Source organism: Heptranchias perlo, chromosome 20 (assembly GCF_035084215.1).
Source record: "Heptranchias perlo isolate sHepPer1 chromosome 20, sHepPer1.hap1, whole genome shotgun sequence".
In the NCBI taxonomy this organism is placed as follows: Eukaryota; Metazoa; Chordata; class Chondrichthyes; order Hexanchiformes; family Hexanchidae; genus Heptranchias; species Heptranchias perlo.
This window is the reverse complement of record NC_090344.1, coordinates 24489844-24628487: the sequence shown is the minus strand read 5'-3', so window position 1 is coordinate 24628487 and position 138644 is coordinate 24489844. Positions and strand designations below refer to the sequence as shown.

Genomic DNA, 138644 nt, shown 5'->3' with positions numbered 1-138644 from the left:
AATAATGGAGACCTGGCTCAAACAAGCGGAGGAGTGGACACTTAGATATTCCAGGCTACAACGTATTCAGGAAAGGCAGGGAAAAAAGGAGGGGGCGGGGCTGGAGGGGAGCAGGCACTATTGATCAAAAATACTGTTACAGCGGTAGAAAGGGTCGCCCTGCTGAGGGGTTCAAAGGCATAATCTATTTGTTTAGAATTAAGGAACAATTGAGGAGCTATTACGCTGCTGGATGCATTCTATGGACGATCAAATAGTGGAAAGGAGATAGAGGAGCAAATTGGCAGGTAAATTGCAGAAAGATGCAATAATTTTAGAGTAGTGATCAAAGGGAACTTCATTTATCAGAATATAGACTGGGAAACAGCAGTGTAAAAGTCAAAGAGGGCGAGCAATTCCTGAAATGTGCACAAGAGAAATTTCTTAATCCGTATGTTTTCAGCCCAACGAGGAAGGAAGCAGTGTTGGATTTATTTAGGGGAAAGAAGTGGGGCAAGTGGAGCATAATTCTCTGGGGGAGCATTTGCAGCAGGTTTAGTGTAGTTATGGAAAATGCAAGGAAAAATCAGGTATGAAAATACTCCACTGGGAAGAGCGAATTTCAGCGAGTTGAAAAGGGATCGGGTCCAGGTGGATTGGAATCAAAAATTGACAGGTAAAACAGGAAATGAGCAATGGGAGGCTTTGAGTGAGGAGATAGTTCCGGTACAGACTGGATACATTCTTACTCGAGGAAAGGTTGGGCATGGAAATCGAGAGCTCCCAGGATGACAACAGAGTATTTGAGACAACATTTTGTACATTCTGAATACCAATGTCCGGACAGGTGTGCCCGCGGTTATCAACCACAACCTCGTCACCTCCACGCTGACAGATGAAAAGCGGCCACATTCTGCTTCAGTGAGATGAAATCCGAGAGCGGTTTCAAGGTCAATTGCAATTGCAAGCAGAATGCATTCAGAGGACGTGAGATCATTGAGATACCTCCAAACACCCTGCCAGTTTGAACAGCAGCTCAAGATCAAAAGTGTGGGGGGGAAAATGAGGGCTCGTCCGGGATTTAAACCCGGGATCTTTCACATATTTTAAACAACAAACCCGAAGCGAGAATCATACCCCTCGACCAACGAGCCCGCTGAAAAAAGAAAGCAACAAGTAGTGGTTTCTGAGTATCAGCGGCCACTTTCCCCAAATCTCCCTGAAAGTACCGTAAACAAAAATGTGTCCGCACATTCGTGAAGAATCATAAAGCCAATTTCTTCACTGTTGTGTTTTGTTTAGGTCTCCTGACGCTCATAAAGATGATTGGGGACAGTTGATGAGTTATCGGTGTGAGGGCGCAGATACTCCGGTGTGAGGGCGCAGATACTCCGGTGTGAGGGCGCAGATACTCAGGTGTGAGGGAGCAGATACTCCGGTGTGAGGGCGCAGATACTCCGGTGTGAGGGCGCAGATACTCCGGTGTGAGGGCGCAGATACTCCGGTGTGAGGGCGCAGATACTCAGGTGTGAGGGCGCAGATACTCCGGTGTGAGGGCGCAGATACTCCGGTGTAAGGGTGCAGATACTCGGATGCAGGGATTTGTTGCCGCGACTGAAATGCGGCTTAGAACTGTTATTATCCAAGGCAGCGCTGCAGGATCCTTTCATGATCTCTCACAAATCAACTGAAACCCATCGGAATGTGAATACAATTTTGCGTTTCCAAAATAAAAGGGAGTGACATTCATTGTGGAAACAGTCTGGCGTCACTCACTGCAGAAATATCCATGTCAGAGTGAAGCGCCTCTCCTGCAACCTTCGGACCTTGTCTGTCAAGAAGAATTCAGATTTCCGCGAAGCCAATCACAGGTGAAATGGTGGAAGATCGGCCGTGCTCAGCTGGCCATCGAAACCGGGCATTTGTTTTGCAGCCAAAACAAACATCAGAACCAGGAAATGCGAGACCATGAGGATAAAAGTTTCCCGACCGTCCCTGTGTGGGCTCGAACCACCAACCTTTCGGTTAATAGCCGAACGCGCTAACCGATTGCGCCACAGAAACAGCACATGTTTGCTGTTGAACTCCTGATTCAACGAACTAAAAATTCAGGTTGCAGCGATCAAAATAAATTCTCTCCACTATCAGTTTACTTTTCCAAAATAAAGTGTGTGAAGTTTGCACGAGTCAAAATCTGTGCTCTATTATTCCTGAACATTAAACTCACCTTGCCATTAAACACCTGTATGTTGGAAGACTCCGTCCCCTCGTGGTCGACAGGATTGATTTCTCGAGCTGTGATTCGCCATTCTCTATTCCAGTAATATTCAGGTTTGCTGAAAATGAGATGAGATGAAATGAGCAGGTCCGACGAGCAGGTCTGTGACACGACTCGGTGTTTACAAAGTTGTCTCTTGCACTTACAGTGAAGCGGACGGCAGTTTTCACTCTTAAACCAGTAACCATGATGTTCAGAAAAAGTGTGGCCGAGACATACTCGATTTCAGCTCGGTGACACGGGGTCAGAGTGAAGTTCAGTTCATGCGATTGCCGAGTGGCGAGAAGGTGGATTTGGAACTCCTGTGCGGCTGCACTGCGAGTTGTCCAGATCTGCTTGGAGCGATATTCACTTCAATTTATCACTGACAGGGACAATTTGATTCTAAGTTTCTTTTTCTCTGCTGCTTGGTGAGATTTCAAAAGTTGTAAACGACCCACACCGACCCCAAAATCGTCACTTCCACTCTGACAGATGTAACGCGGTCACACTCTTCACTTCAGTGAGATGAAAGCCGGGAGCGATTTCACGGTCGAATGCAATGGCGGACAAAGCTCATTCCAAGAAAGTGCAGGTCATTGAGGTGCCTTTAAATTCCTGATTGTTTGCACTGAACGTCTTCCCAAAGCGTTTAAGATTCACGTGGAGTGATTTGGGGACTTCTTTTCCATCTTTGCAAAAGTTTCAACCGCAGGTCAAAATCAAAAGTCGAGGGCGGAATGAGACGCCTTCCTGAAATTTGAGAACCAGGGAAGCAGACTTTAGAGCAAGGTTCTGTTTATTGAGAAAAAGCAGATACAATATTCATCCCGGAACGATCCAGAATCCGATCAGCTCGAAAAGTAACGGTTACCCCGTGATTTGAACACGCAGCCTTCTGGTGACGCAATAAATCATGAAGATTGAAGCAGGAAGTTGAAAAGTGGGAATTGATCGATTCAGTGAGTGGGCAAAACTGCGGCAAATATAGTTCAATGGGGGGTGAGCGAGGTCATCCACTTTAAATCTAAGAAAGATAAATCAGAATGTTTTCTAAATGGTGAGAAACTTGGAACTGTGGAGGAGCAGAGAGATTTAGGAGTCCAAGTACAGAAAGCGCCACCAACTAGCGTACAGGTACAGAAATTAATTAAAATGTCTAATGGACCGTCAGTACGGCCGGTTAACTCAGTTGCTTAGAGTGTGTTATAACGCCTTAATCACGGATTCGATTCTTATAATTTACTTTATTTATTTTGGCTTTTTATAACTTTTAAAATCGAAGCTTACAAAAAAAAAATATAAAGACAGATTCGAGGGGACAGTTTTTTGAATAACATCCATTCTCACTTTGCCACTGAACCGGAGAAACGCGTCTTTCTTTTTATTCAGGTTTTTTTTAGCAGCTGACCCTGTGGTGCAATGGCGAGTGTGTTGGACTTCTACTTGTTTTGTTTGATAAGCCATTCAAAGGCTGTGGATTCGAGTTGCAACGGCGTTGGATTTTAGTTCGGGAGCTGGGAAGTGAAATTTTGCAGCAAAACCGCAACAGGATCACTAATGTCCGTCAAGGATGTGAAACTGCCCCCGACACTTCATCTTACACAAGTGGCTCCAGTCACACCCGAATTCATGATTCTTAAACCACTCTGAGCTGGATTGGCGAAACACTCTCAAGAAGGAGACTCAACATCTGCTCAGACCGAAAGTCAATCTGCTCGACTTCCGGCTCTGTCAGACTGCATGTTCCTTCAGATCGGTTTCCAACTGGACACATGCATCCGGCTGCCGTGGCAGCATTGATGCTTCAGGGGTAGAATTCTTGCTTGCAGTCATTCTATTCCTGTAAAACTAGCTCCTGAAGTGCAGGATGGAAAGTATCCTGGCTGAGCGGCCTCTGGCGCTGGTTTAAAGCTCCAGTTAAATCCCACGATTTGAAGATGGATCAAAATCATAGTTTGTGTCTCTAAAACCGCAGCCTCCCTCCTGTAAACAAGTAATACTAAACATCTCATCTGCTCTTGCAACCGCATAGTCCGGAGGAACCACATGGCAATTCAGATAATTAAATGAATTTTGGAACATATCAATTGTTCCTTCAACTCCGGTCGAAATGTTCACAAACAAAAGGTTTGTTTGATCTTGCTGAGATTCGAATTAAAAACCCCGGCATTTCCTGAGCCTGTAACTCAAATAAGGACCGATTGCGCCGCTGGAGCCCGGTCACTCTGATCACCTGTCCCACTCTGCTGGAAAGAATCTGAAGGTGAGATGTCCTTACCTGTGGAAACGTGTCCTGTCCCAGTGATGAAACTAATATCTGCACTTTCACTTTCAGCTTCTTTCACATCCTCTGCTCCATCGCACGACAATCGGGTTTTCTGTGAACAGGTCAAAATGGATATTTGCAGAAATTCTGTCAGTGGTAAAATTCGAATCGAGAAACGCCCCAGACATTGAAACCAGCGATTTAAACCATCAGATCACACTTCCACAAAACAAGGCCTGTCTTTAAAGGTCTGTTTAATGATCAAATAAATTAATTGAAGCTAATTGACCGTATTTTCCGGGTGATGGGTTGTTCCCCTTACAGCAGAGAAGTTTCAGAGGAGATTTGGTAGAAGTGTTCAAAGTCATGAAGGGTTTCGATAAAGTAAATAAAGAGAAGCTGTTTTTTATTGGTGAAATGGTCGGAAACCACAGGACACAAATTTGAGGTGATTGCAAAAGAACCAAACGCGATATGAGGAAAAACTTAATTACGCAGCGAATAGTTCTGATCTGGAATGCGCTGCTTGAAAGGATGGTGGAAGCAGATTCAATCGTGACTTAAAAAGGGAATTTGAAGGGGAAAAATGCAGAGCACCGGGAAAGGGCCGCAGAATGGGACTAATTGGATTGATCTTACAAAAAGCAGGCACTGGCTCAATGAGCCGAATAGCCTCCTTCTGTGCTGTAACCATTCTATGATTCGATGGACAGAAGCGGTCTGAATGAATGGGCGATCGGTTGTGGGTCGCAGGGATATTTTAACTGGTTGTACGGTTGTGTTACTGACGGCTCCTTGTTCTCGGATTATGGTTTTCATTTTGGGCGTTTCACTGATTGATATGCGAGAGGTCCCCAGTTCAAATCCCAGAACCCTCCTGTTTCACTATTTCCAGTGAAGATTCACTCATTTCTTTCTCACATCTTTTCAGCGTTGCAGAAAGCAGGATTGATTTAATCCTCGAGCATGTTTGAGGTCCAGAGGCCAGAATGCAGCCGGTTTATCGACGCAACACACACGGAGAGAGTAAAATGTCTCACGGCGGTGTGCAGATTGAAACTGACGGTGAATTTATCCCAATTCAGGCGATCTCAGAGGTGCAGAATAAAAATGCGCCTTAATTGGTCGGGAAAACGAACCCTGTTCCCTCGCGTGGTAAGTGCAAATTCTACCAGTGAAACAGCAACGTTTGCATGGTATCGGGCTCTCTGTGTCCAGTTGGAAACCTGTTTAAAACAACATATAATTTCACAAACCTCCTCTGAGTACCTTGCGCATTCTGATTTACAGCCGTGCATTACCAGCACTCGCTGCTTGTGATGGCCGAGTGGTTCAGGCATTCGATCTAAAACTCGACAGGGTCTTTCGGTGAAACATTGGAATGCTGCTCGCGGCGCTATTGTTTAAAGTTTTGTTCAATGCTCAAATAAGTATGAACTGGAGATAACGGGCCGCATTTCCTTCTCTCAGAGAGATCCTCCACCGCGGCAGAGCCTTTTAATTGGGAGCCCAATGATCATGCAAAATTTCAAGGTGCGTGAAGGAAACTTCACAATAATCCACGACTGGAGTATTGTGTCTTGTTCTGGGCACCGCACTTTAAGAAGGATGTGAAGGCCTGAGAGAGGATGCAGAAAAGATTTACTGGAACGGTTTCAGGGATGAGGGACTTCAGTTACGTGGATAGACTGGAGAAGCTGGGGTTGTTCACCTTAGGGCAGGAAGGTTGAGAGGAGATTTGATAGAAGTGTTCAAAATCATGACGGGTTTAGATAAAGTAAATAAACAGAAACTGCTCCCGTTGGCGGAAGGGTCAAGAACCAGAGGACACAGATTTACGGTGGTTGACAAAAGAACCAAAGGCGATATGAGGAAAAACGTTTTAAATCGGCGAGTAGTTATAATCTGGAATAGACCTCCTGAAAGGGTGGTGGAAGCAGATTTAATCGTGACTTTCGAAAAGGAATTAGATTAATATTTGAAGGAAAATATTTGCGGGTCTACAGGGAAAGAACGGGGGAATGGGACTAACTGGATTGCTCTTAAAGAGAGCCGGGGCAAGCTCAATGGGCCGAATGGCCTCTTTCTGTGCAGTAACGATTCTATGAGTGTATGATTCCATCTCTCTCAAGCTTCATTTCAAATTCTGCTAAATTGATATTCAGGCTTTTTTTTCTTTACTTTTATCTCTCTATCTCTCCCTGTCTCTGTCACTCTCTGTTTTCCCCTGATGGACTTCTCAAGCTTCCTTGAACGGCCAAAGCTCTTCGAACCTGCGACACCAGCAGAGAACGGTAAAGATCGAAAGACTGAGACGGGAGGCAAAGTAAAGGACCAACCCAGATGATGAATTCGTAGCCAATGTCCACATATTGATGTCTCTTCGTCCTCATAGTGAAATCATCAGTACTTTTAGCCCAGTATAAAAACAAAATCTTGTATTTACGAAGCGCTTTTCACGACATCAAGACCTCCCAAAGCGATTTACAGCCAATGAAGTATTTTTGAAGTGTAGTCACTGTTATACTTGTGGTAGTATGGATAATCTGCGGATGCCAAGACAGACAACAATGTAGCTTTAGAGCAATTAATTCTGCAAAGTCTCACTTGATATTACAACTCGCACATTCGAAACGAATGTGGTAAAGAGAGGCTAATATTGTTGATATGAAATAGTTAATGTCCGTCTTCACATTGCCGTACATCGGAACAGAAAAAGTGATAGGATGTAGAGAATGGTGGCCGATCGGCTGTGGGTGGCACCGAATTCTGCATTGGTTTCACCCCTCTGTTATCAGTGGCTCTTTGGTCTTCGGGTATGATATCTCGCTTTGGGGATTTGCTGATTGTTATGTGCCAGATCCCGGAGGAGCCCTGCGGTGTTACCATTTTTAGTTCAAAATCATTAATTGGCTTCTCACGTTTTGTCAGTGGTGTAGTCGGCAGGATTTTTCTTAATTCCAGTGCATGGAGGAGAGAATGCAGAGGTTCTGTCGACGACAACACACATGGAGAAAGGAAAATGTCTCAAGATGGTGTTCAGATTGAAGCTGAATGTCAACGGATCCGAATTCACGTGACCTCATGAATGGAGAATGAAAAATGCTCCTCTCTTGAGCGGTGGTCGAACTCGGGCTTCCCGCGCAGACAGCAAGAATTTGATCACTGAAATAACAAAGTCCACACAGCAGCCGGCGGCATGCCCTCAGTTCGAAACCTGTCCAAAAGAACATACAGTCTCAGAGTTCTCCTGTCATAACCTTCTTCATTCTCTTCTGCAGCCGTTGTGGATTTGTCGCTTGCAGCTGCGATGACCCAATGATTAAGGCGTTAGACTTGCAATGTGATTTTCCAACCCAGCTTCGACGCAACACACGTGGAGAATGGAAAATGTCTCAAATGGTGCGCAGATTGAAGCTGAGGGCGAATGTCGCACAATTCACGCGATCTTATGAATGGAGAATGAAAATAATCCTAAACGAACCGGAAATCGAACCCCGGTTTCTCACGTGATCAATGAGAATTCTGTCACCGAAACAGCAAAGTCAGCACATTAACAAGCTGTAAGTTTCCAGTTGGAAACCTGTCTGAGAGAACAAAGTGTCACATATCTCCTGTGATAACCCTACGCATTCTGATTTATAGCTGTGCATCATCCATGTTTGCAGCTGCGATGGCCGAGTGGTTATGGCGTTGGATTTGAAATCTAATGGGGTTTCCCTGCACAGGTTCGAATCCTGTTTGCAGCGCTACTTTTTAAAGTTTGTTCAGTGTTCAAATTAATATGAACTTGAACGAACGGAACTTGTTCGCTCCCTCAGAGAGGTGCTCCATCGCCAACGACGCTTTGAACTCGGAGCCCGATGATCTCTTGCAAAATTGCAAGACACGTGAAGGAATCTCTCCCAAGCTCCATTCTAAATTCTGCTCGTTCGCAGAACTTGACATTTATACAACTTATTTCTATGTTTTATTCTCTCCCTGTCTCTGTCTCTTGACTTTGCCTGTTTTCTCCTGATGGACTTCTCAGGCATCGTGAACAGCGAAGAATGATGGAACCTGCAACACCAGCAGAGAAGGGTAAAGATGGAAAGACTGAGACGGTAGGAAAAGAAAAGGTGCAACCCAGCTGATGAATTCGTAATTAATGTCCACACATTTATGTTTCTTCCCCTCACAATGAAAATATCAGCAATTTGAGTACAGTACACTTATGGTAGAGTGTATAATATGCGGATGTTGAGACCGACAATCGAACCTTTGCCGTGGTGAAGAAAGCGCCGAATCCTAAACACTAAACCCCAAGGAAACGCTAAAAATTCTTTGCTGCGAACAAGCAGAGCAACGCGGCCTTTCCAACTTGGCCCTTTGTAATTCAGGTCATTTTCCTGCCAGACAAACTGCTCGCACAAAATGGCATTTTCTGTTCGAAATAATATCGCGACAGAGGTGATTTTCAGGCAATGACATCACCAAGTGCAAGTAGGCATGTACATGAAATGGAAAGTGAGGTAAAATACGACCACAAGCTGCTGATGGACATGTTTCCATTTCCAAAATTCACGCACTGAATGCAGCTCCTGGGAAAACTGCAAGGCCACGCAGGTCCATCATGAATCGTTTGAAGCAACTGGCAGTTTAAAGTGGCATCTCCTGCTGCTTCTGTGGGGAGTGAGAGAGAGGCACTGTCGGTATTTGCGTGCAGTTTGATTTTGCACAGAACTGCACAGAGAAACAGCAAATATACCGGGGCTGTGAGATGTTCTATATTATTGATATTTAGCCACAGGAATATCCGCGGTCAGAAGCTGAAAAGAAGGAGAGATAAGAGGCCTGAGAATAAACACAGAGCTGAATGAATCATGAAAGAGCAAAAGAAAAAATAATGTCATAATTTCCTCTTTCTCTCGTGAGCAATCTTGGGAGCTCCCCAATGGCCTGGTGGTGAGAAGTCGGTCCTCTCACCGCCGCGAGGTTCGATTCTCAGATAGGGAATTAACTTTAAAAAGAGTTATGAACTTATTAAATCAATTCCATGAAGCTAATTAAATCCTGTTCGTGGTTGAATCCCTGTTTTTAATCACCATGAATCAATCGATAACTTTCTATTTCAGACTGAAGGCGATGTTGACGTGGTTACCGAGAGACAGTCAAAACTTTAATAAGATTTTTATGCTTTGAATGTGATGATTTTTTTTTCATTTTATAGACTACATCTTCAGAGTGGGATTAAAAACGCAGTGGAGTCGTTGTTAAATTTAACATTAACTGACAATTGTCGCTGTGTATCACAGGGACGCCCGAACTGGTTCTCCGATCAAGATGAAAGTAACACAACGAGGAACATCTGAATCAACAGGAGAGGCATCGGGCTATGACAAAAATCCCCACCGTTTTGCTTTTCCAAAATAAAGGGTGTGAAATTTATTCTCTGAACATCGGAACAGTCTGGTCTCGCTCACGACAGAAATCTCCATGTCACAGCGAACCAGCTCTCCTGCTGCGAATGCGGCCTCCCTTCGGGCCTTTCGGGGGCTTGTCTGTCAAGGAGAATTGTAATTACCGTGAAGCCAATGTTCCATTCCTTTAGATGATTCATGTGCCTGATTTCCGACCGCAGAGTAAATGGTGGAATATCAGCCCTGCTCAGCTGGCAATGATTCCGGTACATTTTCTTGATGCCAAAACATGCACTGAAACCCTGGAACTTTGAGGCGATGAATCCTCAGGATAAAATAAGGGCTCGAACCATCAAACTTTCACGCTAACGGATAACACCACCGAGAACAGGTGAAGAGATCACCTGCTAAACCAATAATTCACTGGGCTAAACTTTGAGTTTGCAGCGACCAATTTAACGACTGTCTACAGTCAGTGAAAAATGAATGGTTGAAACTTGCAGGAGTGAAAATCCAACAAGCCTGTCTTCACTCTTAAACCAGCAACTATGAAGAAAAACATGCCGGAGATATACTCGATTTCAGTGCGGTGACACTGGGCCAGAGTAAAGTTCATTCAATATGACCGCCGAGTGGCTGGAGGGTGGATTTGGAACTCCTGACCGATTGCACCACGCATTTTCTAGATCTGCTTGGATCACCAATCCCTTCAGTTCATCACTTAGAGTGACAATTCGATTCTCGGTTTCTTTTCCCTGACGATTGATGAAATTTTGCAAATTGCAAGCGATCAATATCAAAGCTGAACACGTCATCGACATGCTCACAGATATAAAGCGGCCACACTCTGCTTCAGTGAGATGAAAGTCAAGGGCGATTTCATGGTCGAATGTAATGGCTAACACAATTCATTCAACGAAAGTTCAGTTCGTTGAGGTGCCTTTAAAGTCTTGATTGTTTCTATTGAACTTCTTCCCAAAGCGTTTGAAATTCACGTGGGACGATTTGGTGACGTTATTTCCTTTTATGCAAAAGTTTCAACTGCAGTTCAAGATCAAAATTCCTGGGACCACAGTTGTTCACAATTTATCGGTGCTCGGACCACTGTTCACAATTTATCGGTGCTGGGACCACTGCTGTTCACAATTTATCGGTGCTGGGACCACTGTTCACAATTTATCGGTGCTGGGACCACTGCTGTTCACAATTTATCGGTGCTGGGACCACTGTTGTTCAAAATTTACATTCATGATTTGGACACAGGAATCGGAAGTACAATTTCAAAATTTAGGGAGGACACGTAATTGCGAGCTGTAGTTAATACAAAGGAAAAATGCGAAAAATAAAGGAAGACATTAGTAAAATTGCAGAATGGGCGTGTAAATGGCAAATTAATTTCAATATTTGCTGTGTACTCCCTTGCCTTTTTGCCCCCACCCCCGACTAAATGCATTACCTCACACTTCTTCAGATTGAATTGCATTTGCCACTTTTCTATCCACCTGTCCGCTCCATGGATAACTTCCTGCAGTCGACAGCTTTCCTCCTCACTTTCAACCACAGGACCAATTTTTGTATCATCTGCAAATTTCTTCATCATGCCCCCTACATTTCAGTCTAAATCAATGATCTGTACCATGAAAAGCAGGGACCTAGTACGAAGCCGCATGGAACCCCACTCGAAACAGCCTTCCAGTCACAAAAGCACCCGTCGACCACAACCGCTTGCTTCCTGCCACTCCGCCAATTTTGGATTCAACTTGCCAATGTCCCTTGGATCCAATGGGCTTTTACATTTTTGACCAATCTGCCATGCAGGACTTTGTCAAAAGCCTCGCTAAAATCCATATAGACTACATCAATCGCGCTACCCTCATCGATCCTCCTTGATACTTCCTCAAATAATTCAATTCAAACGACCTTCCCTTCACAAATCCACGCTGACTGTCCTTGATTGATCCGTGCCTTTCTGAATGACGATTCATACTTTCCGTCAGAATTGTGCTCAATAATTTACCCACCATCGAGTTTAGGCTGACTGGCCTGTATTTACTCGATCTATCCCTTTCTCCCTTTTTAAACAATGGTACAACGTTAGCAATCCTCAAATCCTCCAGCACGACACCTTTTGCCAGGGTGGATTGGAAAATGATGGTCAGAGCCTCCGCTATTTCCTTCCTTGCTTCTGTTAACATCCTGGGATATATTTCATCTGGGCCTGGAGATTCAGGTGGAGCGATTTGTGGACTTATTTTTCCTGTTTGCAAACGTTTGTACCGCAGGTCAAGATCACAAGTCGAGGTCCAAATTTGGACGAGTTCCGACTTTGAACCTCAAATCGTGAATTATGCCCCCACCCCAACGAGCCCAGAAACAAGAACGTGTCCTTAAATTAACTTGTGGCAGGCACATTCTATGAGAGGTCTGTCTGGACAATGAAAGGGCGTTTTTGAACAGTCATCTTGCAATCCGCTTCCTCCTGAAACCTGAAAAAAGACAAACACCACTGTGTTATTTTGTCGCTAAATTCCACAAATTCCGTAAAATAATAAGCTGCATAAGGCACTGCTGGGAGTTGAACCCAGGATCTCGTTGTTTACTAGACAGATGCTTTAACCAGCTAAGCCACAGCGCCAATTGATGATGCAATCGCCCCACCTCCTCTCACTAATATCTATCAGCGACACTTCACTATTGGGGGTTCAGGCCGTTTCATCTCTGTCCATTTCGCTTCTCCGTTTACCTGTGCATTCCGACACTGACTGGATTTCTCGCTGTGTTTATCTTTGTGTATCCATCAGTGCGTTGATACACGGATGATTATGTGTGATTGTATTTGTTACATTAAATACATTAGGGCTTCATACAATTCTCGCTCTGACATTGGAGAACTATTGAGCCGAACTTTACAGCGAAGTGTTGTTTATTGTGGTGCTGAAACTAAAAAATCGGAAGAGAAGCAAAAAGGGAAAAGGAGAAAAACTTGTGAGGGAAAATGAGGACAACTCTCAAGGTTTTTACAAGTATATTAAGAGAAAGAAGGGAGGCTAAGAGTAACTTGGGCCGCTTAAAAACAGATGGAGGTGATATTGTAATTGAAAATCAGGAAATGGCATTTGCTCAATTTTTACTTTGCATCAGTTGTCACAGAAATGGATGAGGATAACATCCCAGGGACACGAGGAAAACTGTTAATAAATCACGGGGATTCGTATAAGTAAAATAACGGCAATGGACAAAATAATTAGGCGAAAGGTGGACAAATCTCCAGGACCTGATGTTCACCATCCCAGGGATTAAAAGGAACAGGTGAGGAAATTGTACATGCTTTAGTCATGATCGATGAACACTCTATTGATTCGGGAATTGTTATTTAACGAAGAGCATCTGGATTGGAGGCTTCTGTTTGAGAAAGATCTCGAAGTGATAATTGAGAGACCGAAAATAAAGCTGTTTGGCAGGAGCGCTGATGCTGTCGGTTTTGCGCTTCTCTCGTGTTGCACAATTGTTAAGCGTGCGTTACTTATTTATAGCAGTATGGGCTCCTGAAATGACCAGGTTGTGAGTTCGAGCGTCTTCTAAAACAATCAAACCTTTTACTCCGAACATTTTGACCGGAGTTCAAGGTGCAAGTGGTATGATCCATAACGCATCTCCTTCTCAGTGTTCCCATGTGGGCACTTGGGTTCCTCTGGTCTACCGTCTTGCAATAGGAGGTGCCAGTTTATTAGTTCATCGGGAGAGAGGGGGCTTTTAGCGGCAGCTCATATGGCAAAGGGGCCGGTACAAGATCATAGAATCATAGAATCATAGAAGTTACAACATGGAAACAGGCCCTTCGGCCCAACATGTCCATGTCGCCCAGTTTATACCACTAAGCTAGTCCCAATTGCCTGCACTTGGCCCATATCCCTCTATACCCATCTTACCCATGTAACTGTCCAAATGCTTTTTAAAAGACAAAATTGTACTCGCCTCTACTACTGCCTCTGGCAGCTCGTTCCAGACACTCACCACCCTTTGAGTGAAAACATTGCCCCTCTGGACCCTTTTGTATCTCTCCCCTCTCACCTTAAATCTGTGCCCCCTCGTTATAGACTCCCCTACCTTTGGGAAAAGATTTTGACTATCGACCTTATCTATGCCCCTCATTATTTTATAGACTTCTATAAGATCACCCCTTAACCTCCTACTCTCCAGGGAAAAAAGTCCCAGTCCGTCAAACCTCTCCCTGTAAGTCAAACCATCAAGTCCCGGTAGCATCCTAGTAAATCTTTTCTGCACTCTTTCTAGTTTAATAATATCCTTTCTATAATAGGGTGACCAGAACTGTACACAGTACTCCAAGTGTGGCCTCACCAATGCCCTGTACAACTTCAACAAGACATCCCAACTCCTGCATTCAATGTTCTGACCAATGAAACCAAGCATGCTGAATGCCTTCTTCACCACCCTATCCACCTGTGACTCCACTTTCAAGGAGCTATGAACCTGTACTACTAGATCTCTTTGTTCTATAACTCTCCCCAACTCCCTACCATTAACGGAGTAGGTCCTGGCCCGATTCGATCTACCAAAATGCATCACCTCACATTTAGCTAAATTAAACTCTATCTGCCATTCATCGGCCCACTGGCCCAATTTATCAAGATCCCGTTGCAATCCTAGATAACCTTCTTCACTGTCCACAATGCCACCAATCTTGGTGTCATCTGCAAACTTACTAACCATGCCTCCTAAATTCTCATCCAAATCATTAATATAAATAACAAATAACAGCGGACCCAGCACCGATCCCTGAGGCACACCGCTGGACACAGGCATCCAGTTTGAAAAACAACCCTCCACAACCACCCTCTGTCTTCTGTCGTCAAGCCAATTTTGTATCCAATTGGCTACCTCACCTTGGATCCCATGAGATTTAACCTTATGTAACAACCTACCATGCAGTACCTTGTCAAATGCTTTGCTGAAGTCCATGTAGACCACGTCTACTGCACAGCCCTCATCTATCTTCTTTGTTACCCCTTCAAAAAACTCAATCAAATTCGTGAGACATGATTTTCCTCTCACAAAACCATGCTGACTGTTCCTAATTAGTCCCTGCCTCTCCAAATGCCTGTAGATCCTGTCCCTCAGAATGCCCTCTAACAACTTACCCACTACAGATGTCAGGCTCACTGGTCTGTAGTTCCCAGGCTTTTCCCTGCCGCCCTTCTTAAACAAAGGCACAACATTTGCTACCCTCCAATCTTCAGGCACCTCACCTGTAGCGGTGGATGATTCAAATATCTCTGCTAGGGGACCCGCAATTTCCTCCCTAACCTCCCATAACGTCCTGGGATACATTTCATCAGGTCCCGGAGATTTATCTACCTTGATGCGCGTTAAGATTTCCAGCACCTCCCTCTCTGTAATATGTACACTCCTCAAGACATCACTATTTATTTCCCCAAGTTCCCTAACATCCATGCCTTTCTCAACCGTAAATACCGATGTGAAATATTCATTCAGGATCTCACCCATCTCTTGTGGTTCCGCACATAGATGACCTTGTTGATCCTTAAGAGGCCCTACTCTCTCCCTAGTCACCCTTTTGCCCTTTATGTATTTGTCGAAGCTCTTTGATTTCACCTTTGCCTGATCTGCCAAAGCAATCTCACATCCCCTTTTTGCCTTCATGATTTCTCTCTTAACTCTACTCCGGCAATCTCTATACTCTTCAAGGGATCCACTTGATCCCAGCTGCCTATGCATGTCATATGCCTCCTTCTTCTTTTTGACTAGTGCCTCAATCTCCCGAGTCATCCAAGGTTCCCTACTTCTACCAGCCTTGCCCTTCACTTTATAAGGAATGTGCTTACCATGAACCCTGGTTAACACACTTTTGAAAGTCTCCCACTTACCAGACGTCCCTTTGCCTGCCAACAGACTCTCCCAATCAACTTCTGAAAGTTGGTTCTTTAAATCTAAAGAACCAAACAAACAATTCTTCTTTTCGTTAAGCCGATATTCATCGGTTGGAAGTGTCGTGTGGGGAAAATTTGGAAGGGAAATATTCTGCCTGGTGTCACTGTGTCACGGGTGAAATTATTCAGCTTACATATGTTAATACGCTGAAAGGCCGAGAGGCCTTTTCCAGCTCCCGTGTGGGACAAGTTCAGCTTTTGAGCCAATGGGTAAAGTGTGATTTTAATTGCTGCTAACGAATGACAAGACATTTGGCACAAACAAGAAGAATTATAAACTCACGAGTTCACTGCCCATGTTTCTTACATCATGTTTAACAGGAACAAGGATTCTCCTCAACACAATACTGAGAATTGTATCAAACGGACCTCACTCTTGCTCGACGGCTGCAGGGATAATTCAGAGACCTCCCATGAATACGTACGATGGGAGCTTATGTAGTCGCTCAGTCGGTAGAGTATCAGACTAAAGTGGGTAGTGAGATGATGGTTCAGCGTTTAACTCCCTATCCAGGTTCCAAATTGCTGAACCGCTGGCAAGCTGTGTCTTTGCAGCGGGACCTGCGATGTGTTGTCAAAGCTTCGGTAGTATCTTGTATCCCAGGGATGGGCAGTAATGCGCTGTCTGAGGCGGTTCCCGATCAGGAATTCAACTTTTACAAAATACTTTTCTGTATTAGTTCACTGTATTAACTTGTCAAAACTGATTAAACATTGTAAAAAAGACGAATACTTGTTCAAATCGCCATTAATCAACCAGTAACTTTCTGTTTCCGGCTGAAAGAAATGCTAACTTTTCTTATGCGCTCATTCACCAGGCCGAATTGAAGGAGTTCAGAGGGGAAGTGAAAAAGGAAATGAGAGGCAAAGAGAAATATGACTATAGGCTGACGGCCAACATAAAAGGAAATCCAAAAGTTTTCGACAGGCATGTAAACATTAAACGGGTAGTAAGGAGAAGGGAGAGGCCGAGTCGGCCCGATAAAGGAGATCTACTCATGGAGGCAGAGGGGATGGCCGAGGTACCAAATGAGTACTTTGCATCTGTCTTTACCAAGAAGATGCTGCCAGAGTCTCAGCAATAGAAGGTATAGTTAAGATACTGGATGGTCTAAAAATTGAAAAAGAAGAGGCACTTGAACGGCTGGCTGTACTTGAAGTGGATAAACCACCAGGTCCGGATGGGATGCATGCTAGGATGCTGAGGGATTTAAAGGTGGAAATTGCGGAGGTACTGGCCATAATCTACAAACATCCTTAGATATGTGGGTGGTGCCAGAGGACTGGAGAATTGCAAAGGTTACACCCTTGCCCAAAAAAAGGGTGTACGATTAAACCCAGCAACTATAGGCCAGTCAGTTTAACCTCAGTGGTGGGGAAACGTTTAGAAACGATAACCTGGGACAGAATTAACAGTCACCTGGACGAGGGTGGATTGATTAGGGAAAGCCAGCACGGATTTGTTGAAGGCAAATCGTGGTTAACTAACCTGTAAGAGTTTTTTGATGAGGTAACAGAGAGGATAGATGAGGGCAATTCAATTGATGTGGTGTATGTGGACTTTCAAACGGTGTTTGCTAAAGTGCCGCATGGTAGGCTTATCATCAAGATTGCGGCCCATGGAATAAAGGGGGCAGTAACAACATGAATGCAGAATTGACTAAGAGCAGGAAACAGAGATTACTGGTGAACGGTTGTTTTTCGAACTGGAGAGAGTTGTACAGTGGCGTTCCCCAGGGATCAGTGCTGGGACCACTGCTTTTCTTGATATATATTAATGACTTGGACTTGAGTGCACAGAGCACAATTTAAAATTTGCAGGTGAAACAAACCTTGGAATGGTCGTAAACAGTGATAAGAATAGTGATAGACTTCAAAGGATGTAGGTAGTCTGGTGGCATGGGCGGAGACGTGGCAGATGAAATTTAATGCAGAAAAATGAGAAGTGATACATTTCGGTTGGAAGAACGAGGAGAGGCAATATAAACTCCAGGGTACAAATGTAAAAGCGGTACAGGAACAAAGAGGGGTTTTTGTGTACAAATCGTTGAATGTGGCAGGGCAGATTGAGAAAGCGGTTAAAAAGCATACGGGATCCTGGGCTTTATAAATAGATGTATAGAGTACAAAAGTATAGTTGTCATGATGAAACTTTATAACACACTGGTTTGAACACAACTGAATTATTGTGTCCGGTTCTGGACTTGGCACTTCAGGAAAGATGTGAAGGCCTTAGAGGGGGTGCAGATAAAAACAAATAGCATAATTCCATGGATGAGGGACTTTAGTTACGTGGATAGGCAAGAGAATCTGGGGTTGTTCTACTTGAAACAGAGACGGTTTTGTCGAGATTTGATAGAGGTATTCAAAATCATCAAGTGTCTGGACAGAGGAGATGGAGAGAAGCTGTACCTATTGGCAGAAGGATCAAGAACCAGAGGACATAGATTTAAGGTGATTGTCAAAATAACCAAAGGTGACATGAGGAAAAACTTTTTTACACAGCGAGAGGTTCGGATCTGGACTGCCCGAGGGTACGATGGAGGCAGATTCAATCATGGCCTTCAAAGGGGAACTGGATAAGTACTTGAAAGGAAAAATAATGCAGGGCTTCGGGGATAGGTTCTAGCTGGATTGCTCTTGCAGAGAGCTAGCACTGACTCGATGGCGCGAATGGCCTCTTTCCGTGCTGTAACATTTCTATGATTCAATTCTATCTATAGGATGCAATGCAAAGGGAACAGAGCGTGCCACAAATCGACACGACTCTCAGTATCCTCCCAAGCAATGTAGTTTAAGAGCAGCTAATTCTGAAACGTCTTACTTGATAACTCAAGTCGTGGACTCGAAAGCAATTTGGTAAAGGGAGACTAATATTGGTGAATGGAAATAGTTGGTGTCCAACTTGATATTGCTGTGCATCCGAATAGAAAACGAGATTGGATGGACAGAAGTGGTCTGAAAGGATGGCCGATCGGCTGTGAGAAGCAACGAACATTTACACTGGCTGCACAACTAAGCTAACAGCTTAGCTTAGTTGTATCTAGCTAATATCTCGGGGTATGATTCTCACTTAGGGAGTTTTATTGAGTAATATGCGAGAGGTCCCGGGTTCGAATCCCGGACGAGCCCTCATGTGTTGCTTCTTTGAGTGAAAAGTTACCAATTGGCTTCTCACATCTTTTCAGTTTTGTTGTTGGGAGAACTGAATTGTGGCCAGAGGATGTTTGAGCTCCAGTGGACTGAATGCCGAAGTTTCGTCGGCGCAACACACATGAAGCAAATAAAATGTCTCAAGCTGATGAGGAGATTGAAACTGAATTTGGATTTTTCCCAATTCAGGCGGATATTAGATGACGGGATAGAAAGCCACATATCCAAGTTTGCCGATGACACCAAGATGGGCAGTATTGTAAGCAGTGCAGATGAAAGCATAAAATTACAGAGAGGCATTAATATAATAAATGAATGGGCAAAATTGTGGCAAATGGTTCTGAATTTCGTCAAGTGTGAGGTCATCTACTTTGGACCTAAAAGGATAAATCAGAGTACTTTCTAAATGGTGAAAAGCTCGAAACAGTGGAGGTCCAAAAAGACTTAGGGGTCCATGTACATAGATCATTAAAATGTCATGGACAGGTATAAAAATAATCAAAAAGGTTAATGGAATGTTGGTCTTTATAACTAGACGACGAGAATACAAGGAGATAGGCATTATGATACAGCTGTACAAAGATCTGTTTGGACCACACCTGGAGTATTGTCTTCAGTTCTGGGCAACGCACCTTAGGAAGGATATATTGGCTATGAAGGGAGTGCAGCGTCGATTTACTAGAGTGCTACCTGGACTCCAAAGTTTAAATTACGCGGAGAGATTACATAAACTCGGGTTTGCCTCGAAATAAGTACATTAAGTGCTGATTTGATCGAACATTTCAAAATATTAAGGGGAACTGATGGGGTAAACAGAAAAAAAAATATTTTCGCCCGTTAGCGTGTCCAGGACTCGGGGACAGAGCCGAAACATTAAGGTCAGGACTTTCAGGCGTGAAGTTGGGAAACACCTCTGCAAGCAAAGGGAGGCAGATGTTTGGAACTCTCTTCCACCAACGGTAGTTGATGCGAACTGAATTGTCAATTTTAAGACTGAAATTGATAGATTTTTGTTGACCAAAGGCATTTAGGGATATGTGGCTAAGGCGATAATATGCAGTTAGGTTACATTTCAACCAGGATCTCATTGAATTGCGCAACAGGCTCGAGGGGCGAAATAGTATACTTTTGCTCCTGAGCTCCTCATTGTTGCAGAATGATCCTGCATTGTATTGGGAATCGAACCAAGGCCTCCAGTGTGACAGATAAGAATTCGACTCCTGCACAACCAATGCGCGCGTTTGTAACAGCAGCATGTATCCATTTGGAATCCGATCTGAATGAACATGCCGTTTACAGCTGCGGTGGCCGAGTGTTTAAAGCGTTGGACTCAAAATTCAATTGAGGTTTTCCAGCCCAGGTTTGAATTCTGCTCGCAGAGCTACTGTTTAAAGATCACTTCAGTGCTGAAATAGATTAATTGGAGTTAATTGACCGCATTTATCTCTCTCCCAGAATGAGAGATTCTCCAGCGAGGCCTATGATTTTAACGTGTGTCCAATCTTCTCTTGCAAGATTTCAAGACTCAAGAAGGAATCTCTCCCAATCTGTAACTTAAATTCTGCTAGTTTGCAAAACCTGACATTTATACTCTTTATTTTCTTTGCCTGCATCTCTCTATCTCTCCATGTCTCTGTCTCTTGTCTCTCCGTGTTGTCCCCGATAGACTTCTCAGGCTTCCTTGAACGGCGATGGCTGATCTATCCTGCAACAATAGCAGAGAAGGGTAAAGAAAAAAAAGACTGAGACAGCAGGAAAAGGAAAGGTGCAAACTAGCTGATAAATTCGTAGCTAATGTTTCCACATTCATGGCTCTTCGCTCTCATAGTGAATGAAAGCAGCAATTTGACTGAAGTGTACTTATGGTGGAGTGTAAACTATGACGATGACGAGTAGGACGACAATGTCGTTTAAGAGCAATTCATTCTGTAAAGTGTTACTTGGTAATACAAGTCGTACATTCAAAACAAATTTGATAAAGAGAGACTAATATTGTTGATATGAAATAATTAGTGTCGAACCTGATATTGCTCTACATGGTATATCGTACAATAAAGTGAGATTGGATGGCCATCGTGTGCTGAAAGGATGGCGGATCGGCAGCGTGGCAGCGAAATTTTACAGTGGCTGCACGGCTCTGTTACCAGTTGATCTTTGGATCTGATTCTCGCTCAGGGAGTTTTACTGGCTCAAATCCCGGATGACCCCTGTTGTGTCCCCGTTTTTGGTCAAAAATCACCAATTGGCTTCTCACATCTTTTCAGCGATGTAAAAGGCAGCTTTGACTTATCTCCAGCAGAGCTTGTTTGAGCACCAGAGGACAGAATGCAGAGGGTTTGTTCACGCAACACACGTAGACGACATGAAGATAATCTTTCAAGAAGTTGTACAGATTGAACCCGGAACATGAATTTATCCCAATTCAGGCAATCTCATGGGTACAGAATACAAAAGGTAAAGGAAGCTGCATTGGCCTGGAACCAACCACTGGTTTCCCGCCGGCAGGCGAGGATTCCACACTGAGCCACCAATGCACACACGGCTGCAGGCTGCACGTGTTGCGTTGGATACGTGTCTAGAACATGCAGTTTGACAAAGTTCTTGTGATGAGCCTGCGCAGTCTGCTCGACAGCCGCGTGCTACCTGTGGGTGACCAAACGAGTGGGTCAAGCATGGCCTTGAAATTCACTGAGATTCGAAATCACTTCACACCGCCACTGTGAAATGCTCAAATAAATAAGAGCTGTAGTTACCAGGCAGTGTTTACTTCTCTCAGAAATAAAGTTATAATCCAGCCCTATGTACACCTCTAAGATTTCACGACATTCGACGAATTTCCTTCAAGCTGCAGCTTAAATTCTGCTCAATCACAGAATTGGAGATTTCTACTATTTTTCTTTGCATGTATCTCTCTATCTCTGTCTGCGTTTCTTCACTTTCGGTGTTGCTCCCGAATGGACTTATCAGGCTTCCTTCAACGGCCAGGTCTGGAAACCCGGGATGGGAAAAGGCTGTCGGTTCTTCGTCCAATTGTTGGGTTTCGACGGGATGAGTTTTGCTATTTTCCGTCTCCGTTTTCGGAAAATATAAACCCAGATGGGATTTCCCCTGCTCGGGTCCCGTCAACTTCGGGTAATGGGAATGAACCCGATCGATCACTCGGTCTTAATATCTGTATTCTCATTGCTTAACAATAAAAATACAGTTATTTTGAGGACACATTTTAGAAATTAACACATAACAGACTTATTCGAAAACTAGAAACACGTGCGATTAAAGGGCCGGTGGTAACGTGGACAAGTAATTGGCTGAGGGATAGGAGGCAGAGATTCGTGGTGAACGGATGTTTTTCTGACTGGGGAGAAATATGCAGTGGAATCCCCCAGGGGTCGGTATTCGGATTATTGCTTTTCTTGTTATCGATAAATGACTTGGATGTGGGAATAAGGAGTACAATTTCGAAGTTTGCGGATGATATAAAAGTTGGCAACGTAGTTAGTAATGAACAAGATAATAGCAGACTTCAGGATGACATGGACAGACTGGTGAAATGGGAAGTCACGTGACAGATTCCATGGATAGGCAGTATAACCTAATTGGAACAATTTATGGGGGATTCCAAGAGCAGAGGGACCTGGGGGTTCATATTCAGAAAACAGGGCAAGTTGATAAGGTGGTTAAGAAAGCGTATGGGATACTTCGCTTTGTAAATAGGGGCATTGAATATAAAAAAAAGGAAATCATACTAATCCTGACAAATCATTTCTTAGGCCTCAGCTGAAGTATATTGTACAGATCTGGGCACCACACTTTTGGATGAAAAGGCATTGAAGAGGATCCAGAGCAGGTTGACCTGGATGATACCAGTGATGAGGGACTTCAGTTATATGGAGAGATTGGAGAAGCTGGGATTATTCTCCTTACAGCAGAGATGGTTAACGTGAGACCTAATAGAGATCTTTAAAATAATGAGGGGTTTTGAAAGAGCAAGTAGGGAGTAACTGTTTCCTCTGGCAACTGGGTCGGTAACCGGAGATCACAGCTTTAAAATAATTGACAAAAGAACTAGAGGGGATTTGAGGAGAATTATTTTCACACAGAGGGTTGTTAAGATCAGGAACGCACTTCCTGAAAGGATGGTGGAAGCCGATTCCATGGGATCATTCAAAAGGCAATTGGACAAAATTGAAGACGATTAATTTGCATGATTATTGGGAAAAATCTGGGGTGTGGGTCTAATTTGGACAGATCTTCGAAAAAGCCGACACTGGCACGACGGCCGAATGGCCTCCTTCTGTGCTGTAAGATTCTATGATTCTATGATTACCTTCTGAATCATTGCAATTGAAGCTATTCAGTGTTGAGCAACGAAGAAAATTATAACCGTGATATTCTGCTTCTCCATTCCCTTATGAATACCGCAGATTATAATGTCCAGGCGGGGTGGGACTGAATGGGGGATAGAGTGCGGAGATTGGAATGGAAGCCCAGCAGAATGAACTTGGTCTCATCAGTTTTTGTTATTTTTCCTACCAGTTGCCCGAAGCAGGCGGTGAACCTTTTTCTCGAGAGAGGATCGTCATTTCATTTCAGAAGTAAAAAGGTATCAAGAAAATCGGGTAAAACGCATACAGAATGATCCGGGACTTAGAGCACATCCCTTTTAATCAGACACCGACACGGAATGATCCGGACATAAATCATAATTATGGGACGTAAGTTTCTCTTACGTTGACCATAAGATTTACTCTTTTTACAATGACACCAATGCACACTCTGATATTTCGCGACCTTACAATCTCAACACCTTCCTGGAAGGAACTGTTGCTGGTTTCTGCAAACAATGCAAAACCCACCGTTTGCCGTTTGGAGAAGGATGGGACATTGCCCAGACCTTCTGGGTGCACTGAATGAGAGAAACAAAACTTAAGCATAATAACGACGAGGATGGGATTCGAACCCACGTGTGCAAAGCACAATGGATTAGCAGTCCATCGCCTTAACCTCTCGGCCACCTCGTCGCATGCGGAAACATGCGAAACCCCCTTTATTCAAAATGAAAATACTGGCTATGTTGCCAATCTGAAATAAAAACTGTAAATGTGTATATCCTCAGCAGGTCAGGCAGAATCTTTAGACATAGAAACAGTGTTAACGTTTCAGGTCGATGGCCTTCACATGAGTATTATATCACACTCAACTTGCGCCTTGTCGATGGTTGAACGTGTTTCGGGAGTTAGAAGGTGAGTCACTTGGCGCAGAATATCCAGCCTCTGACCTGCTCTTGTCACCACAATGTTGCTGTAGCTGGTCCAGTTAAATGTCTGGTTAATGGTGACCACTGGTATGTTGATGATGGGGGATTCGGCGATGTTAATTCCGAATCCCCACAGAAGAGATTTACTGTAATGATTCCAGGGATGAGGGGCATAAGTTTCATGGATAGATTGGAGAAGCTTGGGACAGAGACGGTTACGAGGAGATTTGATGGAGGTATTCAAAATCATGAACGATGCAGATAGAGAGAAACTGTTCACATTGGCGGAAGGTTCAAGGACCAGAGAACATAGATTTAAGGTGTTTGGCAAAAGAACCAAAGGTGAAATGAGGAAAAACTTTTCTGCACAGCGAGTGTTTAGGATCTGGAATACACCGCCCTAGGGGGTGGTAGAGGCAGATTCAATTATGGTCTTCAATAAAGAACTGGATAAGTATTTGAAACGAAAGAGGATACAGGGCGACAGGGATAGGGTGGGGGAGTGGGTCTGTCTGGATTGCACTTGCAGAGAGCCGGCACGGACTCGATGTGCCGAATGGCCTCTTTTCGTGCTGTGACCTTTCTTTGATTCTATTCTATTTGTGGGAGGCGATGCGAAGCGACCGGAGCGTGACGTAAATCGACCTGCGCATGTACATTCCCTGATAATAAATCCTTGTGTGATGCAAAGAAGAAATTCATAATTATGGTGCATATCTTTTATATTATACTGACTATAAGAGGTACTCGGTTCACCAGGGCGCCATTGTGCACATTGATTGATCCTTCACCGAGATCACATCTTACAGTCCCAACACCTCCGTCCAAGAAACAGTTGGGTGGCAATCCAGACTTTGCTGAATTGTGCAAATAGGTGTAAAGCAGCAATGCGGAAAAGCACTTGTTATCAAAGAAGGGTTTTTGGTGAGGCGGCCAAGATGGAAGGGTCGACAAATTCTAGCAGCAGTGAGATTCGAACCCACATAATTCAGAGATGGAAGCCAGCATCTGAGACAGCAAAATTACTCACGCAAATGTTAAGCCATTCAGATCTGATGATGCAGGTCATGGAGCTGAAACGTTTCCTCTGGTTCTTTCGCCACAGGCGCTGCCTGACCTGCTCAGCGTTTTCAGTATTTTCATTTTTGTGATTCCACAATGGCTGTTTTCCTGAAAACACCCAATTTGACCCAAGGACGCAGCTCACACTTCACTTTCCTCACGCGCTTAAAGTCTGCCGTTTCCGAACAAAATCCCCTCCGCGCCGAGCTTTCAAAGGACCTTTCGCTCACAGCCAATCTCCTGTAATCGACACCTTTTCACCATTGCCGCTCTTTGCATTTCTCCTCATTCCTTTTCAATCGGACATTTCCACAGACCTATTAAGATCAAGCGGAACATTTCCGACCTGACTGCACCGCCCAAATTGCCAAAAGTGCACCTTTCAGCCGTCATTCGCAGCTATGTATCGCCGCCCGTCTCTCCCGCACATCAACTGCTCGGGGAAAAGCGCCAACGCCCATGAAAACAAAACCCAGTTCTTCAATTAACATCCCCCGTGTCACAAGATACCCCATGGAAATTTCACGGAAAAGTATGCGCTGTCCTTCCGAATGCCAGCCCTGCTTTCTTCGAGCTTGTCTCTGGAGCAGACAGGCAGATCAAAATATATCGACTGGTTTCAAGTCACAAATGAACATTGATGCGAACGGGACATGTGCCCCCGAGAAACAGCGGTCGATGTGGAGCAAACTTAAAGGCGTAAGAATGTGAAAGTGAATGTTTGAGTGGGCAAGGCCGCAGTAAAGTCTCAATGAAATAGACCATGATTGTGGAAGGAAGGAAAAGCTGGAAGAAGCGGCGGGTCTGAATTTTGGATCATCCAACAGAGACACATGAGAGAACAAAAACAGGATACAGACAAAGGTGCTGGGGCAGAAAGACAAAAAAAGAAAGAAGAGGAATGGGAGAGAGGGAGGTGAAAGAAAGAAAGAGAGAAAGAAAGATAGAAGGGAGCGAGAAAATCAAGCGTGCAATACTCACCCCGCAAACGGGCGCTGCTCCCAATCGGCTACACTTCGCCCCACTGACCCTCATCCCATTCACACCATCCGACAATACACTGTCAATGCTGTGCAGAGAGACAGAGAGTATAAAGGCATAAAGAAACACACCATCCTACAATACACTTTCAATACCCGTGCAGAGAGACAGAGATACTCACATACTATCCTACAGTACACATTAAATATCCGTGCAGTGAGTCAGAGAGTTTACAGGTACAGAGACACTCACAGCGTCCCACAATACACTTTAAATCATGTGCAGTGAGTCAGAGCGTTTAAAGATATGGAGAAATTCACCTTTTTTTCCAAAAGTGGCACATCCCAGAAGCAAGAGAGAGCGTGGGTCAGTCTCCCTCTCCTGATAGAGCTGAGGCTTGTCAGTCAAGAGTCCCCTCCTCCCTGCATTGGCCGTGGAGGAAGTGCAGAGTAGATTTAATAGAATACCTTCAGCCTGACGGAGGTTTGGCTGACTGGCCTGTAATTACTTGATCTATCCTATTCTCCCTTTTTGGACAACAATACAACTTTAGCAGTCCTCCAATCCTTCGGCATATCACATGTAACCAGGGAGGATTGGAAAATTATGGTCAGAGCCTCTGTTATTTCCTTCCTTGCTTCTGTTAACAGCGTGGGATATATTTCCTCGGGGTCTGGAGATTCAGGTGGAGTGATTTGGGGACTTCATTTTCTTCTTTGCAAAGACTTTCACCGCAGGTCAAGATCACAAGTCTCGGTCCAAATTTGGAATACTTCCGGGTTGAACCTCAAATCGTGAATTGGACCCTGACCCCAACGAGCCCAGAAACAAGAACGTGTCTTCAAGTTAACCCGTTACAGACACATTCTATGTGAGGTCTGACTGAACAATGAAAGGGCGTTTTAGAAGAGTCAATCTGATATCCGTTTCCACCTCAAACCTGAACAAATACAAATTCCAAAGTGTCATTTTGTCACTGAATTCCACAAATCAGGTAAAAATAATTAGTTGGACAAGGCATTGCTGGGAGTTGAACCCAGTATCTTCTGTTTACAAGACAGATGTTTTAACCAACTAAGCCACAGCGCCCATCCATGATAACTTAGCCCTACCTCCTCTCACTAATATCTATCAGCGATACGTTACTGTCTGTTTGCGGTTCAGACCGTTTCATCTTTGTCTGTTTCGCTTGTCCGTTCACCTGTGCATCCCGATGCTGCCTGCATCTCTCTTTGTGTGTCCATCAGTGCGTTGATACAGGGATGATGACGTGTACTTATGTTTGTTACATTAAATAAATTCCCGGTTTAGACAATTCTCGCTCTGAAAGTGAAGAACTATTGAGACGAACTTTACAGCAAAGTATTGTTTATTTTGATGCTGAAAATAAAAAAACCGTAAGAGGTCCAAACAGGGAAAAGGAGAAAAACCTGTTAGGGAAAATGAGGACAACAGTCAAAATTTTTACCAGTATATTAAGTGAAAGAAGGGAGGCTTAGAGTAATGTGGGCCGCTTAAAGACAGATGGAGGTGATATTGTAATTGAAAATCATGAAATGTAGAGTTGCTAAATATTTACTTTGCTTCGTTCTTCACAGAAATAAATGAGGCTAACATATCAAAGATATGAGGAAAACTATAAATAAATCAAGGGGATTCAGTATAAGTAAAATAATGACAATGGAGAAAATAATTAGATTAAAGATAGACAAATCTCCAGGACCTGATGGTGACCATCCCAGGGGACTGAGAGGACGAGGTGAGGAAATTGTACATGTTTTAGTCAAGATCGTTCAAACTCTCTTGATTCAGGAATTGTTCCTTCGATGGAAACAATTTCAATGTCACTCCATTATTTGGGATGGGTAGCAGAGATGATGTTGGAAATTATAGACCCATTAGTCTGACATCCGTTGTGGGGAAGTTGCCAGTATCCGTTGTTAGGGAAAGAGAGATTGAACACTTGGATAAACATGAATTGATCAGAGAGAGCAAGCATGGATTTGTAAAGGGTAAGTCAAGTCTATCAAAACTAGTTGAACTTTATGAAGATGTAACTAACCTGGTATATAATGGAGTGTCCATGGTCGTTAAATGATATTGACTTCCAGAGGTATTCGATAAGGTACCAAAAAAGAGACTGTTAACGACAATGACAGTGCGTAGAATTTGAGGCAACCTAATGAAATGGGCAGGGAGTTGGTGAGAAGGTGGGAGACAGAGTCCCGGTATATAAATGACGTAGACGAAGGAATAGAGAGCCGTAAATCCACGTGTGTCGCTGACACCAAGATAGGTGTCACAGTGAGTCGTGTAGATGGAAGCATAAAGTTACAAAGGGAAATTGATAAATTAAGAGAGTTGGCAAAACTGTGGCAGATGGAGTAACATAGAATTACACAGAATGTACATCACGGAAACAGGCAATTCGGCCCAACTAGACAATGCCGGTGTTTATGCTGCAAACAAGCCTCCGCCAACCACATTCAATCAAACCCTATGAGCAAACCCTTAGATTCCTTTCTCCTCCATTTGTTTTTCTAGCTTCGCTGTAAACGAATCCATGCTATTCGCCTAAACTACTCCTTGTGGGAGCGAATTGAACATTCTAACCACTCTCTAGGTGAATGTGTTCCTCTTGAATGCCATATTGAATTAAATAGTGAATACCTTATATTCATTGCCTCAATGATTTGGAGTCCCCACCTCCACAAATGCAAACACCTTATCTACGTCTAACCTATCAAACCCTTGCATAATCTTAAAGTCCGATATCAGGTCACCCCTCAGCCTTCTCTTTTCTATACAGAAGAGTTCCAGTCTGTTCAAACTTTCAATATGGAGAAGTGTGAGTTCATCTACTTTGGACTGAAGCAAGATAGATCAGAGTATTTTCTGAAAGGTGAGAAGCTCGGAACTGTGGAGGAGCAGAGAGATTTCGGGGTCCAAGTACAGAAATCGCTAAAAGCCAGTGGAATGGTCGAAAAATTTATTTAAATGTCTCATGGGATGTTGGCCTTTATCTCAAAGAAGCTGGTATTCAAAGGGGGAGAATGTTACAGATAGAAATATCTGCTGAGACCCCATTTAAAGTACTGCATTCAGCTCTGGGCACCACATCTCAGGAAGGAAATATTGGCCTTGGAGTGGGTGCAGCGCCGAATGACCAGAATGATACCGGGGCTAAAATGGTTAAATTATGAGGACAGGTTATGCGGAGGTCGGTCCTCATTTTTCTCTTATGGATCCGGCCCCATCCGTTCACTGTTGACGGGAGCGCGTCTGATACTAAGTCAGTCAGAATCGGATGCAAATCACATAACCGGCACAGCAGCTCTGGAACTGGCGACTGGTTTTACATTGAGTCTTTTTTATGGGATAGGCTGTACATTGTTTGTATAATAATAATAAGTTTGATACAATGAAGGTTTTTTCAGTTATTTCCCATTTCCACCCACACCAGTTTTACATAGCAAAAGGTAACAATATTTAAGGGATGTGATGTACAGTGTTGGTGGAATCAATGTAATTTAACTTGATATATTGTAGAATCTCTTGTCTATCCCAGGCTCTTACCTCAGGCTTAGATCCTCACCTAGTTTAAAACCAGTCACTCACTGATATAAATAAACCAGTAACAACCCCGAAACCTCAGCGGGTATATTTGTTCCGATACTAAGTGACGGTCCCAATTTCCACTGAAATTCTTGATCAGCAAATCCCAGAGGCTGTTTTGGGTTTGACAAACTGTGAAACAGATTGTTTTAAAAGCCGGAAAGAGGGAAAAACTGGTGGTTGATATTAAGTGTTTTACATTAACTCTTTCTGTTTCAGATTTACAATTTATCTTTGTGTGTGACTGACAGGAGCGGCTATAACGGAGCCCAGTGACTGGGTAACGAGCTGCTCTGAATCATTGTCCTGTGTTACAGACCGGCTCGTTAGACCTGTTCATTTCGTCTCATCTCATTGTCAGCAAACAGGAAATTACTGAAGTTAAGGCTGGTGAATAACAGCTCGAAATATCAATCCTCTCCACCATTGGGGACAGAGTCTTCCGAAAAACAGGGATTTTCACTCATGCAAATTTCATCCACATTTCCTGCTCTTCATTTCCCTGATCTGTTTGATGCGGCTTTCCCTTCAATTCACGACCTACAGGAAAAACCCGATTTTATCGTCGATTTTCGGGTCAAGAGGTCTGGTGAGATTTCAAATAATTGAAATCGACCCTTATTAACGCCAATATCGTCACCTACACGTTTGACAAATGCAAAGCGGCTTCACTCACGGTTTTGCTGCACAACTCGTTCAAAGATACTGTCGGTAATTGGAGGGTCTTTGAAGTGATGACACGAACATCACAATTCGCGCTGCCATTTTCCTCAAGACGCATCAGATTCATGGGGAATGATTACTGTCTGGCGTTTAAATCCGTTCCCTTTTCACAAATCCCCCTTTGAACCTGTATCCTTCAGTATTTTTGATAACCGATACCAAATCGGTTTGCCCTGTACTGTACATTACTTTTTTAAATATTACAGATAAGCGGAGCACTTGAGCTGTCACAGCTGTGACTTTGACTTTTCTCCCTCTCCTCTCGATCTCCCCGGTAACTGCCACTAACCACAATCTTCTGTCACACTTCTCCATCAGAAAGTTCCGAGCCTCGGTTTTCAAATGAAATAACGCCCATCTCTTCAATCAACGACATCCCAGGGAGAGTTTCTCAGTTTCATTTCACACTTTATCCAAATCCTCCTTAAAGCACCATCAAAAGTTGTCCTTTAGTTAATAATAAGATCAATAAAAGTTCTTATCTTCTGGGGTTTTGTTTCAGATTCCTCGACTTTTAACGGTCACTGCGGATATTTATCGAAGCGGATCTTGATTGGAGGCTTCTTGGAGAAATCGGAGAAAGATCACGAAGCGATAATTGGGAGACGGAAAATGAAGCTGTTTGACGGGAGCACTGATGTTACCGATTGTGCGCTGCTCTTGTGGCGCAAACGGTCAGCGTGCTGTCCTCTTATGATGCTCCAAAAATGCCCAGGTTGTGAGTTTTCGCCTCACCTCGAACAGTGGAACATTTTGACCGGAGTTCAAGGTTCAACTGATATGTTCCATAACGCATCTACTTCTTAGTATTCCCACGTGGGCACTTGGGTTCCTCTGGCCTACCGTCTTGCAATAGCAGGTGTGAGTTTACTTGTTTATAGGGGGAGAGGGGACCATTAGCGGCAGCTGATATGGCAAAGGGGCCGGTACCAGATATTTAAATCTAAAGACCAAACAAACAATTCTTCCTTTCGTTTAGCGGATATTCATCGGTTGGAAGTTTCGTGTGGGGAAAATTTGGAAGGGAAATCTGCTGCCTGATGTCACTGTGTAACAGGTGAAATTATTCAGCTTACAGATGTTAATACGCTGAAAGGTCGAGAGGCCTTTTCATCTCCCGTGTGCGACAAGTTTAGCTTTTGAGCCACTGGGTAAAGTGTTATTTTAATTGGTGCGAACGAATGACAGGACATTTGGCACAAACAAGAAGAATCGTAACCTCACGAGTTCACTGTCCATGTTTCTTACATCATGTTCAACAGAAACAAGGATGCTCCTCAACACGTTACTGAGAATTTTCAAAAAGGGATCCTCATCATGGTTCGACGTCAACGATGGATAATTCATAGTGCAGGAATCTGCATAATGGAAACTTTTCTCATGGCGATTCTGGGTAGCTCAGTCGGGAGAACATCGGACTTTTAAAACCGATAATGATCTGAAGGTTCAAAGTCTGGTTCAGGCTGTAAATTTTGAAACAGATGGCAAGTTCTGTCTTTGCAGCGGAGCAACAACTGCGGGACAGACGATGCCTGCGATGTGCTTTCAAAACTTCGGTGGTATCTTATTTCCCAGGGATGGACAGAAATGCGCTTTCTTCGGCGGCCTTCGCTGCTTTCCGCCAGCAACGTGTGATTGGAGAGAGCGGGGCCGGACAGGCGGCCTGAATGTTATCGCTGTCATGGCCTCACTCAATCCGGGAGCTGGGGAACATCGAAATCGAAAAACTGATGGATGCAGTGCTGTTTAGAACTGTCGGTATTAACCGACGCAGCGCTGCAGGATTCTTTAATGATCTCTCACAAATCAACGGAAAACTGTCGCAATTTGCAGCTTTGAGAGGGGCTTTCTGCACCGTCAAGGCAGGAAACGGGAGTGGGGAAGAGACACTGTCGGTATCTCTGTAATGCTTGAGTTTGTGTAGAACTGTGCAGAGGTTCTATGAGGTGCTGTATTTTATTCATATTTAACTGCAGAGTGAATTCTTGCTTTATTTATATTTATTAAATGTTAGTGGATAACGTTTTCAAAATATTTCCGCTCGGTTTCGAACCAGGGTTATTTAGTGTGTTAGACGAACGTGATAATTAATACACAACGAAAAGTCAACTGTGTCAATGCATATCGGCTTAACTCAGGAGAAACGTGCCGTCTGCAAATGCTCTCAGTGCGAGAGCCGGGTCAGATTCCCGTTCAGGGAATTAACTTTTACATAATAGTTTATTGTATTAATTTAGCAAAAATCATTAAACTCTGTAAAAAGATGATCGTTCTAATCGCCATTAATCAACCAGCAACATTCTGTTTCAGACTGAAGGAAATCCTAACATTTTTTAAATCATTCATGGGATGTCAGCGTCGGTGGAAAGGCCAGCACTTATTGCCCAATCCTAATTGCCCTTGTGAAGATGGTGTTGATCCGCCTTCTTGAACCGCTGCTCTCCGTGTGGTGAAGGTTCTCCCACAGTGCTGCGAGGTCGGGAGTTCCAGGATTTTGACCCAGCGACGATGAAGGAACGGCGATATATTTCCAAGTAACGATGATGTGTGATTTGAAGGGGGGCGTGCAGGTTGTGGTGTTCATATGCGCCTTGAGCACTTATCCTTCCAGGTGGGAGAGGTCGCGGGTTTGGGAAGTGCATCTTGTGGATGGTACACACTGCAGCCACGGTGCGCTGGTGGTGAAGGGAGTGAATGTTTCGGGTGGTGGATGAGGTGCCAATCAAGTGGGCTGCTTTTTCCTGGGTTGTGTCGAGCCTCTTGAGTGTTGTTGGAGCTGCACTCATCCAGGCAAGTGGAGAGCATTCCATCACACTCCTGACTTATGCCTTGTAGATGTTAGAAAGGTTTTGGGGAGTCACGAGTCTCCAGTGCAATCACATCTTTCCTGTCATGTGATGACCACAACTGCACGCAGTACTCAAGTTGTGGCCTAACTAATGTTATATACAGTTCCAGCGTAATCTCACTGCTATTACAGTCTATGCCTCGGCTAATTAAGGAAAGTATCCTGCATGCCTTTTAACCACCTTATCTACCTGTCCATCTACCTTCAGGGATCTGTGGATATACACTCCAAGATCCCTCTGTTCATCTACACCTCTCAGTATCCTCCCAAGCAAGGTAGTTTCAGAACAACTAATTGTGAAACGTCTTACTTGATAATACAGGTCGTACAGTCAAAACCATTTGATAAAGGGAGACTAATATTGGTGACTGGAAATAGTTAGTGTGCAAGTTGATATTGCTGTACACCTGAATAGAAAACGAGATGGGATGGACAGAAGCGGTCTGAAAGATGGCTGATCGGCTGTGGGAGACAGCGGACATTTATACTGGCTGCACGACGTCAGCTACAGTGGTTTGTTGTTCTCGGGGTATGATTCTCACTTTGGAGATTTTAATGATTAATGATACGAATGATGCCGGGTTCGAATCCACGACGACCCTTACAACCACAAGGCTTTTTGTGAAAAGTCACCAATTGGCTTCTGATACCTTTTCAGTGTTGCTGTTGGTCGAATTGAATTATATCCAGAGCAATTTTAAGATCCAGAGGAGAGAGTACGGAACTTTCCAAGGCGAAACGCATGTGAAGTAAATAAATGTCTCAAGCTGATGAGGAGATTGAAGCTCGATGTGAATTTACCTTCAGGCGGCCTCATTGATATTAGATGACAGGATAGAACGCCACATATCCAAGTTAGCCGATAACACCAAGATGGGCAGCATTGTACGCAGTGCAGATGGAAGAACAATATTACAGAGAGACATTAACATAATAAATGAATGGGCAAAACTGTGACAAATGGATTTCAATTTAGTCCAGTGTGAGATCATCCACTTTGGACCTAAATAGGATATTTCGGAATACTTTCTAAATGATGAAATGCTCGACGCTGTGGAGGTCCAAAGGGACTTAGCGGTCCAGCTACATAGTCATTAGAATGTCATGGACAGGTGCAGAAAATAATCAAAAAGTTTAATGTAATGCTGGCCTTTATATTTAGAGGAATAGAATACTAGAGAATAGACATTATGCTACAGCTATTCAAATATCTCGTTAGACCACACTTGTAGTACTGTGTTCAGTTCTGGGCACCGCACCTGCGGAAGGATAAATTGGCTGTGGAGGGAGTGCAGTGTCGATTTACTACAATGATACCTGGACTCCAAGGGTTAAATTCCGACGAGAGATTACACAAACGAGGTTTGTATACCCAGGAATTTGGTAGGCTGATTTCATCGAAGTTTTCAAGATATTAAAGGGAATTGTTGGGGTAGATCGAGAGAAACTATTTCTGCTCGTTGGGTGCCTGGGACGAGGAGACATCGCATAAATATTAGAGTCATCAATTTCAGGAGTGAAGTTGGGAAACACTTCCACAAGCAAAGGGAGGTAGAAGTTTGGAACTCTCTTTCCCAAACAGCAGTTGATGCAAGCTTAATTGTTAATTTTAAACCTGAGATTGATAGGTTTTTGTGAACCAGAGGAATTAAGGTTTCTGATGCTCAGGCGGTGATATGGATGTTGGTCACAGATCAGCCATAATCTCATTGAATTGCAGAACACTCTCGAGGGGCAAAATGGCCGACTCCAGTTCCCAAGTTGCTCATTGGTGCAGAATGCTAAACGATCCTGCATTGGCCGGGAATCGAACCCGAGTCCCTCGCGTGGGAGGCGAGAATTCTACCACTGAACCACCAATGCTGGTACATCTGCTATCTGCAAATGTCCACTTAGGTCTCTTCGCTCTCATAGTGAATGAAAGCAGCAATTTGAGTAAAGTTTCCTTGTGTTCGAGTGCATCTTGTGACGACACCGAGACAGACGACAATGTCGTTTCAGCGCAGTTCATTCTGTAAAGTGTTACTTGATATTACAAGTCGTACATTCAAAACAAATTTGATAAAGAGAGACTAATATTCTTGATTTGAAATAATTGGTGCAGAACCTGATATTGCTCTGCATCGTACATGGTACAAGAAGCGAGATTGGATGGACAGAGCGTTCTGAAAGGATGGCGGATCGGGTAGATGGGAGTGGAATTTTACCCTCGCTGAACGTCTCCGTTGCCTTTGGGTCTGATTTTTGCTCAGGGAGTTTCATTGGTTCAAACCGGATGAGCCCCGTTGTGTCCCCATTTTTAATCCAAAGTCACCAATTGGTTTCTCACATCTTTTCAGCAGTGCAGAAGGCAGGTTTGACTTCTCTCCAGCAGAGCATGTTTGAGCACCAGAGGACAGAATGCAGAGGGTTTGTCCACGTAACACACGTAGACGAAATGAAGATAATCTTTCAAGAAGTTTTACAGATTGAAGCCGGCACGTGAATTTATCCCAATTCAGGCGATCTCATGTGTGCAGAATGAAAAGGTAAAGGATGCTGCATTGGCCTGGAACCAAACCCCTGGTTTCCCACCGGCAGACGAGGGTTCCACCACTGAACCGCTAATGTACACACAGCTGCAGGTTGCACGTGTAGCGTTGGACATATGTCTTGAATATACTGTCTGCAAAGCTCCTGGGCAGTCTGTTTCACAGCCGCGCGGTACCTGTGGGTTAACGAGCGAATTATGCAAGGCATGGACTTTGAAATTCACCTGGGCGTTCAAAACCAACTCACACTCATAGTGCGAAATGCTCAAATAAATATGAGCTGTAATTACCAGGCAGTACTTCTCTCAGAGATAAAGAGATAATCCAGCCAAATGTTTACCTGTAAGATATGGGGTTTAATTTAAGCTGCACCTTAAATTCAGCTTAATCACCGAATGTGGAGATTTATGCTATTATTTTCTTTGCGTGCTTCTCTCTACCTCTGTCTGCATTTCTTCTCTCTCTCTGTGTTTTCCCCTGATGGACTTATCAGGCTTCCTTGAACGGCTAGGTCCGGATGGAACATGGCTGTCGGATCTTCAGTCAAATGTTGTATTTCGACGGGATGATCTTTGCGATGTTCCGTCTCCGTTTTCGGAAAACGGAGACGGAACATCTGAAGGCCCAGATGGGCCTTCCCCTCCTCAGGTCCCGTCACCTCCGGGTAATGGGAATGCACCTGATCTATCACTCGGCCTTAATATCTGTATTCTCATTGCTTAAGAATAAGATAACGGGGTGACAGCTATTCACAGGTCACATTTTAGAAATTGATACGTAACAGATTTATTCGAAAACTAGAAGCACGTGGGGTTAAAGGACCAGTGGTAATGCGGGCACGTAATTGGCTAAGGGATAGGAGGCAGAGAGTCGTAGTGAACGGATGTTTTTCTGACTGGAGCGAAACATGCAGTGGGATCCCCCAGGGGTCGGTACCAGGACTATTGCTTTTCTTGTTATATATAAATGACTTGGATGTGGGAATAGGGAGTACAGTTTCGAAGTTTGCGGATATTGCAAAAGTTGAAAAAGTTGTAAATAGTGAGGAAGATAGTAGCAGATTTCAGGAGGACATGGACAGAATGGTGAAATGGGCAGTCACGTGACAGATTTAATGCAGATCAGTGTGAAGTGATGCACTTTTGGAAGAAGAACATGGAGAGTTAGTATAATCGAAATGGAACAATTTATGCAAGAGCAGAGGAACCTGGAGGTGCATATTCACAAAACACGGCAAGTTGATAAGGCGGTTTAGAAAGCATAAGGGATACTTTGCTTTGTAAATAGGGGCATTGAATACAAAAAAAGGAAGTCATACTAATCCTTACAAATCAGTGGTTAGGCCTCAGCTGGACGATATGTCCATTTCTGGGCACCACACTTAAGGATGAAAAGGCATTGAAGAGGATTCAGAGCAGGTTAACCTGGATGATACCAGTGATGAGGGACTTCAGTTACATGGAGAGATAGGAGAAGCTGCGATTATTCTCCTTACAGCAGAGATGGTTAACGGGAGACCAAATAGAGATATTCAAAATAATGAGGGGTTTTGAAAGAGCAAGTAGGGAGTAACTGTTTCCTCTGGGAAATGGGTCGGTAACCAGAGGTCATAGATTTAAAATAATTGGGAAAAGAACTAGAGGGGAATTGAGGAGAATTGTTTCACACTGAGGGTTTGTTAAGATCAGGAACGCACTTCCTGAAAGGATGGTGGAAGCCGATTCCACAGGATCATTCAAACGGCAATTGGACATATTGAAGAGGACTAATTTGCAGGGTTATGGGGAAAAATCTGGGGTGTGGGTCGAAATGGAAAGGTCTTCGAAAGAGCCATCACAGGTACGACGGCCGAATGGCCTCCTTCTGTGCTGTAGGATTCCATGATTACCTTCTGAATCATTACAATTGATGCTATTCAGTGTTGACGAAACAAGAAAATTATAATCGTGATATTCGGCTTCGCCATTCCCTTATGAATATCGCAGATTATAATATCTGGGGGAGGGGGGGGGGATGAATGGGGGATAGAGTGCGGAGATTGGAATGGAAGCCCGGCAGATTGAACTTGGTCTCATCAGTTTTTGTTATTTTTCCTACCAGTTGCCCGATGCAGGCGGTGAACCTTCTTCTCGAGAGAGGATCGTCATTTCAGTTCGAAAGGAAAAAAGGTATCAAGAAAATCGGGTGAAACGCACACGGAATGATCCGGGACTTACAGCACAGCTTTTTAAACAGACACAGAAAAGGAATAATCTGGGCCTTACGGCACATCCCTTTTCAACAGACAGAGACACGGAATAATCTGGGATTTACGGCACATCAGTTTTAAACAGACACAGACACGGAATGATACAGGACTGATAGCACATCCCTTTTAAACAGACACAGACACGGAATGATACAGGACTTACAGCACATCCCTTTTAAACAGACACAGACACGGAATGATACACGACTTACAGCACATCCCTTTTAAACAGACACAGACACGGAATGATCCGGGACTTACAGCACATCCCTTTTAAACAGACAGAGACACGGAATGATCCGGGACTTACAGCACATCCCTTTTAAATAGACACAGACACGGAATGATCCGGGACTTACAACCCATCCCTTTTGAACAGACACAGACACGGAATGATCCAGGATATAAATCACAATTATGGTCGATTAGTTTCTCTGACGTTGACCATGAGATCGACTCTTTTTACCAGGACACCGCTGTACGTTTGTTACGTCGCGATCTCACAATGTCAACACCTTCGTGGAAGGAAATGTTGCTGATTGCAGCCAACAACGCAAAAAGCTCCGTCTGCCGTTTCGAGAAGCATGGGACTGACAGCCACACCTTCTGGATGGAGTGAATGAGAGAAACAAGACTTCAACACAATACCGACGAGGATGGGATTCGAACCCACGCGTGCAGAGCAAAATACATTAACAATCGATTGACTTAACCGCTCGGCCACCGCGTTACATAAGCAGAAACTGGAAAGCCCTTTTATTCAAAATGAAAATACTGGCTATGTTGCCAATCTGAGATAATAACAGTCGATGCTGGAAATCGTCAGCATTTCAGACAGCATCTTTAGATATAGAAGTAGAGTTAATGTTTCAGGTCGATGACCTTTCGTCTGAGCTGAGTCAGAATAAAAGCGCTTTTATTTTATTTTTTTGAATGCAAAGCCCTGGATTCTGAGGACAAGAAAGTCTGACCATACAATATGACCTGCCCATGCACCCAAATCGAGAATGTTGAAAATATCCAGTCAGCAGAAAACTTCGGTTGAAGAACAGATTTTGTCACTGCATGCAGCATGCTGGAAGGACCAAAGACTAATGGTGAGCGTGGGGAATTGCCAGGATACCAAGCATTAGGATTCAATCGATATTTTGGCAGAGAGACCGTTGATGAATTTCAGATGGAACAGCAACATGTTGAAATCCAGTCGGTGTGTGAAAGAAAGCGAGTGCTGATGGAAGGGGCTGGGAGTTCAGCAGTGTGGAACCGTGTGCCCAAACACAGCAGTTAAATCCGATTCCCAATTAGTGAACCCACCCAAAAGGTCTGTTAGTTTGGTTGAGGGTTTTTTTTATTCGTTCATGGGATGTGGGCGTCGCTGGCGAGGCCGGCATTTATTGCCTATCACTAATTGCCCTTGAAAAGATGGTGGTGAGCCGCCTTCTTGAACAGATGCAGTCCGTGTGGTGAAGGTTCTCCCACACTGCTGTTCGGTCGTGAGTTCCAGGATTTTGAACCAACGACTTGGAGGGGAACGTGCAGGTGGTATTGTTCCCATCTGCCTGCTGTCCTTGTCCTGCTAGCTGGTAGAGATCGTGGGTTTGGGAGGTGCTGTCGAAGAAGCCTTAGCGAGTTGCTGCAGTGCATCCTATGGATGGTACACACTGCAGCCACTGTGCGCCTGTGGTGAAGGGAGTGAATGTTTAGGGTGGTGGATGGGGTGCCAATCAAGCGGGCTGCTTTGTTCTGGGTGTTGTCGAGCTTCTTGAGTGTTGTTGGAGCTGCACTCATCCAGGCAAGTAGAGAGTATTCCATCACACTCCTCACTAGTGCCTTGTAGATGGTGGAAATGTTTTGGGGAGTCAGGAGAATATCCAGCGTCTGACCTGCTCTTGCAGCCACTGTATTTATGTGGGTGGTCCAGTTACGTTTCTGGTCAATGTGACCCCAAGGATGTTGATGGTTGGGGATTCGGCGATGGTAATGCCGTTGAATGTCAAGTGGACATGGTGAGACTCTTTCTTGTTGGAAACAGTCATTGCCTGGCACTTTTCTGGCGCGAATGTTACTTGGCACTCATCAGCCCAAGCCTGGATGTTGTCCAGGTCTTGCTGCATGCGGGCACGGACTGCTTCTTTATCTGAGTGGTTGCGAATGGAACTGAACACCGTGCAATCATCAGCGAACATCCCCATTTCTGACTTTATGATGGAGGGAAGGTCATTGATGAAGCAGCTGAAGATGGTTGGGCCTAGGACACTGCCCTGTACTGTACATTACGTTTTAATATTACAGCGAAGCAGAGCACTTGAGCAGTCACAGCTGTGACTTTGACATTTCTCCCTCTCCTCTAGATCTCCCCGGCAACTGCCACTAACCACAATCTTCTGTCACACTTCTCCACGAGAAAGTTCCGTGCCTCCGTTTTCAAATGAAATAACGTCCATCTCTTCAGTCACGGACAGCCCAGAGAGAGTTTCTGAGTTTCAGGTCCCACTTTGCCTCAATCCTCCATGAAGTACCATGCAAAAATGTCCTTCAGTTAATAATAATATAAATAAAAGTTCTTATCTTTTGGAGTTTTGTTCAGATTCCACGGCTTTTAAAGATCATTGCGGATATTTGACGAAGCGCCTCTTGATTGACGGCTTCTCTTTGATTAAAATTCCGAAGCGACCATTGAGAGGCCGAAAATCAAGCTGTTTGCCAGAAACACTGTTATTTCGGTACTGATGAAAGCAGTATGGGTTCTGGAAGTGCTCAGGATGTGAGTTTCAGTCTCACCTTCAACAATCCAACATTTCACTCCGAGCATTTTGACCGGAGTTCAAAGTACAACTGGTATGTTCCATGATGCATCTACTTCTTAGTGTTCCCATGTGGGCACTTGGGTTCCTCTGGCCTTCCGTCTTGCTTGAGCAGATGCGAGTTTCGTTGTTTTCGAGGGAGAGGGGGATCTCAGCGTCAGCTGTCATGGCAAAGGGGCCGGGATGAGGTCTTTAAATCGAAGGAACCAAACATACGATTATTCTTTTCGTTGAGCGGATATTCATCGGTTGGAAGTTTCGTGTGGGGAAAATTTGGAAGGGAAATATACTGCCTGGTGTCACTGTGTAACGGGTGAAATTATTCAGCTTACAGATGTTAATACGCTGAAAGGTCGAGAGGCCTTTTCCCACTCCCGTGTGGGACAAGTTCAGCTTTTGTGCCGCTGGGTAAAGTGTTATTTTAATTGGTGCCAACGAATGACAAGTCATTTGGCACAAACAAGAAGGATTTTAAATCACGAGTTCGCTGTCCATGTTTCTTAGATCATGTTCAATAAAATCAAGGATTCCCCTCAACACGTGACTGAGAATTTAAAACAGGGACCCTCCCCCCTGTTCGACGTCTTCACGGGATAATTCAGAGTCCTCTTATGAATATTTAAGATGGGAACTAAACGACTAGCGAGCCTGGGTAGCTCGTTCGTTTAAGCATCAAACTTTTAAAGCGGGTAGTGATATCAGGGTCCAGTGTTCAAGCTATAAATTTTGAAACAGCTGGTAAGTTCTGCCTTTGTTGCGGAGCAACAGCTCTGGGACAGACGATGCCTGTGATGTGTTGTCAAAGCTTCGGTGGTGTCTTGTTTCCAGGGATGGGCAGTAATGCGCTGTCTGTAGCGGGAATTGCAGCTTCCCGCCAGCAACGTGTGATTGGAGAGAGCGGGGCCGACAGAGGGGCTGAATGTTGTTTCTGTCGTGGCCTCAATCAATCCGGGAGCTGGGGAACATCGAACATCGAAAAACTGATGTTTGTTGCCGCGGCCGCAATGCTGTCTTTAACTGTGGTTATTAACCGAAGCTGCACTTCAGGAGCCTTGAATGATCTCTCACAAATCAGCTGAAATTATTCGCAATGTGCAGCTTTGAGAGGGGCTTTCTGCACCGTCAGTGCAGGAAACGTGAGTGAGTGTTAAACACTGTCTGTATATGTGTAGTGTTTGAGTTTGTATTGAACTATACAGAGAATGGAAAATATACCTGTTCTGTGAGGTGTGGTATTTTATTCACATTCAACCACAGACTGAATTCTTGCTTTTTTCACACTTATTGAATTTTAGTGGGTCACGTTTTCAAAATGTTTCTGCCCGGTTTCGAACCGGGGACCTTTCGCGTGTTAGGCGAAAGTGATAACCAGTACACTACAGAAACGCTGTTGCACATGATTGTATCGGAAGCCCTCAGAAGATAGCTGCCGTCTGCAAATGCTCTCAGTGTGGGAGACGGGTCCCATTCCCGTTCAGGGGATTAACTTGTACAAAATAGTTTACTGTATTAATTTCGCAATACTCATTAAACTCTGAAAAAAGACGAATAGTTGTTCAAATCGCCATTAATCAACTAACAACTTTTTGTTTCAGGCTGACGGAAATCCTAACTTTTTTTAATGTATTCATTCACCAGGCAGAATATAGAAAGTTCAGAGGGGATGTGAAAGAGGAAATAAGGGGGTCAAAGAGAGAGTATAAGAATAGACTGGCGGCCAACATAAAAGGGAATCCAAAAGTCTTCCACAGGCATGTAAACATTAAACGGGTCGTAAGAGCCCTACTCTGATTAGTGACCATAAAGAAGATCTACTCATCGAGGCAGAGTGGGTGGCTCAGGGACTAAATGAATACTTTGCATTTGTCTTTAACAAAGATGAAGATGCTGCCAGAGTCTCAGTATAGGAAGATATAGTTGAGATACCAGATGGGCGAAACATTGATAAAAAAGAGGTACTTGAAAGGCTATCTGCACTTAAAGTAGATAAGTCACCCGATCCGGATGGGATGCATCTTAGGTTGCTGATAAAAGTAAGAGGGGAAATTGCAGAGGTACTGGCCATAATCATCCAAATATCCAAAGATACGGCGGTGGTGCAGAGGAGCGGAGAATTGCAAATGTTACACCCTTGTTCAAGAAAGAGTGCAAGGGTGAACCCAGAAACAAGAGGCCAGTCAGGTAACCTCAGTATTGGGGAAACTTTTAGAAACGATAATCCGGGACAGAATTCACAATCACTTGAACGAGTGTGGATTGATTAGGGAAAGCCGGCACGGATTAGTTAAAGGCAAAACGAGTTTAACTAACCTGATGGAATATTTTGATGAGATAACAGAGAGGGTAGATGAAGGCAATGCAGTTAATACGGTGTATATGGACTTTAAAAAGGCATTTAATAAAGTGCCCCACTGTAGGCTTATCAGTAAGATTGCGGCCCATGGATAAAGGGGGCAATAGAAACATGGATACAGAATTGGCTAAGGGACAGGAAACAGAAAGTAGTGGTGAGCGGTTGTTTTGTGGACTGGAGGGAGGTGTACAGTGTTGTTCCCCAGGGGTTAGTGATGGGACCACTGCTTTTCTTCATATATATTAATGACTTGGACTTGGGTGTACTGGGCACAACTTCAAAATTTGCAGATGACACAAAATTTGGAATGGCGGTAAACACTGTGACGGATAGTGATACACCTCAAGAGGTGGCTGCATGGCGGACACATGGCAGATGAAATTTAACGCAGAAACATGCATAGTGATACATTTCGGTAGGAAGAACGAGGAGAGGCAATATAAACTAGAGGGCACAAATCTAAAAGGGGCACAGGTTCAGAGAGTTCTGTGGGTTTATGTGCACAAATCTTTGAAGGTGGCAGAGCAGGTTGAGAAAGCCGTTAAAAATCATACGGGATCCTGGGCTTTATAAATAGAGGCATGGAGTAAAAAAGCATGGACGTTATGATGAACCTTTATCAAACACTGATTCGGCCACAACTGGAGTATTGTGTACAGTTCTGTGCACCGCACTTTAGGAAAAATGTGAAGGCCTTCGAGAGGGTGCAGAAGAGATTTACTGGAATGATTCCAGGGATGAGGGACTTCAGTTACTTGGATAGACTGGAGAAGTTGCGTTGTTCTCCTTGGAACAGAGACGGTTGCGAGGAGAATTAATCAAGGTATTCAAAATGATGATGGGTCCAGACAGAATAGATGCAGAGAAACTGTTCTCATTGGCAGAAGAGTCAAGAAACAGAGGACATAGATTTCAGGTGACTGGCAAAAGAACCAAAGGTGACATTAGGAAAAACTTCTTTACACAGCGAATGGTTAGGACCTGGAATGCACTGCCCGAGGGGGTGGTGGAGGCAGATTCAATCATGGCCTTCAAAAGGGAATTGGATAATTACTTGAAAGGAAAAGAATTGCACGGCTACGGGGAAACGGTAGGGGAGTGGGACGAGCTGGATTGCTGTTATATAGAGCCGAATGGCCTCCTTCCGTGCTGCAACCTTTCTCCGAAATCTATGATTTCATGGGATTTGACCGTCGCTGACAATGCCAGCATTTATTGTGTATCCCTAATTTGCCTTGAGAAGGTGGCGGTGAGCCGTCTTCATGAACCGCTGAAGTCCGTGTGGTGAAGGTTCTCCCACAGTGCTGTTCGGCAGGGAGTTCTAGGATTTTGACCCAGCGCCAAGTCGGCATTGTTTGTGACTTGGAGGGGAACGTGCAGGTGGTGTTGTTCCCATGCGCCTGCTGCTCTTGTCCTTCTAGCTGGTAGAGGTCGCGGGTTTGGGTGGTGCTGTCGAAGAAGCCTTGGCGAATTGCATTGCTGCAGTGCATCTTGTAGATGGTACACACTGCAGCCACGGTGCGCTGGAGGGAGTGAATGTTAAAGATGGTGGATGGGGAGCCAATTAAATGGGCTGCTTTGTCCTGGATGGTGCCGAGCTTCTTGATTGTTGTTGAAGATGCATTCTTCCAGACGTGTGGAGGGTGTTCCATCACACTCCTGACTTGTGCCTTGCAGATGGTAGAATGATTTCGGAGAGTCATGAGGTGAGTCACTCGCCGTAGAATGCCCAGCCTCTGACCTGCTATTGTAGCCACAGTATTTAAGTTTTTTTTTACATATATTCGTTCATGGGATGTGGGCGTCGCTGGCGAGGCCAGCATTTATTGCCCATCCCTAAACGCCCTTGAGTGGTGGTAGTGGTGAGCCGCTTTCTTGAACCGCTGCAGTCCGTGTGGTGAAGGTTCTCCCACAGTGCTGTTAGGTAGGGAGTTCCAATATTTTCACCCAGCAGTGATGAAGGAACGGAGATATATTTCCAAGACGGGATGGTGTGTGACTTGGAGGGGAATTTGCAGGTGTCATTGTTCCCATGTGCCTTCTGCCATTGTCATTCTTGGTGGAAAAGGTCACAGGTTTGGGAGGTGCAATCGAAGAAGCCTTGGCGAATTGCTGCAGTGCATCCCAAAGATTGTACACACTGCAGCCACTGTGGGTCGGTGGTGAAGGGAGTGAATGTTTAGGGTGGTGGATGGGTGCCAATCAAGCGGGCGGCTTTGTCCTGGATGGTGTCGAGCTTCTTGAGTGTTGTTGGAGCTCCACTCATCCAGGCCAGTGGACAGTATTCCATCACACTCCTGATTTGTGCCTTGTAGATGGGGAAAGGCTTTGGGGAGTCAGGAGGTGAGTCACTCGCCACAGAATACCCAGCCTCTGACTTGCTCTTGCAGCCACACTATTTATATGGCTGGTCCAGTTAAGTTTCTGATCAATGGTGAATACAGGATGTTGATGATGGGGGATTCGGCGATGGTAATGCCGTTTAAAGTCAAGGGCAGGTGGTTCGACTCTCTCTTGTTGGAGATTGTCATTGCCTGGCACTTGTCTGGCGCCAATGTTACTTTGCACTTATCAGCCCAAGTCTGGATGTTGTCGAGGTCTTGTTGAATGCGAGCTCGGACTGCTTCATTATTTGAGGGATTGCGACCTAGTGCACTGCCCTGAAGAACTCCTGCAGCAATGCCCTGGGGCTGAGATGATTGGCCTCCAACAACCACTACCATCTTCCTTTGTGCTAGGTATGACTCCAGCCACTGGAGAGTTTTCCCCTTGATTCCCATTGACTCCAATTTTACGAGGGCTCCTTGGTGCCACACTCGGTCAAATGCTGCCTTGATATCAAGGGTCTGTAACTCTCACCTCACCTCTGGAATTCAGCTCTTTTGTCCATGTTTGGACCAAGGCTGTAATGAGGTCTGGAGCTGAGTGGTCCTGGCGGAACCCAAACTGAGCATCGGTGAGCAGGTTATTGGTGAGTAAGTGCCGCTTGATAGCACTGTCGACGACACCTTCCATCACTTTGCTGATGATTGAGAGTAGACTGATGGGGCGGTAACTGGCCGGATTGGATTTGTCCTGCTTTTTTGGACAGGACATCCCTGGACAATTTTCCATATTGTCGGGTAGATGCCAGTGTTGCAGCTGTACTGGAACAGCTTGGCGAAAGGGGCGGCTAGTTCTGGAGCACAAGACTTCAGCAGGACAGTCGGGATGTTGTCCGGGCCCATCGCCTTTGCTGTATCCAGTGCACTCCAGCCGTTTATTGATATCACATGGAGTGAATGGAGTTGGCTGAAGATTGGCTTCTGTGATTTTGGGGATATCGGAAGGAGGCCCAGATGGATCATCCACACGGCACTTCTGGCCGAAGATGGTTGCAAACGCTTCAGCCTTGTCTTTTGCACTCATGTGCTGGGCTCTGCCATCATTGAGGATGGGAAGGTTTACAGAGCCTCCTCCTCCCATTACTTGTTAAATTATCCACCACCATTCACGACTGGATGTGGCAGGACTGCAGAGCTTTGATCTGATCCGTTTGTTGTGGAATCGCTTAGCTCTGTATATAGCATGTTGCTTCCGCTGTTTATCATGCATGTAGTCCTGAGTTGTAGCTTCACCAGGTTGACACCTCATTATTTGGACGCCTGGTGTTGCTCCTGGCATGCTCTTCTGCACTCCTCATTGAACCAGGGTTGATCCACTGGCTTGTTGGTAATGGTAGAGTGAGGGATATGCCGATCCATGAGATTACAGATTGTGCTGCTGCTGATGGCCCACAGCAACTCATGGATGCCCAGTTTTGAGCTGCTAGATCTTTTCTGCATCTATCCCATTTAGCACGATGGTAGGGTCACACAACACGTTGGATGATATCCTCAGTGCGAAGACGGGACCTCGTCTCCATGAGGACTGTGCAGTGGTGTCATGGAACAGATGCATTTGCGACAGGTGGATTGGTGAGGACAAGTAAGCGTTTCCCTCAACACCTAATGCAGGCCCAGTCTCGCAGCTCTATCCTTCAGGACTCGACCAGCTCGGTCAGTGGTGGACATTGAAGTCTCCCACCCAGGGTACATTCTGTGCCCTTGCTCCCCTCAGTGCTTCCTCCAAGTGGTGCTCAACATGGAGGAAGACTGATATCATCAGCTGAGGGAGGACGGTAGCTGGTAATCAGCAGGAGGTTTCCTTCCCCATGTTTGACCTGATGCCATGAGTTTTCATGGGGTCCAGAGTCAATGTTGAGGACTCCCAGGGCCACTCTCTCCTGACTGTATATCACTGTACCGCCACCTCTGGTCGGATCTGTCCTGCCGGTGGGACAGGACAACCCCAGGGATGGTGATGGAAGAGTCTGGGACGTTGGCTGAAAAGCATGATTCTGTGAGCATGGCTATGTCAGGCTGTTGCTTGACTCGTCTGTGGGACAGCTCCCCCAATTTTGGCACAAGTCTCCAGATGTTGGTGAGGAGGACTTTGCGGGGTCAACTGGGCTTGTTTTGACCTTTGTCGTGTCCCGTGCCGAGTGGTCCGTCCGGTTTTATTCTTATTATGACTTTTTTTTCAGCGAGATTTATGCAACTGAGTTGCTTGCTCGGCCATTTCAGAGGGCAATGAAGAATCAACCACATTGCTGAGGGTCTGGAGTCACAGATAGGCCAGACCGGGTAAGGACGGCAGGTTTCCTTCTTTGAAGGATATTCGTGAAGCAGATGGGTTTTCACGACAATCCGGTCGTTTCATGGCAACCCATTACTGATACCAGTATTTTAATTCCAGATTTTATTTAATTAATTGAAATTAAATTCCTCAGCTACCGTGGCGGGATTTGAACTTATGACTTGGAGATTATTCAGCCAGGCCTGCTGGATTACTATTTCAGTAACATAACCACTCTGCTACCGTACCGTATCTGGACAATGACATATTGATTTCACTCTGTTTATAAATTAGTTTTAAAAAACCCGCATTCCCACCGGTCACACGGAGATGGGGCCTATTTTTAATAAACTATTAAAGGTGACGTTGGGTCTAAAAAATAAAGGTGACTAAAAAAGCAAAAAAAAGAACAAATAATGCGGTTTGGTTGTGATGAAGAAATCGAGGTGTCGTTGGACCCAGTCTCACCTTTATTCTGCCATTAAAAACAGGCCCATCCGTGTGAGCCGTGCGAATGCGGGTTGATGTTCGGGAGCTCGTGGGCCACGGACTCTGCCTCAGCCTGATTGGGACATTCCGTTACTGCGGGTTAAACAGCGCTGCTATAAAAAGGGGAAGTCGGTTTTCCATCATCAGTTACTTCGCAGAGTTTGCTTGTTATAATGGAGGGGTTGGGGATTCTTGTTTTGTTATTTGTTGTAATCTGTTCAGCTCAGCCGCCCTCTCTTCTTTTCCCCGCCGATAAATGTTGGTTGTCTCCTAAAAACCGCAAAGACTGCGGATTTCCGGGAATTGAAGCCATTGAGTGTGTGCAGAGAGGCTGCTGCTTCGATGCGGGGAATCGGGATGCGCCGCCGTGTTTCTATTCACTGGACAATCTGCCAGGTGGGTGTATTCTTGGTCTGTGTATATTCTGGGCCAGGACTTTCCAGGGTCACCCGCAATCCAGCTGCACGCGGTTTCCCAGGACAGTTTCATCTCTTTCCTTCCTGTCCTACAACGCCAGTTGGAAATTCAAACGTTTCCAGTCCGGAAAGTGGAACCGGTGGTGGGATTGGGAGCTTTAAATCCCGCAGAGTACATTTGATGGTGGGATTGGGGGGTGGCTGTTAATCAGATACAGAAAAGGCAATAGTTAATCGCCCTTTGACCAAATATCTGCAGTTCGAATCATTCTACTGTTGCTCGATAACTTGGGAGTCACACTGAGGAAGGGCAGAGTGATCGAGCTCCGGCCCCTGCTGCCACTGACCATTTGGATTTGATATTTGATTTCTATCGGAGATGCGGGCAATTTAAGTCCAAGCAGCGCGGTGATGAGCTGTAGTTGTTCCACTGGTCTCCATTAGACAGATAATGGGGTGGGATAGAAACTGAAACGTGGATGGGGTTTGTCCCCCTCCCGGTAACGGTTCCCTTGACCCTCCCCGTGGGGCAACTAACCGCCTTCCATTGCCTCTCTTGCAGTCTGCACCAAGGATGGGCGGGTCCTGATCGCGATCTCCAAGGATTTGACGCTGCCTCCTGTAAACCTAACAACCCTCCATCTGAAGGATGGAGACGGAGCTGAGTGCAGTCCAACCGTGGCCTCTGCAGACACTGTGCTCTTTCAGTTCGCAGTCACTGAATGTGGCGCTACTCAGCGGGTAGGTATTGCGGGCTGGGAGTCCCGTCAATGGCTCAGTTCGGGACTGATGGTTTTCTGTCTCTTGTAGCTGGACGGCGTGAACATCCTGTATGAAACGGATGTGTTGGGTGAGTTTGAGATCTTGGATGGCGCTTTGGGATCGGTGACCCGGGACAGCCCTTTCAGGTGAGAATAGGAGCACATTCAGCGGGTAGAGACAGTGAGGAGCTGAATTCTCCAGCCGTGTCCGTTCTCTTGCAGGCTCCATGTTCAGTGCAGTTACAAGGGAAGCCAGGAGTCTGATCTGCTGGTGAAGCCCAGAGTTTACACCCTTTCTCCGCCACTGCCAGCCACTGAGGCCGGGATCCTGCTTCTGGAGCTGAGACTAGCGAGAGGTAACGAGTGCTCGCTGATAGTAGTGTCCAAATTCAGTCTCTCTCCAAATAGTGCCCGCCATTCATCTTTCTCTTTCCAGATGGTGGCTACCGGAGCTGGTACGTGGCCAGTGACTACCCGATCCCGAGTGTGCTCCGGGACCCCGTGTTTGTGGAGGTTCGTGTCCTGAACCGGAACGATCCGTCCCTTGTGCTGGTGCTCAATGACTGCTGGGCGACCCCAACCCCCGAGCCGTATTCGGGGCTCCGATGGGACCTCCTGGTGGGCAGGTAAGGGATCGAGTGAGGGGGCTTGAGGCAGTGTGGGGATTGGGGAGGGGGCGACATGGGCGGGGATTAATACAGAAATCATTACTTCAGTCCGGGTTAGTGATTGGGGAAATATTCCTTCGAAAGTGACATTTTGGTCCATTCTCCGGAATAATTGGGTTGATGTAAACCTATAACCGTGTGGCCATCTATTGGAGGTCTCCTCTCCCCGTGACGCCCCTCTGTCTCTGTTCCAGGTGCCCCTTTGCTGGTGATAACTACAAAACCCGCCTCATACCAGTAAACGCTGCTTCCCATTTGCGGTTCCCAACTCACCATAATCGTTTTGTAGTCAGCACGTTCGCTTTCTGGGACCGAGTTTCGGGCCGGGCTCTGACCGGAGAGGTGAGTTTCCTTCAGTGCTTCTTTCCCCGTCACTTGGTATCACTTGTTCCCTGGCTCTTAATAAGTGAGCAGGCCTCTGTTGGTCGGTTGACTGTAGAAGCATTAATCTGACTGTAACTTGTGGGATTGACCATACCGCACTGTCCCTTTGCAGGTTTATTTCCACTGTAGTGCTGAGGTTTGCTACCCTTTCACCCGAGAGAACTGCACGGCTCCCTGCAGCTCCAGTAAGTACCTGTGATCTGAATAGAAACTAAACCCTGATTGGGAGGGGTGGATGTGGGACATCTGGACATGGGGCTCCCTCACCCTGTGCCCAGTGCTCGGCCACTTGCTGAGTGTCCCGGATCTGGGAACTTGTCCCGTTCCATTCGGTGCCGGTTTCCATTAGACTAGCATTCTAGGTCAGCGGGTCTGAGCACATCTTGCACCAGGTCAGTAATTGTGAAGGATGCTCTAATCCTTAAACTGGGATGAATGAAGTATTTTTGGTTCGTTGCTACTTGCCCGGATGCTGAGCTGTCCTAATTGCCGATCCCTGAGGAGCAGAATCCCCATTGTTGGCAAGGGTGTGTTCCACATCCGGTTCGGAAGAGTCCACCCTTGGCCTCGGAGAACATTTAACCAGCATCTAATTGTCCCCTTTCTGACACCGGGAATTCAGGGTGGAACCGAACGGATGTCCCGGGGCCGGACACCTGGCCAATTGTCAAAGTCTCATGAAACTGCGGGTCAAAGTAATGCATCAAACAGTGTCTCTTCACCAGACTGGCCATTGTGGCGGCAGCAATTGCAAACTCTGCTCAGATGCCGCGTCCTTCTGAGAATCGGTTTGGTGAGAACCAGATGCAATTATAGCCGGAACTCTAAACTCAGTCCGGTACCCAGGGCCTTGATGTTTTTTGCATGAGGCCATCTGATTCAGGATTTGCAGAGAGCTGAAGATTTAATCATTCACCATAAACTGTCTCTTGTTCTCCTTGTCCCCCAGAAAGGCGAAGAAGCGCCGATGACCGGTCTGGGGTCTTGGTGACCGCAAATGGACCCATCCTTTTCCTGGAAGGTGAAGCGAGGTTGGCTGCTCGAATCCACCAGGACGAGAAAGGTAAGCAGTAAGCTCCACTTGTGTCTAGTGATGGAGTATCTGGTGCCCATCTAACCCTGGATTCTCCCCACAGATGCTGCTGTTGATTCACCCTCCCGTGTTCCTGGATTGGCGATTGGGGTAGCGCTGCTCTCCTTGGCCCTGTTGGTCGGGACTGTTGCTATGTGGAAAATGGAGCCTGGCCGCAGGGTGGGCTCCGAGTGCAGCTCTATGGAACTGTAGATGTCTGTTGGATAATAAACTCCTGTTATAGATGATTGCAGGTCTCGTGTTATCTTCCAAATGCTCGCTGGATTTTACTCTTTGCAGTGAGTTAACTTGGTGCCTGGTTTGAGAATTGTTTGTGCAGCATCCGACGGCTGCAGCCAACAATTACCCCTGCCCCCACCCCCACAATTCGGATTGAGATCCGGGGCAAAGTTGCGGTGGGTTTGTCGTAAAATGGTGTCGGGCAGGAATGACTGGTTCATTTGCCTCTAACTCTGAACCTGTCGGTTGGTCCTGGGCCCATGACTCTGGCATTACCTGTTCACTGAGGGCATCGATTGACCAGTTTGCCAAGCCTGAAGTGTTGGGCTCTCCTAGCATGCCTGCTGGCTGCTGGTCTCTCCAGCTTTTGGAACAGGAGAATCGACCAGATGAATATGTGGCTGCAGGGATGGTGTGGGAGGGATTTAAGTTCCTGAGACATTGGGACCGGTTCTGCGGAAGGTGGGACCTGTACACGTGGGATGGGCTACGCCGGAGCAGGACCAGGACCGATGTCCTCGTGAAGGTGTTTGCTAGTGCTGTTGGGGATGGGAATTTGAGCAGGGAGGCGGAGGAGGTTGAAACAAGACAGAACGGGAAGAAGCAATAGTGGAAGGCAGAAAAAACAAATAGGCTCACAGTGTAAAATAATACTAAGATGGCTAGCAATCTTCAAAACCAGTCTAAAGGCGTTGTCTTAATGTGCAGAGCATTCGCAATAAGGTAGATGTATTAAATGCAGATCGATATTAACGGGTATAATATAGTTGCGATTATGGAGACATAGTTGCAGGGTGACCAAGGATGGGTACTGAACATCCACGGGTATTCAATATTTAGGAACGACAGGCAAAAAGGGGAAAGGAGGTGGGGTAGCGTTGCGAGTAAAGGAGGAAATCAATGCAATAGTAAGGAAGGATATTTCCTCCGAAAATCAGGATGTGGAATCTCTATGGGTGGAGCTAAAACACCAAGGGGTGAAAGCGTCGGTGGGGGTTGTCTATTGCCCCCTCCCCCCAAGCTGTAGGGGAGGGCATTAAACCGAAAATTAGGGACGCATGCAAGAAGGGTACAACTATAATCATGGGTGACTTTAATTTACACATCGATTGGTCAAGCTAAATTAGCAATAATACTGTGGGGGAGGAATTCCTGGATTGTGTACGTGATGGATTTCTCGACCAATATGTTGAGGAACCAACTAGAGAACAGACGATCCTAGAATGGGTATTGTGCACTGAGAAAGGATTAATTAACAATCTTGTTGTGCGGGGTCCCTGAAGGAAGAGCAACCATAACTTGATAGAATTCCTCATTAAGATGGAGAGTGAAGTAGTTGAATCCGAAACTAGGGTCCTGAATCTAAATAAAGGAAATTACGAAAGTATGAGGTGTGAGTTGGCCAGGATAGATTGGGGAACTTTACTAAAAGGGATGACGGTCTGGAGGCAATGGCTAATATTTAAAGAACGTGTGCACGAATTACAACAATTATTCATTCCTGTCTGGCGCAAAAATAAAACAGGAAAGATGGCTCAACCGTGGCTTGCAAAAGAAATTAGGGATAGTATTAGATCCGAAGAGGAGACATATAAAATTGCCAGAAAAAGCCGCAAGCCTGAGGATTGGGAGCAGTTTAGAATTCAGCAAAGGAGGACAAAGAGATTGATTAAGAGGGGAAAGATAGAGTAAACTAGCAGGGAACATAAAAACTGACTGTAAAAGCTTCTATAAAAATGTCAAGAGAAAAAGATCAGTGAAGACAAATGTAGGTTCCTTACAGTCAGAAATGGGAAGTTATAATTGGAAACAAAGAAATGGCAGAACAATTAAACTCATACTTTTTGTTCTGTCTTCACAAAGGAGGATACAAATAACCTTCCAGAAATGTTAGGGAACCAAGGGCCTAGTGAGGGACAAACTGAAGGAAACAAGTATTAGTTTAAAAAAAAATAGTGCTCGGCAAATTAATGGGGCGAAAGGCTGAAAAATCCCCAGGGTCTGCTAATCTCCAACCCAGAGTACAAAACGAAGTGGCCCTGGAAATAGTGGATGCATTCGTGATCATCTACCAAAATTCTATAGACTCCTCAACGGTTCTACAGATTGGAAGGTGGCAAATGTAACTCCACCATTTAAAAAGGGAGGGAGAGAAAAAACAGGGAATTACGACCAGTTAGCCTAACATCAGTCGTGGGGAAAATGCTCGTCTATTTTAAAAGATGTTAATGCAGAACGCTTGGAAGGCATCAATGGGATTAGACAAAGTCAGCATAGATTTGTGAAAGGGAAATCATGCTTAACAAATCTACTGGAGTTTTTTGAGGATGTAACTAGTAGAATAGATAGGGGAGAACCAGTAGATGTGGTGTACTTGGATTTTCAGAAGGCTTTTGATAAGGTCCCACACAAGATGTCGCGTGCAAAATTTAAGCACATGGGATTGGGGGGAATAGACTGGCATGGATTGAGAATTGGTTGACAGACAGGAAACAGAGTAGGAATGAACGGGTCTTTTTCCGGGTGGCAGGCAGTGACCAGTGGGGTACCGCAGGGATCACTGCTTGTGCCCCAGCTAGTCACAATATATATCAGTCTGGTAAACCTTCGTTGCACTCCCTCCATGGCAAGGACATCCTTCCTCACATAAAGAGACCAAAACTGCACACAATACTCCAGATATTGGTGTGGCCTCACCAAGGCCCTGTATCAATGCAGTAAGACGACCCTGTTCCTGTACTCAAATCCTCTTGCAATGAAGGCCAACATACCATTCACCTTCCTAACCGCTTGCTGCACCTGAATGCTCGCTTTCAGCGACTGGTGTCCAAGGACACCCAGGTCTCGTTGCACTTCCCAATCTATCACCATTCAGATAACAATCTCTCTTTATTTTTACAACCAAAGTGGATAACATCACATTTATCCACGTTATACTGCATCTGCCATGTTGTTGCCCACTCACCCAACTTGTCGAAATCAAATTGGACAATATGTGATATGGATGAGGGAACGGAATGTAACATTTCCACTGCATAAATATCCATGTCAGCGTGAAGCGGCTCTCCTGCAACCTTCGGACCTTGTCGATCAAGAAGAATTCAGATTTCCGCGAAGCCAATCACAGGTCAAATGGTGGAAGATCGGCCGTGCTCAGCTGGCCATCGAAACCGGGCATTTGTTTTGCAGCCAAAACAAACATCAGAACAAGGAAATGCGATACCATGAAGATAAAAGTTTCCCTACTGTCCTTGGGTGGGATCAAACCACCAAACTTTCGGTTAATAACCGAACGCGCTAACCGATTGCGCCACAGAGACAGCGCACGTTTGCTGTTGAACTACTGATTCAACGAACTAAAAATTCAGGTTGCAGCGATCAAAATAAATTCTCTCTGCTATCAGTTAACTTTTCCAAAATAAAGTGTGTGAAGTTTGCACGACCGAAAATCTGTGCTCTATTATTCCTGAACATTAAACTCACTTTGCCATTAAACGCCTGTATGTTGGAAGGCTCAGTCCCCTAATGGTAGAGAGGATTGATTTATCGAGCTGTGATTCGCCATTCTCTATTCCAGTAATATTCAGGTTTGCTGAAAATGAGATGAGATGAAATGAGCAGGTCCGACGAGCAGGTCTGTGACACGACTCGGTGTTTACAAAGTTGTCTCTTGCACTTACAGTGAAGCGGACGGCAGTTTTCACTCTTAAACCAGTAACCATGATGTTCAGAAAAAGTGTGGCCGAGACAAACTCGATTTCAGCGGGGTGACACTGGGTCAGAGTAAAGTTCAGTTCATGCGATTGCCGAGTGGCGAGAAGGTGGATTTGGAACTCCTGTGAGGCTGCGCTGCGAGTTGTCCAGATCTGCTTGGAGCGATATTCACTTCAATTCATCACTGACAGGGACAATTTGATTCTAAGTTTCTTTTTCTCTGCTGCTTGGTGAGATTTCAAAAGTTGTAAACGACCCATACCGACCCCAAACTCGTCACTTCCACTCTGACAGATGTAACGCGGTCACACTCTTCACTTCAGTGAGATGAAAGCCGGGAGCGATTTCACGGTCGAATACAATGGCGAACAAAACTCATTCCAAGAAAGTGCAGGTCATTGAGGTGCCTTTAAATTCCTGATTGTTTGCACTGAACGTCTACCCAAAGCGTTAGAGATTCAAGTGGAGCGATTTGGGGACCGCAGGTCAATGTCAAAAGTCGAGGGCGGAATGAGACGCCTTCCTGAAAATTGAGAACCAGGGAAGCAGACTTTAGAGCAAGGTTCTGTTTATTGACAAAAAGCAGATACAATATTCATCCCGGAACGATCCAGAATCTGATCAGCTCGAAAAGTAACGGTTACCCCGTGATTTGAACACGCAGCCTTCTGGTGACGCAATAAGTCATGCAGATTGAAGCAGGAAGTTGAAAAGTGGGAATTGATAGATTCAGTGAGTGGGCAAAACTGCGGCAAATATAGTTCAATGGGGGGTGAGCGAGATCATCCAATTTAAATCTAAGAAAGATAAATCAGAATGTTTTCTAAATGGTGAGAAACTAGGAACTGTGGAGGAGCAGAGAGATTTAGGAGTCCAAGTACAGAAAGCGCTACCAACTAGCGTACAGGTACAGAAATTAATTAAAATGTCAAATGGACCGTCAGTACGGCCGGTTAACTCAATTGCTTAGAGTATGTTGTAACGCCTTAATCACGGATTCGATTCTGATAATTTACTTTATTTATTTCGGCTTTTTATAACTTTTAAAATCGAAGCTTTACAAAAAAATATATAAAGACAGATTCGAGGGGACAGTTTTTTGAATAACATCCATTGTTACTTTGCCCCTGGACCGGAGAAACACGTCTTTCTTTTTATTCGGGTTTCTTTGGCAACTGACCCTGTGGTGCAATGGCTAGTGTGTTGGACTTCTGCTTGTTTTTTTTTGATAAGCCATTCAAAGGTTGTGGATTCGAGTTGCAACGGCGTTGGATTTTAGTTCGGGAGCTGGGAAGTGAAATTTTGCACCAAAACCGCAACAGGATCATTAATGTCCGTCAAGGATGTGAAACTGCCCCCGACACTTCATCTTGCACAAGTGGCTCCAGTCACACCCGAATTCATGATTCTTAAACCACTCTGAGCTGGATTGGCGAAACTCTCTCAAGGAGGAGACTCAACATCTGCTCAGACCGAAAGTCAATCTGCTGGACTTCCGGCTCTGTCAGACTGCATGTTCCTTCAGACAGGTTTCTAACTGGACACATGCTTCCTGCTGCCGTGCGAGCATTGGTGCTTCAGGGGTAGAATTCTTGCTTGCAGTAATTCTATTCCTGTAAAACTCGCTCCTGAAGTGTAGGATGGAAAGTATCCTGGCTGAGCGGCCTCTGGCGCTGGTTTAAAGCTCCAGTTAAATCCCACGATTTGAAGATGGATCAAAATCATAGTTTGTGTATACAAAACCGCAGCCTCCCTCCTGTAAACAAGTAATACTAAACATCTCATCTGCTCTTGCAACCGAGTAGTCCGGAGGAACCGCATGGCATTTCAGATAATTAAATGAATTTTGAAACAGACCAATTGTACCTTCAACTCCGGTCGAAATGTTCACAAGGAAAAGGATTGTTTGATCTCGGTGAGACTTGAATTAAAAAACCCCGGCATTTCCCGAGCCTGTAACTCATATAAGGACCGATTGCGCCGCGAGAGCCCGGTCACTCTGATCACCTGTCCCACTCTGCTGGAAAGAATCTGAAGGTGAGATGTCCTTACCTGTGGAAACGTGTCCAGTCACTGTGATGAAAATAATATCTGCTCTTCCACTTTCAGCTTCTTTCACATCCTCTGCTCCATCGCACTGCAATCGGGTTTTCTGTGAACAGGTCAAAATGGATATTTGCAGAAATTCTGTCAGTGGTAAAATTCGAATCGAGGAACCCCCCAGACATTGAAACCAGCGATTTAAACCACCAGCTCACACTTCCACAAAACAAGGCCTGTCTTTAAAGGTATGTTTAATGATCAAACAAATTAATTGAAGCTAATTGACCGCATTTGCCTCGTGCTGGGGTTGTTTTTTTTATTCGTTCATAGGATGTGGGCGTCGCTGGAGAGGCCGGCATTTATTGCCCATCCCTAATTGCCCTTGAGAAGGTGGTGGTGAGCCGCCTTCTTTAACCGCTGCAGTCCGTGTGGTGACAGTTCTCCTGTGGATGGTACACACTGCAGCCACTCTGCGCCGGTGGTGGATGGGGTGCCAATCAAGCGGGCGGCTTTATCTTGGATGGTGTCGAGCTTCTTGAGTGTTGTTGGAGCTGCATTCATCCGAGCAAGTGGAGAGTATTCCATCACACTCCTGACTCGTGCTTTGTAGATGGTGGAGAGGCTTTGGGGAGTCAGGAGGTGAGTCACTCGCCGCAGAATACCCAGCCTCTGACCTGCTCTCGTAGCCACAGTATTTATATGGCTGGTCCAGTTCAGTTTCTGGTCAATGGTGACCCCCAGGATGTTGATGGTGGGTGATTCGGCGATGGTAATGCCGTTGAATGTCAAGGGGAGGTGGTTAGACTCTCTCTTGTTGGAGATGGACATTGCCTGGCACTTGTCTGACGCGAATGGTACTTGCCACTTATAAGCCTAAGCCTGGGTGTTATCCAGGTCTTACTGCATGCGGGTTCGGACTGCTTCATTATTTGAGGGGTTGCGAATGGAACTGAACACTGTGCAATCATCAGCGAACATCCCCATTTCTGACCTTATGATGGAGGGAAGGTCTTTGATGAAGCAGCTGAAGATGGTTGGGCCGAGGAAACTGCCCTGAGGAACTCCTGCAGCAATGTCCTGGGGCTGAGATGATTGGCTTCCAACAACCACTGCCATCTTCCTTTGCGCTAGATATGACTCCAGCCATTGGAGAGTTTTCCCTCTGATTCCCATTGACTTCAATTTTACTAGGGCTCCTTGGTGCTACACTCGGTCAAATGCTGCCTTGATGTCAAGGGCAGTCACTCTCACCTCACCTCTGAAATTCAGCTCTTTTGTCCATGTTTGGACCAAGGCTCTAATGAGGTCTGGAGCCGAGTGGTCCTGACGGAACCCAAACTGAGCATCGGTGAGCAGGTTATTGGTGAGTAAGTGCCGCTTGATAGCGCTGTCGACGACACCTTCCATCACTTTGCTGATGATTGAGAGTAGGCTGATGGGGCGATATTCGGCTCGATTTGATTTGTCTTGCTTTTTGTGGACAGGACATACCTGGGCAATTTTCCACATTGTCGGATAGATGCCAGTGTTGTAGCTGTACAGGAACAGCTTGGCGAGAGGCGCAGCTAGTTCTGGAGCACAAATCTTCAGCACGACAGCCAGAATGTTGTCGGGGCCCATAGCCTTTGCTGTATCCAGTGCACTCAGCCGTTTCTTGATATCACGTGGAGTGAATCGAATTGGCTGAAAACTGGCTTCTGTGATGGTGGGGATATCGGGAGGAGGCCGAGAAGGATCATCCACTCGGCACTTCTGGCTGAAGATGGTTGCAAACGCTTCAGCCTTGTCTTTTGCACTCACGTGCTGGACTCCGCCATCATTGGGGATGGGGATGTTTGCAGAGCCTCCTCCTCCCGATAGTTGTTTAATTGTCCACCACCATTCACGACTGGATGTGGCTGGACTGCAGAGCTTTGATCTGATCCGTTGGTTGTGGAATCGCTTAGCTCTGTCAATAGCATGTTGCTTCCGCTGTTTATCATGCATGTCGTCCTGAGTTGTAGCTTCATCAGGTTGGCACCTCATTTTTAGGTACGCCTGGTGCTGCTCCTGGCATGCTCTTCTACACTCCTCATTGAAGCAGGGTTGATCTCCTGGCTTGTTGGTAATGATAGAGTCTCCCCCTGAGAGCAGAGAAGGTTCAGAGGAGATTTGATAGAAGTTTTCAAATTCATGAAGGATTTAGATAAAGTAAATCAAGGGAAGCTGGTTTAATTGGCGGAAGGGTCGGGAACCAGAGGACACAGATTTGAGCTGATTGCAAAAGAACAAAAGGCGATATGAGGAAAATCACAATTACGCAGCGAGTAGTTCTGCTCTGGAATGCGCTGCTTGAAAGGGTGGTGGAATCAGATTCAATCGTGACTTAAAAAAGGAATTTGAAGGGGAAAAATGTAGAGCACCGGGAAAGGGCCGGGGAATGTGACGAATTTGATTGATCATACAAAAAGCAGCCACGTGCTCGATGGGCCGAATAGCCTCCTTCTCTGCTGTAACCATTCTATGATTCGATGGCCAGAAGCGGTCTGAATGAATGGGCGATCGGTTGTGGGTCGCAGGGATATTTTAACTGGTTGTCCGGTTGTGTTACTGACGGCTCCTTGTTCTAGGATTATGGTTTTCATTTTGGGCGTTTCACTGTTTGATATGTGAGAGGTCCCCAGTTCAAATCCCAGAACCCTCCTGTTTCACTATTTCCAATGAAGATTCACTTATTTCTTTCTCACATCTTTTCAGCGTTGCAGAAAGCAGCATTGATTTAATCCTCGAGCATATTTGAGGTCCAGAGGCCAGAATGCAGCCGGTTTATCGACGCAACACACACGGAGAGAGTAAAATGCCTCACAGCGGTGTGCAGATTGAAACTGAAGGTGAATTTATCCCAAATCAGGCGATCTCAGAAGTGCAGAATAAAAATGCGCCTTAATTGGTCGGGAATACGAACCCTGTTCCCTCGCGTGGTAAGTGCAAATTCTACCAGAGAAACAGCAACGTTTGCATGGTATCGGGCTCTCTGTGTCCATTTGGAAACCTGTTTGAAACAACATATAATTCCACAAATCTCCTCTGAGTACCTTGCGCATTCTGATTTACAGCCGTGCATTACTAGCACTCGCTGCTTGTGATGGCCGAGTGGTTCAGGCGTTCGATCTAAAACTCGACAGGGTCTTTCGGTGAATCATTGGAATGCTGCTCGCGGCGCTATTGTTTAAAGTTTTGTTCAATGCTCAAATAAATATGAACTGGAGATAACGGGCCGCATTTCCTTCTCTCAGATAGATCCTCCACCGCGGCAGAGCCTTTTAATTGGGAGCCCTGTGGTCTCTTGCAAAACTTCAAGGTGCGTGAAGGAAACGTCACAATAATCCACACCTGGAGTATTGTGTCCAATTCTGGGCACCGCACTTTAGGAAGGATGTGAAGGCCACAGAGAGGATACAGAAAAGATTTACTGGAATGGTTCCAGGGATGAGGGACTTCAGTTACGTGTATAGACTGGAGAAGCTGGGGTTGTTCTCCTCAGGGCAGGAAGGTTGAGAGGAGATTTGATAGAAGTGTTCAAAATCATGACGGGCTTAGATAAAGTGAATAAACAGAAACTGCTCCCGTTGGCGGAAGGGTCGAGAACCAGAGGACACAGATTTACGGTGGTTGACAAAAGAACCAAAGGCAATATGAGGAACAACGTTTTAAATCAGCGAGTAGTTATAATCTGGAATGCATCTCCTGAAAGGGTGCTGGAAGCAGATTTAATCGTGACTTTCTAAAAGGAATTGGATAAATATTTGAAGGAAAAATATTTGCGGGTATACAGGGAAAGAACGGGGGAATGGGACTAACTGGATTGCTCTTAAAGAGAGCCGGGGCAGGCTCAATGGGCCGAATGGCCTCCTTCTGTGCAGTAACGATTCTATGAGTGTATGATTCCATCTCTCTCAAGCTTCATTTCAAATTCTGCTAACTTGATATTCAGGCTTTTTTTTCTATACTTTTATCTCTCTATCTCTCTCTGTCTCTGTCCCTCTCTGTTTTCCCCTGATGGACTTCTCAAGCTTCCTTGAACGGCCAAAGATCATCGAACCTGCGACACCAGCAGAGAACGGTAAAGTTCGAAAGACTGAGACGGACGGAAAAGTAAAGGACCAACCCAGATGATGAATTCGTAGCCAATGTCCACATATTGATGTCTCTTCGTCCTCATAATGAAATCATCAGTACTTTTAGCCCAGTATAAAAACACAGTCTTGCATTTATATTGCGCTTTTCACGACCTCATGACGTCCCAAAGCGCTATACAGCCAATGAAGTATTTTTGAAGTGTAGTCACTGTTATACTTGTGGTAGATACGGATGCCGAGACAGACAACAATGTAGCTTTCGAGCAATTAATTCTGCAAAGTCTCACTTGATAATACAAGTCGCACATTCGAAACGAATGTGGTAAAGAGAGGCTAATATTGTTGATATGAAATAGTTAGTGTACAACTTCACATTGCTGTACGTCGGATGGACAGAATGGTGGCCGATCGGCTGTGGGTGGCACCGAATTCTGCGTTGGTTGCACCCCTCTGTTATCAGTGGGTCGTTGATCTTGGGGTATGATTCTCGCTTTGGGAATTTGCTGATTGTTATGTGAGAGATCCCGGACGAGCCATACGGTGATACCATTTTTAGTTCAAAATCACTAATTGGCTTCTCACGTCTTGTCAGCGGTGCAGTCGGCAGGATTGTCTTAATTCCAGTGCATGGAGGACAGAATGCAGAGGTTCTGTGGACAACGCCACACATGGAGAAAGGAAAATGTCTCAAGATGGTGTCCAGATTGAAGCTGAATGTAAACGTCTCCCAATTCACGTGACTTCGTGAATGGAAAATGAAAATGCCCCTCCAGTGGGCGGTGATCGAACCCGGGCCTCCCGCGCAGAAAGCAAGAATTTTTTTGCTGAAATAACAAAGTCCGCACAGCAGCCGGAGGCATGTGGTCATTTCGAAACCTGTCTAAAATAACATACAGTCTCAGAGCTCTTCTGTCATAATCTTCTTCATTCTCTTCTGCAGCCGTGTCGGATTTGTCGCTTGCAGCTGCGATGACCCAATGATTAAGGCGGAGGACTTGCAATGTGGTTTTCCAACCCCGCTTCGACGCAACACACGTGGAGAAAGAAAAATGTCTCAAAATGGTGCGCAGATTGAAGCTGAGGGCGAAGGTCGCACAATTCACGCGATGAATTCAGGAGAATGAAAATAATCCTGAATTCACACCGTTGTTTCCCACGTGATAAACGAGAATTCCATCACTGAGACAGCAAAGTCAGCACATCAACAAGCTGTAAGTTTCCAGTTGGAAACCTGTCTGAGCGAACGAAGTATCACAGATCTCGTGTGATAACCCTACGCATTCTGATTTACAGCCGTGCATCAAAAGCTTTTGCAGCTGCGATGGCCGAGTGGTTAAGGCGTTGCACTTGAAGTCTAATGGGGTTTCCCTACACAGATTCGAATCCTGTTAGTTTTCAAAGTTTATTCTATACTCAAATGCATTGGAAATGGATCGAACGGACCTTGTTCGCTCCCTCAGAGAGGTGCTCCATCGCCAACGACGCTTTTAATTCGGAGCCCAATGTTCTCTTGCAAAATTGCAAGACACGTGAAGGAATCTCTCCCATGTTCCATCCTAAATCCTGTTCGTTCGCAGAACTTGACATTTAAACTATTTGTTTCCATACTTTAATCTCTCCCTGTCTCTGTCTCTTGAATCTCTGTGTTTTCTCCTGATGGACTTCTCAGGCTTCCTTGAACCGCCAAGGACGATCGAACCTGCAATACCAGCAGAGAAGTGTAAAGATGGAAAGATTGCGACGGTCGGAGAAGCAAATGTGCAACCCAGCTAATGAATTCGTAACGAATGTCCACACATTTGTGTCTCTTCGCCCTCACAGTGAAAAATCAGCAATTTGAGTCCAGTACACTTATGGTGGAGTGTATCATATGCGGATGCCGAGACAGACACCAATCGAATCGTTGCCATGGTAATGAAAGCGCTGAATCCCAAACACTGGACCACAAGGAAACGCTGAAAATTCTTTGCTGCGAACAAGCAGAGCAACGCGGCCTTTCCCACTTGCCCCTTTGTAATTCAGGTCATTATCGTGCGAGACAAGCTGCTCGCACAAAATGCCATTTTCTGTTCAAGCAACTATCGCGACAGAAGGTGATGATCAGGCAATGAAAGCACCAAGTGCAAGTAGGCATGTACATGAAATGGTAAGTGAGGGAAAATACTACCACAAGCTGGCGGTGTAAATGTTTCCATTTCCTAAATTCACGCTCCGAATCAATGCAGCTCCTGGGAAAACTGAAAGGCAAAGCAGGTCCATCGTGAATCATTTGAAGCAACTGGCAGTTTAAAGTGACATCTCCTGCTGTCGGGGGTGAGGGAGAGACATTGTCGTTATCTACGTACAGTTTGACTTTGCACAGAACTGCACAGAGAAAGAGTAAATATACTGGGGCTGTGAGATATTCTATATTATTCATATTTGACGACAGGAATATCCGCAGTCAGAAGCTGAAAAGAAGGGAGGGATAAGAGGCCTGAGAATAAACACAGAGCTGAATGAATCACGGAAGAGTGAAAGAAAAATAAATGTCATCAGTCCCACTTTGTCTCGTGCGCAATCTTGGGAGCTCCCCGATGGACTGGTGGTTAAAATTCAGTGCTCCCACCGCCGCGTGGTTCGATCCCCGGTCAGTAAATCAACTTCAGCACGAGTTATGAACTTATTAAATTAATTACATGAAAATAATTAAACCCTGTTCAGAGATGAATGACTGTTTTAATCATCATTAATCAACCAATAACTTTCTATTTCAGACTGAAGGAGATACTGACGTGGTTACCGAGAGACAGTCAAAACTTTAATAAGATTTTTGTGCTTCGATGTGATGAAATTTCTTCATTTTATAGACTGCATCTTCAGAGTGGGATTAAATGTTCAGTGCAGTCGTTGTTAAATTTAAAATTAACTGACCGGTTCTGCGATCAAGATAAAACTAACGCAACAAGGAACTTCTGATACAATACGAAAGGCATCGGGCTATGAAAAAAAATCCCACCGTTTTGCTTTTCCATAATAAACGGTGTGACATTTATTCTCTGAACAGAAAAATAGTCTGGTCTCGCTCACTACAGAAATCTCCATGTCACAGCGAACCAGCTCTCCTGCAGCAAGTGCGGCCTCCCTTAGGGCCTTTCGGGGGCTTGTCTGTCAAGGAGAATTGTAATTACCGTGAAGCCAATGTTCCATTCCTTTATATGATTCATGTGCCTGATTTCCGACCACAGGGTAAATGGTAGAATATCAGCCCTGCTCAGCTGGCAATGATTCCGGTACATTTTCTTGAGTCCAAAACATGCGTTGAAACCCTGGAACTTTGAGGCGATGAATCCTGAGGGAAAATCAAATAAGGGCTCGAACAATCAAACTTTCACGCTAACGGATAACACCACCGAGAACAGGTGAAGAGATCACCTGCTAAACCAATAATTCACTGGGCTAAACTTTGAGTTTGCAGCGACCAATATAACAACTGTCTACAGTCAGTCCAAAATGAATGGTTGAAACTTGCAGGAGTGAAAATCCAACCAACCGGCCTTCACTCTTAAACCAGCAACTATGAAGAAAAACATGCCGCACAAATACTCGATTTCAGTGCGGTGACACTGGGCCAGAGTAAAGCTCAGTTAATATGATTGCCGAGTGGCTGGAGGGTGGATTTAGAACTCCTGACCAATTGCACTGCGCATTTTCCAGATTTGCTTGGAGCACCAATCCCTTCACTTCATCACTTAGACGGACAATTCGATTCTCGGTTTCTTTTCCCTGACGATTGATGAATTTTACAAATTGGAAGCGATCAATATCAAAGCTAAACACGCCACCGACATGCTCACAGATTCAAAGCGGCCACACTCTGCTTCAGTGAGATGAAAGTCAAGAGCGATTTCACGGTCGAATGCAATGGCTAACAAAATTCATTCAACGAAAGTTCAGGTCGTTGAGGTGCCTTTAAAGTCCTGATTGTTTCTATTGAACTTCTTCCCAAGGCGTTTGAGATTCACGTGGGACGATTTGGGGACGTTATTTCCTTTTATGCAAAAGTTTCAACTGCAGTTCAAGATCAAAATTCCTGGGACGACAGTTGTTCACAATTTATCGGTGCTGGGACCACTGCTGTTCACAATTTATCGGTGCTGGGACCACTGCTGTTCACAATTTATCGGTGCTGGGACCACGGTTGTTCACAATTTATCGATGCTGGCACAACTGTTATTCACAATATATCAGTGATGGGACCACTGTTGTTAACACTTTATCAGTGGTGGGACCACTGTTGTTCACAATTTATCGGTGCTGGGACCACTTTTGTTCAAAATTTACATTCATGATTTGGACACAGGAATCGGAAGTACAATTTCAAAATTTAGGGACGACACCTAATTGCGAGCTGTAGTTAATACAAAGAAAAAATGCGAATTCTAAAGGAAGACATCAGTAAATTTGCAGAACGGGCGTGTAAATGGCAAATTAATTGCAATATTTATTATATACTCCCTTGCCTTTTTGCCGCCCCCCCCCCCCCCCCGACTAAATGCATTACCTCACACTTCTTCAGATTGAATTGCATTTGCCACTTTTCTATCCACCTGTCTGCTCTATGGATATCTTCCTGCAGTCGACAGCTTTCCTCCTCACTCTCAACCACAGGAACAATTTTTGTATCATCTGCAAATTTCTTCATCATGCCCCCTACATTTTAGTCCAAATCAATGATCTGTACCATGAAAAGCAGGGACCTAGTACGAAGCCGCATGGAACCCCACTCGAAACAGCCTTCCAGTCACAAAAGCACCCGTCGACCACAACCGCTTGCTTCCTGCTACTCAGCCAATTTTGGATTCAACTTTGGATCCTTTGGATCCAATGGGCTGTTACATTTTTGACAAATCTGCCCTGTAGGACTTTGTCAAAAGCCTCGTTAAAATCCATGTTGACTCCATCAATCGCGCTACCCTCATCGATCCACATTGATACCTCCTCAAATAATTCAATTCAAACGACCATCACTTCACAAATCCACGCTGACTGTCCTTGATTAATCCGTGCCTTTCTAAATGACGATTCATACTTCAGCTCCAGTTCAGGCCGACTGGCCTGTATTTACTCGATCTATCCCTGTATCCCTTTTTCAACAATGGTACAACGTTAGCAATCCTCAAATCCTCCTGCACGACACCTTTTGCCAGGGTGGATTGGAAAATGATGGTCAGAGCCTCCGCTATTTCCTTCCTTGCTTCTGTTAACATCCTGGGATATATTTCATCTGGGCCTGCAGATTCAGGTCGAGCGATTTGAGGACTTCTTTTTCCTCTTTGCAAACGTTTGTCCCGCAGGTCAAGATCACAAGTCTTGGTCCAAATTAGGATGTCTTCCGGCTTTGAACCTCAAATCGTGAATTATACCCCGATTCCAACGAGCCCAGAAACAAGAACGTGTCCTTAAATTAACGTGTTACAGACACATTCTCTGAGAGGTCTGTCTGTGGAATGAAAGGGCGTTTTTGAACAGTCATTCTGTTATCCGTTTCCTCCTGAAACCTGAATAAATACGAACACCACATTGTAATTTTGTCGCTTTATTCCATAAATTAGGTAAAATAACGAGCTGCACAAGGCACTGCTGGGAGTTGAACCCAAGATCTCCTGTTTACTAGACAGATGCTTTAACCAACTAAGCCACCGCGCCAATTGATGACATGGGGCCCCCACCTCCTCACTAATATCTATCAGCGACACTTCAATGTTGGGGGTTTCGGCCGTTTTGTCTCTGTCCATTTCGCTTGTCCGTTCACCTGTGCATCCCGATACTGACTGCATTTCTCGCTGAGTTTATCTTTGTGTATCCATCAGTGCGTTGATACATGGATGATTATGTGTGATTGTATTTGTGACAATAAATAAATCAGGGCTTCAGACAATTCTCACTCTGACATTGGAGAACTATTGAGCCGAACTTTACAGCGGAGTGTTGTTTATTGTGGTGCTGAAACTAAAAAAATCGTAAGAGGAGCAAAAAGGGAAAAGGAGAAAAACTTATGATTTAAAATGAGGACAACTCTCAAGGTTTTTACGAGTATATTAAGAGAAAGAAGGGAGGCTGAGAGTAATGTGGGCTGCTTAAAGACAGATGGAGGTGATATTGTAATTGAAAATCAGGAAATGGCAGAGTTGCTAAATTTTTGCTTTGCATCGGTCGTCACAGAAATGGATGACGCTAACATACCAGAGACACGAGGAAAACTGTTAATAAATCAAGGGGATTCAGTACAAGTAAAATGATGGCAATGGAGAAAATGAGGAGGCGGAAGATGGACAAATCTCCAGGAGCTGATGGTTTCCACCCCAGGGGATGAAATGGAACAGGTGAGGAAATTGTGCATACTTTCGTCATGATCGATCAAAACTCTCTTGATTTAGGAATTGTTATTTAACGAAGCGCATCTTGATTGGAGGCTTGTGTTTGAGAAAGATCTCGAAGTGATAATTGAGAACAATTTTACAACACCAAGTTATAGTCCAACAAATGTATTTTAAATTTGGAATTTAAAATAAATTTGTTGGACTATAACTTGGTGTTGTAAAATTGTTTACAATTGTCAACCCCAGTCCATCACCGGCATCTCCACATCATGATAATTGAGAGACCGAAAATAAAGCTGTTTGGCAGGAGCGCTGATGCTGTCGGTTGTTCGCTGCTCTCGTATCGCACAATTGTTAAGCGTGCGTTACTTATTTATAGCAGTATGGGCTCCAGAAATGACCAGGTTGTGAGTTCGAGCGTCTTCTAAAACAATCAAACCTTTTACTCCGAACATTTTGATCGGAGTTCAAGGTAGAAATGGTATCTTCCATAACGCAACTTGTTAACAACCAGTCGTTTTTACAATCCGCTCTTGTGGGACAAACGTATGGAGGTCAACAATCGACTTCTTAGTTTTCCCATGTGGGAATTTGGGTTCCTCTGGCCTACCGTCTTTCAATAGCAAGTGCCAGTTTACTTGTTCATAGGGGGAGAGGGGGCTTTTAGCGGCAGCTCATATGGCAAAGGGGCCGGTACAAGATCTTCTTTTCTTTAAACCGATATTCATCGGTTGGAAGTTTCGTGTTGGGAAAATTTGGAAGAGAAATATGCTGCCTGGTTTCACTGTGTCACGGGTGAAATTATTCAGCTTACAGATGTTAATACGCTGAAAGGTCGAGAGGCCTTTTCCAACTCCCGTGTGGGACAAGTTCAGCTTTTGAGCCTCTGGGTAAAGTGCTATTTTAATTGCTGCTAACGAATGACACGACATTTGGCACAAACAAGAAGAATTGTAAACTCACGAGTTCACTGTTCATGTTTCTTACCTCTTGTTCAACAGAAACAAGGATTCTCCTCAACATGTTCCTGAGAATTTGATCAAACGGACCTCACCCTCGTTCGACGGCTGCAGGGATAATTCAGAGATCTCCCATGAATATGTACGATGGGAGCTTATGTAGTATCGAGCCTGGGGAGCTCAGTCGGTAGAGTATCAGACTTTTAAAGTGGGCAGTGAGCTGAAGGTCCAGCGTTTAACTCCCTGTCCAGGCTCCAGATTTCGGAACAGCTGGCAAGCTGTGACTTTGTAGGGGGACCTGCGATGTGTTGTCAAAGTTTCGATGGTATCTTGTTTCCCAGGGATGGGCAGTAATGCGCCGTCTGAGGCGGTTCCAGATCAGGAATTCAACTTTACTGTATTAGTTCACTGTATTAATTTCGCAAAACTCATTCAACTCTGTAAAAAAGACGAATACTTGTTCAAATCGCCATTGATCAACCAGTAACTTTCTGTTTCCGGCTGAAAGAAATGCTTACTTTTTTATGCGTTAATTCACCAGGCCGAATTTTGGGAGTTCAGAGGGGAAGTGAAAAAGGGAATGAGAGGCAAAGAGAAATATGACTATAGACTGACGGCCAACATAAAAGGGTATCCAAAAGACTTCGACAGGCATGCAAACAGTAAACGTGTAGTCAGGGGAGGGGTGAGGCCGATTCGGCACGATAAAGGAGATCTACTCATGGAGGCAGAGGGGATGGCCTTGGTACCAAATGAGTACTTTGCATCTGTCTTTACCAAGAAGACAGAGTCTCTGCAAAGGAAGTTATCGTTGAGATACTGGATGGTCTAAAAATTGATAAAGAAGAGGCACTTGAACGGCTGGCTGTACTTAAAGTAGATAAGCCACCACGTCCGGATGGGATGCATGCTCGGTTGCTGAGGGAAGTAAGGGTGGAAATTGCGGAGGTACTGGCCATAATCTACCAACATCCTTAGATATGTGTGTGGTGCCAGAGGACTGGAAAATTGCAAAGGTTACACCCTTGTTCAAAAAAGGGTGTACGATTAAACCCAGCAACTATCGGTCAGTCAGTTTAACCTCAGTGGTGGGGAAACGTTTAGAAACGATAACCCGGGACAGAATTAACAGCCACTTGGACGAGGGTGGATTGATTAGGGAAAGGCAGCACGGATTTGTTAAAGGTAAATCGTGGTTAACTGACCTGTTAGAGTTTTTTGATGAGGTAACAGAGAGGATAGATGAGGGCAATTTAGTTGATGTGGTGTATAAGGACTTTCAAAAGGTGTTTGCTAAAGTGCCGCATGGTGGGCTTCTCATCAAGATTGCGGCCCATGGAATAAACGGGGCAGAAACAACATAAATGCAGAATTGACGAACAGAAGGAAACAGATTACTGGTGAACTGTTGTTTTTCGAACTGGCGAGAGGTGTACAGTGGCGTTCCCCAGGGATCAGTGCTGGGACCACTGCTTTTCTTGATCTATATTAATGACTTGGACTTGAGTGCACAGAGCACAATTTCAAAATTTGCAGATGAAACAAAACTTGGAAGGGTAGTAAACGGTGATAAGGATAGTGCTAGACTTCAAAGGATACAGACAGGCTGGTGGCATGGGCGGAGTCGGGGCAGATGAAATTTAACGCAAAAAAAATGCGAAGTGATACATTTCGGTCGGAAAAACGAGGAGAGGCAAAATAAACTCCAGGGCACAAATGTAAAAGCGGTAGAGGAACAAAGAGGGGTTTATGTGTACAAATCGTTGAATGTGGCAGGGCAGATTGAGAAAGCGGTTAAAAAGCATACGGGATCCTGGGCTTTAGAAATAGATGTATCGAGTACAAAAGTACAAAAGTATAGAAGTCAGGATGAAACTTTATAACACACTGGTTCGAACACAACTGAAATTTTGTGTGGGGTTCTGGACACCGCACTTCAGGAAAGATGTGAAGGCCTTCGAGGGGGTGCAGAAAAAAAATACTATCATAATTCCAGGGATAAGGGACTTTACTCACGTGGATAGACCGGAGAATCTGAGGTTGTTCTCCTTGGAACAGAGACGGTTTTGTAGAGATTTGATAGAGGTATTCAAAATCATGAAGGATCTCGGCATGGAAGATGGAGAGAAACTGTTCCCATTGGCGGAAGGGTCAAGAACCAGAGGACATAGATTTAAAGTGATTGGCAAAATAACCAAAGGTGACATGAGGAAAAACCTTTTTACACAGCGAGAGGTTCGGATCTGGAATGCACTGCCCGAGGGTATAATGGAGGCAGATTCAATCATGGCCTTCAATGGGGAGCTGGATCAGTACTTGAAAGGAAAAAAAAATGCAGGGCTTCGGGGAAAGGCGGGGCAGTGGTTCCAGCTGGATTGCTCTTGCAGAGATCTCGCACGGACTCGATGGCGCGAATGGCCTCTTTCCGTGCTATCAGCTTTCTATGTTTCAATTCGATGTGTAGGTTGCAATACAAAGGGAACAGAGCGTGCCATAAATCGGCACGACTCTCAGTATCCTCACAAGCAATGTATTTTAAGAGCAACTAATTCTGAAACGTCTTACTTGATAACTCAAGTCGTGCACTCGAAAGCAATTTGGTAAAGGGAGACTAATATTGGTGACTGGAAATAGTTGGTGCAGAACTTGATATTGCTGTCCACCCGAATCGAAAACGAGATTGAATGGATCGAAGTGGTCTGAAAGCATGGTCGATCGGCTGTGAGACGCAACCAACTTTTACACTGGCTGCACAACTGAAGTAACAGCGGCTCGTTGGTCTAGGGGTATGATTCTCGCTTAGGGAGTTTCATTGAGTGATATGCGAGAGGTTCCGGGTTTAAGTCCCGGACGAGCTCTCATGTGTTTCTCCTTTTAGTGAAAAGTCACCAATTGTCTTCTCACATCTTTTCAGTTTTGCTGTTGGTGGAACTGAATTATATCCAGAGGATGTTTGAGCTCCAGTGGACTGAATGCCGAAGTTTCGTCGACGCAATACACATGAAGCAAATAAAATGTCTCAAGAAGATGAGGAGATTGAAACTGAATTTGGATTTTTCCCAATTCAGGCGGATATTAGATGACGGGATAGAAAGCCACATATCCAAGTTTGCCGATGACACCAAGATGGGCAGCATTGTCAGCAGTGCAGATGAAAGCATAAAATTACAGAGAGGCATTAATATAATAAATGAATGTGCAAAATTGTGGCAAATCGATATGAATTTCGTCAATGTGAGGTCATCCACTTTGGACCTAAAAGGATAAATCAGAGTACTTTCTCAATGGTGAAAAGCTCGAAACAGTGGAGGTCCAAAAAGACTGAGGTGTCCATGAACATACATCATTAAAATGTCATGGACAGGGACAAAAATAATCAAAAAGGTTAATGGAATGTTGGTCTTTATATCCAGAGGACTAGAATACAAGGGGATAGGCATTATGATACAGTTATACAAAGCTCTGGTTGGACCACACCTGGAGTATTGCCTTCGGTTCTGGGCAACGCACCTTAGGAAGGATATATTGGCTATGAAGGGAGTGCAGCGTCGATTTACTAGAATGTTGCCTGGACTCCACAGTTTAAATTACGCGGAGAGATTACATAAACTCGGGTTTGCCTCGAATTCAGTAGATTAAGTGCTGATTTGATCGAACATTTCAAAATATTAAGGGGAACTGATGGGGTAAATAGAAAAAAAAGATTTCCGCCCGTTAGCGTGTTTAGGACTCGGGGAAGCAGCCTAAACATTATGGTCAGGACTTTCAGGAGTGAATTTGGGAAACACCTCTGCAAGCAAAGGGAGGTAGAAGTTTGGAACTCTCTTCCACAAACGGCAGTTGATGCGAGCTCAATTGTTCATTGTAAAACTGAAATTGATAGATTTTTGTTAACCAAAGGCGTTAAGGGACATGGGGCTAAGGCGATAATATGCAGTTAGGTTCCATATCAACCAGGATCTCACTGAATTGCGCATAAGGCTCGAGGGGCGAAATAGTATACTTTTGTTCTTCAGCTCCTCATTGTTACAGAATGATCCTGCATTGTATTGGGAATCGAACCAAGGTCTCCAGCGTAACAAGTAAGAATTCGACCCCAAGCACCATCAATGCGCGCGTTTGTAACAGCAGCATGTGTCCATTTGGAATCCGATCTGAATGAACATGCCGTTTACAGCTGCGGTGGCCGAGTGTTTAAAGCGTTGGACTCAAAATTCAATTGAGGTTTTCCTGCCCAGGTTTGAATTCTGATCGCAGAGCTACTGTTTAAAGATCACTTCCGTGCTGAAATAGATTAATTGGAGTTAATTGACCGCATTTATCTCTCTCCCAGAATGAGAGATTCTCCAGCGAGGCCGGTGCTTTTAACTTGTGTCCAATCTTCTCTTGCAAGATTTCAAGACCCAAGAAGGAATCTCTCCCAATCTGTAACATAAATTCTGCTAGTTTGCAAAACCTGACATTTATACTCTTTATTTTCTTTGTCTGCATCTCTCTATCTCTCCATATCTCCGTCTCTTGTCTCTCTGTATTGTCCACAATGGACTTCTCAGGCTTCCTTGAACGGCGATGGCTGATCTAACCTGCAACAAAAGCTGAGAAGGGTAATGAAAAAAAAGACTGAGGGTGTAGGAAAAGGAAAGGTGCAACCCAGCTGATAAATTCGTAGCTAATGTTTCCACATTCGTGGCTCTTCGTTCTCGTGGTGAATGAAAGCATCAATTTGAGTAAAGTGTACTTATGGTGGAGTGTAAACTATGACGATGCCGAGACAGACGACAATGTCGTTTCAGAGTAATTCATTCTGTAAAGTGTTACTTGATAATACAAGTCGTACATTCAAAACAAATTTGATAAAGAGAGACTAATATTGTTGATCTGAAATAATTAGTTTAGAACCTGATATTGCTCTACATCGTATATCGTACAAGAAAGCGAGTTTGGATGGCCATGGTGTTCTGAAAGGATGGCGGATCGGCTGCGTGGCAGTGAAATTTTACAGTGGCTGCACGGCTCTGTTGCCAGTTGGACTTTGGATCTGATTCTCGCTCAGGGAGTTTCACTGGTTCAAATCCCGGTATGAGCCCCCTTGCGGCCCCATTTTTCGTCAAAAACCACCAATTGGTTTCTCACATCTTTGAAGGAAGTGCAGAAGGCAGGTTTGACTTATCTCCAGCAGAGCATGTTTGAACACCAGTGGAGAGAATGCAGAGGGTTTGTCCACGAAAGACACGTCGACGAAATGAAGATAATCTTTCAAGAGGTTGTACAGATTGAAGCCGGCACATGAATTTATCCCAATTCAGGCGATCTCATGGTTCCAGATACAAAAGGTAAAGGAAGCTGCATTGGCCTGGAACCAAACCCCTGGTTTCCCGTCGGCAGGCGAGAGTTCTACACTCAACCACCAATCCACACACGGCTGCAGGCTGCACGTGTAGCGTTGGATACAAGTCTGGAACATGCAGTCTGGCAGAGTTCCTGTGATGAGCCTGCGCAGTCTCCAACCGCGTGCTACCAGTGGGTGACCAAACGAGTGGGTCAAACATGGTCTTGAAATTCACTGAGATTCGAAATCACTTCACACCGCCACTGTAAAATGGTCAAATAAATAAGAGCTGTAGTTACCAGGCAGTGTTTACTTTTTTCAGAAATAATGTGAGAATCCAGCCCTATGTACACGTCTAAGATTTCACGGCATGCGACGAATTTCCTTTAAGCTGCCACCTAAATTCTGCTCAATCACAGAATTGGAGATTTATACTATTTTTCTTTGCATGTATCTATCTATCTCTGTCTGCGTTTCTTCACTTTCGCTGTCGATCCCTAATGGGCTAATTAGGCTTCCTTCAACAGCCAGGTCTGCAAACCCGGGATGGGAAAAGGCTGTTGGTTCTTCGTCCAATTGTTGGATTTCGACGGGATGAGATTTGCTATTTTCCGTCACCGTTTTCGGAAAAAATAAACCCAGATGGGATTCCCCCTCCTCGGGTCCCGTCACCTCCGGGTAATGGGAATGAACCCGATCTTGCACTCGATTTAATATCTGTATTCTCATTGTTTAACAATAAAATTATGGGGATATATTTATTTTGAGGACACATTTTAGAAATGAACACATTACAGACTTATTCGAAAACTAGAAGCACGTGGGATTAAAGGGTCGGTGGAAACGTGGGCATGTAATTGGCTAAAGGATAGGAGGCCGAGATTAGTGGTGAACGGATGTCTTTCTGACTGGAGAGAAATATGCAGTGGGATCCCCCAGGTGTCGGTATTAGGATTATTGCTTTTCTTGTTATATATAAATTACTTGGATGTGGCAATAGGGAGCACAATTTCGAAGTTTGCGGATGATACGAAACTTGGTAACGTAGTAAATAGTGAGGAAGATAGCAGCAGACTTCAGGAGGACAACGACAGACTGGTGAAATGGGCAGTCACGTGACAGATTTAACGCCAATCAGTGTGAAGTGATGCACTTTTGGAAGAAGAACATGGAGAGGCAGTATAATCTAAATGGAACAATTTATGGGGGGTTGCAAGAGCAGAGGGACCTGGGGGAGCATATTCAGTAAACAGGGCAAGTTGATAAGGTAGTTAAGAAAGCGTATGGGATACTTGGCTTTGTAAATAGGGGCATTGAATACATTAAAAAGGGAAATCATACTAATCCTTACAAATTATTGGTTAGCCCTCAGCTGAAGTATATTGTACAGATCTGGGCACCACACTTTAGGATGAAAAGGCATTGAAGAGGATTCAGAGCAGGTTGACCTGGATGACGCCAGTGATGAGGGACTTCAGTTATGTGGAGAGATTGGAGAAGCTGGGATTTGTTCTCCTTACAGCAGAGATGGTTAACGGGAGACCTGATAGAGGTATTCAAAATAATGAGGGGTTTTGAAAGAGCAAGTAGGGAGAAACTGTTTCCTCTGGTAAGTGGGTCGGTAACCGGAGATCACAGATTGAAAATAATTGGCAAAAGAACTGGAGGGGAATTGAGAAGAATTTTTTTCACACAGAGGGTTGTTAAGATCAGGAACGCACTTCATGAAATGGTGGTGGAAGCAGATTCCATAGGATCATTCAAAAGGCAATTGGACATAATTGAAGAGGACTAATTTGCAGTGTTATGGGGAAAAATCTGGGGTGTGGGTCTAATTTGGACAGATCTTCGAAAAAGCTGACACTGGCACGACGGCCGAATGGCCTCCTTCTGTGCTGTAAGATTCTATGATTCGATGATTACCTTCTGAATCATTGCAATTGAGGCTATTCAGTGTTGAGCAACCAAGAAAATTATAACCGTGATATTCGTCATCTCCATTCCCTCATGAATATCGCAGCTTACAATGTCCAGGCGGGGGTGGGACTGAATGGGGGATAGAGTGCGGAGATTGGAATGGAAGCCCAGCAAAATGAACTTGGTCTCATCAGTTTTTGTTATTTTTCCTACCAGTTGCCCGAAGCAGGCGGTGAACCTTCTTCTCGAGAGAGGATCGTCATTTCAGTTCAGAAGGAAAAAGGTATCAAGAAAATCGGGTAAAACGCACACAGAATGATCCGGGACTTACAGCACACCCCTTTTAAACAGACACAGATACGGAATAATCCGGGACAAACAGTACGTCCCTTTTTAACGGACACAGACACGGAATGATCCGGTCATAAATCTTCATTGTGGTCCATAAGTTTCTTTTACGTTGACCATAAGATTTACTCTATTTACAATGACACCAATGTACAATCTGATACTTCGCGACCATACAATCTCAACACCTTCCTGGAAGGAACTGTTGCTAATTTCAGCAAACAATGCAAAACCCACCGTCTGCCGTTTCGAGAAGGATGGGACTTCGACCAGATCTTCTGGGTGGACTGAATGAGAGAAACAAAACTTAAACAAAATAACGACGAGGATGGGATTCGAACCCACGCGTGCATAGCACAATGGATTAGCAGTCCATCGCCTTAACCTCTCGGCCACCTCGTCGCATGCGGAAATAAGCGAAAGCTCCTTTATTCAAAATGAAAATACTGGCTATGTTGCCAACCTGAAGTGAAAACTGTGAATGTGTATATCCTCAGCAGGTCAGGTGGGATGTTTGGACATGGAAACAGAGTTAACGTTTCAGGTCGATGGCTATCACATGAGTATTCCAACTCACTCAACTTGCGCCTTGTCGATGGTTGAACGGCATTAGGGAATTAGAAGGTGAATGACTTGGCTCAGAATATCCAGCCTCTGACCTGCTCTTGTAACCACAGTATGTATGTGGCTGGTCCAGTTATGTTTCTGGTTAATGATAACCACTAGTATGTTGATAGTGGGGGTTCGGCGATGTTAATACCAAATCCCCACAGAAGAGATTTACTGCAAAGGTTCTAGGGATGAGGGGTATAAGTTTCATGGATAGATTGGAGAAGCTGGGGTTGTTCTGCTTGGAACAGAGACGGTTACGAGGAGATTTGATAGAGTTATTCAAAATCATGAAGGATGTGGACAGAGGAGATAGAGAGAAACTGTTCCCATTGGCGGAAGGTTCAAGGAGCAGAGAACATCGATTGAAGGTGTTTGGCAAAAGAACCAAAGGTGACATGAGGAAAAACTTTTCTACACAGCGAGTGTTTAGGATCTGGAATACACCGCCCGAGGGGGTGGTGGAGGCAGATTCAATCATGGTCTTCAATAAGGAACTGAATAAGTATTTGAAACGAAAGAAAATACAGGGCCACAGGGAAAGGGTGGGGGAGTGGGTCTGTCTGGATTGCACTTGCAGTGAGCCGGCACGGACTCGATGTGCCGAATGGCCTCTTTTCGTGCTGTGACCTTTCTTTGATTCTATTCTATTTGTGGGAGGCGATGCGAAGCGACCGGAGCGTGACGTAAATCGACCTGTTCATGTACATTCCCTGATAATAAATCCTAGTGTGATGCAAAGAAGAAATTCATAATTATGGTACATATCTTTTATATTATACTGACTATAAGAGGTACTCGGTTCACCAGGGCGCCATTGTGCACGTTGGTTGATACTTCGCCGAGATCACACCTTACAGTCCCAACACCTCCGTCCAAGAAACAGTTGGGTGGCAATCCAGACTTTGCTGAATTGTGCAAACAGGTGTAAACCAGCAATGCGGAAAAGCACTTCTTATCAAAGATCGGTTTTTTGTGAGGCGGCCAAAATGGAAGGGTGCACAAATTCTGGCAGCAGTGAGATTCGAACGCACATAATTCAAAGATGGAAACCAGCATCTGAGACAGCGCAGGTGCTCACGCATGTGATGAGCCATTCAGATCTGATGATAAAGGTCATGGAGCTGAAACGTTCCCTCTGGTTCTTTCACCACAGGTGCTGCCTGACCTGCTCAGCGTTTTCAGCATTTTCTATTTTCATTTTTGTGATTTCACAATGGCTGTTTTCCTGAAAACACCCAATTTGACCCAAGGACGCAGCTCACACTTCACTTTCCTCACGCGCTTAAAGTCTGCCGTTTCCGAACAAAATCTCCTCCACGCCGAGCTTTCAAAGGACCTTTCGCTCACGGCCAATCTCCTGTAATCTACACCTTTTCACCATTGTCGCTCTTCTCATTTCTCCTCATTCCTTTTCAATCGGACATTTCCACAGACCTATTAAGATCAAGCGAAACATTTCCGACTTTGCTGCACCGCCCAGATTGCCAATAATGCACCTTCCAGCTGTCATTCGCAGCTATGTAGCGCCGCCCGTCTCTCCCGCACATCAACTGCTCGGGGAAAAGCGCCAACGACCATGGAAACAAAACTCAGTTCTTCAGTTAGCATCCCCCGTATCACAAGATACCCATGGAAATTTCACGGAAAAGTATGCGCTGTCCTACCGAATGCCAGCCCTGCTTTCTTAGAGCTTGTCTCTGGAGCAGATCGAAATTTATCGATTGGTTTCAAGTCACAAATGAACATTGATGCGAACGTGACATGTGCGAACGAGAAACAGCGGTCGATGGAGAGCAAACTTAAAGGCGTAAGAATGTGAAAGTAAATGTTAGAGTAGCAAGGCCGCAGTAAAGTCTCAATGAAATAGACCATGATCGTGGAAGGAAGGAAAAGCTGGAAGAAGCGGCGGGTCTGAATTTTGGATCATCCAGCAGAGACACATGAGAGAACAAAAACAGGATACAGACAAATGTGCTGGGGCAGAAAGACAAAGAAAGAAAGAAGAGGAATGGGAGAGAGGGAGGTGAAAGAAAGAAAGAGAGAAAGAAAGATAGAAGGGAGCGAGAAAATCAAGCGTGCAATACTCACCCCGCAAACGGGCGCTGCTCCCAACCGGCTGCACTTCGCCCCATTGACCCTCATCCCATTCACACCATCCTACAATACACTGTCAATGCTCTGCAGAGAGACAGAGAGTATAAAGGCATGAAGACACACACACCATCCTACAATACACTGTCAATGCTGTGCAGAGAGACAGAGAGTAGAAAGGCATAAACACACACACACCATCCTACAATACACTTTCAATACCCGTGCAGAGAGACAGAGATACTCACATACCATCCCACAGTACACATTAAATATCCGTGCAGTGAGTCAGAGAGTTTACAGGTACAGAGACACTCACAGCGTCCCACAATACACTTTAAATCATGTGCAGTGAGTCAGAGCGTTCAAAGATACAGAGAAATTCACCTTTCTTTTTTCAAAAGTGGCACATCCCAGAAGCAAGAGAGAGCGTGGGTCAGTCTCCTTCTCCTGATAGAGCTGAGGCTTGTCAGTCAAGAGTCCCCTCCTCCCTGTATTGGCCGTGGAGGAAGTGCAGAGTAGATTTAATAGAATACCTTCAGCCTGACGGAGGTTAGGCTGACTGGTCTGTAATTACTTGATCTGTCCTATTCTCCCTTTTTGTACAACAGTACAACTTTAGCAGTCCTCCAATCCTTCGGCATATCACCTGTAACCAGGGAGGATTGGAAAATTATGGTCAGAGCCTCTGTTATTTCCTTCCTTGCTTCTGTTAACAGCCTGGGATATATTTCATCGGGGTCTGGAGATTCAGGTGGAGCGATTTGGATACTTCATTTTCCAATTTGCAAAGATTTTCACCGCAGGTCAAGATCACAAGTTTAGGTCCAAATTCGGACTACTTCCGGGTTTGAACCTCAAATCGTGAATTATACCCTAACCCCAACGAGCCCAGAAACAAGAACGTGTCTTTAGGTTAACCCGTTGCTGACACATTCTATAAGAGGTCTGACTGTACAATGAAAGGGCGTTTTGGAAGAGTCAATCTGATATCCGTTTCCTCCTCAAACCTGAACAAATACCAATTCCAAAGTGCCATTTTGTCACTTAATTCCACAAATCAGGTAAAAATAATTAGTTGGACAAGGCACTGCTGGGAGTTGAACCCAGGATCTTCTGTTTACAAGACAGATGCTTTAACCAACTAAGCCACAGGGCCCATCCATGATAACTTAGCCCTACCTCCTCTCACTAATATCTATCAGCGATACGTTACTGTCTGTTTGGGGTTCAGACCGTGTCATCTTTGTCTGTTTCGCTTGTCCGTTCACCTGTGCATCCCGATGCTGCCTGCATATCTCGTTGTGTTTTTCTTTGTGTGTCCATCAGTGCTATGATACAGGGATGATTACGTGCACTTATGTTTGTTACGTTAAATAAATTCCCGGTTTAGACAATTCTCGCTCTGAAAGTGAAGAACTATTGAGACGAACTTTACAGCAAAGTATTGTTTATTTTGGTGCTGAAAATAAAAAAAACCGTAAGAGGTCCAATCAGGGAAAATGAGAAAAACCTGTTAGGGAAAATGAGGACAACAGTTAAGATTTTATCAGTATATTAAGTGAAAGAAGGGAGACTTAGAGTAATGTGGGCCGCTTAAAGACAGATGGAGGTGATATTGTAATTGAAAATCATGAAATGTAGAGTTGCTAAATATTTACTTTGCTTCGTTCGTCACAGAAATAAATGAGGCTGGATATCAAAGATATGAGGAAAACTATAAATAAATCAAGGGGATTCAGTATAAGTAAAATAATGGCAATGGAGAAAATAATTAGATTAAAGATAGACAAATCTCCAGGACCTGATGGTTACCATCCCAGGGGACTGAGAGGAATAGGTGAGGAAATTGTACATGCTTTAGTCATGATCGTTCAAAATCTCTTGATTCAGGAATTGTTCCTTTGATGGAAACAATTTCAATGTCACTCCATTATTTGGGATGGGGAGCAGAGATGATGTTGGAAATTATAGACCCATTAGTCTGACATCTGTTGTGGGGAAGTTGCCAGTATCCGTTATTAGGGAAAGAAAGATTGAGCACTTGGATAAACATGAAATGATCAGAGAGAACCAGCATGGATTTGTAAAGGGTAAGTCAAGTCTAACAAAACTAGTTGAACTTTATGAAGATGTAACTAACGTGGTAGATAATGGAGTGTCCATGGTTGTTAAATTATATTGACTTCCAGAGGTATTCGATAAGGTACCATATAAGAGACTGTTAACGACAATGACAGTGCGTAGAATTTGAGGCAACCTAATGAAATGGGCAGGGAGTTGGTTAGAAGGTGGGACACAGAGTCCCGGTATATAAATGACATAGACGAAGGAATAGAGAGCCGTGTATCCACGTGTGTCGCTGACAACAAGATAGGTGTCGCAGTGAGTCGTGTGGATGGAAGCATAAAGTTACAAAGGGAAATTGATAAATTAAGAGAGTTGGCAAAACTGTGGCAGATGGAGCAACATAGAATTACATGGAAAGTACATCACGGAAACAGGCAATTCGGCCCAACTAGACAATGCCGGTGTTTATGCTGCAAACAAGCCTCCGCCAACCCCATTCAATCTAACCCTATGAGCAAACCCTTCGATTCCTTTCTCCTCCACTCGTTTTTCTTGCTTCGCTGTAAACGAATCCATGCTATTCGCCTAAACTACTCCTTGTGGGAGCGAATTGAACATTCTAACCACTCTCTGGGTGAATGTGTTCCTCTTGAATGCCATATTGAATTACATTGTGAATACCTTATATTCATTGCCTCAATGATTTGGAGTCCCCACCTCCACAAATGCAAACACCTTATCTACGTCTAACCTATCAAACCCTTGCATAATCTTAAAGTCCTATATCAGGTCACCCCTCAGCCTTCTCTTTTCTATACAGAAGAGCCCCAGTCTGTTCAAACTTTCAATATGGAGAAGTGTGAGCTCATCTACTTTGGACTGAAGCAAGATAGATCAGAGTATTTTCTAAATGGTGAGAAGCTAGGAACTGTGGAGGAGCAGAGAGATTTAGGAGTCCAAGTACAGAAATCGCTAAAAGCCAGTGGAATGGACGAAAAATTTATTTAAATGTCTCATGGCATGTTGGCCTTTATCTCAAAGAAGCTGGTATTCAAAGGGGGAGAATGTTACAGATAGAAATATCTGCTGAGACCCCATTTAAAGTACTGCATTCAGCTCTGGGCACCACATCTCAGGAAGGAAATATTGGCCTTGGAGGGGGTGCAGCGCAGATTCACCAGAATGATACCGGGGCTAAAATGGTTAAATTATGAGGACAGGTTATGCGGAGGTCGGTCCTCATTTTTCTCTTATGGATCCGGCCCCATCCGTTTACTGTGGACGGGAGCGCGTCTGATACTAAGTCAGTCAGAATCGGATGCAAATCACATAACCGGCACAGCGGCTCTGGGACTGGCGACTGGTTTTACATTGAGTCTTTTTTATGGGATAGGCTGTACATTGTTTGTATAATAATAATAAGTTTGATACAATGAAGGTTTTTTCAGTTATTTCCCATTTCCACCCACACCAGTTTTACATAGCAAAAGGTAACAATATTTAAGGGATGTGATGTACAGTGTTAGTGGAATCAATGTAATTTAACTTGATATATTGTAGAATCTCTTGTCTATCCCAGGCTCTTACCTCAGGCTTAGATCCTCACCTAGTTTAAAACCAGTCACTCACTGATATAAATAAACCAGTAACAACCCCGAAACCTCAGCGGGTATATTTGTTCCGATACTAAGTGACGGTCCCAATTTCCACTGAAATTCTCGATCAGCAAATACCAGAGGCTGTTTTGGGTTTGACAAACTGTGAAACAGATTGTTTTAAAAGCCGGAAAGAGGGAAAAACTGGTGGTTGATATTAAGTGTTTTACATTAACGCTTTCTGTTTCCGATTTACAATTTATCTTTGTGTGTGACTGACAGGAGCGGCAATAACGGTGCCCAGTGACTGGGTAACGAGCTGCACTGAATCATTGTCCTGTGTTACAGACCGGCTCGTTAGACCTGTTCATTTCGTCTCATCTCATTGTCAGCAAACAGGAAATTACTGAAGTTTAGGCTGGTGAATAACAGCTCGAAATATCAATCCTCTCCACCATTGGGGACAGAGTCTTCCGAAAAACAGGGATTTTCACTCGTGCAAATTTCATCCACATTTTCTGCTCTTCATTTCTCTGATCTGTTTGATGCGGCTTTCCCTTCCATTCACGACCTACAGGAAAAACCCGATTTTATCGTCGATTTTCGGGTCAAGAGGTATTGTGAGATTTCAGATAATTGAAATCGACCCTTATTAACGCCAATATCGTCACCTACACGTTTGATGAATGCAAAGCGGCTTCACTCACGGTTTTGCTGCACAACTCGTTCAAAGATACTGTCGGTAATTGGAGGGTCTTTGAAGTGATGACACGAACATCACAATTCGCGCTGCCGTTTTTCTCAAGACGCTTCAGATTCATGGGGAATGATTACGGTCTGGCGTTTAAATCCGTTCCCTTTTCACAAATCCCCCTTTGAACCTGTATCCTTCAGTATTTTTGATAACCGATACTAAATCGCTTTGTCCTGTACTGTACATTACTTTTTAAATATTACAGATAAGTAGAGCACTTGAGCTGTCACAGCTGTGACTTTGACTTTTCTCCCTTTCCTCTCGATCTCCCCGGTAACTGTCACTAACCACAATCTTCTGTCACACTTCTCCATCAGAAAGTTCCGAGCCTCGGTTTTCAAATGAAATAACGCCCATCTCTTCAATCAACGACAGCCCAGAGAGAGTTTCTCAGTTTCATTTCACACTTTATCCAAATCCTCCTTAAAGCACCATCAAAAGTTGTCCTTTAGTTAATAATAATATAATTAAAAGTTCTTATCTTCTGGGGTTTTGTTTCAGATTCCACGACTTTTAAAGTTCACTGCGGATATTTATCGAAGCGCATCTTGATTGGAGGCTTCTTGGAGAAATCGGAGAAAGGTCACGAAGCGATAATTGGGAGACGGAAAATGAAGCTGTTTGACGGGAGCACAGATGTTACCGATTGTGCGCTGCTCTTGTGGCGCAAACGGTCAGCGTGCTGTACTCTTGTTATGCTGCAAAAATGCCGAGGTTGTGAGTTTTAGCCTCACCTAGAACAGTGGAACATTTTGACCGGAGTTCAAGGTTCAACTGGTCTGTTCCGTCACGCATCTACTTCTTAGTGTTCCCATGTGGGCACTTGGGTTCCTCTGGCCTACCGTCTTGCAATAGCAGGTGTGAGTTTACTTGTTTATAGGGGGAGAGGGGGCGATTAGCGGCAGCTGATATGGCAAAGGGGTCGGTACGAGATCTTTAAATCGAAAGAACCAAATAAAAAAATATTTCTTTCGTTTAGCGGATATTCATCGGTTGGAAGTTTCGTGTGGGGAAAATTTGGAAGGGAAATCTGCTGCCTGGTGTCACTGTATAACGGATGAAATTATTCAGTTTACAGATGTTGATACGCTGAAAGGTCGAGAGGCCTTTTCCAACTCCCGTGTGGGACAAGTTCAGCTTTTGAGCCACTGGGTAAAGTGTTATTTTAATTGGTGCTAACGAATGACAAGACATTTGGCACAAACAAACAGAATTGTAACCTCACGAGTTCACTGTCCATGTTTCTTAAATCATGTTCAACAGAAACAAGGATTCTCCTCAACACGTCACTGAGAATTTTCAAAAAGGGATCCTCATCATGGTTCGACGTCAACGAGGGATAATTCATAGTACAGGAATCTGCATAGTGGAAACTTTTCTAATCGCGAGTCCGGGTAGCTCAATCGGAAGAACATCGGACTTTTAAAACCGATAATGATCTGAAGGTTCAAAGTCTGGTTCAGGCTGTAAATTTTGAAACAGCTGGCAAGTTCTGTCTTTGCAGCGGAGCAACAACTGCGGGACAGACGATGCTGCGATGTGCTGTCAAAGCTTCGGTGGTATCTTATTTCCCAGGGATGGACAGAAATGCGCTTTCTTCGGCGGCATTCGCTGCTTTCCGCCAGCAACGTGTGATTGGAGAGAGCGGGGCCGGACAGGCGGCCTGAATGTTATCGCTGTCATGGCCTCACTCAATCCGGGAGCTGGGGAACATCGAAATCGAAAAACTGATGGATGCAGTGCTGTTTAGAACTGCAGTTATTAACCGAGGCAGCGCTGCAGGATTCTTTAATGATCTCTCACAAATCAACGGAAAACTGTCGCAATTTGCAGCTTTGAGAGGGGCTTTCTGCACCGTCAAGGCAGGAAACGGGAGTGAGGAAGAGACACTGTCGGTAACTCTGCAATGCTTGAGTTTGTGTAGAACTGTGCAGAGGTTCGATGAGGTGCTGTATTTTATTCATATTGAACTACAGAGTGAATTCTTGCTTTATTTATATTTATTAAATGTTAGTGGATAACGTTTTCAAAATATTTCCGCTCGGTTTCGAACCAGGGTTATTTAGTGTGTTAGACGAACGTGATAATTAATACACAACGAAAAGTCAACTGTGTAAATGCATATCGGCTTAACTCAGGAGATACGTGCCGTCTGCAAATGCTCTCAGTGCGAGAGCCGGGTCAGATTCCCGTTCAGGGAATTAACTTTTACATAATAGTTTATTGTATTAATTTAGCAAAAATCATTAAACTCTGCAAAAAGATGAATACTCGTTTTAATCGCCATTATTCAACCAGCAACATTCTGTTTCAGACTGAAGGAAATCCTAACATTTTTTTTATTCATTCATGGGATGTGGGCGTCGGTGGAAAGGCCAGCACTGATTGCCCAATCCTAATTGCCCTTGAGAAGATGGAGGTGATCCGCCTTCTTGAACCGCTGCTCTCCGTGTGGTGAAGGTTCTCCCACAGTGCTGCGAGGTCGGGAGTTCCAGGATTTTGACCCAGCGACGATGAAGGAACGGCGATATGTTTCCAAGTAACGATGATGTGTGATTTGAAGGGGGGCGTGCAGGTTGTGGTGTTCATATGCGCCTTCAGCACTTATCCTTCCAGGTGGGAGAGGTCGCGGGTTTGGGAAGTGCATCTTGTGGATGGTACACACTGCAGCCACGGTGCGCTGGTGGTGAAGGGAGTGAATGTTTAGGGTGGTGGATGAGGTGCCAATCAAATGGGCTGCTTTTTCCTGGGTTGTGTCGAGCCTCTTGAGTGTTGTTGGAGCTGCACTCATCCAGGCAAGTGGAGAGTATTCCCTCACACTCCTGACTTATGCCTTGTAGATGTTAGAAAGGTTTTGGGGAGTCACGAGTCTCCAGTGCAATCACACCTTTCCTGTAATGTGATGACCACAACTGCACGCAGTACTCAAGTTGTGGCCTAACTAATGTTATATACAGTTCCAGCGTAACCTCACTGCTGTTACAGTCTATGCCTCGGCTAATTAAGGAAAGTATCCTGCATGCCTTTTAACCACCTTATCTACCTGTCCATCTACCTTCAGGGATCTGTGGATATGCACTCCAAGATCCCTCTGTTCATCTACACCTCTCAGTATCCTCCCAAGCAAGGTAGTTTCAGAGCAACTAATTGTGAAACGTCTTACTTGATAATACAGGTCGTCCAGACATAACCATTTGGTAAAGGGAGACGAATATTGGTGATTGGAAATAGTTCGTGTGCAAGTTGATATTGCTGTACACCTGAATAGAAAACGAGATGGGATGGACAGAAGCGGTCTGAAAGATGGCTGATCGGCTGTGGGAGACAGCGGACATTTATACTGGCTGCAAGACGTCAGCTGCAGTGGTTTGTTGTTCTCGGGGTATGATTCTCACTTTGGGGATTTTATTGATTAATGATACGAATGATGCCGGGTTCGAATCCACGACGACCCTTACAACCACAAGGCTTTTTGTGAAAAGTCACCAATTGGATTCTGATACCTTTTCAGTGTTGCTGTTGGTCGAATTGAATTATATCCAGAGCAATTTTAAGATCCAGAGGAGAGAGTACGGAACTTTCCAAGGCGAAACATATGTGAAGTAAATAAATGTCTCAAGCTGATGAGGAGATTAAAGCTCGATGTGAATTTACCTTCAGGCGGCCTCATTGATATTAGATGACAGGATAGAAAGCCACATATCCAAGTTAGCAGATAACACCAAGATGGGCAGCATTGTACGCAGTGCAGATGGAAGAACAATATTACAGAGAGACATTAATATAATAAATGAATGGGCAAAACTGTGACAAATGGATTTCAATTTAGTCCAGTGTGAGGTCATCCACTTTGGACCTAAAGATAATATTTCAGAATACTTTCTAAATGATGAAATGCTGGAAACTGGTCCAAAGGGACTTCGGGGTGCAGCTACATAGTCATTAGAATGTCATGGACAGGTGCAGAAAATAATCAAAAAGGTTAATGTAATGCTGGCCTTTATATTTAGAGGAATAGAATACGAGAGAATAGACATTATGCTACAGCTATTCAAAGCTCTGGTTAGATCACACCTGGAGTACTGTGTTCAGTTCTGGGCACCGCACCTGAGGGAGGATATATTGGCTGTGGAGGGAGTGCAGTGTAGATTTACGAGAATGATACCTGGACTCCAAGGGTTAAATTCCGACGAGAGATTACACAAACTAGGGTTGTTTACCCTGGAATTTGGGAGGTTAAGGGCTGATTTTATCGAAGTTTTCAAGATATTAAGGGAATTGTTGGGGTAGATAGAGAGAAACTATTTCTGCTCGTTGGGTGCCTGGGACGAGGGGACAAAGCATCAATATTAGAGTCAGCAATTGCAGGAGTGAAGTTGGGAAACACTTCCACAAGAAAAGGGAGGTAGAAGTTTGGAACTCTCTGTGGCAAACAGCAGTTGATGCGAGCTTAATTGTTAATTTTAAACCTGAGTTTGACAGGTTTTTGTGAACCAAAGGAATTAAGGTATATGATGCTCAGGCGGTTTTCTGGATGTTGGTCACAGATCAGCCATAATCTCATTGAATTGCGGAACAGTCTCGAGGGGCAAAATGGCCGTTGCCAGTTCCCAAGTTGCTCATTGGTGCAGAAAACAAAGCGATCCTGCATTGGCCGGGAATCGAACCCGAGTCCCTCGCGTGGGAGGCGAGAATTCTACCACTGAACCACCAATGCTGGTACATCTATTAACTGCAAATGTCCACTTACGTCTCTTCGCTCTCATAGTGAATGAAAGTAGCAATTTGAGTAAAGTTTACTTCCGGTCGAGTGCAGATTGTGACGATACCGAGACAGACGATAATGTCGTTTCAGCGCAGTTCATTCTGTTAAGTGTTACTTGATATTACAAGTCGTACATTCAAAACGAATTTGATAAAGAGAGACTAATATTGTTGATATGAAATAATTGGTGTAGAATCATAGAATCATAGAATCATAGAAGTTACAACATGGAAACAGGCCCTTCGGCCCAACATGTCCATGTCGCCCAGTTTATACCACTAAGCTAGTCCCAATTGCCTGCACTTGGCCTATATCCCTCGATACCCATCTTCCCCATGTAACTGTCCAAATGCTTTTTAAAAGACAAAATTGTACCCGCCTCTACTACTGCCTCTGGCAGCTCGTTCCAGACACTCACCACCCTTTGAGTGAAAAAATTGCCCCTCTGGATCCTTTTGTATCTCTCCCCTCTCACCTTAAATCTGTGCCCCCTCGTTATAGACTCCCCTACCTTTGGGAAAAGATTTTGACTATCGACCTTATCTATGCCCCTCATTATTTTATAGACTTCTATAAGATCACCCCTTAACCTCCTACTCTCCAGGGAATAAAGTCCCAGTCTGTCTAACCTCTCCCTGTAAGTCAAACCATCAAGTCCCGGTAGCATCCTAGTAAATCTTTTCTGCACTCTTTCTAGTGTAATAATATCCTTTCTATAATAGGGTGACCAGAACTGTACACAGTACTCCAAGTGTGGCCTCACCAATGCCCTGTACAACTTCAACAAGACATCCCAACTCCTGCATTCAATGTTCTGACCAATGAAACCAAGCATGCTGAATGCCTTCTTCACCACCCTATCCACCTGTGACTCCACTTTCAAGGAGCTATGAATCTGTACTCCTAGATCTCTTTGTTCTATAACTCTCCCCAACGCCCTACCATTAACGGAGTAGGTCCTGGCCAGATTCGATCGACCAAAATGCATCACCTCACATTTATCTAAATTAAACTCCATCTGCCATTCATCGGCCCACTGGCCCAATTTATCAAGATCCCGTTGCAATCCTCGATAACCTTCTTCACTATCCACAATGCCACCAATCTTGGTGTCATCTGCAAACTTACTAACCATGCCTCCTAAATTCTCATCCAAATCATTAATATAAATAACAAATAACAGCGGACCCAGCACCGATCCCTGAGGCACACCGCTGGACACAGGCATCCAGTTTGAAAAACAACCCTCGACAACCACACTCTGTCTTCTGTCGTCAAGCCAATTTTGTATCCAATTGGCTACCTCACCTTGGATCCCATGAGATTTAACCTTATGTAACAACCTACCATGCGGTACCTTGTCAAATGCTTTGCTGAAGTCCATGTAGACCACGTCTACTGCACAGCCCTCATCTATCTTCTTGGTTACCCCTTCAAAAAACTCAATCAAATTCGTGAGACATGATTTTCCTCTCACAAAACCATGCTGACTGTTCCTAATTAGTCCCTGCCTCTCCAAATGCCTGTAGATTCTGTCCCTCAGAATACCCTCTAACAACTTACCCACTACAGATGTCAGGCTCACTGGTCTGTAGTTCCCAGGCTTTTCCCTGCCGCCCTTCTTAAACAAAGGCACAACATTTGCTACCCTCCAATCTTCAGGCACCTCACCTGTAGCGGTGGATGATTCAAATATCTCTGCTAGGGGACCCGCAATTTCCTCCCTAACCTCCCATAACGTCCTGGGATACATTTCATCAGGTCCCGGAGATTTATCTACCTTGATGCGCGTTAAGACTTCCAGCACCTCCCTCTCTGTAATATGTACACTCCTCAAGACATCACTATTTATTTCCCCAAGTTCCCTAACATCCATGCCTTTCTCAACCGTAAATACCGATGTGAAATATTCATTCAGGATCTCACCCATCTCTTGTGGTTCCGCACATAGATGACCTTGTTGATCCTTAAGAGGCCCTACTCTCTCCCTAGTTACCCTTTTGCCCTTTATGTATTTGTAGAAGCTCTTTGGATTCACCTTTGCCTGATCTGCCAAAGCAATCTCATATCCCCTTTTTGCCCTCCTGATTTCTCTCTTAACTCTACTCCGGCAATCTCTATACTCTTCAAGGGATCCACTTGATCCCAGCTGCCTATGCATGTCATATGCCTCCTTCTTATGTTTGACTAGTGCCTCAATCTCCCGAGTCATCCAAGGTTCCCTACTTCTACCAGCCTTGCCCTTCAGTTTATAAGGAATGTGCTTACCCTGAACCCTGGTTAACACACTTTTGAAAGCCTCCCACTTACCAGACGTCCCTTTGCCTGCCAACAGACTCTCCCAATCAACTTCTGAAAGTTCCTGTCTAATACCATCAAAATTGGCCTTTCCCCAATTTAGAATTTTAACTTTTGGGCCAGACCTATCCTTCTCCATAGCTATCTTAAAACTAATGGAATTATGATCACTGGTCCCAAAGTGATCCCTCACTAACACTTCTGTCACCTGCCCTTCCTTATTTCCCAAGAGGAGGTCAAGTTTTGCCCCCTCTCTAGTCGGGCCATCCACATACTGAATGAGAAATTCCTCCTGAATACACTCAACAAATTTCTCTCCATCCAAGCCCCTAATGCTATGGCTGTCCCAGTCAATGTTGGGAAAGTTAAAGTCCCCTACTATTACCACCCTATTTTTCTTGCAGCTGTCTGTAATCTCCTTACATATTTGCTCCTCAATTTCCCGTTGACTATTTGGGGGTCTGTAGTACAATCCTATCAAAGTGATCTCTCCCTTCTTATTTTTCAGTTCTACCCATATGGACTCAGTGGGCGAACCCTCGGATATATCCCCTCTCACTACTGCCGTGATGTTCTCCCTAATCAAGAACGCAACTCCCCCTCCTCTCTTACCTCCTGCTCTATCTTTCCTATAGCATCTGTACCCTGGAACATTGAGCTGCCAGTCCTGCCCCTCCCTTAGCCATGTTTCAGTAATAGCTATAACATCCCAGTCCCATGTACCCATCCATGCCCTGAGTTCATCTGCCTTGCCCATCAGACTTCTTGCATTGAAATAAATGCAGTTTAATCTAGACTTCCCTTGGTCTTTGCCCTGCTTTCTCAGACCATCTGTCCGGTCATGTTCTGTACACTCTCCCTTACTGCCTTTTGTTTCTGTCACCACTTTATTTCCCACTGACTTCCTGCATCGGTTCCCATCCCCCTGCCACATTAGTTTAAACCCTCCCCAACAGCACTGGCAAACACTCCCCCTAGGACATTGGTTCCAGTCCTGCCCAGATGCAGACCGTCCAATTTGTACTGGTACCACCTCCCCCAGAACCGGTTCCAATGGCCCAGGAATTTGAATCCCTCCAGCTTGCACCATCTCTCAAGCCACGTATTCATCTTAGCTATCCTGTCATTCCTACTCTGACTAACCCGTGGCACTGGTAGCAATCCTGAGATTACTACCTTTGAGGTCCTACTCTTTAGTTTAACTCCTAACTCCCTAAATTCAGCTTGTAGGACCTCATCCTGTTTTTTACCTATATCGTTGGTGCCTATATGCACCACGACAACTGGCTGTTCACCCTCCCCCTCCAGAATGTCCTGCAGCCGCTCCGAGACATCCTTGACCCTTGCACCAGGGAGGCAACATACCATCCTGGAGTCTCGGTTGCGTCCGCAGAAACGCCTGTCTATTCCCCTTACAATCGAGTCCCCTATCACTATAGCTCTGCCACTCTTTTTCCTGCCCTCCTGTGCAGCAGAGCCAGCCACGGTTCCATGAACCTGGCCACTGCCACCTTCCCCTGGTGAGCCATCTCCGCCAACAGTATCCAAAACGGTATACCTGTTTTGGAGGGAGATGACCGCAGGGGACCCCTGCACTGCCTTCCTACTCTTCCTCTGTCTGTTGGTCACCCATTCACTATCTCGCTCAGTAATTTTTATCTGCGGTGTGACCAACTCACTGAACGTGCTATCCACGACTTTCTCAGCATCGCGGATGCTCCAAAGTGAGTCCATCCGCAGCTCCAGAGCCGTCAAGCGGTCAAACAATAGCTGCAGCTGGACACACTTCCCGCAGGTGAAGGAATCAGGGATACAGGAAGGAGCCCTGAATTCCCACATCCCACAAGATGAACATGACACGGCGCTGGGATCTCCTGCCATGACTTAACCCTTAAATTAGCTTAAGAACAACTACAATGTCAAGAGAAAAAAAAAGGAAAGAAAAACTACTTACCACTCCCTTTAAGGAGTTTACTCCTTTAAATTGTTCTCAATTTAGAGAATGTTAACTACACTAGGGACCTTGATTCACTAAAAAATAAACGCTACTTCCTATAAGACCTGCAGACCTTCCCTTTCCTTTTACTTCAGTTACTGTAGATGAGGAGAAATACTCACCTGAACCTACTCACCAATCAGGTGCCTCCCCTGTGTCGCGTCCCGATCTGATTCCTGACGTCACTTCGAACTCGGTCGCAGCTCCGCTCGGCTCCTCTCAGCGCTCTGAAATCCCGCCTTTTATCGGACGCTCCCTCCGCTCGGCTCGGCTCCTCTCAGCGCTCTGAAATCCCGCCTTTTATCGGACGCTCCCTCCGCTCCGCTCGGCTCCTCTCAGCGCTCTGAAATCCCGCCTTTTATCGGACGCTCCCTCCGCTCGGCTCGGCTCCTCTCAGCTGTTCTCAGCGCTCTGAAATCCCGCCTTTTATCGGACGCTCCCTCCGCTCGGCTCGGCTCCTCTCAGCTGTTCTCAGCGCTCTGAAATCCCGCCTTTTCTCGGACGCTCCCTCCGCTCGGCTCCTCTCAGCTGTTCTCAGCGCTCTGAAATCCCGCCTTTTATCGGACGCTCCCTCCGCTCGGCATCGTACATGGTCCAAGAAAGCGAGATTGGATGGACAGAGCGTTCTGAAAGGATGGCGGATCGGGTATATGGGAGCGGAATTTTACCCTGGCTGAACGTCTCCGTTGCCTTTGGGTCTGATTCTCGCTCAGGGAGTTTCACTGGTTCAAACCGGATGAACCCCGTTGTGTCCCCATTTTTAATCAAAATCACCAATTGGTTTCTCACATCTTTTCAGCGGTGCAGAAGGCAGGTTTGACTTCTCTCCAGCAGAGCATGTTTGAGCACCAGAGGACAGAATGCAGAGTGTTTGTCCACGTAACACACAGAGACGAAATGAAGATAATCTTTCAAGAAGTTTTACAGATTGAAGCCGGCACGTGAATTTATCACAATTCAGGCGATCTCATGTGTGCAGAATGAAAAGATAAAGGATGCTGCATTGGCCTGGAAACAAACCCCTGGTTTCCCACCGGCAGGCGAGGGTTCCACCACTGAACCGCTAATGTACACACAGCTGCAGGTTTCACGTGTCGCGTTGGACATATGTCTTGAACACGCAGTCTGCAAAGCTCCTGTGCAGCCTGTTTTTACAGCCGCGCGGTACCTGTGGGTTAACTGAGCGAATGAGGCAAGGCATGGACTTCAAAATTCACTGGGCGTTCGAAACCAACTCACACTCACAGTGCGAAATGCTCAAATAAATAACAGCTGTAATGACCAGGCAGTGCTTCTCTCAGAGATAAAGAGATAATCCAGCCAAATGTTTGCTTATAAGATTTCACGATATGGGGTTTAATTTAAGCTGCACCTTAAATTCAGCTTAATCACCGAATGTGGAGAATTATACTATTATTTTCTTTGCGTGCTTCTCTATCTCTGTCTGCATTTCTTCTCTCTCTCTGTGTTTTCCCCTGATGGACTTATCAGGCTTCCTTGAACGGCAGGTCTGGATGGAATATGGCTGACGGATCTTCAGTCAAATGTTGTATTTCGACGGGATGATCTTTGCGATTTTCCGTCTCCGTTTTCGGAAAATATAAACCCAGATGTGATTTCCCCTCCTCACGTCCCGTCACCTGCGGGTAATGGGAATGAACCTGATCTATCACTCGGTCTTAATATCTGTATTCTCATTGCTCAAGAATAAGATAACGGGGTTACAGCTATTCTCAGGTCACATTTTAGAAATTAATACACAACAGATTTATTCGAAAACTAGACGCACGCGGGGTTAAACGACCAGTGGTAATGCGGGCACGTAATTGGCTAAGGGATAGGATGCAGAGAGTAGTGGTTAACGGATGTTTTTCTGACTGGAGCGAAACATGCAGTGGGATCCCACAGGGGTCGGTACTAGGACTATTGCTTTTCTTGTTATATATAAATGACTTGGATGTGGGAATAGGGAGTACAGTTTCGAAGTTTGCGGATATTACAAAACTTGACAAAATAGTAAGTAGTGAGGAAGATAGTCGCAGACTTCAGGAGGACATGGACAGAATGGTGAAATGAGCAGTCCCGTGACAGATTTAATGCAGATCATTGTGAAGTGATGCACTTTTGGAAGAAGAACATGGAGAGGCAGTATAATCTAAATGGAACAATTTATAGGGGGGTTGGGGCGGGGTTGTGAAAGAGCAGAGGAACCTGGGGGTGCATATTCAAAAAACACGGCAAGTTGATAAGGCGGATTAGAAAGCATAAGGGATACTTTGCTTTGTAAATAGGGGCAGTGAATACAAAAAAAGGAAGTCATATTAATCCTTACAAATCAGTGGTTAGGCCTCAGCTGGAGTATATTGTACGGTTCTGGGCACCACACTTTTGGATGAAAAGGCATTGAAGGGGATTCAGAGCAGGTTTACCTGGATGATACCATCCCACGTACTCCCCGCGTGGGAGACTTCTACTGCCTCCTAAAGATACACAAAGCCAACACACCCGGACGTCTATCGTATCAGGCAATGGAACCCTGTGTGAGAACCTCTCTGGATACGTCGAGGGCATCCTGAAACCCATTGTACAGGGAACCCCCAGCTTCTGTCGCGACACTACAGACTTCCTACAAAAACTCAGCACCCACGGACCAGTTGAACCAGGAACACTTCTCACCACGATGGACGTCTCGGCACTCTACACCAGTATCCCCCACGATGACGGCATCGCTGCGACAGCATCAATACTCAACACCAACAACAGCCAATCTCCAGACGCCATCCTACAACTCATCCGCTTCATCCTGGATCACAATGTCTTCACCTTCAATAACCAGTTCTTTACCCAAACACACGGAACAGCCATGGGGACCAAATTCGCACCCCAATACGCCAACATTTTCATGCACAAGTTCGAGCAGGACTTCTTCACTGCACAGGACCTCCAACCAACACTATACACCAGATACATCGACGACATTTTCTTTCTATGGACCCACGGTGAGGAATCACTGAAGAGACTACACGATAACATCAACAAGTTCCATCCCACCATCAAACTCACCATGGACTACTCCTCAGAATCGGTTTCTTTCTTGGACACACAAATCTCCATCAAAGACGGGCACCTCAGCACCTCACTCTACCGCAAGCCCACGGACAACCTCACGATGCTCCACTTTTCCAGCTTCCACCCTAACCACGTAAAAGAGGCCATCCCCTATGGACAGGCCCTGCGAATACACAGGGTCTGCTCAGACGAGGAGGAACGCGATGGACACCTACAGACGCTGAAAGACGCCCTAGTAAGAACGGGATATGACGCTCGACTCATCGATCGACAGTTCCGACGGGCCACAGCGAAGAATCGCATAGACCTCCTCAGAAGACTAACACGGGATGCAACCAACAGAGTACCCTTCGTCGTCCAGTACTTCCCTGGAGCGGAGAAACTACACCATGTTCTCCGCAGCCTTCAACATGTCATCGATGACGACGAACACCTCGCTAAGGCCATCCCCACACCTCCACTACTCGCCTTTAAACAGCCACCCAACCTCAAACAGACCATCGTTCGCAGCAAGTTACCCAGTTTTCAGGAGAACAGCGTCCACGACGCCACACAACCCTGCCACGGCAACCTCTGCAAGACATGCCAGATCATCGACACGGATACCACCATCACACGAGAGGACACCACCCACCAGGTACATGGTTCATACTCCTGTGACTCGGCCAACGTTGTTTACCTCATACGTTGCAGGAAAGGATGCCCCGGAGCATGGTACATTGGCGAGACCATGCAGACGCTGCGACAACGGATGAACGGACACCGCGCAACAATCGCCAAACAGGAGGGTTCCCTCCCAGTCGGGGAACACTTCAGCAGTCAAGGACATTCAGCCACCGATCTTCGGGTAAGCGTACTCCAAGGCGGCCTTCGAGACACACGACAACGCAAAATCGTCGAGCAGAAGTTGATAGCCAAGTTCCGCACCCATGAGGACGGCCTCAACCGGGATCTTGGGTTCATGTCACGCTACACGTAACCCCACCAGCAAAAAGGGGGAAAAAATTTATATGTTTTTTAAAATTCTCTCTCTCTCTCTCTCTCTCTGCCATTTTAAGTTTCTTTCTGCCTGCCTGTGTAAAAGACACAATGTATATCGAGTGTACTGGGACGTGCTGTTCTCCGTGACTGGCCTGTTTGAATAACAACGACACCTTTTGATTGGTGTGATGCTGTCCCAACATCGTATAAGATATGCGATTTGAGAACCTTTTCATTCAATCATCTGACGAAGGAGATAATCTCCGAAAGCTTGTGATTTTAAAATAAATTTGTTGGACTATAACCTGGTGTTGTAAGATTCCTTACATTTGTCCACCCCAGTCCATCACCGGCATCTCCACATCATGGATGATACCAGTGATGAGGGACTTCAGTTATGTGGAGAGATTGGAGAAGCTGGGATTGTTCTCCTTACAGCAGAGAAGGTTAAGTGGAGACCTAATAGAGATATTTAAAATAATGAGGGGTTTTGAAAGTACAAGTAGGGAGAAACTGTTTCCTCTGGCAAGTAGGTCGGTAACCAGAGGTCATAGATTTAAAATAATTGGAAAAGAAGGAGACCGGAATTGAGGAGAATTTTTTCACACTGAGGGTTTGTTAAGATCTGGAACGCACTTCCTGAAAGGATGGTGGAAGCAGGTTCCGTAGAATCATTCCAGAGGGAATTGGACATGTACTTGAAGAGGACTAATTTGCAGGGAAAAATGTGAGGTGTGGGTCTAATTTGACAAGTCTTGGAAAGATCCAGCACAGGTATCACGGCGGAATGGGCTCCTTCTGTGCTGTAAGATTCTATGATTCTATGATTACCTTCTGAATCATTACAATTGATGCTATTCAGTGTTGAGGAACCACGAAATTTACAACCATGATATTCGTCTTCTCCATTCCCTTATGAATATCGCAGATTATAATGTCCAGGCGGGGGTGGGACTGAATGGGGGATAGAGTGCGGAGATTGGAATAGAAGCCCAGCGGAATGAACTTGGTCTCATCAGTTTTTTCTCATCAACATTTACCTGACGAAGGAGGAAGCATCCGAAAGCTTGTGAATTTAAAATAAAATTGCTGGACTATAACTTGGTGTTGTAAAATTGTTTACAATCATCAGTTTTTGTTATTTTTCCTACCAGTTACCCGAAGCAGGCGGTGAACCTTCTTCTCGAGGGAGGAACGTCATTTCAGCTCAGAAGGAAAAAGGTATCAAGAAAATCGGGTGAAACGCACATGGAATGATCCGGGACTTACAGCACAGCCCTTTTAAACAGACACAGACACGGAATGATCCGGGTCTTACCGCAAATCCTTTTTAAACAGACACAGACACGGAATGATCCGGGATACAAAACACAATTTTGGTCGACAAGTTTCTCTGACGTTGACCACAAGATGAACCCTTTTTACCAGGATTACCGCTGCACGTTGGTTGCGTCGCGATCTTCTCAATCTCAACACCTTCGTGGAAAGAACTGTTGCTGATTGCAGCAAACAACGCAAAAACCTCCGTCTGCCGTTTCGAGAAGCATTGGACTTGCAACCACACCTTCTGGATGGAATGAATGAGAGAAACAAGACTTGAACATAACACCGCATAAGATGGGATGCGAAGCGAACCTGCACGTGCAGATCACAATAGATTAACAAACCATTGCCTTAACCGCTCGGCCACCACATCACATAAGCAGAACTTGGAAAGCCCTTTTAATCAAAATGAAAATACTGGCTCTGTTGCCAATCTGAAATAATAACAGTCGATGCTGGAAATCGTCAGCAGGTCAGACAGAATCTTTAGATACAGAAAGAGAGTAAATGTTTCAGGTCGATGACCTTTCGTCTGAGCTGAGTCAGAATAAAAGCGCTTTTATTTTCTTTTTTTGAATGCAAAGCCCTGGACTCTGAGGACAAGAAAGTCTGACCATACAATATGACCTGCCCATGCACCTAAATCGAGAATGTTGAAAATATCCAGTCAGCAGAAAACTTCGGTGGAAGAACAGATTTAGTCACTGCTTGCAGCATGCTGGAAGGACCAAAGATTTATGGTGAGCGTAGGGAATTGCCAGGATACCAAGCATTAGGATTAACTCGATATTTTGGCAGAGAGTCCGTTGATGAATTTCAGATGGAACCGCAACATATTGAAATCCAGTCGGTGTGTGAAAGAAAGCGAGTGCTGATGGAAGGGGCTGGGAGTTCAGCAGTGTGGGGCCGTGTGCCGAACCACTGAAGTTAAATCCGATTCCCAATTAGTGAACCCATCCAAAAGTTCTGTTTGTTTGGTTGAGGGTTTTTTAAATTCGTTCATGGGATGTGACCGTCGCTGGCGAGGCCGGCATTTATTGCCTAACCCTAATTGCCCTTGAGTAGGTGGTGGTGAGCCGCCTTCTTGAACCGGGGCAGTCTGTGTGGTGAAGGTTCTCCCACAGTGCTGTTCGGTCGTGAGTTCCAGGATTTTAACCCAGCGACGATGAAAGAACTGCGATATATTTCCAATCAGGATGGTGTGTGACTTGGAGGGGAATGTGCAGGTGGTATTGTTCCCATGTGTCTGCTGTCCTTGTCCTGCTAGGTGGTAGAGATCGTGGGTTTGGGAGGTGCTGTCGAAGAAGCCTTGGCGAGTTGCTGCAGTGCATCCTGTGGATGGTACACACTGCAGCCATTGTGCGCCGGTAGTGAAGGGAGTGAATGTTTAGGGTGGTAGATTGGGTGCCAATCAAGCGGGCTGCTTTGTCTGGATGGTGTCGAGCTTCTTGAGTGTTGTTGGAGCTGCACTAATCCAGGCAAGTGGAGATTATTCCATCACACTCCTCACTAGTGCCTTGTAAATGGTGGAAAGGCTGTGGGGAGTCAGGAGAATATCCAGCGTCTGACCTGCTCTTGTAGCCACAGTAGTTATGTGGCTGGTCCAGTTAAGTTTCTGGTCAATGTGACCCCAAGGATGTTGATGGTTGGGGATTCGGCGATGGTATTGCCGTTGAATGTCAAGAGGACATGGTTAGATTTTCTTTTGTTGGGGACTGTCATTGCCTGGCACTTGTCTGGCGCGAATGTTACTTGCCACTTATCAGCCCAAGCCTGGATGTTGTCCAGGTCTTGCTGCATGCGGGCACGGATTGCTTCTTTATCTGAGTGGTTGCGAATGGAACTGAACACCGTGCAATCATCAGCGAACATCCCCATTTCTGACTTTATGATGGAGGGAAGGTCATTGAAGAAGCAGCTGAAGATGGTTGGGCCGAGGACACTGCCATGTACTGTACATTACGTTTTAAATATTACAGCTAAGCAGAGCACTTGAGCAGTCGCAGCTGTGACTTTGACTTTTCACCCTCTCTGGATCTCCCCGGCAACTGCCACTAACCACAATCTTCTGTAAAACTTCTCCATCAGAAAGTTCCTCGCCTCAGTTTTCAATTGAAATAACGTCCATCTCTTCAGTCACGGACAGCCCAGAGAGAGTTTCTGAGTTTCAGCTCCCACTTTGCCTAAATCGTCCTTAAAGTATTATGGAAAAATGTCCTTCAGTTAATAATAATACAAATAAAAGTTCTTATCTTTTGGGGTTTTGTTCAGATTCCACGGCTTTTAAAGATCATTGCGGATATTTGACGAAGCGCCTCTTGATTGACGGCTTCTCTTTGATTAAGATCCCGAAGCGATCATTGAGAGACCGAAAATCAATCTGTTTGACCGAAACACTGATACTTCGGTACTTATATAAGCAGTATGGGCTCTGGAAATGCGTAGGTTGTGAGTTCGAGTCTCACCTTCAACAATCAAACATTTCACTCCGGGCATTTTCACCGGAGTTCAAAGTACAACTGGTATGTTCCATGACGCATCTACTTCTTAATGTTCCCATGTGGGCACTTGGGTTCCTCTGACCTTCCGTCTTGCTTGAGCAGATGCGAGTTTCGTTGTTTTCGAGGGAGAGGGGGATCTTAGCGTCAGCTGTCATGGCAAAGGGGCCGGAATGAAATCTTACAATCGAAAGAACAAAACATACGATTATTCATTTCTTCAAGCGGATATTCATCGGTTGCAATTTTCGTGTGGGGAAAATTTGGAAGGGAAATATACTGCCTGGTGTCACTGTGTCACGGGTGAAATTATTCAGCTCACAGATGTTAATACGCTGAAAGGTCGAGAGGCCTTTTCCAACTCCCGTGTGGGACAAGTTCAGCTTTTGGGCCAATGGGTAAAGTGTTATTTTAATTGGTGCTAACGAATGACAAGTCATTTGGCACAAACAAGTTCGCTGTCCATGTTTCTTAGATCATGTTCAACAAAATCAAGGATTCCCCTCAACACGTGACTGAGAATTTTATAACAGGGACACTCCCCCCTGTTCGACGTCTTCGAGGGATAATTCAGAGTCCTCTTATGAATATTTAAGATAGGAACTTCACGACTAGCGAGCCTGGGGAGATCACTCGTTAAAGCAACAAACTTTTAAAGCGGGTAGTGATATCAGGGTCCAGTGTTCAAGCTATAAATTTTGAAACAGCTGGTAAGTTCTGCCTTTGTTGCTGAGCAACAGCTCCGGGACAGACGATGCCTGCGATGTGTTGTCAAAGCTTCGGAGGTGTCTTGTTTCCCAGGGATGGGCAGTAATGCGCTGTCTGTAGCGGAAATTGCAGCTTCCCGCCAGCAACGTGTGATTGGAGAGAGCGGGGCCGAAAGAGGGGCTTAATGTTGTTTCTGTCGTGGCCTCAATCAATCCGGGAGCTGGGGGACATCAAACATCGAAAAACTGATGTTTGTTGCCGCGGGCGCAATGCTGTCTATAACTGTGGTTATTAACCGAAGCTGCACTGCAGGAGCCTTCAATGATCTCTCACAAATCAGCTTAAATTATTCGCAATGTGCAGCTTTGAGAGGGGCTTTCTGCACCGTCAGTGCAGGAAACGTGAGTGAGTGTGAAACACTGTCTGGAAATGTGTAGAGTTTGAGTTTGTATTGAACTATACAGAGAATGGAAAATATACCTGTTCTGTGAGGTGTGGTATTTTATTCACATTTCACCACAGACTGAATTCTTGCTTTTTTCACACTTATTGATTTTTGGTGGGTCACGTTTTCAAAATGTTTCTGCCCGGTTTCGAACCGGGGACCTTTCGCGTGTTAGGCGAACGTGATAACCACTACACTACAGAAACGCTGTTACGCACAATCTTATAGGAAACCCTCAGAAGATAGCTGCCGTCTGCAAATGCTCTCAGTGTGGGAGACGGGTCCCTTTCCCGTTCAGAGGATTAACTTCTACAAAATAGTTCACTGTATTAATTTCGCAATACTCATTAAACTCTGAAAAAAGACGAATAGTTGTTCAAATCGCCATTAATCAACTAATAACTTTTTGTTTCAGGCTGACGGAAATCCTAACTTTTTTTTAATGTATTCATTCACCAGGCTGAATAGAGAAAGTTCAGAGGGGATGTGAAAGAGGAAATAAGAGGGTCAAAGAGAGAGTATAAGAATAGACTGGAGGCCAACATAAAAGGGAATCCAAAAGTCTTCCACGGGCATGTAAACATTAAACGGGTAGTAAGAGCGCTACTCTGATCAGGGACCATAAAGGAGATCTGCACATGGAGGCAGAGGGGTTGGCACTAAATGAATACTCTGCATATGTCTTTACCAAGGATGAAGATGCTGCCTGAGTCTCAGTATAGGAAGATATATTTGAAATACCAGATGGGCTAAACATTTTAAAAGAAGAGATACTTGAAAGGCTATCTGCACTTAAAGTAGATACGTCACCCGATCCGGATGGGATGCATCTTAGGTTGCTGATATAAGTAAGAGGGGAAATTGCAGAGGTACTGGCCGTAATCATCCAAATATCCAAAGATACGGCGGTGGTGCAGAGGAGCGGAGAATTGCAAATGTTACACCCTTGTTCAAGAAAGAGTGCAAGGGTGAACCCAGCAACAAGAGGCCAGTCAGGTAACCTCAGTGTTGGGGAAACTTTTAGAAACGATAATCCGGGTCAGAATTAACAGTCACTTGCACGAGTGTGGATTGATTAGGGAAAGCCAGCGCAGATTAGTTAAAGGCAAAACGAGTTTAACTAACCTGATGGAATATTTTGATGAGATAACAGAGAGGGTAGATGAAGGCAATGCAGTTGATACGGTGTATATGGACTTTAAAAAGGCATTTAATAAAGTGCCCCATTGTAGGGTTATCAGTAAGATTGCGGCCCATGGATAAAGGGGGCAATAGAAACATGGATACAGAATTGGCTGAGGGACAGGAAACAGAAAGTAGTGGTGAGCGGTTGTTTTGTGGACTGGAGGGAGGTGTACAGTGTTGTTCCCCAGGGGTTAGTGATGGGACAACTGCTTTTCTTCAAATATATTAATGATTTGGACTTGGGTGTACTGGGCACAACTTCAAAATTTGCAGATGACACAAAATTTGGAATGGCGGTAAACACTGTGAAGGATAGTGATACACCTCAAGAGGCGATAGACAGACTGGCTGCATGGCGGACACATGGCAGATGAAATTTAACGCAGAAACATGCATAGTGATACATTTCGGTAGGAAGAACGAGGAGAGGCAATATAAACTAGAGGGCACAAATCGAAAAGGGGCACAGGTTCAGAGAGTTCTGGGGGTTTATGTGCACAAATCTTTGAAGGTGGCAGAGCAGGTTGAGAAAGCCGTTAAAAATCATACGGGATCCTGGGCTTTATAAATAGAGGCATAGAGTAAAAAAGCATGGACGTTATGATGAACCTTTATCAAACACTGGTTTGGCCACAACTGGAGTATTGTGTCCAGTTCTGTGCACCGCACTTTTGGAAAAATGTGAAGGCCTTCGAGAGGGTGCAGAAAAGATTTACTGGAATGATTCCAGGGATGAGAGACTTTAGTTACTTGGATAGACTGGAGAAGTTGCGTTGTTCTCCTTGGAACAGAGACGGTTGCGAGTAGAATTAATTTAGGTATTCAAAATGATGATGGGTCTAGACAGAATAGATGGAGAGAAAATGTTCTCATTGGCAGAAGGGTCAAGAAACAGAGGACAGAGATTTCAGGTGACTGGCAAAAGAACCAAAGGTGACATGAGGAAAAACTTCTTTACACAGCGAATGGTTAGGACCTGGAATGCACTGCCCGAGGGGGTGGTGGAGGCAGATTCAATCATGGCCTTCAAAAAGGAACTGGATAATTACTTGAATGGAAAAGAATTGCACAGCTACGGGGAAACGGTGGGGGAGTGGGACGAGCTGGATCGCTGTTATATAGAGCCGAATGGCCTCCTTCCGTGCTGCAACCTTTCTCCGAAATCTATGATTTCATGGGAAGTGACCGTCGCTGGCAATGCCAGCATTTATTGTGTATCCCTAATTGGCCTTGAGAAGGTGACGGTGAGCCGTCTTCATGAACCGCTGAAGTCCGTGTGGTGAAGGTTCTCCCACAGTGCAGTTAGGCAGGTAGTTCTAGGATTTTGACCCAGCGCCAAGTGAGCATGATGTGTGACTTGGAGGGGAACGTGCAGGTGGTGTTGTTCCCATGCGTCTGCTGCTCTTGTCCTTCTAGCTGGTAGAGGTCGCGGGTTTGGGTGGTGCTGTCGAAGAAGCCTTGGCGAATTGCATTGCTACAGTACATCTTGTAGATGGTACACACTGCAGCCACGGTGCGCTGGAGGGAGTGAATGTTAAAGATGGTGGATAGGGTGCCAATTAATCGGGCTGCTTTGTCCTGGATGGTGCCCAGCTTCTTGATTGTTGTTGAAGATGCATTCGTCCAGGCATGTGGAGGGAATTCCATCACACTCCTGACTTGTGCCTTGTAGATGGTAGAAAGATTTTGGAGAGTCATGAGCAGAGTCACTCGCCGTAGAATGCCCAGCCTCTGACCTGCTATTGTAGCCACAGTATTTAAGTTTTTTTATATATATTCGTTCATGGGATGTGGGCGTCGCTGGCGAGGCCAGCATTTATTGCCCATCCCTAATCACCCTTGAGTGGTGGTGGTGAGCCGCTTTCTTGAACCGCTGCAGTCCGTGTGGTGAAGGTTCTCCCACAGTGCTGTTAGGCAGGGAGTTCCAGTATTTTCACCCAGCAGTGATGAAGGAACGGCGATATATTTCGAAGTCGGGATGGTGTGTGACTTGGAGAGGAACGTGCAGGTGGTATTGTTCACATGTGCCTGCTGCCATTGTCATTCTTGGTGGAAAAGGTCGTAGGTTTGGGAGGTGCTGTCGAAGAAGCCTTGGCGAATTGCTGCAGTGCATCCCAAAGATTGTACACACTGCAGCCACTGTGGGTCGGTGGTGAAGGGAGTGAATGTTTAGGATGGTGGATGGGTGCCAATCAAGCGGGCGGCTTTGTCCTGGATGGTGTCGAGCTTCCTGAGTGTTGTTGGAGCTCCACTCATGCAGGCCAGTGGACAGTATTCCATCACACTCCTGACTTGTGCCTTGTATATGGGGAAAGGCTTTGGGAGTCAGGAGGTGAGTCGCTCGCCGCAGAATACTCAGCCTCTGACCTGCTCTTGAAGCCGCACTATTTATATGGCTGGTCCAGCTAAGTTTCTGATCAATGGTGAACCCAGGATGTTGATGATGGGGGATTCGGCGATGTTAATGCCGTTTAATGTCAAGGGGAGGTGGTTCGACTCTCTCTTGTTGGAGATGGTCATTGCCTGGCACTTGTCTGGCGCCAATGTTACTTGGCAGTTATCAGCCCAAGCCTGGATGTTGTCGAGGTCTTGCTGAATGCGGGCTCGGACTGCTTCATTATTTGAGGGATTGCGAATGGAACTGAACACTGTGCAATCATCAGCGAACGTCACCATTTCTGACCTTATGATGGAAGGAAGGTCATTGATGAAGCAGCTGAAGATGGTTGTGCCTAATGCACTGCCCTGAAGAACTCCTGCAACAATGTCTTGGGGGTGAGATGATTGGCCTCCAACAACCACTCCCATCTTCCTTTGTGCTCGGTATAAATCCAGCCACTCGAGAGTTTTCCCCTGATTCCCATTGACTTAAATTTTACGAGGGTTCCTTGGTGCCACACTCGGTCAAATGCTGCCTTGATATCAAGGGTCTGTACCTCTCACCTCACCTCTGGAATTCAGCTCTTTTGTCCATGTTTGGACCAAGGCTGTAATGAGGTCTGGAGCTGAGTGGTCCTGGCGGAACCCAAACGAGCATCGGTGAGCAGTTTTTTGGTGAGAAAGTGCCGCTTAATAGCATTGTCGACGACACCTTCCATCACTTTGCTGATGATCGAGAGTAGACTAATGGGGCGGTAATTGGCCGGATTGGATTTGTCCTGCTTTCTGTGGACACGACATACCTGGGCAATTTTCCACATTGTCGGGTAGATGCCAGTGTTGTCGCTGTACTGGAACAGCTTGGCGAAAGGGGCGGCTAGTTCTGGAGCACAAGACTTCAGCACGACAGCCGGGATGTTGTCCGGGCCCATCGCCTTTGCTGTATCCAGTGCACTCCAGCCGTTCCTTGATATCACGTGGAGTGAATCGAGTTGGCTGAAGATTGGCTTCTGTGATTTTGGAGATATCGGAAGGAGGCCCAGATGGATCATCCACACGGCACTTCTGGCCGAAGATGGTTGCAAACGCTTCAGCCTTGTCTTTTGCACTCACGTGCTGGGCTCTGCCATCATTGAGGATGGGGAGGTTTACAGGGCCGACTCCTCCCATGACTTGTTTAATTATCCACCACCATTCACGACTGGATGTGGCAGGACTGCAGAGCTTTGATCTGATCCGTTGGTTGTGGAATCGCTTAGCTCTGTCTATGGCATGTTGCTTCCGCTGTTTAGCTTGCATGTAGTCCTGAGTTGTAGCTTCACCAGGTTGAAACCTCATTATTTGGACGCCTGGTGTTGCTCCTGACATGCTCTTCTACACTCCTCATTGAACCAGGGTTGATCCACTGGCTTGTTGGTAATGGTCGAGTGAGGGATATGCCGATACATGAGATTACAGATTGTGCTGCTGCTGATGGCCCACAGCAACTCATGGATGCCCAGTTTTGAGCTGCTGGATCTGTTCTGCATCTATCCCATTTAGCACAATGGTAGTGTCACACAACACGTTGGATGGTATCCTCAGTGCGAAGACGGGACTTCGTCACCATGAGGACTGTGCAGTGGTGTCATGGAACAGATGCATTTGCGACAGGTAGATTGGTGAGGACGAGGTCAAGTCAGTTTTTCCCTCGTGTTGGTTCGCTCAACACCCAACGCAGGCCCACTCTCGCAGCTATATCCTTCAGGACTCGACCAGCTCGGTCAGTCGTGGACATTGAAGTCTCCCACCCAAAGTACAACCTGTGCCCCTGCTCCCCTCATTGCTTCTTCCAAGTGGTGCTCAACATGGAGGATAACTGATATCATCAGCTGAGGGAGGACGAGTAGCTGGTAATCAGCAGGAGGTTTCCTTGCCCATGTTTGACCTTATGCTATGAGTTTTCATGGGGTCCAGAGTCAATGTTGAGGACCACCCTGGGCCACTCCCTCCTGACTGTATATCACTGTACCGCCACCTCTGGTCGGATCTGTCCTGCCGGTGGGACAGGACATACCCAGGGATGGTGATGGAAGAATCTGGGACGTTGGCTGAAAAGCATGATTTTGTGAGCATGGCGATGTCAGGCTGTTGCTTGACTCGTCTGTGGGACAGCTCCCCCAATTTTGGCACAAGTCTCCAGATGTTCGTGAGGAGGACATTGCGGGGTAGCTGGGCTTGTTTTGACCTTTGTCGTGTCCCGTGCCGAGTGGTCCGTCCGGTTTAATTCTTATTATGACTTTTTTTTCAGCGGGATTTATACAGCTGAGTTGCTTGCTGGGCCATTTCAGAGGGCAATTAAGAATCAACCACATTGCTGTGGGTCTGGAGTCACATATAGGCCAGACCGGGTCAGGACGGCAGGTTTCCTTCTTTGAAGGATATTCGTGAAGCAGATGTGTTTTCACGACAATCCGGTAGTTTCATAGCAACCCATTCCTGATACCAGTATTTAATTAATTGAAATTAAATTCCTCAGCTGCCGTGGCGGGATTTGAACTTATGACTTGGAGAATTATTCAGCCAGGCCTGCTGGATTACTATTTCAGTCACATCACCACTCTGCCACCGTACCGTATCTGGACAATAACATATTGATTTCACTCTGCTTATTAATTAGTATTGAAAAACCCGCATTCCCACCGGTCACACGGAGATGGGGCCTATTTTTAATAAACTATTAAAGGTGACGTTGGTTCCAAAAAATAAAGGTGACTAAAAAAGCAAAAAAAAAAACAAATAATGCGATTTGGTTCCAGTTTGGTTGTGATGAAGAAATAAAGTTGTCGTTGGACCCAGTCTCACCTTTATTCTGCCATTAAAAACAGGCCCATCCGTGTGAGCCGTGCGAATGCGGGTTGATGTTCGGGAGCTCGTGGGCCACGGACTCTGCCTCAGGCTGATTGGGACATTCCGTTACTGCGGGTTAAACAGCGCTGCTATAAAAAGGGGGAGTCGGCTTTCCCTTATCACTTACTTAGGAGAGTTCGCTTGTTATAATGGAGGGGTTGGGGATTCTTGTTTTGTTATTTGTTGTAATCTGTTCAGCTCAGCCGCCCTCTCTTCTTTTCCCCGCCGATAAATGTTGGTTTTCTCCTAAAAACCGCAAAGACTGCGGATTTCCGGGCATTAAAGCTAGTGAGTGTGTGCAGAGAGGCTGCTGCTTCGATGCGGGGAATCGGGATGCGCCGCCGTGTTTCTATTCACTGGACAATTTGCCAGGTGGGTGTATTCTTGGTCCGTCTATATTCCGGGCCAGGACTTTCCAGGGTCACCCGCAATCCAGCTGCACGCGGTTTCCCTGGACAGTTTCATCTCTCTCCTTGTCCTACAACGCCAGTTCGAAATTCAAACGTTTCCAGTCCGGAGAGTAGAACCGGTGGTGGGATTGGGAGCTTCCAATCCCGCAGAGTAGATTTGATGGTGGGATTGGGGGGCTGTTAATCAGATACAGAAAGGGCAATAGTTAATCGCCCTTTGACCCAATATCTGCAGTTCGAATCATTCTACTGTTGCTCGATGACTTGGGAATCACACTGTGGAAGGGCAGAGTGAACGAGCCCCGGCCCCTGCTGCCACTGACCATTTGGATTTGATTTCTATCGGAGATGCGGGCAATTTAAATCCAAGCAGCGCGGTGATGAGCTGTACTTCCTCCACTGGTTTCCATTAGACAGATAATGGGGTGGGATAGAAACTGAAACATGGATGGGGTTTGTCCCCCTCCCGGTAACGGTTCCCTTGACCCTCCCCGTGGGGCAACTAACCGCCTTTCATTGCCTCTCTTGCAGTCTGCACCAAGGATGGGCGGGTCCTGATCGCGATCTCCAAGGATTTGACGCTGCCTCCTGTAAACCTAACAACCCTCTATCTGAAGGATGGAGACGGAGCTGAGTGCAGTCCAACCGTGGCCTCTGCAGACACTGTGCTCTTTCAGTTCGCAGTCACTGAATGTGGCGCTACTCAGCGGGTAGGTATTGCGGGCTGGGAGTCCCATCAATGTCTCAGATCGGGACTGATGGTCTTCTGTCTCTTGTAGCTGGATGGCGTGAACGTCCTGTATGAAACGGATGTGTTGGGTGAGTTTGAGATCTTGGATGGCGCTTTGGGATCGGTGACCCGGGACAGCCCTTTCAGGTGAGAATAGGATCACATTCAGCGGGTAGAGACAGTGAGGAGCTGAATTCTCCAGCCGTGTCCGTTCTGTTGCAGGCTCCATGTCCATTGCAGTTACAAGGGAAGCCAGGAGTCTGATCTGCAGGTGAAGCCCAGAGTTTACACCCTTTCTCCACCACTGCCTGCCACTGAGGCCGGGATCCTGCTTCTGGAGCTGAGAATAGCGAGAGGTAACGAGTGCTCGCTGATAGTCGTGTCCAAATTCAGGCTCTCCAAATAGTGCCCACCCTTCATTTTTCGCTTTTCAGATGGTGGCTACCGGAGCTGGTACGTGGCCAGTGACTACCCGATCCTGAGTGTGCTCCGGGACCCCGTGTTTGTGGAGGTTCGTGTTCTGAACAGGAACGATCCGTCCCTTGTGCTGCTGCTCAATGACTGCTGGGCGACCCCCACTGCCGAGCCGTATTCGGGGCTCCGATGGGACCTCCTGGTGGAGAGGTAAGGGAGCGAGTGAGGGGGCTTGAGGCAAATTGGGGAGGGGGCGACATGGGCGGGGATTAATACAGAAATCGTTACTTCAGTCCGGGTTAGTGATTGGGGAAATATTCCTTCGAAGTTGATATTTTGTTCCAGATGCTGGTATAATTGGTTTCATGTAAACCTATAACCGTGTGACTCCCCCTCTGTCTCTGTTCCAGGTGCCCCTTTGCTGGTGATAACTACAAAACCCGCCTACTCCCGGTAAACGCTGCTTCCCATTTGCGGTTCCCAACTCACCATAATCGTTTTGTAGTCAGCACGTTCGCTTTCTGGGACCGAGTTTCGGGCCGGGCTCTGTCCGGGGAGGTGAGTTTCCTTCAGTGCTTCTTTCCCGGTCACTTGGTATCACTTGTTCCCTGGGTCTTAAGTGAGCAGGCCCCTGTTGGTCGGTTGGCTGTAGAAGCATTAATCTCTTGACTGGGAGCTGTGGGATTGACGATACCGCACTGTCTCTTTGCAGGTTTATTTCCACTGTAGTGCTGAGGTTTGCTCCCCTTCCACTCGAGAGAACTGCACAGCTCCCTGCAGCCCCAGTAAGTACCTGTGATCTGACTAGAAACTAAACCCTGATGGGGAGGGGTGGGTGTGGGACATCTGGACATGGGGCTCCCTCAGCAAGGGGCTGAACACTGGGCACAGGGTGAATGTCCCGAATCTGGCGGTTCTGGGAACTTGTCCAGTTCCATTCGGTGCAGGTTTCCATTCGAACAGCAATCTAGGGCAGCGGGTCTGAGCACATCTTGCACCAGGTCAGTAATTGTGAAGGATGCTCTGATCCTTGAGCTGGGATGAATGAGTTATTTTTGGCTCCTTGCTACTTGCCCGGATGCTGAGCTGCCCTACTTGCCGACCCCTGAAGAGCAGAATCCTCCAATTGTTGGCACGGGTGTGTTCCACATCCGGTTCGGAATAGTCCACCCTTCTCCTTGGAGAACATTAAACCAGCATCTAACTATCATCATCATTCTGACACTGGGAATTCAGGGTGGAACCGAACGGATGTCCCGGGGCCGGACATCTGGCCAATTGTGTGTCTCATAAAACTGCGGGTCAAAGTGCATCAAACAGTGTCTCCTTCACCAGGAGACCTGACTGGCCATTGTAGCAGCAGCAATTGCGAACTCTGCTGAGTTTGCGCGTCCTTCTGAGAACCCGTTTGGTGAGAACCGGATGGAATTATAGCCGGAACTGCAATCTTCAAACTCTGTCCGGTATCGAGGGCCCTGATGTGTTTTGCATGAAGCCATCTGATTCAGGATTTCCAGACAGATGAAGATTTTATCATTCACCATGAACTATTGTCTCTTTCTCTCCTTCGCCACAGAGAGGCGAAGAAGCGCCCATGACCAGTCTGGGGTATTGGTGACCGCTGATGGACCCATCCTGTTCCTGGAAGGTGAGGCGAGATTGGCTGCTCTGATCCACCAGGACGAGAAAGGTAAAGCAGGGAGCTCCACCTGTGTCTAGTGATGGAGTAACTGGTGCCCATCTAACCCTGACTTCTCCCCACAGATACTGCTGTTGATTCCCCCTTCCGTGTTCCTGGATTAGCGGTTGGGGTAGCGCTGCTCTCCGTGGCCCTGTTGGTCGGGACTGTTGCTATATGGAAAATGGAGCAGGGCCGCAGGGTGGGCTCCGAGTGCAGCTCCATGGAACTGTAGATGTCTGTTGGATAATAAAATCCTGTTATTGATGATTGCTGGTCTCGTGTTATCTTCCAAATGCTCGCTGGGTTGTGCTCTTTGCAGTGAGTTAACTTGTTGTCTGGTTTGAGAATTGTTTTTGCTGCAGCCAACAATTGCAACATCCCCAATTCGGAATGAGATCCGGGTCAAAGTTGTGGTGGGGGTTTGTCGTGAAATGGTGTCGAGAAGGAATGACTCGTTCCCTTGCCTCTAACTCTGATCCTGTGGGTTGGTTCTGGGCCCATATCTCTGGAATTGCCTCTTCCTTGAGGGCATCGATTGACCAGGTTGCCAAGCCGGGAGAATGTTGGGCTCTCTCCTTGCACGACCACTGGCTGCTGGTCTCTCCGACTGCAGGAGCAGGAGAATAGACGAGATGGTTGCGTGGCTACAGGGATGGCGTAGGAGGCAGGGATTTAAATTCCTGAGACTTTGGGACCGGTTCTGCGGAAGATGGGACGGGTAACACCGGACCAGACCGATGTCCTCATGGGGGCTGTTTGCTAGTGCTGTTGGGGAAGGTTAAAACTAGAATGGCAGCGGGATGGGAACCAGAGCAGGGAGACGGAGGAGGGGGAAACAATGATAGACACAAAACAGAACGGGAAGAAGCAATAGTGGCAAGCAGAGAAAACATGGTGATAAACAAATAGGTCCATAGTGCAAAATAATACTAAGATGACTAGCAATCTTGAACAGTCTAAAGGTGTTAATGTACGGATCATTTGCAATAAAGTCGATGAATTTACAGCGCCGATAGATACTAACGGGTATGATATAGTTGTGATTTTGAGTCATTGTGGCAGGGTGCCCAAGGATGGGAACTGAACATCCAGGGGTATTCAATATTTAGGACGGACTGGCAAAAAATGGAAAGGAGGTGGGGTAGCGTTGTTAGTAAAGGTGGAAATCAATGCAATAGTGAGTAAGGATATTGGCTCGGAAAATCACGATGTGGAATCGAGGGATGGAGTGAACACCAAGGGGCAGAAAAAGTTGGTAGGGGTTGTCTATTGGCCCCAAACAGTAGTGGCGATGTAGGAGAGGGCATTAAACAGGAAATTAGATACACAGGCAAGAAAGGTAAACCATAATCAGACTTAAATTTACACACATATTGGTCAAACCAAATTAGCAATAATACAGTGGGGGAGGAATTCCTGGAGTCTAGAAATAAATCATGTACACTCACACATTGAGGAACTAACTAGCGAAAAGGCGATCCTCGATTGGGTATCGTGCGATGAGAAAGGATTGATTAACAATCTTGTGCGGGCTCCCAGAGGGAAGAGCGACCATTACATGATAGAATTCCTCATTAAGATGGAGAGTGAAGTAGTTAAATCCGAAACGAGGGTGCTGAATCTAAATGAAGGAAATTACGAAAGTGAGTTAGCTAGGATACATTGGAGAACTTGACAAAAAGGGATGACGGTGGATAGGCAATGGCTAATATATAAAGAACATGTGGAGAAATTATAACAATTATTAATTCCTGTCTGGCACAAAAATAAAACAGGAAATGTGGCTTACGAAAGAAATTAGCCATTGGTATTAGTTCCAAAGAGGAGACATATAAAATTGCCAGAAAAAGCTGCAGGACTGAGGATTGGGAGCAGTTTAGAATTCAGCAAAGGAGGACGAAGAGGGGGAAAAAGTAGAGTATGAATAAACTAGCCAGCAACACAAAAACTGACTGAGTAAGTTTTTATAAATGTCAAGAGAAAAAGATTAGTGAAGACAAATGTAGGTCCCTTACAGTCAAATGCGGAACAAAGAAATGGGAGAACAATTAAGCACATACTTTGGTTCTGTCTTCAAAGGAGGACACAAACAACTTTCCAGAAATGTTAGGGAAGTAAGGGTCTACTGAGGGAGAAACTGAAGGAAACCAGTATTCGTTTTAAAGAAAAAGTGCTCGGGAAATTAATGGGGCTAAAGGCTGACAAATCCCCAGGGCCTGATAATCTACATCCCAGAGTACTAAACGAAGTGGCCCTGGAACTAATGCATGCATTGGTGATCATCTTCCAAAATTCTACAGACTCGAACAGTTCCTACAGATTGGAGGGTGGCACATGTAACCCCACTATTTAAAAAACAGGGAATTAAAGACCAGTTAGCCTAACATCAGTCGTGGGGAAAATGCTCGAGTCTATTTTAAAAGATGCGATAACAGAACGCTTGGAAGGCATTAACGGGATTGGACAAAGTCAGCATAGGTTTATGAAAGGGAAATTATGCTTCACAAATCTACTGGAGTTTTTTGAGGAGGGAACTTGTAGAATAGATAGGGGTGAACCAGTGGATGTGGTGCACTGGGACTTTCAGAAGGCTTCTGATAAGGTCCCACACAAGAGGTTAGTGTGCAAAATTAAAGCACATGGGATTGGGGGAATATACTGGCATAGATTGAGAATTGGTTGACAGACAGGAAAGAGTAGGAATAAACGGGTCTTTTCCCGGGTGGCAGGCAGTGACCAGTGGGGTACCGCAGGGATCAGTACTTGGGCCCCAGCTATTCACAATATATATCAATGATTTGGATGAGGGAACGTAATGTAACATTTCCAAGTTTGCAGATGACACAAAGCTGGGGTGGAATGTGAGCTGTGAGGAGGACGCAGAGAGGGTCCAATGTGATTTCGACAAGTTGGGTGAGTGGGCAAGAACATGGCAGATGCAGTATAACGTGGATAAATGAGGTTATCCACTTTGGTTGTAAAAACAGAAATGCAGATTATTATCTGAATGGTGATAGATTCGGAAAATAGGGAGGTGCAACGAGACCTGGGTGTCCTTGTACACCAGTCGCTGAAAGCGAGCATTCAGATGCAGCAAGCAGTTAGGAAGGCGAATGGTATGTTGGCGTTCATTGCAAGAGGATTTGAGTACAGGAGTAGGAATGTCTTACTGCAGTTGTACAGGGCCTTGGTGAGACCAGATCTGGAGTATTGTGTGCAGTTTTGGTCTCCATATCTGAGGAAGGATGTCATTGGCATGGAGGGAGTGCAACGAAGGTTTACCAGACTGATTCCTGGGATGGCAGTATGATGTATGACTAGGCCTGTATTCACTAGAGTTTAGAAGAATGAGGGGTGATCTCATCGAAACATATAAAATTCCAACAGGACTAGACCGACTAGATGCAGGGAGGATGTTCCCGTTGGTTGGGGAGTCCAGAACCAGGGGTCACAGTCTCAGGATAGCGGATATGTCATTCAGAACCGAGATGAGGAGAAATTTCTTCATTGAGGTTGGTGAACCTGTGGAATTCTCTACCATGGAAGACAGTGGAGGCCAAGTCATTAGACGTGTTCAAGAAGGAGATAGATATATTTCTTAATGCTCAAGGGATCTGGGGAAAAAGCGGGTTCAGGGTACTGAGTTAGACATCAGCCATGATCATTTTGAATGGCGGAGCAGGCCCGAAGGGACGAATGATCTATTCTTGCTCTTATTTTCTATGTTTCTATGAAATTGATAAAGATAAAACAGTCTCGACCCCCAATAGAATATAACGTGTAGCATAGATATTAATGAGAGGAAGTGAGAAGCGTTCCCGTGGATTGGCTCCGTGGCTCAGTTGGTTAAAGAACTCCGGTCCTAGATTCAACTCCCCGTGGTGCTTTTGTGGAATTTATGATGTGTCGTGAATTTGACCAGCAAAAACATCGTGCGGTGTTTGTACTTTGTTCAGGGTCCAATACGGAACTTCTCAGAATATCTCTTGAAAATGCCCTTTTATTTTACAGACTGACCTCTCATAGAATGTGAGCGTAACATCTTAATGTAAGGACACGTTCTTGTTTCTGGGCTCGTTGAAGTCGGGGTATAATTTACGATTCGAGGTTCATATTCCGGAGAATCCCCAATTTAGCCTTAGAATTTTTATCTTGAGCTGCGGTTCAGACTTTTGCAAAGAGGGAAAAGAAGTCCCCAAATCACTCCATCTCTATCTCAAACGCTTTCGGAAGATGTTCAGTTCAAACAATCACTACCTTTCAAGGCACATCAATAACCTAAACTTTCATTGAACGAGCTTTGCTTTCAATTGCATTCGACCTTGAAACCGCTCTGGGCTTTCATCTCACTGAAGCAGAGTCTGGCCGCTTTGTATCTGTGAGCATGTCACTGACCAGGTTTGCATTGATATTGGTCTCTTTCAATTTTAAAAATTTCACCAAGCCTCAGGGAAAAGAAACCGAGAATCGAATTGTCCCTGCAAGTGAAGAATTGAAGGGATTGGTGCGCCAAGCAGATCTGGAAAATGCACAGTGCGGTCGCTCAGGAATTTCAAATCCACCCCCTCTCCACTCAGCGATCATATTAACTGAGCTTTACGCTGGCCTTGTGTCACCGCGCTGAAATCGAGTATTTCTCCGGCACGTTTCTCTTAACTTCACAGTTGCTGGTTTAAGTGTGAAGACCAGCTCGTTGGATTTTCACTCCTGCAAGCTTCACGCATTCATTTTGGAGAAGTAAACTAACAGTCGACAGCTGTTTTATTGGTGGCTGCAATCATAAAGTTTAGCTCAGTGAATTATTGGTTTAGCAGGTGATCTCTTCGTCTGTTTCGGTGGTGCGATCACTTAGCGAGAAAGTGTGATGGTTCGAACCCTTATTTCATTTTCCCGAAGGATTCATCGCCTCAAATTTCCACGGTTTCAATGGGTGTTTGGTCTGCAAGAAAATGTATCGTGATCATAGCCGGCTGCGCAGGGCTGATATTCCACCATTTACCCTGTGGTCGGAAATCAGGCACATGAAACATATAAAGGAATGGAACAGTTGCTTCACGGAAATCACAATTCAGAACCCATTTCTTTTAATCGGGTTTATTTTAAATCAGTTAACGCCTGCCTTAAATAGTAGACTCAGGACTGTCTCACAAACAGGTTAAATCTTCATAGAATAATTACCACAGTCATTTTTAGACTGGACGCCGGACGGCGACTTTGTTGTCAGTGAAGAGAGACGGGAAAGACCAAAGTGCCGTTTGCCCCTCTCACTGTGGCCGTGAAGGACTGTGTCCAGGCTGAAGTTCTGTTCCCATCGGACGATCCTCCCCCCAGATTATCCTTTCTGAGCTCTCGCCAGGTGATGCGAAACACTCAGGTGGGAAAAACCAAAATCTACAACAAGGTGTTTAAAACAAAGCTGATTTATTTAACAGATATCCAGAATATTAAACTCCAGCTCAGTTATAGGGGTTATTAACATCAGCAGTCCTGGCTGCGATTAACAGCAGAATCCAAGCCCTGCAATCAGATGTGAACTCGCTGGTGTCTCAGCACGTCTGATGATTGAGTGAATCCCTCCACACACGGATCACAGAATGATAGAAAGTTACAGAACAGAAGGAAGCCATTCAGCCCATCGTGTCTGTACCGACCGAAAAAGAGCTATCCAACATAATCACACTTTCCAACACTTGGTCCATAGCCCTGTAGGTTACGGCACTTAAGATGCACATCCAAGTACTTTTAAAATGAGTTGAGGTTTTCTGCCTCGACCACCCTTTCAGACAGTGAGTTCCAGACCCCAAACACCATGTCCGCTTCTGTGTATCCTGTTACATTTTCACTGCTGTCCGGAAGTCCATGAACAACTCCCAGCAAAGTCTTGCATTCTATTCTGTTGCTAATTTCTACGCAAAGCCTTTCTACTGCGTGCTCACCTTTACTGATATGTCTTCTTTCTAATGCAGTAATAGTATCACTCCTCAATATCGCTACTCCACCGCCTTTTCCAATGTCCCTATCCTTTCTTAGCGGCTTATAACTTGAAATATTTATCTGCCAGTCATGCCAAGTTTGTAGTCAGGTCTCAGTGATGAGCACTACGTCATGCACTATAAGCTGAATTTACGCTTCTAATTCACTTGTTTTATTTCTTATGCTACGTACATTAATGCATAGAACATTTAATTGGGCAATAGAACTTATAATACCCTTATGCCCTGATGTTGTGTTTAACACACTTGGTAAATAATGTTGGTGAGCTGCAGACACAAGTGGTAACATCGGATTACGTTATAGTGTCAGTAATGGAGACCTGGCTCAAACAAGCGGAGGAATGGCCACTTAAATATTCCTGGCTACAATGTATTCAGGAAAGGCAGGGAAAAAAGTGGGGGGAGGGGGTAGAGGGGAGCAGGCACTATTGATCAAAAATACTGTTACAGCGGTAGAAAGGGTCGCCATGCTTCAGGGTTCAAAGGCAGAATCTTTTTGGTTAGAATTAAGGAACAATTGAGGAGCTATTACTCTGCTGGATGCATTCTACAGGCGACCAAATAGTGGGAAGGAGATAGAGGAGCAAATTGGCAGGTAAATTGCAGAACGATGCAATAATTTTAGAGTAGTGATAAAAGGGAACTTCATTTATCCGAATATAGACTGGGATATAGCAGTGTAAAAGTCAAAGAGGGCGAGCAATTCCTGAAATGTGTACAAGAGAAATTTCTTAATCCGTATGTTTACAGCCCAACGAGGAAGGAAGCAGTGTTGGATTTATTTAGGGGAAAGAAGTGGGGCAAGTGGAGCATGATTCAGTGGGGGAGCATTTGCAGCAGGTTTAGTGTAGTTATGGACAATGCAAGGAAAAATCAAGTATGAAAATACTCAACTGGGAAGAACGAATTTCAGCGAGTTGAAAAGGGATCGGGTCCAGGTGGATTGGAATCAAAGATTGGCAGGGAAAACAGTAAATGAGCAATGTGAGGCTTTGAGTGAGGAGATATTTCGGGTACAGACTGGACACATTCTTACTCGGGGAAAGGTTGGGCACGCAAAACTAGAGCTCCCTGGATGACAACAGAGTATTTGCGACAACATTTTGTACATTCTGCATACCAATATCAGGACAGGTGTGCCCGCGGTTATCAACCACAACCTCGTCACTTCCACGCTGACAGATCAAAAGCGGCCACATTCTGCTTCAGTGAGATTAAATCCGAGAGCGGCTTCTCGGTCAATTGCAATTGCGAGCAGAATGCATTCAGAAGACGTGAGATTCTTGAGATGCCTCCACACACCCTGCCAGTTTGAACAGCAGTTCAAGAGGCAAAATGAGGGCTCGTCCGGGATTTGAACCCGGGATCTCTCACATATTTCAAACAACACACCCGAAGCGAGAATCATACTCCTAGACCAACGAGCCCGCTGGAAAAGATGACGCAACGAGCAGTAGTTTCTGATTATCAGCGGCCACTTTCCCCACGTATCCCTTGAAGCACCGTAAATAAAAATGTGTCCGTACATTAGTGAAGAATCATAAAGACAATTTCTGCTCTGTTGGGTTTTGTTTAGGTCTCCTGACGCTGATAAAGATGATTGGGGACAGTTGATGAGTTAATGGTTGTAAGGGCTCAGATTCTCCGGTGCAACGGTGCAGATATTCCGGTGTGAGGGTGCAGATACTCGGATTTAAAGGTGCAGATACTCCGGTGTACGGGTACAGATATTCCGGTGTAAAGGTGCAAATACTCGGATTTAAAGGTGCAAATACTAGGATTGCAGGGTGCAGACACTCGGATGCAGGGATTTGTTGCCGCGACTGAAATGCGGCTTAGAACTGTTGTTATTATCCAAGGCAGCGCTGCAGGATCCTTTCATGATCTCTCACAAATCAACTGAAACCCATCGGAATGTGAATACAATTTTGCGTTTCCAAAATAAAAGGGAGTGACATTCATTGTGGAAACAGTCTGGTGTCGCTCACTGCAGAAATATCCATGTCAGAGTGAAGCGCCTCTCCTGCAACCTTCGGACCTTGTCTGTCAAGAAGAATTCAGATTTCCGCGAAGCCAATCACAGGTTAAATGGTGGAAGATCGGCCGCACTCAGCTGGCCATCGAAACCGGGCATTTGTTTTGCAGCCAAAACAAATATCAGAACCAGGAAATGCGAGACCATGAAGATAAAAGGTACCCCACCGTCTTTGGGTGTGATCGAACCACCAACATTTATTAGATTAACAGCCGAACGCGCTAACCGATTGCGCCACAGAGACAGTACACGTTTGTTACTGAACCACTGATTGAACGAGCTAAAAATTCAGGTTGCAGCGATTAATATAACCTCTCTCGACTATCAGTTTACTTTTCCAAAATAAAGTGTGTGAAGTTTGCACGAGTGAAAATCTGTGCTCTATTATTCCTGAACATTAAACTCACCTTGCCATTGAACACCTGTATGTTGGAAGACTCCGTCCCCTCGTGGTCGAGAGGATTGATTGATCGAGCTGTGATTCGCCATTCTCCATTCCAGTAATATTCAGGTTCACTGAAAATGAGATGAGATGAAATGAGTCGATCCGACGAGCAGGTCTGTGACACGACTCGGTGTCTCTTGCACTTACAGTGAAGCGGACGGCAGTTTTCACTCTTAAACCAGTAACAATGATGTTAAGAAAAAGTGTGGCCGAGAAATACCCGATTTCAGCGCGGCGACACTGGGCCAGAGTAAAGTTCAGTTAATGCGATTGCCGAGTGGCGAGAAGGTGGATTTGGAACTCCTGTGCGGCTGCACTCCTGTCCAGATCTGCATGGAGCGATATTCACTTCAATTCATCACTGACAGCGACAATTTGATTCCAATCTTCTTTTTCTCTGCTGCTTGGTGAGATTTCAAAAGTTGTAAACGACCCACACCGACCCCAAACTCGTCACTTCCACTCTGACAGATGTAACGCGGTCACACTCTTCACTTCAGTGAGATGAAAGCCGGGAGCGATTTCACGGTCGAATGCAATGGCGAACAAAAGTCATTCCAAGAAAGTGCAGGTCATTGAGGTGCCTTTAAATTCCTGATTGTTTGCACTGAACTTCTTCCCAAAGCGTTTAAGATTCACGTGGAGCGATTTGGGGACTTCTTTTCCCTCTTTGCAAAAGTTTCAACCGCAGGTCGAAATCAAAAGTCGAGGGCGGAATGAGACGCCTTCCTGAAATTTGAGAACCAGGGAAGCAGACTTCAGAGCAAGGTTCTGTTTATTGAGAAAAGGCAGATACAATATTCATCCCGGAACGATCCAGAATCTGATCAGCTCGAAAAGTAACGGTTACCCGGTGATTTGAACACGCAGCCTTCTGGTGACGCAATAAGTCATGAAGATTGAAGCAGGAAGTTGAAAAGTGGGAATTGATCGATTCAGTGAGTGGGCAAAACTGCGGCAAATATAGTTCAATGGGGGGTGAGCGAGATCATCCAATTTAAATCTAAGAAAGATAAATCAGAATGTTTTCTAAATGGTGAGAAACTGGGAACTGTGGAGGAGCAGAGAGATTTAGGAGTCCAAGTACAGAAAGCGCTACCAACGAGCGGACAGGTACAGAAATTAATTAAAATGTCTAATGGACCGTCAATACGGCCGGTAAACTCAGTTGCTTAGAGTGTGTTGTAACGCTTTAATCAAGGATTCGATTCTGATAATTTAATTTATTTATTTCGGCTTTAAATAACTTTTAAAATCGAAGCTTTACAAAAAAATATATAAAGACAGATTCGAGGGGACGGTTTTTTTTAATAACATCCATTGTCACTTTGCCCCTGGCCCGGAGAAACACGTCTTTCTTTTTATTCGTTTTTTTTTGGCAACTGACCCTGTGGCACAATGGCTGGTGTGTTGGATTTCGACTTGTTTTGTTTGATAAGCCATTCAAAGGTTGTGGATTCGAGTTGAAACGACGTTGGATTTTAGTTCGGGAACTGGGAAGTGAAATTTTGCAGCAAAACCGCAACAGGATCATTAATGTCCGTCAAGGATGTGAAACTGCCCCCGACACTGCATTCGGGTGAGGGTTAGGGTTAGGGCGAATTCATGATTCTTAAACCACTCTGACCTGGATTGGCGAAACACTCAAGAAGGAGACTCAACACCTGCTCAGACCGAAAGTCAATCTGCTGGACTGCCGGCTCTCTCAGACTGCATGTTCCTTCAGACAGGTTTCTAACTGGACATATGCATCCTGCTGCCGTGGCAGCATTGGTGCTTCAGGGGTAGAATTCTTGCTTGCAGTAATTCAATTCCTGTAAAACTAGCTCCTGAAGTGTAGGATGGAAAGTATCCTGGCTGAGCGGCCTCTGGCGCTGGTTTAAAGCTCCAGATAAATCCCACGATTTGAAGATGGATCAAAATCATAGTTTGTGTCTACAAAACCGCAGCCTCCCTCCTGTAAACAAGTAATACTAAACATCTCATCTGCTATTGCAACAGCGGAGACCGGAGGAACCACATGGCAATTCAGATAATTAAATGAATTTTGGAACACACCAATTGTGCCTTCAACTCCGGTCGAAATGTTCACAAGTAAAAGGATTGTTTGATCTCGGTGAGACTCGAATTTAAAAACCCCGGCATTTCCCGAGCCTGTAACTCATATAAGGACCGATTGCGCCGCTGAAGCCCGGTCACTCTGATCACCTGTCCCACTCTGCTGGAAAGAATCTTAAGGTGAGAGGTTCTTACCTGTGGAATCGTGTCCAGTCACTGTGATGAAACTAATATCTGCACTTTCACTTTCAGCTTCTTTCACATCCTCTGCTCCATCGCACTGCAATCGGCTTTTCTGTGAACAGGTTAAATTGGATATTTGCAGAAATTCTGTCCGTGGTAAAATTCGAATCGAGAAACGCCCCAAACTTTGAAACCAGCGATTTTAATCACCAGCTCACACTGACACAAAACAAGGCCTGTCTTCAAAGGTCTGTTTAATGATCAAATACATTAATTGAAGCAAATTGACCGCATTTGCCTCGTGCTGGGGTTGTTCCCCTTTGAGCAGAGAAGGTTCAGAGGAGATTTGATAGAAGTGTTCAAAGTCATGAATGGTTTGGATAAAGTAAATAAAGAGAAGCTGTTTTAATTGGCGGAATAGTCGCGAACCAGAGGACACAGATTTGAGGTGATTGCATAAGAACCAAAGGCGATATGAGGACAAACTTAATTACGCAGCGAATACTTATGATCTGGAATGCGCTGCTTGAAAGGATGGTGGAAGCAGATTCAATCGTGACTTAAAAAAGGAATTTGAAGGGGAGAAATGCAGAGCGCCGGGGAAGGGCCGGGGAATGGGATTAATTGGATTGCTCTTATAAATAGCCGCCACGGGCTGGATGAGCCGATATAGTCTCCTTCTGTGCTGTAACCATTCGACGATTCGATGGACAGAAGCGGTCTGAATGAATGGGCGATCGGTTGTGGGTAGCAGGGAAATTTCCGACTGGTTGTACGGTTGTGTTACTGACGGCTCCTTGTTCTCGGATTATGGTTTTCATTTTGGGCGTTTCACTGATTGATATGTGAGAGGTCCCCAGTTCAAATCCCAGAACCCTCCTGTTTCACTATTTCCAGTGAAGATTCACTTATTTCTTTCTCACATCTTTTCAGCGTTGCAGAAAGCAGCATTGATTTAATCCTCGAGCATGTTTGAGGTCCAGAGGTCAGAATGCAGCCGGTATATCGACGCAACACACACGGAGAGTGTAAAATGTCTCACGGCGGTGTGCAGATTGAAACTGAAGGTGAATTTATCCCAATTCAGGCGATCTCAGAGGTGCAGAATAAAAATGCTCCAAAATTGGTCGGGAATACGAAACCTGTTCCCTCGCGTGGTAAGTGCAAATTTTACCAGTGAAACAGTAACGTTTGCATGGTATCGGGCTCTCTGTGTCCAGTTGGAAACCTGTTTGAAACAACATGTAATTTCACAAATCTCCTCTGAGTACCTTGCGCATTCTGATTTACAGCCCTGCATTACTAGCACTCGCTGCTTGTGATGGCCGAGTGGTTCAGGCGTTCGATCTGAAACTCGACAGGGTCTTTCGGTGAAACATTGGAATCCTGCTCACGGCGCTATTGTTTACAGTTTTGTTCAATGCTCAAATAAATATGAACTGGAGTTAACGGGCCGCATTTCCTTCTCTCAGACAGATCCTCCACCGCGGCAGAGCCTTTTAATTGGGAGCCCTGTGGTCTGTTGCAAAATTTCAAGGTGCGTGAAGGAAACTTCACAATAATCCACAACTGGAATATTGTGTCCAATTCTGGGCACCGCACTTTAGGAAGGATGTGAAGGCCACAGAGAGGATACAGAAAAGATTTACTGGAATGGTTCCAGGGATGAGGGAATTCAGTTACGTGTATAGACTGGAGAAGCTGGGGTTGTTCTCCTTCGGGCAGGAAGGTTGAGAGGAGATTTGATAGAAGTGTTCAAAATCATGACGGGTTTAGATAAAGTAAATAAACAGAAACTGCTCCCGTTGGCGGAAGGGTCGAGAACCAAAGGATACAGATTTACGGTGGTTGACAAAAGAACCAAAGGCGACATGAGGAAAAACGTTTTAAATCAGCGAGTAGTTATAATCTGGAATGCATCGCCTGAAAGGGTGGTGGAAGCAGATTTAATCGTGACTTTCTAAAAGGAATTGGATAAGTATTTGAAGGAAAATTATTTGCGGGTCTGCAGAGAAAGAACGGGGGAATGGGACAAACTGGATTGCTCTTAAAGAGAGCCGGGGCAGGCTGAATGGGCTGAATGGCCTCCTTCTGTGCAGCAACGATTCTATGAGTGTATGATTCCATCTCTCTCAAGCTTCATTTCAAATTCTGCTAACTTGATATTCAGGCTTATTTTCTATACTTTTATCTCTCTATCTCTCCCTGTCTCTGTCCCGCTCTGTTTTCCCCTGATGGACTTCTCAGGCTTCCTTGAACGGCCAAAGCTCATCGAACCTGCGACACCAGCAGAGAACGGTAAAGATCGAAAGAATGAGACGGTAGGAAAAGCAAAGGACCAACCCAGATGATGAATTCGTAGCCAATGTCCACATATTGATGTCGCTTCGTCCTCATAGTGAAATCATCAGTACTTTTAGTCCAGTATAAAAACAAAGTCTTGTATTTATAAAGCGCTTTTCACGACATCAAGACCTCCCAAAGCGCTTTACAGCCAATGAAGTATTTTTGAAGTGTAGTCACTGTTATACTTGTGGTAGAGTGGATAATCTGCGGATGCCGAGACAGACAACAATGTAGCTTTCGAGCAATTAATTCTGCAAAGTCTCACTTGATATTACAACTCGCACATTCGAAACGAATGTGGTAAAGAGATGCTAATATTGTTGATATGAAATAGTTAATGTACGTCTTCACATTGCCGTACATCGGAATAGAAAAAGTGATAGGATGGACAGAATGGTGGCCGATCGGCTGTGGGTGGCACAGAATTCTGCATTGGTTGCACCCCTCTGTTATCAGTGGCTCGTTGATCTTGGGGTATGATTCTCGCTTTGGGGATTTGCTGATTGTTATGTGAGAGATCCCGGACGAGCCCTGCGATGTTACCATTTTTCGTTCAAAATCACTAATTGGCTTCTCACGTCTTGTCAGCGGTGTAGTCGGCAGGATTGTCTTAATTCCAGTGCATGGAGGAGAGAATGCAGAGGTTCTGTCGACGACAACACACATGGAGAAAGGAAAATGTCTCAAGATGGTGTTCAGATTGAAGCTGAACGGAAACGTCTCCCAATTCACGTGACCTGATGAATGGAGAATGAAAATGCTCCTCCAAGGGGCAGTGATCGAACCCGGGCCTCCCGCGTAGAAAGCAAGAAGTTTATCACTGAAATAACAATTCCCACACAGCAGCCGGCGGCACGTGTGCAGTTGGAAACCTGTCTGAAATAACATACAGTCTCAGAGTTCTCCTGTGATAACTTTCCTCATTCTGATCTGCAGCCGTGTCGGATTTGTCGCTTGCAGCTGCGATGACCCAATGATGAAGGTGTTAGACTTGCAATGTGATTTTCCAACCCAGCTTCGACGCAACACACGTGGAGAAAGGAAAATGTCTCAAAATAGTGCGCAGATTGAAGCTGAGCGCGATTGTCGCACAATTCACGCGATCTTGTGAATGGAGAATGAAAATAATCCTGAATTCAAACCCCGGTTTCCCACGTGATAAACGAGAATTCTATCACTGAGACAGCAAAGTCAGCACATTAACAAGCTCAAAGTTTCCAGTTGGAAACCTGTCTGAGAGAACCAAGTTTTCACAGATCTCGTGTGATAACCCTACGTATTCTGATTTACAGCCGTGCATCACAAATGCTTGCAGCTGCGATGGCCGAGTGGTTAAGGCGTTGGACTTAAAATCCAATGGGGTTTCCCTGCATAGTTTCGAATCCTGTTCGCAGCGCTAGTTTTTAAAGTTTCTTCAATAATCAAAGACATCTGAAATGGAACGAACGGACCTTGTTCGCTCCCTCAGAGAGGTGCTCCATCGCCAACGACGCTTTTTACTCGGAGCCCAATGATCTCTTGCAAAATTGCAAGACACGTGAAGGAATCTCTCCCAAGCTCCAACCTAAATTCTGTTCGTTCGCAGAACTTCACATTTATCCTGTTTGTTTCCATACTTTAATCTCTCCCTGTCTCTGTTTCTTGACTCTCTGTGTTTTCTCCTGATGGACTTCTCAGGCTTCCTTGAACGGCCTTCGATGAAAGAACCTGCAACACCGACAGAGAAGGGTAAAAATGGAAAGACTGCGACGGGAGGAGAAGCAAAGGTGCAACCCAGCTGATTAATTTCGTAGCTAATGTCCACACATTTATGTCTCTTCGCCCTCACAGTGCAAAATCAGCAATTTGAGTACAGTGCACATTTGGTAGAGTGTAAATATGCGGATGTTGAGACCGACAATCGAACCGTTGCCGTGGTGATGAAAGCGCCGAATGCTAAACACTGGACCACAAGGAAACGCTGAAAATTCTTTGCTGCCAACAAGCAGATCAACGCGGCCTTTCCCACTTGCCCCTTTGTAATTCAGGTCATTTTCCTGCCAGACAAGTTGCTCGCACAAAATTGCATTTTCTGTTCAAACTACTATCGCGACAGAAGGTGATGTTCAGGCAATGACAGCACCAAGTGCAACTAGGCATGTACATGAAATGGAAAGTGAGGTAAAATACTCCCACAAGCTGCTGATGGACATGTTTCCATTTCCAAAATTCACGCTCCCAATCAATGCAGCTCCTGGGATAACTGCAAGGCCACGCAGGTCCATCGTGAATCTTTTGAAGCAACTGGCAGTTTAAAGTGGCATCTCCTGCTGCTTCTGTGGGGAGTGAGGGAGAGACACTGTCGGTACCTGCGTAGTAAATATACTGGGGCTGTAAGATATTCTATATTATTCATATTTGACGACAAGAATATCCGCAGTCAAAAGCTGAAAAGAAGGGAGAGATAAGAGGCCTGAGAATAAACACAGAGCTGAATGAATCACGGAAGAGTGAAAGAAAAATAAATGTAATCATTTCCACTTTGTCTCGTGCGCAATCTTGGGAGCTCCCTGATGGACTGGTGGTTAAAATTCAGTGCTCCCACCGCCGCGTGGTTCGATCCCCGGTCAGGAAATCAAGTTTAGCAAGAGTTATGAACTTAATAAATTAATTACTTGAAGATAATTAAACACTGTTCATAGCTGAATGACTGTTTTAATCGTCATTAATCAACCGATAACTTTCTATTTCAGAATGAAGGAGATACTGACGTGGTTAACGAGAGACAGTCAAAATTTTAATAAGATTTTTGTGCTTTGATGTGATGAAATTTCTTCATTTTATAGACTGCATCTTAAGAGTGGGATTAAACACTCAGTGCAGTCGTTGTTCAATTTAAAATTAACTGGCAATTGTCGCCGTTTATCACAGGAACGCCGTAACTGGTTCTCCGATCAAGATGAAAGTAATGCAACGAGGAACATCTGATACAACACGAAAGGCATCGGGCTATGACAAAAATCCCCACCGTTTTGCTTTTCCAAAATAAACGGTGTGAAATTTATTCTCTGAACATAGGAACAGTCTGGTCTCGCTCACTACAGAAATCTCCATGTCACAGCGAACCAGCTCTCCTGCAGCTGGTGCGGCCTCCCTTCGGGCCTTTCGGGGGCTTGTCTGTCAAGGAGAATTGTAATTAGCGTGAAGCCAATGTCCCATTCCTTTATATGATTCATGTGCCTGATTCCCGACCGCAGGGTAAATGGTGGAATATCAGCCCTGCTCAGCTAGCAATGATTCCGGTACATTTTCTGGATTCCAAAACATGCGTTGAAACTCTGGAACTTTGAGGCGATGAATCCTGAGGATAAAATAAAATAAGGGCTCGAACCATCAAACTTTCACGCTAACGCATAACACCACCGAGAACAGGTGAAGAGATCACCTGCTAAACCAATAATTCACTGGGCTAAACTTTGAGATTGCAGCGACCAATATAACAACGGTATGCAGTCAGTCCAAAATGAATGATTGAAGCTTGTTGGAGTGAAAATCCAACAAGCCAGTCTTCACTCTTAAACCAGCAACTATAAAGAAAAACACGCCGCACAAATACTCGATTTCAGTGCGGTGACACTGGGCCAGAGTAAAGTTCAGTTAATATGATTAGCGAGTGGTTGGAGGGTGGATTTGGAACTCCTGACCGATTGCACCACGCATTTTCCAGATCTGCTTTGAGCACCAATCCCTCCACTTCATCACTTAGAGGGACAATTCGATTCTCTGTTTCTTTTCCCTGACGATTGATGAAATTTTACAAATTGGAAGCGATCATTATCAAAGCTAAACACGCGACCGACATGATCACAGATGCAAAGCGGCCACACTCTGCTTCAGTGAGATGAAAGTTAAGAGCGATTTCACGGTCGAATGCAATGGCTAACAAAATTCATTCAACGAAAGTTCAGGTCGTTGAGATGCCTTTAAAGTCCTGATTGTTTCCATTGAACTTCTTCCAAAAGCGTTTGACATTCACGTGGGACGATTTGGGGACGTTATTTCCTTTTATGCAAAAGTTTCAACTGCAGTTCAAGATCAAAATTCCTGGGACCACAGTTGTTCACAAATTGTCTGTGCCGGGACCACTGCTGTTCACAATTTATCGGTGCTGGGACCATTTTTGTTCACAATTTATCGGTGCTGGGACCACTGTTGTTCACAATTTATCGGTGCTGGGACCATTTTTGTTCACAATTTATCGGTGCTGGGACCACTGTTGTTCACAATTTATCGGCGCTGGGACCACTGTTCTTCCCAATTTACCAGTAGTGCGACCACTGTTGTTCACAATTTATCAGTGGTGTGACCACTGTTGTTCACAATTTATCGGTGCTGGTACCACGGTTGTTCACAATTTATCGGTGCTGGTACCACGGTTGTTCACAATTTATCGGTGCTGGGACCACTGTTGTTCACAATTTATCGGTGCTGGGACCATTTTTGTTCACAATTTATCGGTGCTGGTACCACGGTTGTTCACAATTTATCGGTGCTGGTACCACGGTTGTTCACAATTTATCGGTGCGGGGACCACTGTTGTTCAAAATTTACATTCATGATTTGGACACGGGAATCGGAAGTACAATTTCAAGATTTAGGGACAACTAATTGCGAGCTGTCGTTAATACAAAGGAAAAATCCGAAAAATAAAGGAAGACATTAGTAAATTTACAGAATGGGCGTGTAAATGGCAAATCAATTACAATATTTATTGTACACTCCCTTGCCTTTTTGCCCCCCCCCCCACTAAATGCATTACCTCATACTTCTTCAGATTGAATTGCATTTGCCACTTTTCTATCCACCTGTCCGCTCTATGGATATCTTCCTGCAGTCTACAGCTTTCCTCCTCACTATCAACCACGAGAACAATTTTTGTATCATCTGCAAATTTCTTCATCATGCCCCCTACATTTAAGTCTAAATCAATGATCTGTACCACGAAAAACAGGGACCTGGTAGGAAGCCGCATGGAACCCCACTCGAAACAGCCTTCCAGTCACAAAAGCACCCGTCGACCACAACCGCTTGCTTCCTGCCACTCAGCCAATTTTGGATTCAACTTGCCAATGTCCCTTGGATCCAATGGGCTTTTACATTTTTGACCAATCTGCCCTGTTGGACTTTGCCAAAAGCCTCGCTAAAATCCATGTAGACTACATCAATCGCGATACCCTCATCGATCCTCCTTGATACCTCCTCAAATAATTTAATTCAAACGACCATCACTTAACAAATCCACCCTGACTGTCCTTGATTAATCCGTACCTTTCTAAATGACGATTCATACTTTCCCTCTGAATTGTGCTCAATAATTTACCCACCATCGAGTTTAGGCTGACTGGCCTGTATTTACTCGATCGATCCCTTTCTCCCTTTTCAAACAATGGTACAACATTAGCAATCCTCCAATCCTCCAGCACGACAACTTTTGCCAGGGTGGATTTGAAAATGATGGTCAGAGCCTCCGCTATTTCCTTCCTTGTTTCTGTTAACGTCCTGGGATGTATTTCACCTGGGCCTGGAGATTCAGGTGGAGAGATTTGAGGACTTATTTTTCCTCTTTGCAAACGTTTGTGCCGCAGGTCAAGATCACAAGTCTCAGCCCAAATTAGGACGACTTCCGGCTTTGAACGTCAAATTGTAAATTGTACCCCGACACCGACGAACCCAGAACGTGTTCTTAAATTACCGTGTCACAGACACGTTCTTTGAAAGGTCTGTCTGTCCGATGAAAGGGCGGTTTTGAGCAGTCATTCTGATTTCCGTTTCCTCCTGAAACCTGAATCAAGGCAAATCCCATTGCGTAATTTTGTCGCTGAATTCCACAAATTTGGTGTAAATAATAGATTAAGCAAGGCACTGCTGGGAGTTGAACCCAGAATCTCCTGTTTACAAGACAGTTACTTTAACCAACTAAGCCACAGCGCCCATTGATGAAAGCGTGGTCTCACCTCCTCTCACTAATATCTGTCAGCGACACTTCAATGTTGGGGGTTCAGGCCGTTTTATCTTTGTCCATTTCGCTTGTCCGTTTACCTGTGCATTCCGTTATTGACAGCATTTCTCGCTGTGTTTATCTTTGTGTATCCATCAGTGCGTTGATACACAGATGATTATGTGTGATTGTATTTGTTACATTAAATCAATTCGGGGTTCAGGCAATTCTCGCTCTGACATTGGAGAACTATTGAGCCGAACTTTACAGCGAAGTGTTGTTTATTGTGGTTCTGAAACTAAAAAAATCCGAAGAGGACGAAAAAGGGAAAAGGAGAAAAACTTGTGAGGGAAAATGAGGACAACTCTCAAGGTTTTCACAAGTATATTAAGAGAAAGAAGGGAGGCTTGGAGTAATGTGGGCCGCTTAATGACAGATGGAGGTGAAATTGTAATTGAAAATCAGGAAATGGCAGAGTTGCTAAATTTTTACTTTGCATCGATCGTCACAGAAATGGATGAGGCTAATACAGCAGAGACACGAGGAAAACTGTTAATAAATCAAGGAGATTCTTATCAGTAAAATAATGGCAATGAAGAAAATAATTAGGCTGAAGATAGACAAATCTCCAGGACCTGATGGTGACCATCCCAGGGATTAAAAGGAACAGGTGAGGAAATTGTACATGCTCTAGTCATGATCGATCAAAACTCTCTTGAGTTAGGAATTGTTATTTAATGAAGAGCATCTTGATTGGAGCCTTCTGTTTGAGAAAGATCTCGTGATAATTGAGAGAACGAAAATGAAGCTGTTTGGCAGGAGCGCTGATGCTGTCGGTTGTTCGCTGCTCTCGTGTTGCACAATTGTTAAGCGTGCGTTACTTATTTATAGCAGTATGGGCTCCTGAAATGACCAGGTTGTGAGTTCGAGCGTCTTCTAAAACAATCAAACCTTTTACTCCGAACATTTTGAATGGAGATCAAGGTACAACTGGTATGTTCCATAACGCATCCACTTCATAGTGTTCCCATGTGGGCTCTTGGGTTCCTCTGGTCTACCGTCTTGCAATAGGAGGTGCCAGTTTACTTGTTCATTGGGTGAGAGGGGGCTTTTAGCGGCAGCTCATATGGCAAAGGGGCCGGTACGAGTTCTCTAAATCTAAAGAACCAAACAAACAATTCTTCTTTTCGTTAAGCCGAAATTCATCGGTTGGAAGTTTTATATGGGGAAAATTTGGAAGGGAAATATTCTGCCTGGTGTCACTGTGTAACGGGTGAAATTATTCAGCTTACAGATGTTAATACGCTGAAAGGTCGAGAGGCCTTTTCCAACTCCCGTGTGGGACAAGTTCAGCTTTTGAGCCACTGGGTAAAGTGTTATTTTAATTGGTGCAAACGAATGACAAGACATTTGGCACAAACAAGAAGAATTGTAAACTCACGAGTTCACTGTCCATGTTTCTTACATCATGTTCAACAGGAACAAGGATTCTCCTCAACATGTTACTGAGAATTTTATCCCATGAATATGTACGATGGGAGCTTATGTAGTATCGAGCCTGGGTAGCTCAGTCGGTAGAGCATCAGATTTTGAAAGTAGGCAGTGAGCTGAAGGTCCAGCGTTTAACTCCCTGTCCAGGCTCCAAATTTCGGAACAGCTGGCAAGTTGTGTCTTTGCAGCGGGACCTGCGATGTGTTGTCAAACTTCGATAGTATCTTGTTTCCCATGGATGGGCAGTAATGCGCTCTCTGAGGCGGTTCACGATCAAGATTTCAACTTTCACAAAATAATTTACCGTATTAGTTCACTGTATTAATTTCTCAAAACTCATTAAGCTCTGTAAAAAAGACGAATACTTGTTCAAATTGCCATTAATGAACCAGTAACTTTCTGTTTCCGGCTGAAAGAAATGCTAACTTTTTTATGCGCTCATTCACCAGGCGGAATTTAGGGAGTTCAGAGGGGAAGTGAAAAAGGAAATGAGAGGCACAGAGAAATATGACTATAGACTGACGTCCAACTTAAAAGTGAATCCAAAAGTCTTCTGCAGGCATGTAAACATTAAACTGGTAATAAGGGGAGGGGCGAGGCCGATTAGGCCCGATCAAGGAGATCTACTCATGGAGGCAGAGGGGATGGCCAAGGTACCAAATGAGGACTTTGCATCTGTCTTTACCAAGAAGATGCTGCCAGAGTCTCAGCAAAGGAAGTTATAGTTGAGATACTAGATGGTCTAAAAATTGATAAAGAAGAGGCACTTGAACGGTTGGCTGTACTTAAAGTAGATAAGCCACGCGGTCCGGATGGGATGCATGCGAATTTGCTGAGGGAAGTAAGGGTGGAAATTGCGGAGGTACTGGCCATAATCTACCAACATCCTTAGATATATGGGTGGTGCCAGAGGACTGGAGAATTGCAGAGGTTACACTCTTGTTCAAAAAAGTGTGAACAGATAAACCCAGCAGTTTAACCTCAGTGGTGGGAATCTTTTAGAAACAATAATCGTGGACAGAATTAACAGTGACTTGGACGAGGGTGGTTTGATTAGGGAAAGCCAGCACGGATTTATTAAAGGCAAATCGTGCTTAACTAACCTGTAAGAGTTTTTTGATGAGGTAACAGGGAGGATAGATGAGGACAATTCAGTTAATGTGGTGTATATGGACTTTCAAAAGGTGTTTGATTAAGTGCCGCATGGTCGGCTTATCATCAAGATTGCGGCCCATGGAATAAAGGGGGCAGTAACAACATGAATGCAGAATTGACTAAGGGCAGGAAACAGAGATTACTGGTGAACGGTTGTTTTTCGAACTGGAGAGAAGTGTGCAGTGGCGTTCCCCATGGATCAGTGCTGGGACCACTGCTTTTCTTGATATATATTAATGACTTGGACTTGAGTGCACAGAGCACAATTTCAAAATTTGCAGATGGAACAAACCTTGGAAGGGTCGTAAACAGTGGTAAGGATAGTGATGGACTTCAAAGGATATAGATAGGCTGGTGGCATGGGCGGAGACGTGACAGATGAAATTTAACGCAGAAAAATGCGAAGTGATACATTTCGTTTGGAAGAACGAGGAGAGGCAATATAAACACCAGGGTACAAATGTAAAAAAGGTACAGGAACAAAGAGGGGTTTATGTGTACAAATCGTTGAATGTGGCAGGGCAAGTTGAGAAAGCGGTTAAAAAGCAAAAGGGATCCTGGGCTTTATAAAGAGATGTATAGAGGACAAGAGTACAAAAGTATAGAAGTCAGGATGAAACTTTATAACACACTGGTTCGAACACAACTGAAGTATTGTTTCCGGTTCGGGACACCGCACTTCAGGAAAGATGTGAAGGCCTTGGAGGGGGTGCAGAAAAATATTACTAGCATAATTCCAGGGATGAGGGACTTTAGTTACGTGGATAGACTGGAGAATCTGAGGTTGTTCTCCTTGCAACAGAGACGGTTTTGTAGAGATTTAATGGAGGTGTTCAAAATCATGAAGGGTCGGGACAGAGGAGATTGAGAGAAACTGTTCGCATGGGCGGAAAGGTCAAGCACCAGAGGACAGAGATTTAAGGTGATTGGCAAAACAACCAAAGGTGACATGAGGAAAAACTTTTCTACACAGCGAGTGGTTCGGATCTGGAATGCACTGCCCGAGGGTGTGATAGAGGCCGATTCAATCATGGCCATCAAAGGGGAGCTGGATAAGTACTTGAAAGGGAAAAAATGCAGTGCTTCGGGGAAATGGTTCTAGCTGGATTGCTCTTGCGGAGAGCTAGCACGGACTCGATGGCCGAATGATCTCTTTCCGTGCTGTAACCTTTCCGTGATTCAACTCTATGTGTAGGAGGCAATACAAAGGGAACAGAGCGTGCCACAAATCGACACAACTCTGAGTATCCTCCCGAGCAATGTCGTTTCAGAGCAACTAATTCTGAAACGTCTGACTTGATAACTCAAGTCGTACACTCGAAACCAATTTGGTAAAGGGAGACTAATATTGGTGATTGGAAATAGTTGGTGCACAACTTGATATTGCTGTGCACCCGAATAGAAAACGAGATTGGATGGACAGAAGTGGTCTGAAAGGATGGTCGATCGGCTGTGGGACGCAACGAACTTTTTCACGAGCTGCACAGCTAAATTAATAGCGGCTCGTTGGTCTAGGGGTATGATTCTCGCTTAGGGAGTTTCATTGAGTAATATGCGAGAGGTCCCGGGTTCTCCTTTTAGTGAGAAGTCACCAGTTGGCTTCTCACATCTTTTCAGTTTTGCTGTTGGGAGAACTGAATTTTATCCAGAGGATGTTTGAGCTCCAGTGGACTGAATGTCGAAGTTTCGTCGGCGCAACACACATGAAGCTAATAAAATGTCTCAAGATGATGAGGAGATTGAAACTGAATTTTAATTTTTCCCAATTCAGGCGGATATTAGATGACGGGATAGAAAGCCACATATCCAAGTTTGCCGATGACACCAAGATGGGCAGCATTGTAAGCAGTGCAGATGAAAGCATAAAATTACAGAGAGGCATTAATATAATATAATAGGTCTGGCCCAAAAGTTAAAATTCTAAATTGGGGAAAGGCCAATTTTGATGGTATTAGAGAGGAACTTTCAGAAGTTGATTGGGAGAGTCTGTTGGCATGCAAAGGGACGTCTGGTAAGTGGGAGGCTTTCAAAAGTGTGTTAACCAGGGTTCAGGGTAAGCACATTCCATATAAAGTGAAGGGCAAGGCTGGTAGAAGTAGGGAACCTTGGATGACTCGGGAGATTGAGGCACTAGTCAAAAAGAAGAAGGAGGCATATGACATGCATAGGCAGCGGGGATCAAATGGATCCCTTGAAGAGTATAGAGATTGCCGGAGTAGAGTTAAGAGAGAAATCAGGAGGGCAAAAAGGGGATGTGAGATTGCTTTGGCAGATCAGGCAAAGGTGAATCCAAAGAGCTTCTAGAAATACATAAAGGGCAAAAGGGTAACTAGGGAGAGAGTAGGGCCTCTTAAGGATCAACAAGGTCATCTAAGTGCGGAACCACAAGAGATGGGTGAGATCCTGAATGAATATTTCACATCGGTATTTACAGTTGAGAAAGGCATGGATGTTAGGGAACTTGGGGAAATAAATAGTGATGTCTTGAGGAGTGTACATATTACAGAGAGGGAGGTGCTGGAAGTCTTAACGCGCATCAAGGTAGATAAATCTCCGGGACCTGATGAAATGTATCCCAGGACGTTATGGGAGGTTAGGGAGGAAATTGCGGGTCCCCTAGCAGAGATATTTGAATCATCCACCGCTACAGGTGAGGTGCCTGAAGATTGGAGGGTAGCAAATGTTGTGCCTTTGTTTAAGAAGGGCGGCAGGGAAAAGCCTGGGAACTACAGACCAGTGAGCCTGACATCTGTAGTGGGTAAGTTGTTAGAGGGTATTCTGAGGGACAGGATCTACAGGCATTTGGAGAGGCAGCGACTAATTAGGAACAGTCAGCATGGTTTTGTGAGAGGAAAATCATGTCTCACGAATTTGATTGAGTTTTTTGAAGGGGTAACCAAGAAGATAGATGAGGGCTGTGCAGTAGACGTGGTCTACATGGACTTTAGCAAAGCATTTGACAAGGTACCGCATGGTAGGTTGTTACATAAGGTTAAATCTCATGGGATCCAAGGTGAGGTAGCCAATTGGATACAAAATTGGCTTGACGACAGAAGACAGAGGGTGGTTGTCGAGGGTTGTTTTTCAAACTGGATGCCTGTGTCCAGCGGTGTGCCTCAGGGATCGGTGCTGGGTCCGCTGTTATTTGTTATTTATATTAATGATTTGGATGAGAATTTAGGAGGCATGGTTAGTAAGTTTGCAGATGACACCAAGATTGGTGGTATTGTGGACAGTGAAGAAGGTTATCGAGGATTGCAACGGGATCTTGATAAATTGGGCCAGTGGGCCGATGAATGGCAGATGGAGTTTAATTTAGATAAATGTGAGGTGATGCATTTTGGTAGATCGAATCGGGCCAGGACCTACTCCGTTAATGGTAGGGCGTTGGGGGGAGTTATAGAACAAAGAAATCTGGGAGTACAGATTCATAGCTCCTTGAAAGTGGAGTCACAGGTGGATAGGGTGGTGAAGAAGGCATTCAGCATGCATGGTTTCATTGGTCAGAACTTTGAATGCAGGAGTTGGGATGTCTTGTTGAAGTTGTACAGGGCATTGGTGAGGCCACACTTGGAGTACTGTGTACAGTTCTGGTCACCCTATTATAGAAAGGATATTATTAAACTAGAAAGAGTGCAGAAAAGATTTACTAGGATGCTACCGGGACTTGATGGTTTGACTTACAGGGAGAGGTTAGACAGACTGGGACTTTTTTCCCTGGAGAGTAGGAGGTTAAGGGGTGATCTTATAGAAGTCTATAAAATAATGAGGGGCATAGATAAGGTCGATAGTCAAAATCTTTTCCCAAAGGTAGGGGAGTCTATAACGAGGGGGCACAGATTTAAGGTGAGAGAGGAGAGATACAAAAGGATCCAGAGGGGCAATTTTTTCACTCAAAGGGTGGTGAGTGTCTGGAACGAGCTGCCAGAGGCAGTAGTAGAGGCGGGTACAATTTTGTCTTTCAAAAAGCATTTGGACAGTTACATGGGTAAGATGGGTATCGAGGGATATGGGCCAAGTGCAGGCAATTGGGACTAGCTTAGTGGTATAAACTGGGCGACATGGACATGTTGGGCCGAAGGGCCTGTTTCCATGTTGTAACTTCTATGATTCTATGATTCTATGAGTATTCGAACTCACTCAACTTGCGCCTTGTAGATGGTTGAACGGCTTTAGGGAATTCGAAGGTGAGTCACTTGGCGCAGAATATCCAGCCTCTGTGGCTGGTCCAGTTATGTTTCTGGTTAATGGTGACCACCAGTATGTTGATGGTGGGGGATTCGGCGGTGTTAATACCGAATCCCCACAGAAGAGATTTACTGTAAAGATTCCAGGGATGAGGGGCATAAGTTTCATGGAAAGATTGGAGAAGCTGGGGTTGTTCTGCTTGGAACAGAGACGGTTACGAGGAGATTTAATGGAGGTATTCAAAATCATGAAGGATCGAGACAGATTAGATAGAGAGAAACTGTTCCTATCAAAAACCAAAGAACATAGATTTAAGGTGTTTGGCAAAAGAACCAAAGGTGACATGAGGAAAACCTTTTCTGCACAGCGAGTGTTTAGGATCTGGAATACACTGCCCGAGGGGGTGGTGGAGGCAGATTCAATCATGGTCTTCAATAAGGAACTGGATAAGTATTTGAAACGAAAGAAAATACAGGGCTTCACGGAAAGGGTGGGGGAGTGGGTCTGTCTGGATTGCACTGGCAGATTGTCGGCACGGACTCGATGTGCCGAATGGCCTCTTTTCGTGCTGTGACCTTTCTATGATTCTATTCTATGTGTCGGGGGCGATGCAAAGCGACCGGAGCGTGACGTAAATCGACCTGCTCATGTCCATTCCCTGATAATAAATCCTAGTGTGATGTAAAGAAGAAATTCATAATTATGTTACATATCTTTTATATTATACTGACTATAAGAGGTACTCGGTTCACCAGGGCGCCATTGTGCACTTTGATTGATACTTCACCGAGATCACACCTTACAGTCCCAACACCTCCGTCCAAGAAACAGTTGGGTGGCAATCCAGACTTTGCTGAATTTTACAAACAGGTGTAAACCAGCAATGCGGAAAAACACTTCTTATTAAAGAAGGGTTTTTGGTGTGGCGGCCAAAATGAAAAACTCGACAAATTCTG

General features: G+C 45.1%; 2 protein-coding genes and 15 non-coding genes across 17 annotated transcripts; 4 read left to right on the top strand and 13 right to left on the bottom strand.

The window, feature by feature from the left end:
* Positions 1-1969: 1969 nt before the first annotated feature.
* trnan-auu (transfer RNA asparagine (anticodon AUU)) lies at positions 1970-2043 on the bottom strand. Its single transcript has one exon. It is a non-coding gene; the product is annotated as a tRNA-Asn (tRNA).
* A 6129-nt stretch (positions 2044-8172) lies between these two features.
* trnas-uga (transfer RNA serine (anticodon UGA)) lies at positions 8173-8254 on the top strand. Its single transcript has one exon. It is a non-coding gene; the product is annotated as a tRNA-Ser (tRNA).
* A 4210-nt stretch (positions 8255-12464) lies between these two features.
* On the bottom strand, positions 12465-12539 carry trnat-agu (transfer RNA threonine (anticodon AGU)). Its single transcript has one exon. It is a non-coding gene; the product is annotated as a tRNA-Thr (tRNA).
* Positions 12540-23965: 11426 nt separating this feature from the next.
* trnas-gcu (transfer RNA serine (anticodon GCU)) lies at positions 23966-24047 on the bottom strand. Its single transcript has one exon. It is a non-coding gene; the product is annotated as a tRNA-Ser (tRNA).
* Positions 24048-27341: 3294 nt separating this feature from the next.
* Positions 27342-27415, bottom strand: trnat-ugu (transfer RNA threonine (anticodon UGU)). The gene has a single exon. It is a non-coding gene; the product is annotated as a tRNA-Thr (tRNA).
* Positions 27416-35304: 7889 nt separating this feature from the next.
* Positions 35305-35375, bottom strand: trnag-ccc (transfer RNA glycine (anticodon CCC)). The gene has a single exon. It is a non-coding gene; the product is annotated as a tRNA-Gly (tRNA).
* Positions 35376-42408: 7033 nt separating this feature from the next.
* On the bottom strand, positions 42409-42481 carry trnav-aac (transfer RNA valine (anticodon AAC)). Its single transcript has one exon. It is a non-coding gene; the product is annotated as a tRNA-Val (tRNA).
* A 6285-nt stretch (positions 42482-48766) lies between these two features.
* Positions 48767-52144, top strand: LOC137335985 (zona pellucida sperm-binding protein 4-like). Its single transcript, XM_068001489.1, has 9 exons — positions 48767-48989; positions 49572-49750; positions 49820-49917; positions 49993-50126; positions 50207-50396; positions 50633-50780; positions 50935-51007; positions 51772-51885; positions 51959-52144. Exons 1-9 carry the CDS (start codon positions 48767-48769, stop codon positions 52105-52107), a joined length of 1308 nt encoding a protein of 435 aa, XP_067857590.1. The 3' UTR covers positions 52108-52144.
* Positions 52145-55380: 3236 nt separating this feature from the next.
* trnan-auu (transfer RNA asparagine (anticodon AUU)) lies at positions 55381-55454 on the bottom strand. The gene has a single exon. It is a non-coding gene; the product is annotated as a tRNA-Asn (tRNA).
* Positions 55455-67623: 12169 nt separating this feature from the next.
* trnat-agu (transfer RNA threonine (anticodon AGU)) lies at positions 67624-67697 on the bottom strand. Its single transcript has one exon. It is a non-coding gene; the product is annotated as a tRNA-Thr (tRNA).
* A 9547-nt stretch (positions 67698-77244) lies between these two features.
* Positions 77245-77326, bottom strand: trnas-gcu (transfer RNA serine (anticodon GCU)). Its single transcript has one exon. It is a non-coding gene; the product is annotated as a tRNA-Ser (tRNA).
* A 3386-nt stretch (positions 77327-80712) lies between these two features.
* On the bottom strand, positions 80713-80786 carry trnat-ugu (transfer RNA threonine (anticodon UGU)). The gene has a single exon. It is a non-coding gene; the product is annotated as a tRNA-Thr (tRNA).
* Positions 80787-88692: 7906 nt separating this feature from the next.
* On the bottom strand, positions 88693-88763 carry trnag-ccc (transfer RNA glycine (anticodon CCC)). The gene has a single exon. It is a non-coding gene; the product is annotated as a tRNA-Gly (tRNA).
* A 13499-nt stretch (positions 88764-102262) lies between these two features.
* Positions 102263-102335, bottom strand: trnav-aac (transfer RNA valine (anticodon AAC)). The gene has a single exon. It is a non-coding gene; the product is annotated as a tRNA-Val (tRNA).
* Positions 102336-109949: 7614 nt separating this feature from the next.
* On the top strand, positions 109950-112086 carry LOC137335984 (zona pellucida sperm-binding protein 4-like). The gene is made up of 6 exons (XM_068001488.1): positions 109950-109980; positions 110157-110346; positions 110547-110694; positions 110849-110921; positions 111713-111826; positions 111901-112086. The coding sequence occupies exons 1-6, from the start codon at positions 109950-109952 to the stop codon at positions 112047-112049; spliced, it is 705 nt and encodes a 234-aa protein (XP_067857589.1). The 3' UTR covers positions 112050-112086.
* A 14105-nt stretch (positions 112087-126191) lies between these two features.
* trnal-uaa (transfer RNA leucine (anticodon UAA)) lies at positions 126192-126273 on the top strand. The gene has a single exon. It is a non-coding gene; the product is annotated as a tRNA-Leu (tRNA).
* A 4500-nt stretch (positions 126274-130773) lies between these two features.
* trnat-ugu (transfer RNA threonine (anticodon UGU)) lies at positions 130774-130847 on the bottom strand. Its single transcript has one exon. It is a non-coding gene; the product is annotated as a tRNA-Thr (tRNA).
* Positions 130848-138644: the final 7797 nt, after the last annotated feature.

What these genes read in the sequence shown, in the direction of transcription:
- LOC137335985 (XM_068001489.1), top strand. Translation starts at nt 48,767, where the DNA reads ATGGAGGGGTTGGGGATTCTTGTTTTGTTATTTGTTGTAATCTGTTCA. An exon ending in TGGGACCTCCTGGTGGGCAG is followed by an intron (nt 50,397 to 50,632) that starts GTAAGGGATCGA and finishes TCTCTGTTCCAG; the next exon opens with GTGCCCCTTTGCTGGTGATA. An exon ending in GCCGGGCTCTGACCGGAGAG is followed by an intron (nt 50,781 to 50,934) that starts GTGAGTTTCCTT and finishes GTCCCTTTGCAG; the next exon opens with GTTTATTTCCACTGTAGTGC.
- LOC137335984 (XM_068001488.1), top strand. Translation starts at nt 109,950, where the DNA reads ATGTCCATTGCAGTTACAAGGGAAGCCAGGA. An exon ending in CACAGCTCCCTGCAGCCCCA is followed by an intron (nt 110,922 to 111,712) that starts GTAAGTACCTGT and finishes CCTTCGCCACAG; the next exon opens with AGAGGCGAAGAAGCGCCCAT. An exon ending in GATCCACCAGGACGAGAAAG is followed by an intron (nt 111,827 to 111,900) that starts GTAAAGCAGGGA and finishes TTCTCCCCACAG; the next exon opens with ATACTGCTGTTGATTCCCCC.